At 40.9% G+C, this 142037-nt stretch overlaps 11 protein-coding genes, 1 long non-coding RNA gene and 1 other non-coding gene across 17 annotated transcripts in view; 6 read left to right on the top strand and 7 right to left on the bottom strand.

The window, feature by feature from the left end:
* The first annotated feature begins 29273 nt into the window (after window positions 1-29273).
* LOC117753382 (transmembrane protein 238-like) lies at window positions 29274-35709 on the top strand. Its single transcript, XM_034571460.1, has 2 exons — window positions 29274-29948; window positions 35415-35709. Exon 1 carries the CDS (start codon window positions 29385-29387, stop codon window positions 29940-29942), a length of 558 nt encoding a protein of 185 aa, XP_034427351.1. The 5' UTR covers window positions 29274-29384; the 3' UTR covers window positions 29943-29948; window positions 35415-35709.
* Window positions 35710-44681: 8972 nt separating this feature from the next.
* LOC117752588 (forkhead box K2) lies at window positions 44682-54755 on the top strand. The gene is made up of 9 exons (XM_034570055.1): window positions 44682-45202; window positions 47680-47874; window positions 48667-48808; window positions 48945-49091; window positions 50176-50369; window positions 50453-50655; window positions 50761-51018; window positions 51125-51322; window positions 53047-54755. Exons 1-9 carry the CDS (start codon window positions 44907-44909, stop codon window positions 53259-53261), a joined length of 1848 nt encoding a protein of 615 aa, XP_034425946.1. The 5' UTR covers window positions 44682-44906; the 3' UTR covers window positions 53262-54755.
* A 2083-nt stretch (window positions 54756-56838) lies between these two features.
* On the bottom strand, window positions 56839-68075 carry wdr45b (WD repeat domain 45B). Its single transcript, XM_034570056.1, has 10 exons — window positions 67707-68075; window positions 66498-66572; window positions 64665-64766; window positions 64012-64099; window positions 63504-63598; window positions 63107-63297; window positions 62903-62988; window positions 61364-61465; window positions 61094-61215; window positions 56839-59382 (listed from the first exon to the last, which is right to left on the bottom strand). The coding sequence occupies exons 1-10, from the start codon at window positions 67771-67773 to the stop codon at window positions 59276-59278; spliced, it is 1035 nt and encodes a 344-aa protein (XP_034425947.1). The 5' UTR covers window positions 67774-68075; the 3' UTR covers window positions 56839-59275.
* Window positions 68076-68910: 835 nt separating this feature from the next.
* Window positions 68911-68983, top strand: trnar-ccu. The gene has a single exon. It is a non-coding gene; the product is annotated as a tRNA-Arg (tRNA).
* Window positions 68984-69707: 724 nt separating this feature from the next.
* LOC117752952 (zinc finger protein 135-like) lies at window positions 69708-78008 on the bottom strand. Its single transcript, XM_034570696.1, has 7 exons — window positions 77825-78008; window positions 76456-76658; window positions 74790-74891; window positions 73537-73632; window positions 73242-73352; window positions 72809-72932; window positions 69708-72128 (listed from the first exon to the last, which is right to left on the bottom strand). Exons 1-7 carry the CDS (start codon window positions 77850-77852, stop codon window positions 70096-70098), a joined length of 2697 nt encoding a protein of 898 aa, XP_034426587.1. The 5' UTR covers window positions 77853-78008; the 3' UTR covers window positions 69708-70095.
* A 1710-nt stretch (window positions 78009-79718) lies between these two features.
* LOC117752695 (vacuolar-sorting protein SNF8) lies at window positions 79719-83516 on the bottom strand. Of its 3 annotated transcripts, XM_034570257.1 has the most exons (8): window positions 83412-83516; window positions 83271-83321; window positions 82400-82538; window positions 82178-82282; window positions 82009-82081; window positions 81107-81248; window positions 80051-80125; window positions 79719-79909 (listed from the first exon to the last, which is right to left on the bottom strand). In XM_034570257.1, exons 1-8 carry the CDS (start codon window positions 83463-83465, stop codon window positions 79772-79774), a joined length of 777 nt encoding a protein of 258 aa, XP_034426148.1. In that variant the 5' UTR covers window positions 83466-83516; the 3' UTR covers window positions 79719-79771. The 3 variants fall into 3 exon arrangements, with proteins under 3 accessions (XP_034426148.1, XP_034426150.1, XP_034426149.1); XM_034570259.1 differs by lacking the exon at window positions 83412-83516 and having other exon boundaries at window positions 82178-82285; window positions 82402-82538; window positions 83271-83299; XM_034570258.1 differs by lacking the exon at window positions 83412-83516 and having other exon boundaries at window positions 82449-82538; window positions 83271-83287.
* Window positions 83517-84610: 1094 nt separating this feature from the next.
* mettl9 (methyltransferase like 9) lies at window positions 84611-89742 on the top strand. 2 transcript variants are annotated; one of them, XM_034570235.1, is made up of 6 exons: window positions 84618-84969; window positions 85147-85308; window positions 86245-86435; window positions 86514-86723; window positions 88017-88201; window positions 88304-89742. In XM_034570235.1, the coding sequence occupies exons 2-6, from the start codon at window positions 85213-85215 to the stop codon at window positions 88531-88533; spliced, it is 912 nt and encodes a 303-aa protein (XP_034426126.1). In that variant the 5' UTR covers window positions 84618-84969; window positions 85147-85212; the 3' UTR covers window positions 88534-89742. The 2 variants fall into 2 exon arrangements, with proteins under 2 accessions (XP_034426125.1, XP_034426126.1); XM_034570234.1 differs by having other exon boundaries at window positions 84611-85308.
* A 966-nt stretch (window positions 89743-90708) lies between these two features.
* On the top strand, window positions 90709-96695 carry LOC117752683 (ER lumen protein-retaining receptor 2). The gene is made up of 5 exons (XM_034570236.1): window positions 90709-90969; window positions 92482-92582; window positions 92840-92998; window positions 93996-94248; window positions 95371-96695. Exons 1-5 carry the CDS (start codon window positions 90879-90881, stop codon window positions 95403-95405), a joined length of 639 nt encoding a protein of 212 aa, XP_034426127.1. The 5' UTR covers window positions 90709-90878; the 3' UTR covers window positions 95406-96695.
* Window positions 96696-97438: 743 nt separating this feature from the next.
* Window positions 97439-104910, top strand: LOC117752961 (zinc finger protein 184-like). Of its 2 annotated transcripts, none has more exons than XM_034570710.1 (8): window positions 97439-97608; window positions 99154-99356; window positions 99917-100018; window positions 100160-100255; window positions 101129-101239; window positions 101328-101451; window positions 102756-103420; window positions 103496-104910. In XM_034570710.1, the coding sequence occupies exons 1-8, from the start codon at window positions 97584-97586 to the stop codon at window positions 104741-104743; spliced, it is 2574 nt and encodes an 857-aa protein (XP_034426601.1). In that variant the 5' UTR covers window positions 97439-97583; the 3' UTR covers window positions 104744-104910. The 2 variants fall into 2 exon arrangements, with proteins under 2 accessions (XP_034426601.1, XP_034426600.1); XM_034570709.1 differs by lacking the exon at window positions 97439-97608 and adding an exon at window positions 98398-98611.
* A 5156-nt stretch (window positions 104911-110066) lies between these two features.
* LOC117752963 lies at window positions 110067-110409 on the bottom strand. Its single transcript, XR_004612170.1, has 2 exons — window positions 110312-110409; window positions 110067-110223 (listed from the first exon to the last, which is right to left on the bottom strand). It is a non-coding gene; the product is annotated as an uncharacterized LOC117752963 (long non-coding RNA).
* Window positions 110410-115837: 5428 nt separating this feature from the next.
* Window positions 115838-120563, bottom strand: LOC117752962 (histidine N-acetyltransferase-like). Its single transcript, XM_034570711.1, has 4 exons — window positions 120348-120563; window positions 116913-117137; window positions 116478-116803; window positions 115838-116175 (listed from the first exon to the last, which is right to left on the bottom strand). Exons 1-4 carry the CDS (start codon window positions 120561-120563, stop codon window positions 115947-115949), a joined length of 996 nt encoding a protein of 331 aa, XP_034426602.1. The 3' UTR covers window positions 115838-115946.
* A 5025-nt stretch (window positions 120564-125588) lies between these two features.
* On the bottom strand, window positions 125589-128295 carry LOC117753429 (calcium-binding protein 7-like). The gene is made up of 5 exons (XM_034571506.1): window positions 128227-128295; window positions 127476-127494; window positions 125952-126095; window positions 125733-125845; window positions 125589-125642 (listed from the first exon to the last, which is right to left on the bottom strand). The coding sequence occupies exons 1-5, from the start codon at window positions 128293-128295 to the stop codon at window positions 125589-125591; spliced, it is 399 nt and encodes a 132-aa protein (XP_034427397.1).
* A 7463-nt stretch (window positions 128296-135758) lies between these two features.
* Window positions 135759-142037, bottom strand: part of LOC117753427 (ankyrin repeat and LEM domain-containing protein 2-like) — a 7951-nt gene continuing 1672 nt past the window's right edge. The window contains exons 3-12 of the mRNA XM_034571504.1: window positions 141971-142037; window positions 141011-141199; window positions 140791-140913; window positions 139832-139895; window positions 139074-139249; window positions 138801-138907; window positions 137901-138109; window positions 137422-137809; window positions 136950-137081; window positions 135759-136000 (exon numbers count right to left, since the gene is read on the bottom strand). The exon at window positions 141971-142037 is cut by the window's right edge and continues 121 nt beyond it. Of these exons, the coding sequence (XP_034427395.1) occupies window positions 135790-136000; window positions 136950-137081; window positions 137422-137809; window positions 137901-138109; window positions 138801-138907; window positions 139074-139249; window positions 139832-139895; window positions 140791-140913; window positions 141011-141199; window positions 141971-142037 (1666 nt within the window). The 3' untranslated portion in view covers window positions 135759-135789. The remainder of the gene's footprint in view (window positions 136001-136949; window positions 137082-137421; window positions 137810-137900; window positions 138110-138800; window positions 138908-139073; window positions 139250-139831; window positions 139896-140790; window positions 140914-141010; window positions 141200-141970) is intronic.

Here is a 142037-nt window from a genome sequence, read left to right as displayed (position 1 = left end):
TGGTCTTTTGGTCCTAATCTTGTACTTATCACCCTCCAGCTCCATGTATGAAGTTAATGCACTGAACATAAAAGTCAATCTCATCTCTCTCCTGGAAAGTTAAATAAGAATATTTACCCAAATGTTGAGATACTGCTTTCATCACTATTGCTTGAGTAGCAGAGAATAGAGAATGCAATTTACAGTGCAAATAAGACTCTAAGGTTCAGGTAAAAACTCCAAATAACTCCACATACTTAAAAACTATACACATTTTTGCTTGATAAAGGATTTACATCCATCTGCATTCAGAGCTATAGAAAACAAGTTTTACAAAATTTTCAAAAGTCAGTGCTGCTGGATCCGCTATAGTTTCACCCATGGAAGTGCATGTTGTGTGAATATAATTGTGAATATAAATTGTTCAAACCCACAGGAGAAATTTATTTTTGAAATAAAAGGTCACGCTTTGACAACAAAACTGTGTTCCAGTTCCCCACTGTCAACATTAGTAAATAAGCTAAATTAATTTATGTAGCACCTTTCAAACCCAAGGGTACATGGTGCTTCACAAGATGGGCCTGATAAGAAAATAAAAAACAGATCGAGGCAAGGAAGCGTCAGTAAAACGCCTTTGAGAATAAATAGGTCCGAGAATAAAAAGGTTTTGTTGGGACATTTTTGGAACATTGGCATTTTGTGAGTGTGTTGATTAAAACCCTGGAGGGAGACCGATGAATAATCCAGGACCCGGGACGGACAGAGCTTGGGCACCACAAGTCTTGAACTTTAAGCATGACACAACGAGGACCCCTGCTCTGATGACCTGACACATCCAGTGGACCTGCAAGAGACCAGCAGCTCACTGATGAATGCTGGAGCCAAAATGTGCAAATCAAATCCTTCACAGGGAGACAGTGTAGCAATGCCAGCACGGGGCACGCTGTGGTGTAGAAGCGAAAGTTGTGTGAGGAATTAGTTATCATTTTACCGTATGAGGTTCACAATGATTCTATGGATGCATGGATCTTTTTCTGGCATGGGGCCTGGTATTGGAACCTGTCCAAAATTCCATAAGGGGCCCCTGTGTCAAACACTTGGAGTATGTTAAGTTATTTGTGTCACACTGATCATGTTTCCATACACGGACCTCTTTTCTTTACGCCTCCTTGGTGTGTGATCAGGGACTTGAACTAATCGCTTTATAGTTCCAGGCTTTCAAAAATGCTCTATAAGAAATATATATTTTTACAAGACACTTGACTGACTTAACTGTGGTAAGGTTGTCTCCATATATGTTAAACAATACATTCTAACCCTTCAGTGTTTTGTGCCTATTTGTGCCTGCAGTTATTGAGTGGTTCAGATAATATTTCAGCACACTGGTATCTTGGCTTATCGGAATACTGCGAGTTTAAGCAGTCACAACAAGAAGAAAAGAAGCAGTGGATGATTTGTTTGAGCTGCTGGAAGGATAAGAGATGTGTTTCTTAAATGAAAATAGCAGGAGTGAGTAATTGACTTAAGACGTTTCTGCCTCCAGAGACCTGTGATGGAAGAGGTCTCTGGAGGCCTGCACACACGATTTTAGACACAAAGGCTAACGTTGAGATGTGTCTACAGTTCTGGGGTTTGGCAAGATCGAGATGTTTTTTTTTTCCTTTTCTGTCAGATGTGGTTGAATAAAGGCAATCTCAAAAAGAGGATAGGGACTTATTGATAATGGTGAGTAAAGGAGGGCTATACAATATCAAGAGGAGAGTGGGACAGAGAGTGGAACACAATGTCATTAGTAGGAGTACCTGAATTTTATCAACTAAAGAGGAGGACATTTTTCTGTCATCTTTGGAGGGTGAAGAAAGAGCTTCACTGTTTAAAAGGTAACTGATTTTATTAAGGTTCATTCTATTGACAGTAATAGGGTCATTAAACTTGGTACTCCGTGCCTCTTTAATCTTAATGTGACAAGTTAAAAGTAATGCATTTTAAGTTGGTCAACGTTTAAGTAACAATAAATTCATTATCAGTAAAGATGTTAAAATCTGAGGTGAAATTTGTGAGATGAAGCCGCAGAGGTATTCAAATCTGTAAAGTTAAGTACATTCATAGCTAAATTTATGGCGTGTGATGAAAAAGTATTGCAAAGCTGTTACAAAATATTAAACATTGTTTAGTTAAACATTTTTTGTATGTGTTTACTATCTTATCGCTTGTTGTATCCACAAAGTGAGATAATTAATCTCTAAATCACAATGTGCTCTTATTTTGAAGTTGAAACAGACCGTTTCTCTTTCTGTCCACATACCTGGGAGAACTTGCAGTGTTTTTATTCATTCAAGTAAAGCTACCGTTCTGGAAACAATAGTAAAACCTCTTGTGGGTATTTCTCCCCGTTTTTCAGGGGCGTGCCATTTACAGGTAGGGGCATCATCAATTGCTTTAAATTTGTATAGTGAACAAGTTGTTTTTCCTCCTCTGTTCAGCTATTACCTTATACAGCAGAAACCATCATTGGCCCATGGAGAGGACCTGACTTTGGAGTTGGATCTGTGCTTAATAAGAGAGACTGGAGCATCCAAAGCAGCCTGGCAAGCATAATTAAAACAGATTACGAAATCATCAGCCTGGGAGGCCACATCATTATAGGCATTTGAAAGTAAAGCAGCAGATGTGTTTTTAAGAACGTCATAACAGGGTTGTGTATGAGGCAGAATCAAAGACGCATTTATGATGAGAGATGAAGTCGGTGGATTTTAAGGAGCCAAATGAAATGGCCAAGGTCAAGGGCAAAGATATGCATCGCAGTCGTGAGTATAGGAACCTTCACATGTTGAAAAGTTTTTAAGGCTTTAAAAATCAAAGGCAGACACATTTACATCGTCACCTATATAGAAATTTAAATCATCTTCCCTAATTATTATTTCAATCATATTTTAATGCCACATCTATCAAGTGTTACTATTTATATACATTTTCATTATTTCTAAAAGATACAAGCTTGATCATCACCACGTCTACCTTTACCTTTAAAAAAAATCATTCATTATCACTGCACCTGGCATTCTATTGGTTGGGGAAATTTGACAGACTTGACAGCACAGATGTTTCAAGCGAGCGCGAAGAGAAGAGTTGAAACTGTAGCGCGAAATCTAAGCTCAAGCATGGTGTATTTGAGTGCAAGCGCAGGGTGTTGAGTGAGAGCACAAGTCCTGCTCTCAAAATGAAGGACCACACTCTTGAATAAAGGGAAGGAAAAAAAAACATACAAGTCACATTTTTGGGACATGAGGAAAAACACAAGACTTATTATTAACAGGAAACACTAGGTTGGGAAATAGGATTTAGGTGTTTGAATAGTTTAGCATTTACTTTGATGGAGACATAGAGTCTACTTTAACTTTTACACTTTGGTCTGTGGTTCCCTATATGTCAGAGAATAACGGCATCGCAGCAGCTAAGAGCTAGTTGCTTATTGAAAACAACATAGTTGTGCCTACAAAGAAAACAAAACGCATTGGAAACAGTATCAACGCATAACATGTAATAAGGTCACAGCAAAACTGAAATACTATGCTACACCTTGCATGTCATTTTCATCAACATGTTGAAAAAAGTGGATATGGAGAGTAAGACAGACCTGTGATATTCTTGGATGCCGGCAACTGTTGCCTCCATACATTTTCCCACCTCACATTCACACTCACTCCCACATCGCACACTGCGTTCCCTCCTCTCTCCTCCCCCGACTCTCTGCTTCAATCCTCGTGACATGCAGCAGGTGACTAACCCCATATGTTCCTTTACATTCAGAGACGGGGCTTTAGCCTCACACTGATTGGGAAATTGTTGGTTTTGTAACCCTGTCAGCGATGCAACACAAGAAACAGATTCCTCTTCGTGAGGAGACAATTAAGGGGAAAAGAGGAGTCTATGGTGAACCTGCAGTCTCTGTTGCACCTGGACAGCATGACAAAATGTCAAATCCAGTCAGGAACACAAAGTGTCAAAAGATACCAAATATGTTAGGCGGAATTTGAGGAAAGTGTTAAAAAAATGATGTGTGGTGGCTGCGGCACATTAAAGGTGATGTTTTCAGTTTTATTTACCATTAAAACTCCAGACACGGTCACTTTGCTTCAGCCCACTTTTTATTTTTTTCTAAATTGAGTGCACACAATTGGTGAGGTCCAAACTGCTTTGTTAAATTACTTTCCTGTCAGTGTCCTGTAATCCACCATCCTCCCGGCAACCTGGGAAGACTGAGCCGCTGTAACACAACAGCTTAAATAGAGGAGGCTGAATGATTGGACTGCACCATTCTGGTGTAGACAGTTCTCAGGAGCCACCCTCATCTAAGAGGACTGTCTTTTTCTCCTCTGAAATAATCTATGGACTGACCAGCATTGACTATATAAACCATTTTTTTTTGCTTGGATTTGTTAAATTTAAATACTTTGGGTGAATAAAACCCCTATTTTTCACTAATCCCTGCTCTCCTAGTTTTTATGCTTACCCTGGCCCTTCACATGATGGATACTGTTTTCAATCCTTCCGCAAAAAGCCTTCATGGTTTTGAAAAAAAGGAATTAAGACTAAGAGTGATTTATTTTTTATAATAACACAATAATCAGTGAACACAACACCAACATGTGGTTGACTTATTTAGAAACGTTTACGCATTCAGCAGTTTCTTGCTACCTGGTGAATGTCAGTCTCTCTTTTAACTCAGTTTTGGTCATGCTGCTAACACTGTTAACAGTTTTTTTATCTCTACTTAAAGAGAACAACACAAGTTTGTCTAATACATATTATATATTTATTAAACATATTGTCATGATGTCACGATGAATTTAATATATGACTGTGGAATCATGAGCAGACAATGTGGCGTTGATGTCAGAGAGAGAAACTTTGCAGAGGGAGCAGGCCGGGCTGAATGGATGGGTCACAGGAGATGGCTGTTTGTTTTCCTGCCACGGTCAGCATCGGGTTCTTTTCATCATGTTCGTCCTAAACTGTGACCAAACCTTTTTTTTCTTGTAATCTTGATAATGAAGGTAATCTTACATTAACAAATAAAAATGTGAATTTTAACCAGCACCACAATCTTCAAAAGGTGAGCCTTTAACATGCCTTGTCAATCCTGCCCTGGAGGATTTTCCAGTATGCTCAGCACTCCGCTTGCTGTTGAGCGACTACGGGCTGAGACATAATAATACTTTGGGGCATCCATCATAATGTCTGAGAGCAAACTGCTCCTCTGTCTGAGCAAACCAGGCTGACGCTTGTGTCTCCCAGAGGCTTAAGCAAAACTACGCTCGTCGCCATGTCTGTCTCTGGAAACGTCCAGAACAAACCAAGGTCACCACTGTATAGGAGTCGCGGGAATGAACTGGGCGGACAGGGAACTTTCTGGAACTTTCTGGTTCGCTGCACATCTCTGTGTTTTGTGATTCACATGACTTCATCAACATTAACGGAACCACTTGGTGTCAAAAACATTGGCTTTTAACCCATCCTACTGCTGCTGTTACCATAGTAACCCTGCAGCTCAAAAAGGAGCAGGTAGCAGTGCAAACCACATACATAGTCCAATAACTGAACCTTACATCAAACTCAAGCCAAACTGAATTCTGTCCATTGTGTCGACTACACCTGCACTTGATTCCAACCATATATGATAGAATAGGTTTATTTTTGAAACAGTTATGTCATCCTGTTGATAGTGCCATCAGATCTGAAAATACTCGCGCTATTCTCAATGACAGGAGCCAGCTGTGTGTTTTATTGGTTCATTTGGAGGACTTGTTTGATAAGAGCAGCGAGAGTGAACCAAATCACTTCAGCAAGCTGTGGGCAGTAAAACCAAAACGATGAGCTGAAAGATGCTTAAATGCTCCATAAAGCTGCAGGGGAAAAATAAACGATAATACGGGTTTATCCTGTTGTAATTGTTGATTAAAACCGATTCAACTAGAGGTGAAATTAGATTTTGAGGTAATATCTGAAAATGTGAACTAATCACGTAGATCAGTCGTCCATCATTAGAAAACAAAGGATGCTTTTAAGATTCTATTTCAGTCTGATGCTGCCCACTGGACAGTTCTTGTTTTATCTCCTTCCTAAACCCGGATTGATATGATTCTCTCCTTGTTTGCACATGATGTCGACACCTGACACTCGACTTTTCACTGCAGCAACAGCAGCTTTCGCGTGGGGAAGGTAAGCAGCTCTCTGCTGTGTGTGTCGCTCGGCTGAAACAAGCCCTATCCGCTCTCCAATGACTCCGTGTAGCTCTTCTCCAAGCACCCCACCCTCTCCCCCTTCAGACCACAACAACTTTGATTTCTGTGGGAGTGGGGAGAAGGAGGAGGGGGGGGGGGGGGGGGGGCAAGCCTGAGCATGAAGGCAATGCATCAAAACGCCTTTGCTGTGCTGCTGATAACACGGCGCTGCCTCAGGAATAATAGACTTGATTGAATTAGCCATCCATTTTTCTCCACGCTCATACATCTCTCAGTGGCTTGATCCCACTGGCAGCCAAACGCTTGTGATTGAAGAGTCAGAGGAAGGGGGGGGGGGGGTGGCAGCGGACAAAAAGTCAAGAGGTGAGAGGATGAAGTTGAAAGATGAAGGCGGAATGTGAAAAAGTGAATGTTGGAATGGGAAGAAAGGGTCTTTAATGTGTTTGAGTTGGGGTGGAGGGGCTCACAAAAGACGTCCCAGCCTCTCTTTTGTCTCTTGTCCTTCACATCTCGTCCTTCAGCCCCTCAGACCGAACAACTGTGGTTCCCTAATGGGTGTGTTCAACCATCAAACAGAGAGGGGAATGAGGTTTTTTGCTGCTTAACAATTAGAGACATCCGACAAGAAAAAGTCCTTCACGCGAATGATTAGCACGTGTGCCACATTAATCACATGTTTGAAAGCGATTTTAATCCGCAAACATCTGAGACCCGGGGTACAAAAGCAACACTGTACGAGGTTTCTCTGTATTCAACTCGCCGCGCACACCAGGAGAATATGAAACATCAAATGGTGGCCCCTCAGAGTGGAGACAGAGGGAAGAGGTGTCACTGTGTATCATGTAAGATCCTCCGGGCCCCGGAGTTTGAACGCCATGGCTGCTTATTAATATTCCGGTCTCACCACGTGCCTTCACCGATGCTGAGATGGGATTGCAGTGATAACTGAAGTACATGGCGATGGATGCAATCCCCTGAATTACCTGGAACCTGACCGGCAAGCTAAGCCGCCCATGAGGCAGCCTGGAAGTAAATCAATGCCTGTAATTGGTTTGTGTCCCATCTTCTGACATGCTATCGCTCTCCCTCCGCTAACTCCACATGAACATAGTTGGAATATTCTCAATCTGTTGTCTTCATTGCTGCTTATAAAAAGGATGGGAAATAAAACATGCGTGAGAGTGGGAGAGAAAGAGATTTATGAGACCCTGAACATAAGCAGCTTGTGTTCTTACTCCACTGTCGAGTTGTAAAGATTCCAAAAGTTGGGTCTTTATTGTTTTCCTTATCCACGAGAACATGAAAGCTCTGTGACAGGGCTCCCCGCTGAACCTGCATGCCGCCCCGGCAACTAATCCTCATATCTACATCACATTATGTCAGATTAGTTGGATATATATATATTTGGATTATATCTCTGTGCTTCCAGATTGGTGGCGTTTAGACAACTAAAATTACTTGAAGGTTAGGGGGTAGGTGTTAGTTTTAGAGTAAGACACTAATGCTGTATGCACATCTATCTTCCCAGTGCTGTCATGTCACACTACTTCTACTTTTTTCTGTAGAGGTCTTTATTTTGAAACATTTTATTATGACTAACCAAAGCAGTTGGACGTGTGGTTGGAGCATGGTGGATTTTTTTCGTACATTAAATTTTTTTTAATAAGAATGACAATGATAAATTGTGAATGAAATGGCAGGTAATGGTAAATTTACTGATACACCAGATACATATTAGTTACTCACAAGCATTCATGTAATCTCAGCAGTTAAGATGACGTCCGCTGGGTTCATTGCCTCGGCGTTTCAGCTACTGCTGGATTTTCAAGCCATTCCTACTGTCTTCCTTTATTCTACTACAGCTGTGGATCAGGGGAGAGAGCAGTATGTCCACTAAGCAAAGGGTCGATCCCCATCTTCCCAATTCAACATGCCGAAAAACCCCAAATTGCCCCTGCCGGCTGTGCTGTCACTGTATGAATGTGTGTGTAGATGGGTGAATTGCAAAGCTGTAAGCGCTTTAGGAATCAAGACGAGAAAAGCTGCTTAAAAAGCCGTCACGTAAATACAGATCATTTACCATTTACTGCCTTGATGCCACAACACACCAGCCCATATTGGCATGAATAATCATACCAAACAAAAGGCAAACACAAATGTCAGCTACAAAAGTAAAATTGATGATGAAGTGATGTTGCGTAATGTCAATGGGCAAGGAGGACCCACACACGGGCGGGCAGCTTCGATGAAGGAACTTAAATACGTAATCTGACATGTCACAAAGCGCGGGCTCCCTGATTGGCTGAATGGCCTGGCATGTCATATGGAGATGAAAAGGCTAATGTCACCCCCCCCCCCTCCCTCCCACACACACATTCATACGTCCTGCACACGAATGCCAGGTGATAGCCATTCAGAGAACTTGTTACGTCCTATTGACAATCTGCATTGCTTTACCTCGGTTTACCAGCGTGAGGCCCAAAGTGTCACAGAGAGGCTTAATGGAGAGGCTAAAAGGAGAAGCCAAGCGACTAAGCAAATGGAATAGTTAATAGGAACAGGAAATGGAAATGCAAATGGGAAGGGAAATTGCCCTTTTAAATGTCTGATTAAAATCTGTATTCTTAATTCAACTTGTGAATCCTGTTTTTTTTCTTCTTTTTATGCTGGATTTATTTACAAACATATTTTTGAATTCTTGAATGTTTTTTTTAATATTATACTTTTTGAATGTTAATGCTTTTTTAAACTGAAATATTTACAGACAGTTAAATGTTTCTATTGTCCAATAAAATAATACTTTAATAAAATAACTCATTTAGCCCAATTAATCTGCAAACAAATGTATTTTTGCCTGACATAAAAACAAATTCACGCTTTAATGCTTTATTGCTATATATGTGGCACTTGTGGTCCTCCATACCATTGAGCACATTCATGATTAACCCGTAGTGGAAGATGTGAAATGCAGCTTTCTCTCATGAGAGGGGAAATGGCTTCCTTTTAAAAGCTGAAGAGCTCAAATCCAACTTGACACCTTGTACACTCATACAAAATGCATCTGTTTCTGTATGTCACTTCTTGTGTGTTGTAGATTTACATCCAGTAGATTGTGGGGGCGAAAGCACCAAGTCTTGGGCAATGCTGGGGGAGAATTTCCTCATGTTTAGCCCACTGAAAATACTTCAACATTTTCATTCCTGTTTTTTTTATTCCGCCGTGAGGCAAAGAGGGAGCACGTCGACCATTGTGTTTGTGTAGAACGAAAGCAAACAGATGCTGCTGATCGGGACATTTTAAATTGTAACAGAGGTTTTATAGCCTGATCTCCAGCAAGAGTCATCGTTTTTTTTTAACAATTGCTGGGTCATGATTTGTAACTACGGTGACTTAACAAACTGTCCCGATTGTTGCAGCTACGGCGCCATGTCAGAGCTTGGATTGAGGACCAGCTTTTCCAATCCGCCACCCCTGAACTCAGCCACTCAGGGGGGGAAAAAACTGACCTTGGATCAGGGTTTACAGGTCTGCTCATCTGGTCGCCACAGTTCTGCACGCAGATAAATGGCTCGGCCTATTTTCTGCTGTCTGAGGTTGAACGAGGCTGCGGTCGTGCTGCGATGAAACAGGGGGGGTTAATCGTTGCCTCACCTCTACACCCTTCATTCCTCTGCATCAAATCTACCCCTTTTTTTCCCACACTCCCACACTGCATTCTCCCCCATCCCTCTCTCCCTCCCTGTCTCTCTCTCTCACCAAATCTCCCCTCTCCCTCCCTTTCTGTTTTTTTCCCCCTCCCCTGCCCGTTGTCTCCTCTCTGCAACGCCTCTTTAGATTTATCACTCACGTAGCTCTCTGCCTCTGGTATAAGCTCTCGGGCCCTGTCGTCAAGCAGAGGGGGCAATGATCCTCCGGAGCGAGCGACGCCTCGTTCCTGAATAAGGTGACACCCACCTTGGCGGATCTGACGTGAGGTCAGGCGCAGTAGAACGAGACAGGGGCGCTCATGTTGGTCTGCCTTTACCACGTGGCAGAGGTGAAACGTGTGGCCACATCACTGTCTTCATGATAACCATGTGGGGGTACAGGTGTGTGTAAATGTGTGTGTGTGTGTGCATGTGTGTTTTCCTGCTCTGTCCCTATCTCTGTTAGAAGGTGACACCTGTATTATTACGACTGGGATGTTATTTTCGCGGTATTCCGTAGCCATTACTCCTGATAATGGTGATGATAACAGGGTTTGAGCTTTCCCCGGGATTTCTCACCGCAGAATAAGTTGGATTTCAGAAACTGATCCTCGTGTAATTTAGTCTTTTGTCATTTTCAGATATGATTCTACTCTGCAGCTGTAACATCTGCACATATCACCACCTTTAATGTACTAACCTGAGGTTATTCTTATACTTGTTCCATTTTCTTGTAATGTCAAGGTGTGTAATGTAATGTCACGTCTGTGTACTTTCAGCTTCATAAAGACATTCATCTAAGTTCTGACATCACGTCCTGTAGCTTCTGTTCCACTAGCTTTTGTAACACAATGCAATCTTTCATTCAATGTTTCTTTCATTAGTTTTTCTGTAAAATTAAACCATGTTCCTGATGTTTTTCTGTCCCTATTCTAAGACTAAATGGCACCTACAGGCCTCACTATTAGAAATTGAAATATGATTTTAATTTTAAAAAGTTTGATGATTGTTTCTTTGGGAGGATGCAAGTAACTTCAGCTCCCATCCCAGTTTTCTCCACTTGTGCTCTGTGTCTATCCCAGTTCTCACGACTCAGCCATAAGGGGTAATAACAACAGTGTACTCACTAGGGCTGGACTACATGGCCAAAAATGATATCAAGATTTAAAAGAATATATATCTGTCGGTATCAATTATCACGATAAATGTCACATTATTATTTAATCCAAGTGTAAAGATAGATTTTTGCTCCTGGATGAAGATTTTGGTTTTAAATTCTTCTTTATTAGAAGAAAAATGACAAACACCCGATGAACAAATACCATTTATTAAACTGAGGGTAGCTCAATTATGTGTTACATAATATATTGATATACAGTGGAGTAATATTGCTATTGATGAAAATTATATTGGGGCAATTATTGATGTTGATGTTCATTTCCTTGTTCGTCATACTTACACTAATTGTGTTTTGTGTCCATGTTACACAAAAGAGAGAACCTGGACAAACGCCTGGCTTGGTGAAACTCTCTCTAACCGTCTCACTGCTTGTGTTTCTTGGCCCATCGGACTGTAGTAATATCGCTGTGTTCCCCCCCAGGTGTGTACAATGTTATTATAACCAGCAGAAGTGATGGACGAAATTACAAAGAATAAGACCAAAGTTGTAATAAACCAGAATTGTCCTTTGGGGTGAAGATGGGACGGAGACAAATCTCCCTTTTTATCACAAGCTGCTTCGTGGCACTTTTCAAACCCAGGGTAACATTTAGAGGTGGACAGGATGACGGATAACACTGGTTCTCTGTTGATGAGTTTATTCTCCAATCACTCAAATGTGAATAGTTTCTAAAAACTTTGTGTGAGTGTGTGTCTGTGTGTGTGTGTGTGAGTGCGGTGGATGTGGCGACAGTGTCAAGGGCATGGCAACAAGATGAGGGCGCTGTCTCACACGGAGATAGAGGTCTGGTATAATGAGGTCTCCCCAGGCTCCACGTCAACCTCGCTGTCACACACAAACACACACACACACACACACACACACACACACACACACACACACACACACACATAACAAAACCATATTAAACGGATAGCTCACCCAAAGATGAAAATTCACTCATTATCTACTCACCACTATGCCGATGGAGGGGTGGGTGAAGTGTTTGAGTCCACAAAACACTTCTAGAGTCTCAGGGGTAAACAGTGTCGCAGCCAAATGCAATACAATTGAAGTAAATGGCGATCAATTCTTCAAAAGTACATGCCTCCATACTGCTTGTGTGGTGTCATCCAAGTGCCCAAGTGTTAGCCTAAATGTTTGCTGTTATCCTCCCTCGAATCCATATTCGCAAGTGGATCACAGCGGAAATTTAGGCTAAAAACACAGTGTCAATTTGAATGTCGGGGGTCAGTGAATTTTAATTTTGGGTTGAACTATCCCTTCAAGCCTGGCCCCTGTTATGGTAAATGGTCTGCTTATATAGAGCTTTTGTAGTCTGTCTCATTCACCCATTCACATGCACAGTCAAATACTGATGACGGCAGCATCAGCAGCGGTAAATGGTTCGGTGTCTTGCTCGAGGACACTTCAATCCACTCCAGAGGAGCCAGGGATCGAACCAGGATCACTAGACGGCCGCTCTACCTCCTGAGCCGCAGCACTCAAGTCATGTCACTTGCCCTGATCGATACGCGGAAAGTGATCCAAGACCGGTCCGATGCCTTGTGTTGACAAACAAGGGGGCCAGCAGCTGTCAATCGGGGGCCATGCATTACATTATTTTCTGCTGCGGCGCTTGTCGTGTACGAACAACACTCTCCGTCTCTCCCCGGCCGATAATCAAACCCTCCGCTTGCTTCTCTGACAAGAAAATAGACACATGCACACGTCAAATAACATGGTGACACTCAGCAGGCTGTGCCATGCACGGCTTGATGGCTGAAACAAGCATGGTGACGCTGAGACGACAGAAACATTCGGTGACACCTCGGTGATTACAGGAACAGAGCGTACCGCGGTCAAGTTCTCACATTATGCCTGGTAAATCATTGTTGCCAGGCAATGGCGTATCAATGGTTCACTTAACCTGACACGGCGAACCCTTGTCTGTATTCCTCCGTCGGTCTAATGGCAGCAGAAGACGCTCCGTCACACCCTCCGGAACGCTTCTCTTGGTTGTGTTGTTCGCAGCAGCCCAGAGAAATTGTATCCTCAGGGAGCGGATGACAGAACTGTGCTCGAATGGTGTTTTGTCTGAGGAAAAACTGAAAGAAGCTGGAAACCTTATCCCAATACACACTAATTCAAAAATCAATAAGTGAAATTAAAACTGCTGCTTAAACACTAGATGTAACCAGCATTTCAAACAGAAACATTTATCAGTTAATGGTGTGTGGGTGCTGTTGTGTTGCCAAGGAATATCAATATCTGAATTAGAGAGAACAACTTTTTTCCCCCCTTAGTATTAATGTGCGTGACGAGGTGAGCTCTCTACTAGAAATAAACACCGCCATCTAGTGTTGTTTGTGGAGCGCGCCCGCAGATGAGCAGTCAGCAGGGACGAGAGAATCAGAGCTAGAGAACGCCTTCAGATTTCTCACTGTGCACCACACTGCACCGTCGTCTCCTCCTCCACCTCGTCTACAGCTCCTGCTCTCTGTTTCCTTATCTGCTCCACGGACACACGACCTGATGCACACAAGCAGCACCGAGAATCCGGCAGCAGACGGAACATCCAGGATCAATAGATTTCTGGGAGAGCAGCCAGAGAAAAAACGCGTGTCCACACTGTAGGCTGCACTCACTACCTGTGTCACTTCACCCATGTTAACAGAGGAGCTCTATAGCAGGCTGTGATTTCTTATTAGACGAGAGGGGCTTTCACCGTGCAAACACTTGCAACCAGCTTCATGGTGTCAGTGATTCTCACATTCCCGTCCTCCCTTCTTTCTCACAGGGAACACACACAAGAAAACAGTGCAGTCATCAAAAGTGTGGAATTTTTTTCTTCGTCATATTTGTGCATTCGGTGTAAGTCTCAACCCGCAGAGATGCTTGATAGAGGTGACTGACATAGAGGCAGGAGAAATTCCTCCAACGCCAAGATTGCGGAGGCATTTTTGTTGCTGGTGAGGATAATGATCCGGCCTGTGTCGCAGAGAGGGGCCAGCGAAGGTGGAGTTGGAGACGGAGAAACATGTCTGTAGTTTATTAGTGCCTGCGGGCACCGCAAGTCTGAGGGACCGAAGACAGATCTCTGCATTCTGGCCCCCAAAAAAATAAAAGAAACAACAGCAGAAATAGCCCAGTTGATATGAGAATACATAACAAGAGAGGATAGCATCTATACATTCCCCAAACACATAAGCCTCCATCTAATATGGCTTGTGTTGTTCAACACAAAACCAGCATCTGCCGAGGACAGTAAACAGAGGGGAGGAGTTGTCTAATATATTGCACTTTTAAATTCAAGAGGGTGTTTTATAGATCTTTCATATCAAATCCCTGTCTTAGTATTTGGATGTACAAGCACTATCTGTGTGAGATTACTAATGCCACCCCGATACAGTGCAGGGCATGGATGGAATTTTGACAGCAGTTCTCACAGCTTTGAAAAATCTGCTTTAAAGAGCATTCGAATAATGACCTTACTTCAATCAAATAGTTAGTGCAATTAAATTCAGAGTAGACTTTTCATTTGACTTGGTGTCCTCTGCTCTTCTCGATCATATACTCGCTCCATTTAGTAACATGCGCCAGATTTTTCTGAGTGTCTGAGCTGAGCTTCCCAGCATAGTTTAATTTTACACTGATCGCAGATGTTACTTTGTACACAGTCATTAATATTACAGCTCCTCACATTGTTTCCCAAATGCTTCCAGTAGTTTGCAGTTGTCATTGTGAAATAATGCATTTTGAAACATTAGAGAAATTAAATTAAACCTCAGTTAGAATATTTTTTCCTGTTTGGGTGAAAAGACAAGGACAGTGTTGATTTCCCTGTTGAGGATTATACTACATAAACTCGACTGGCTCTCAGTGGAGCGCATACCACCGCCAAGGCCCAGCAGTCCCCTGATGAAAACACATTTAAATTCACTAGATCCGTATATTTATTTGGATCTGCACCAAATTGCACACACTCATAAATATCGACCAAAATGTTTTGTTTTTTTAAACCCATCTTGCCAAAGAAAAATCTGCCCCCCTAATCCAGATCTGGGCCAAAATTGAATGGGATCTTCCCTGGGTCATACCCCACCCCTCCACAAAATGGAATTCGGTTGAGTAGTTTTTGCGTAATCCTTCTAACTAACAAAAAAACAAACGCAGATGAAGATATTACCTCCTTGGTAAACATACATTTTCAGCAGAAGCCTTCACCTCGACAGACTCTGACCTCGTTACTAAACAGTTCTCACTTATTTTGTCTCAGTTAATGTGACTGAATTGCATTGAGTTCCTGTTAATTTAATTGAAGTTGACCACACTTCAATACATTAAGTGCTCACGTCACTAAATACCCTCACAATAACCAAGATGTCCATTCATAATAAACAAGATAAAGCCAACTTATCACATTTTACAGTGCAACGTGTCTCTCCACAAACAGAGTCCACCATTACTCTATTCAAACATTTACCCTGGGGACTATTTCTTTGGTGGCAGCAATTAGTTCCAATGAAAAGTGTTTCTGGGTAAGCGTTGTGCAGTGCCAGTACTAAGAAGGGCAACATTCAATTTCTTTTGAGCTAAAATATATTTTTAGAGCTTAAACCAAAAAAGAACCAACGTCTTAAATCAAGGTTTTTTTGTTTGTTCTTTCTGAGCTTTGAGCTGCATCTGACGTGTTTCCTCAGAGGATCAATTGTCAGTTGTCACGATGTTTAGCGTTTCGGCTTTGACCTTGTCACTCCACACAAGAGCACAGTACAACGGAGGGGAGCGCTGATAAAAATGTTGCCCCCGAGGAAACTTATACTCAGCATCTACAGTTGGCTGTTGGGGATTTTGCTAGATGAAGAGCAGTGGTAGCAGCACAGTGGGTATAACATAGTTCCCAGGTGAGCGGTGTGGCAGCAGGCACGCAGCAAAGAGAGGGAAGACAGCTTTGACGGCTTAACTATGAAAAGTGTGGATATATGCTGCAAAGAGACGAGGGTGTCTTTGGAAAGCAGCAGCAGACTCAAGTCGACTGCCTAGACGATCCTGCAGGCTTTGCTTCTTTTATTCTATGTGTCAGTTTTTCTTTTCTTGCATAAACAACCCGTGAAAGAATGTGCAGGCTACAGTACGGGGTGCACTTCACTCAGGAATCCACAGTGCAACAGCTCGACAAGCATCTGTCTGTGGTCAGAGCCTGATTGATTATTTGGTCACATTAATTACGGTTAGTGTTTGGAATAATGAAGTGGTCATTTGCTGGTACCATCACTTTAAAGCTTTTTATTGTGCCTTCAGTTTTTGCATGCTCGTGTTATGCAGGCTGCTTGCACAGACTTCTAGCTTCTTTTTTTTCCAATTCAAGCAGTGAACCACAGTAACTGGGACACTGTTTCAGAAAAATCAAGTTGCTGTTGATTTTCCTTTATCACTGTTTAACACAATAAGCATCTAGCGAACAACTCCACCAGACTGTCGGCCTATATGTGGAGCGCATATCTCCTAAACTGTTCATGTAATCGGCTTCACACTTGGCGTCTGCATTATAATTTGCTACAAACTAATTGCGGAAATTTGGTGCAATTTGAACACATGATACATTAAATAAAAAAATGTAACAAACATGCGACCAACACTCGATAGCAGTCAGTGGTGGGAGGGCAGTGTGTCTTCAGTCTGTGGACTGAGTTGAACATGTCTTCTCCTGCGTCCTCTGATAAACTACAGTGGTGGTCAGTAACTCCTTTTGATCTCCATCGTGGCAACAACAATCACTTCCTGTGTGGCATTTTGTCTTGGTCTGAAGATTGTGTATGATTCTGAACAGACCTCTGAGATAGCCGACATGCAATGTCTGAAATAATAACACCAGTTAAGTCAATTCATTCCAACTTACATATAAAAGCCACATACATGAACAGTGATGAAGCAAATTTAGTTTCATTCTAAGAAAAACATAAAATCTTCATTGCAGATAAACCAGGTATGACGAACACAAAGCTTTCTTACTTCACTCTGCACCATAGATGGTTTATAAAAAGCTCTGCACACAACATCCAGAACAAAAATAATAAAAAAAAGTGACAGTATATTGTAGAACTGTTTGAGGAGCACTCACTAAGGACACTGAATAATTCTGAAGTAGCTCTGGAGCATTAACACAGAACAAGAGAACAGAACATTCCAAACAGGAAGGTTTAGAATGGACACTGTGTGAGTTAAACAAGAGGAACTGTCCATTTACTTCCATATTGTATTGGAGAAGAGACAGAGAGACAAATATCTAAAATCCCGAGCAAGCAAATCTAAAATTATGGGAATGGCTTGAGGTTAGAGACACTGAGAGAGAAAATGTGTTTTGTAATTTGGTTGAGCTGACCCTGTAACATTCTCACAGCAATGGACAGTCTCCACTGGAAAATAATTATTTTCATCAAATTAATGAGTCATGCCCTTATTGTCTTGGAATTCATTTTAAAAGGACATGCACGGAGGTTATCTAAAATTCACCCGTTTGAAAAAATGTAATGACTCCTCACATCAGGGACAGTGACATGATTTATAGTGCTTATTTCCCCACCACAATATGCTCGCTGCATCAGAATAGAAAATCCCACTTCACCCAGGTCTGTCTGGAGCTCTGTTCTCCTCACCACTATTCATCTGTGTTCCCCATTAGTAATCCAATTATGCACTGTGGCTGCTGCCACCGACGTAGCTGATCGTGTTTTAATCATATTAAGCCTTTCTGCTCGTTCAATTGTTTGTTTCACATTGGACAGAAACATGGTCTCGGGGAGGACAGAGGAATGACATTCTGACTAATAAGCAACGAATGGAAAATCAACAGTGAGCGGGGGGGGGGGGGGGGGGGGGGGGGGGGGGGGTGCTGCTGCGGTCTGATCTTCCAGCCGCCTACAGCCAACTGCTGCCAGTACTTCCCCTCTAACACAGGCTGTTCCCTGCAGGTTAAACATTAGATGTCCGGACCCCACACACACTATCGTTGTGTGTGGGGTCGATTTTTAAATACTGTGATTTAGAGCCCTGGTGTACACTTGAGGGTACAGAGTCAGGCCTGGCAGGGGGAGAAACCTCTGCGCTCAATTTGGAATCCGACTTTACAATCTGTAGAAGTGGAAGTCAATATTCCCAGACCTCCCTGGGGCTTTGAAAAGGGGAAATGGTGAGAAATGTTGACAAATAGATAATCAGTTAAAGGCGAGATGAAGCCAACCTCACATGCCTCTCTGCCAGCCGAGATAAAAATCCGCAAAAGTGTAACTGCCGTGAAAGATAAGGGGGATTCTCATCTCCTCCCCATCTTCTTTCTCACAAACCCGCCAACGGCATCCATTTTTCTCTCCCCTCGCTCTCAGTCTCCATCGATTTCTCTCTTCCCGGCTCAGACTGCAGGCAACAAAAACAGTATCAGAATCCCAGAATCATGTCTACCACAGCCAAATATTAAAAGGGAAAACGTTATTTTAACTTGAAATGGTGCTGTTTTTAGGGCATTAGCATTGTGAAGCCATGAGTCTGTTCTCTGCCCTGCCAAAGGGTCCTTGAGCAAGACACTTGATCTCTATTGTGGCAGGGAAACAATGGATGAAATTAAGTTTTAAATGTATCAGCAGGCTTGAAGGCCCCACGTACACCAGGATTCAAAACAGTGATATTTTGGATCAAGTGGCTGATGACAGTAACGGACAGTAAATCTGGTCAAATTTTTCTCACCCACTTTATTGAACTGGAGACATTGCTACATTAACCACAAGTGTTTTCCTTTAAAAGTCAAACAGTAGCAGAAAATCTTTGCAATTAGCTACTAGCTTATACTAGCTATGAGCTGTTGTGTCTAACAGTAACTCAAGGATATTCGTCTTTCGCTTGCTGCCTTGAGGAGAGCCACTTTAATTAAGTTGACCTAAGTGTTTCTCTCTGGATACTGTGTTAGGGTTAGCTCATCAGCTACAGACATTTGCCAACCATCCTTGAGGGTAGTGGCTACATCACCGTGGTTCTAACACTAACTATATTGCGAGCACGGATAAATGAACTAAGCTGCTTTTCATGGCTCGGAGTATGACATTAACCTGGCTTACATATTTTTTAATATTCAATATTAAATTATTTAGTAAATGTTTTATGATATCTGTCTCTGAGGTTTCGCTCCCCAGCTCAGTGGATGTCAGCGAAAGAACATTTTACAATGTCGCCTTCAAGAAACGGTGGTAATCTGGGTAATTCACAGGCCTTAAGGCTAATTTATGCTGCCTTTACATATAAAAAAACCAGATATGTCCATTTCAAACGATGTAACCGTCACATGTCCACGCACTTCAATGTGTCCTTTACGTTGGTATTGTTGTCAAGCACTACATCCACTGGAGGGCTGCGAAGACTTTCTGACAACAACAACAAGCATGTAGACGGTGGAGGAGGTTGTGATAATATGCCCTTTTAAGAAAGAGACAAAGCTGTTTGTCCCTGAGGCCTGGGCAAACTAACATCATACAGATGCTCGTTAAAAGGTTCCACCATTGTTGAAATTTCTTCCTCATTCTGGATGTCTCACTTGAAGTATTGCCTACACTGCCACGTTATCCTGTGGTATTCCTCGGTTTTGTCTGATCCGCCCACGTCGTGAGCTTTCCGAAGATGTGCACAAATACAGATAAAATTAGTAACAAGTATGGACAGATGTCTCCGTCCATTTCCATTTCCATGTCTAACGTTGGGCATAATTTATCCTTTACTTTATAATTTATAGTTTGAACTGGAAACACTTAATGGAGAAATAATGTAGTTCAAGTCGTTTCGGAGGACATTTATTCCAATTTTCTTTCACCCCTTCACTCTCAAACAAAAAACTAAAAATAGTAATAAGTATATCTACAATATAACACATATATTTGATTTGGGTGAACCAAACCATTAACAATTCACATATCCACCATTGCTGACCCTCTTGGAAAGGTCAGCCGGATCAACCGTCATATATATTGTCTGTTCGATCACATCTACTTTCAGGCTAATGAGAACCAAGACTGGGAGTTACAGATATCCGCTTGCTGTCACAAGGACCAGATCACATCTGCTGCATTAGGACACACATGAACATAGAGGAACAATGATGTGATGAGACACAGCTCATACATCATCTGACATGGATTTGACCCTGACAGGCTAGAAAATTGTGTCCACTGAAAATTGGCCTCAGTGTTGATTAGTTGGCAGTTCCTCAATGTGGAGCGATCCACCCCAAATTATGTAACACTATGAAACTTGGTCATGTATATTTCACTGCAAGATTGTGTTGAAATTGCTCTTACGCTCCTTTAAGAGGGAAAAGGAGAGCTGAAGTGCTCCAGTCAAAAATGTGCTTGCGGAAAATGACATACACTGGACATTGTGCTTTCTCATTTCCCTGAGTCCCGTCCTCCTCACAGCCACCCAATCACCGTGACGACCTTGAAGAGGACAGTTTGGCCATAAGAACTCTTTCTCTTTTTTTCTCCTCCACTCCATCTTCCTCTGTCCCTCCCTCCCTCTTCCCCTTTCAGTCCTCCTCCGCTCTCGCACACGGTCTGATTTATATGACCGGGGTGAAGACAATAGCCACTCCGAGTGGAGGATGGGAGTTGTGGGGGGAGAGATTTCATTGGCGTCACCACTTTCGCATTCAGCTTCCTGGGGAATGTTAAAGTGGCGTACATACACGAGACGCCAAGGCTGGCGACAATAAACAGCCAGGGCCGTCCTTGGAGGGAAGATTCCTCAGGACAACAGCGGATGAGAGATGACCTTAGACCTCAAAGATGTTGTTTGTATCGTGTGTGCAGACATAAGGACAATGGTTTGGAGAAGAAAAGCAATGTGACTATCTCTCATTCTTAGAAGTAGATCAAATGTATCTAAGCTACTCTAAATACAAGTGTATGTATGTATGTATGTACGTATGTATGTATGTATGTGTGTAGGTATGTATGTATGTACTGTATATGTTCTTATGATGGCTGAATTACCCAATGGTAACCAACAGACACCCAGTACTCCAGACCCCCTGGTGCCCGAAAGCTTCAGATTTACTATGATTACCTCGGCCAAGAAGGTTGTGTTTTTTCCTTGTATGTATGTTAGTTATCAGGATTACACAAAAACTACACAACTGATTTCCATGAAATGTTGTGGAGGGGTGTGGTATGACCCAAGGAAGAGGCCATTACATTGGTGTGGACTTTGATCAGTTGGCAGGTGCAGGAATTGGTTTTCACTTTCGTCAACTTTAAGAGAGATCGAGTGTTATTTGAAGTTTTTATTGTTTTGCCAGAGAATAATTCCTGGATCTTGTTAAAAAAAAAATCTGCCGTGTTTAGGGAACTGATATTTATAAGTGGGTCCAATTTGGTGCAGATCCAAATAAAATTCTGGATTAACTGAATTAAAATGTGGTTTCATGAGGGGACCGTTGTGGGGTATTGTGCCACTCTATATATTATACATAATATATCCTTTGACTTGTAGTAAATTAACCAACTGTTTTCTCCTAGCTCTATGATGTGTTTTAGCCTGTTTCAGCCCATTTAGTTTTCCAGCCCACAATCAAACTGTTTTGGTTCAAACCCACTGCTCTCAAAGGGGAATGGGAACTCTGATAAACCCACTGTACACAAATTGCCACACACCAAACTACAGACAGGCAAACACTTTTACACTTTCAAAGTCAGAGGTCAAAGCTGGGTGTGACGTCAAATGCAAGTTGACTGTGTTCCACTGCAACATGTCATGATGTTAGCCATTATAAACAAGACGTGTTGATACCAAGTCATTATGCCATATTTTGCACATTAATACATTGTAGTAACAACTTGACAGATAGGAGTTGGACAGTGCTGTATACGACTGAGTCATGAGACAGAAGTGCTAGTAAACACTTTATTACTACAGCTTTTCAGAAAAGGCATCTCAGATATAGGTTCTGGTTGGTTCCAATCAAAATTATTAACATCCCTGATCAATTTGTTTGTTTTGCTGACAAACATTAGAAATCTTTCAGTTGATTTGAGTTGCTGTTTGTTGTGTGATCATCGATTTGGACAAAAAATATTATGAAGAATGTATTTTTATGTGGTTTCTAAGTATTTATCCCACATGGAAATTTGTCTGTACATGTATAATTCTCAATAATTCTCAATATAAATCTCACAACACATTTACAAGTTTTACATATTTACAAATTTGATTTTACCATTCTGAATACACATCTGCAGATTCCTGTACGCATTTCGCAAATCTCAGTATTTTTACAATATTGGCCCCATACAGCAGCTTATCGCCTCAGGGCCCAATAGAAAGTTAATCCATAGACAGTTTGGTTCTTTTGTCTGTTGAGGGCCAATTTCAGTTTAGCTTCAAAGAGAGGATGATTTGACCAAAGCTCATTTTAATAAGAGTTCAAGACTCTGGTTCAGGACTTAACTTGGATTAGGTCTAGTTACATTTAGTAATAGGACATAGTGAGAGTAGAGGATTAAGTTTTGAAACCAATGAATTAATCTCAGACAAACAAAGTGCCTGTAAAACAAATGTGTTTTCACATCTGTAGGCGGCTGTGTGTGTGTGTGTGTGTGTGTGTGTGTGTGTGTGTGTGTGTGTGTGTGTGTGTGTGTGTGTGTGTGTGTGTGTGTGTGTGTGTGCCAGCATGAATGGCAGCTCTGCCTCTCCACACTGAGCCCCCTCGGGGATAAACTGCTCCCTTGAAATACACTATCAGTTTAAATGCAGTGTCCAATGTCCACCCCAGGTGGACAAACGATACCATCTCTGATTTGAAAATCCAGCTTCATCGACTCCTCATTCTTCACTTGTGGCCCAGGCATAGAAAACATTTAATGAAATGACTCTGTTTAATCCTGCAAGTTCCTTAAAAGTTGAGCAAGTCTATTTTTGCAGGTGATAGAAGGCGAAACGAAGCGTGCTTGATGGAGGAGGAGAAACAGGGAGGAGATAGTGGATGAAAGGATAGAAGACGCTGTAATAGGGAGTTGGGTGCCGTGTGGGAGGCTGGATGGGTGAGTGGGGTGTGGGGGTTGAGTGTTTAAATGCTCACAGACGCCCATGCGTGTCGAGACTGCCAATCCTCTGGGAAATCAGGGCCTGGGAAGCCGTCAGGCTCCCTGGAAAGATCCCCATTTCTAAGCACAGAGATCTGACATTTTGAAATGTGAGGCGGCCAAACCACCTGCCACATCCAAAAGGTTTGATATGAAGCTCTGATGAGACGAGCAGGGATGGGAAATGGGTCTCATTTGTTAAATTTTTGGATTTCATTGCTCCCTTTCTCCTCCTCCTTCCTCTCTTTCTCTCTGCCTTTTTCTCCAGATTCATCATCATTGTGCTAACTTTCGGGAAGTGTCTGGGTATCTCTGTAATGAGAGCAACCCCCTAGATATTATTGATCTATGTCCTCAATTACCTTCCAACTCTCAATTATTTAATACAGTTCCAGCTCTTTCACATCCAGAAGTTGTTCAAAGGGAAGAGAAGGTTTAACTCTCCAATCATACCTCTTCCTGGCACAGATAAAGTGTTTCTGTGCTACATGTCTTTTCTGATTGATTCTACACTATAATGCAATCTCCAGGGTCTTGGTTTGGAAAGCAAGCGTTTCCTAAGTTATCCAACACTGCCGAGGTGAGCGGGTCTCCGCAGTTCATAATGTCTCTGCACCTCCGCGTCTTTAAAAGCAAATTTATTGTATTGCCTGTGGAACGATTTGTATTATTATCCAATTTTACCAGGGCTACTTGACAGAAAGCAGGGCTCAGATCATGATGTGTGGTGATAATAAAAAGAAAATATGGGCATGAGTGATGTGAGTTGCGTACCCGCCAAAAGCCCAAGAGCAGTAGGAGGGAAGAGCAATGAAACAGTACCACAATCAACCAGGGTTTAACATCTACTTACGACTAATAAGTGAACTAACTGAACTTATGCTCAGTAATGACCCTGCAGCCCCCAAAATGTTACACACTAAAGTGTAGGGTGAGTGAATGAGCTGTTCTTCTCCGAGCTCTCACAGGGAGGGTGGGTAAAAAGACAAGTTCAGGCTGTTTTGAGTGAAAACGTCTTTTGGGGCAGATTTTTGGAGAATTTCATTTGGCTTGTTTCACGACTCCAGGGGTTTGGTATAACAACTCAAAGTGGATTTTTCTTAGGTTTGCCCTTTAACATAAAAATGTTCAATGTGAACCGATCTGACTCACACAAAAAAACACTCTTTACAGCTGCTCTGTTTCCTCATCCACATCTTCAAATAAACTGCAAATGTAAGTGAAAATAGAGCCAGTGGCTTGGAAATCAAAAATCTTCAAAAGCACTGATCCATTTTTGCGTTTTGCAAAGAGAAAGTCGTGATCAGCAACAGAATACTTAAATCCTCAGAAGTGATTCAGAGAAAAAGCTGCACTGATCAGAGTTTTGTATTATTAGCTGATCAAATGACGGTGTGTGATGTGAAAGGAGTTGATTGAGGACAAATCCACAGATTTATCTCACGGCTCAGCAGGTCTGCACTCTATTGAGACGTTTAGCTAATTGTCTTTAGTTTTACTTCCCACAAAATTGCTTTTTGGTTCAGTCTCACCACTTTCATCCACCTAGTTTCCACTCCTCTGTGCTGCTCTATAGCACCAGAGAGCAGACAAAGTTAACTTTTAATTTGTACACGATGCAGACCAAAACAGAGCTAAACGTAGAGTGACTGTTTGGCCTTGTCTGCAATACTGCAGATGTTTTTTTGTCCAGATATTTTCCCCTTCATTTAGAAAAAAAATCTCTGTCCACATTAACTTCGTTTTACAAAATAGACGTGAACACAAAGGTGACTACAAATGCTTATATAAGAACGCCGGGTGGCCAACTGTGTTGCACTGTTTCCAAAACACTCTGTTTCACATGTACACACTGATCCACAAGGGAAGGGACTGACGTTTTTTAAAATCTGCACTTTGGAAGGCATTTAGAAAAATATAAATTTTCATGACTTGAAATAGAAGGTTCCGAATTCAGAGGTAAAAAGTCTGTTTTGCTTAATATCCACATGTGGACAGGACATTAGATTAACATTTCCTTCTGTTTGCTAATACAGTCACTGTTATACATTTATGAGGTGGTAGGTTTCCTACATTGTCTTTTAAGCTTGTTAGAAAGTGGTCTAACAATCAACAAATATGATTTTTACCGAACACACAGTTTGGCCTTGAGAATCATTTTAAAGATGCAGTAACTTAAAAACCTGCATCAAAAGTGTATTTGTTGGCACATCGAGGCAGCTGTTGGCTGCCATGGAGCAATATGAGCACTTTATACTCTGAGTCTTGTCTCTGACCACTTGACAGATGTACGTCTGATTCTCTGTTTTGGCACAAGATCTGGCTCTGTAGTAGCTACATGTTGTAAAAATTTGTCGGGCAGCCTGATGTGAACTCTGTGTGTCGGCTTTGCGCTGCATGGGGCAGTCAGTGTGCAGTGGAATTACCTGCTGCAGGAGGAAAACAGATGTAATGACATAGAGTTTGTTTGCCCCCGAAAAACCAACAAATTAGCTCAAAGAGGTTGAAAGGCTCAGTGGAGCTGAGAGGAGCTCCACAGTCTGGTAATAATTGTTTGTCACTATTAGCGACACTGTCCACATTACACAGAGTCATTTGATTTACAAACAAAATACTTCTTATAGCGCAGCATTAAAATTGATGCTTCATACACACAAATGTTGCATTGAAAAATCTCTCAAGTTCCTGTGCAATGACAGTGGACACATTTTTTACGTAGTATTTGTCATTACAAAGCAGTGTCAACTTGTTCATCACACTGTAGCTGTATGAAGGAAGTCCATTAGAAAACCGCCTCTCCCAGGATGTGCACAAGTGCAATAGATGCTATGTGTAGCAAATTAACCATATCTACAACATTGACAGGAAAAGACAACGTCTAGCATTAACTGAGGGGTGTACCCATGTTTTATGTATTTACACTATGAGAAAGGTCTGAAAGAGATGAAAGGAGCACTAATGACAATTGTAATAGAGGTGTAGGCAATAATGGTAGTATATGTGAGTAGGCATATTGTATATGTAAGCAGATATGTCCATATCTTTTTATGAGAATCAATCAATCAATAATAACCCATTGTATAACCCATATTCATAAATCACAATTTTTCTCATCGGGCTTAAGAAGGTGGGACATCCTCTGCCATTAACCCTCAACACGAGTAACAGCAACATTTATTAGAAGGGGAAAAAAGTGTAACATAATGGAAAAGTGTGTCAATATTTAAAGTATTTGTACATGAGAAAATGTGAGTAGGCATATTGTATATACAGTCTTGTAAAGAATGCATGCATACAGGGCTGATCTGAGTTGGGTAATGGATGGTAGATAAACCAGATCAGACATTTTTACCAAAGGGGGGGGGGGGGGGGGGGGGGGGGCGATGGTTCAAGTTAGGATGATCTTTTTTTTTCACCTGGTTAAAAGCAACGCAGTGAGTTTCCAGTGCAGTGCTGCAGGCCGGCTCGCCTGTGTTCTAAAGATGACTGGCGCCCTCTAGCAGACGAATGTGAGCAGATTGTGTCTTGGCCTGTGAAATTTAACAAATGAACCCTGCATGTACAGTTCTCAGTTTTACTCACTCTCCCTATACTCATTTAAACGTATAGTCAAATTACTTTATGATGTTAGTTTTACATTCGGGCCGTTGCTATGGCTGGAATCTTTGTCTCTCTGCTGTGAGACGCCACGATCCTCCCTCATTTCATCCCTAACTCCTTGTTATGTTCTGCAGCATATGCCCTGCATATGGCAGAGAAATCACTTTGAGCCATGAAGGACTTCACTGAAGGAAATCCATGTAATCTGCCGCATCTCCCAGCTAATCATAGAGCTTAATAAGTCATGAAATCACTCATACTGTGACTAGGTTGCACTTTCAATATGCCTGTGGGGTGTGTGTTTGTGTGTGTGTGTGCAAGTGTGTGTGTCTGATCTTGGCTGCAGGAGGCTGCTGGGAAAATTCTGCATGCCATTCAGATATCCAAGGGGGCAGAATATTGCTGCCTTCAAGTGCTGCTGGAAATATTTAAATCACACACTGACCACGGTCGAGCAGAAAACAGCTAAATTTCAACTTCTGATCAGTGTGACGTTCCAGGCTGCAGGCTGAAGTTTCAGATGGATATCATTTCCATGCCTTGACACACTTTTCCATCATTAGTCATGATAATCTCAGTACTTACAGAGCCATGTCTGCCGGGAAAATTGAATAATTTCTACTGTGTGTGTTTCACTTCTAAGACCTGGTTTCCCATTACGGGGCCTGACATTTGTTAGTGTTAATAAATTCATTTTACTGTGTCTGTCCCCAACTGTCTAGTTTTCTTGAATTAAAAAAAAATAATACACTATGTTTTCTAATGAGTCCTCTTTTTTAGAATCAAGACACATATACATTTGAAAACAGGCAATAATGATGCAGTCTTGTTGTACACTTGTATGTTGATATATTAAGGGTTAAGGATATAAAAGATGTGTGTATTTAGACTGTTAAAATCACGCATTTGAAATAACCTTTTTAAAAAATGTCAAAAGTGAGCTGCAGCAGAGGTTTAATTGCGATTAAGATTATGCATTTTATTGGTTCAGCTTTCAGGGCAATTCATTGCAATGCTTGTTGTTGTTGGTGACACACTTTCACTATTTGTGACGATACAATAAGTGAGAGCAAAACCTTTGGCCATTAAAAATATGCCACTTAAAGGTTCAGTGTGTAGAATTTAGTGGTGAATTTGCACTTTCCAGCTGAACACCCCTCACCTCACCCTCACCTTCCCAACATGAAAGAGAACCTGTGGTAGCCTTCAGTTGTCATAAAAACTCAAAAGGTGTTTAGATTGTCCAGTTTAAGCTACTGTAATAAACTAAGAGAGGACCTGCTCCCGATGTAAATATAAAGTGTTTAAATATAAAGGGGCCTTTCTATGGTAAAGAAAACAACAAGTCGAGGATTTAGAGGATTACACACAGAAATGTCTAATTTCACCCAAATCTTACACACTGAACCTTTAAATATGTCACCAGTTCAATTTCCCTTTCCTTATTACCATCATCAGAACTGGAAAGTCCTTAAAGTGGAACTACGCTGATTTGAACACATCTGTTTCCAGGTGTTGAAGCCATGTAAAGCCTGACACATATCTCCAAGTGATGTAATTTGATGGGATTTACGGATTGACATTTTTTGAGTTCTTTAACTGCAATCAAATTTCAGTTTACTTGGAAATAACTATGTAATCTGGCAGAAATTATAGCAAAAATAGAAACAAGATTCTCTCAAGTCTGTGTGGAGTTGAGGATGATTTGCATAAGAAATGAGAAAAGTTAAATTAAACATGTGCCTTTTTGACTGCATACTTATATGTTGTGTATTTATATGTTCCTCCTTGAGTACTTATTGTTTTGTACATATATGCTCTGCTAGAGTAGGCTACTTAATGCTGTGTACATACAGTAGATGTTACTTAACTGTCGCTTGAGTACTATTGTTTTGTAGATACATGTTGTGTTACTTATATGTTACTTCAGTACTTATTGTTTTGTACTTATATGTTGTGTTACTTGTATGTTGCTTGAGTAGGCTACTTATTGTTGTGTCACTTATATGTTGTATAGTTATATATTGTGTACTTATATGTTGCTTGAGTACTTATTGTTGTGTACAAATATGTTGTTCACTTGTATGCTGCTTGAGTACTTACTGGTGTGTGCATTCATGTTGTGTTCTTGTATATAAATCTATGTCATATGGCAGTGAAGACAATAAAGTTGACTTTGACTTTGGAGGAATCTCATTAGTTCCAGGTTACAAAGAAAACTTGGAATTTGTGATTTTTTTGTATCTATTTATTATGTTGTTTGATGTAAATTTATCAAATAACAATTTTTAATTTCAGAGAGTCTGGGAAATACATGGAAAAGACTGAGGTGAACATATTTTGTTGCGCTTATCTGCCACCTTCCCAAATGGGGCGGGATGATCGAGGCCTGGGATGTACGGTGTGCATTTGAATGCAGCATGTGGATCCGCGGCCCCTGGGAGCCCACTCGATCCAGTGACGTGTCAGGGGGGGGGGCGGGGGCTGTGCACAGGTGAACGCTGCACAGGTGGGAAGCTGCGGGAAATGTGCGTCCTGAAAAACAGGCTGCCGCGCTCGGTGCCGTTACTCGGGCTCTCGCCTGCTCTCCGCTATGGCGCACGACTGCGTGGGGAACTGCGCGCTGTTGTTCATCCTCGCGGTTGCGTTCGACGCGGTCGGTCTGGTCGTGCTGCTGGTCGGGATTTTCGGCAACCTGAACTTGGACGGCCGCTTCTACGGGGATTTCCTCATCTACACGGGCTCGCTCATTATCTCCCTCAGCCTGATTTGGTGGGTGCTGTGGTACACGGGGAACGTGCAGCTGTACGGGGAGGACCGCCCGGGCCCCCTGGACATCAACTTTACGCACTGGGTCAGGAAGCTGTCCGAGCGGTTTTCCAAGGGCGGCCTGAAGCCCCTGGAAGCCGGGGAGGAGAAGAAGAACATGGGGAGCGGGAAGGAGATGAACGGCACCGTGCGTGCTGCCGCGCCGTCTCAGGTTACGTGGGAAGGGGGCAGCGGGGGAGCCGTGTCGTGTCACGACAACAGAGGGTTTGACGCAGGGACCGAGTGCGCGTCTCTGGCTGTGAAGAACGTGGAGCTGGGGATGTTGAGGAGCTCGGACGTGAGGCTGCAGGGAGCTGGTGACAAACCGGAGAGGCTTCTCTGACAGGAGGTGCGTCTATCACCCTGAAAACTCATTCAGTTGTGTTTTTTTTTATTTGGATGTCACCAAATCCCAACATGCTTTATCTCCCGGCGCTTTACACAGAAAGGTCGAGACCTTACACAATGATAGAGAACCCCAACACTTGCTGGCGACTGTGGAGAGAATAAAACTCCCTTTTGACAGGTCTAACAGAACCCGAGTCCTGCCTCGACCGGTTGGGGTGAGAGAAGAGAGCTGGGTTGCAAAGAGAGGAGACAAGAGAGATGCCAGTTGGGCCACTGTCAAATTTGAGCCCTGACAGGTTGTTATAGTGGAAATAAAGAGTACTAGTTATAGATGTAGTGATTTTATTAATGATAACAGCTTCAGTTAATTTAGTGTAATACTATTGATAATAATAATCTACCTTCCTCCACAAACATCTGCCTTTATGTGGAACATATCTCACGAACCATTCTTCTTATCAGCTTCACACTTGGCATGTGTATTGTAAATAGCCTGAGAAGGTGCGGTGAAGAGTTTGGTGCAATATGTTCAGTATCATTAAAAATGAATGAATAGAATAGCTGACATGCAGTGTATGAAGAAGTAACACCAGTTAAGTAAATCATTCATATTTATGTAAAAGCCCCGCACGTGAGCAGCAATGAAGCAAATTCAGTTTTATTTTATGGAAAACACAGGACAATAAAACCTTCACTGCAGATAAACCAGGTAGAATGAACAATACATTTTCTAACTCTTAATATTTTTAAGTTCACTTTGCACGAGTAGTGAATACTAAGTGACAGTATATCGTAGAGCTGTCGGACGAGGACTCACTAATGACAAGGAATAATTCTGAAGTGGCTCCGGAGCAATAGCACAGGCCAGACAAACAGCCCATTCCAGACAGGCAGGTTTAGAATGGGCACTATACTAGTAATAATAATCTAATACCCACCTCCTCCTCATCACCTAACCCAGGACCACCTCAACAGCCTCCCAGTCCACTGTCTATTTTTGTGACCCGCTTGTTGCGGTTGAGATGTTGAAAACCCATTTCCTGCTAACCTACTTCAAATGTCTGGACTCCATAGCTAACCTGTTGCATTCTCTTAAAAGTTAAAGCAGTCCTTTTGAAAAATTCATGATCCTCTGAAAGTCTGGGGCCTGTCGAAAACCAACAAACAATCATAATTGAAAGTCATAAATATTCAGCGCATTGCCCTGCTTGCACCCTTTCTGTCAGCCGGCTGTTGTTTGGCTTGTCGCGAGCTGCTCGGTGCCACGGCTGTAACTCCTTCATCATGATTGCTGCTGGCATCCTTAGTGTATTGCACGGTGGCACTGTGCCTCCCCCGGCTCTCACCCCTGCCACCAGCAGGAGATTTCTCACATTATTGTTAGAGATCAGATGACACCCAGAGTGAAGGCAGTCTTGAGGAATGGGCGCCCTCACGCAAACGTTAGTCCTCCCTCAGGACGCTGCCAGCTCACTCTGCTCATGAATATCTGTTATAATAATTAAATTTTTCCCCCTTTCCCTGGCTGCTGTGAAAAGATCTTCAGTGGCCCGTGGCGGCTTATAATTAATGAGCCTGACCGCTTCTGCTCACCTTCACAGTTCTGCATTATTTTAGCTGTCAGTTTGCTTGTAACCGGGCGGCGAGGCAGAGACCCTTTGGGCCAAAAGGCAGGATTGCATTTTAATGGAACTCAGCAGTGCTTATTGATCCAGTGGAATGGAGGTAGGCATAGGTAGAGCTAGGCCCATCACTCTACCCCCAAATTCAGAGATCATACACTGTGTTAGTCTGCTTCACGCACACTCCTTCCACCCACTAGTTCCACATAGTTAACTTTAATGGGCCCTACCCTGATTCCTATATTATCTAGCCTGGCTAATGATCTTCAGATATTGCATTGTTTGAAATGGTGTGGTCGAAAGAACAAACACTGAACTATGACGCACTGTTTTTTACTGTAACTTTACTGTGTTCAACACCAGGCAAAGGAGCACTGAGAGCAGGGCAGTCCCTACCACTGACAACACTAAGTTCATGTCCCATATTATCTCTGATCATTAGTGTCATTAGTGGTTTTGCAGCACAGTCACTCATTTTTAGATTAGATATCTTTAAGGTCACAAATACGCACTGAAATCAAACTAATAGATTTTGTATTTATCCAGGATTTAACCGGAATAATATCCAGGCAGGAGGGACAAGGCTCTGAAGCAGCATTTAAACCATAATATAGGAACAGAGAAAGGAAGTAACTGAATAGAATAGTTAATGAAACTTGAAAATGTCAAATGCTGTGTCCTAATTAACATTTCAACTAAGTATTATTTTCATAATTTGTTTATTTTGATCATTGTTCCATTAATTGGTCTATAACATTTAGAATAAACCTATAGTGAAAAATGCTAATCATTCCTAAATCCCAAGTAATTAATTAATAGTAATCATTTTGTCCAACTGACATTTAATAACTATATGCAGTTACTTATCACAAAGGACAAAGATAAGGAAGAAATCCTCACAAAGTTTTTGGGCAGTTTGCCATTTAACAAAATGGTTGTCTGTTTTTTTCTGTCTAATCAATTATTAACGAATCATTTCCGCTCTAGTAGCAGTGCTATCGATACTCGTAGTAACATTGATCTTTATCCAAACAACACTGTTATTGCAGTTGACCAAGAAATTAGCAATCAGAACGATATTGTTTCGAAAATTATCCACTACATATTTTTTCCCCCAGACATTTTATTATTTTTGTTGTTTCCAAGATTCTGCTGATTTGCCAGATAACAGCGTGGTGTCCCCCAGGGCTCCGTTCTTGGGCCAGCATTTGTTTTCTAATTTATAGCAATCACGCAAATGTGCCCACTGTGTTTTTTCCTATAATGTTTGCAAAAGTACACAGCTGAATTGATTTGATTACTCTGTTTAAAGGAAATCGATTTAAAACTGTTTTGATATAGTCATTTAAGTATTTTTTCAAGGAAAATATGAGCAAAAACTGATTAGTTTGAGCTTCAAAACTGTGAATATTGGATGATTTTGTGATTTTTATGTGATAGTAAATGGCATGTCTTTGCGTTGGGATGTGAGTTTTGGGACATTTTGATGGGCACTTGTTCTTGTAGAGTGTTATTTTGCCCAAAGATGAAGTAATTGAGAACATAAGCAGATTAATTAATTAAGTATCTTGTTGATTTTACTTGTTAATTTAGTCAATTGTCTTGTGTTACCACTCTATATACTCAAAACATGCTTAGAGTGAGTAGGTAGAGTTTAAAGTAATGTGTGACAGGCTGTCTTTGGTTGGCCCGTCCAAAGATAAATATAAGGTTGGAGTTGCACTGGGGAAGTTGGTTTCATGACTGAGAGCACATAATGTTATGGGTTTTATCACTGGACATTCCCCCAATGAACACAGGCCACCACCTAAGGACAACATGCAGCCACCTGGCTCCATTATAAACCATCAGATTCAACAACAGCCTGCACAGATTAAATGTTGGAACAATGATGGACTCCGGTGTACTGCAAACAAGAATTTCCTGACACGCATTAGGTGACGCTATAAACAGTTAGGTAACATGAGATTAGCTTCAGGTTTACACAATGATTGCATTCGCTGCACATGTATTCATATTATGTGATGTCAACTCAAAGCTGTGAGCCAAACTTTGGCATAAATCCGGACTAACCCGGATCCAGGAAGTTTTTATTTCTCTTTCTTTAACATTGCAAGATAGGGCTTTCTTTGAATTTTCACAATTTTCCTTGGGAATAATGTGCGGATCTTCGTGGAAAAACATCAAACATATTTATTCATGAGTGTCCTCCAAATAAAAATAAAAATGTGGATCTAGTGGATTTAAATGTGGTTTCAAAAGGAGGAAGCCTTTAACTTGGTTTGCCTTTTTATCAACCTATCATTCTTCTGTAAAGGAGATTACGTTTCATGATCTGCATTGCTTTGTTGCCTTAGCTATAAGGCTTGATTGAATTTAAGGGGACTGTTGGGCCTTGGTGGAGGTATGTGCTCTACTGAGTTTATTGGGAGACTGAAATCAGTCTTCTCTAATAACTCTATTGGTGTTTTTAAATGTCAACCGATGTAGATCCATCATGATTTATCATACTTTTATCCTTTGCATTATTTAAAAGGCTATAATTGACAGCTTGGTTTGTTCTTTCGGTTTATTTTTCAGCCAGTCACCGCAAAGCAAGATACACGTACAAAGTCACATGGCTAAGAATATGATCACTTTTTGTGTCCTGTGTGACCAAAAATAATCTCTCCTTATGTAAAGAGTAAATGAATAAACATAGTAAATATCGTATAAACCCACAACCACCTGCTTCTGTTGTGGTGCTGTGTGTTCACATCATGCTGCTCTGCACCGATCACTGATTAGATAAGCTTTTCCAGAGCATGGGACCAGTGCCGTGACTGGGTGTATTCATTGACCACTGCACCTTCCTTTTATCTATATTCTCTGTCACCCCTGGCTTTTCAACACTGTGTGCCTCTGCACCTACATGAAGCACAGGTGTGTCAGGAGACTTTGTTTATTTGTTTTAGACCATTCAAAATTTTGTTACAGCAATGTGCAAATAGCAGAAATGTTTTTTTATTTTCTGTAATGTTTTGACCAGAGCTGAAACGAGATTCTGGTTGAAAGGAAACTAGATGCTTTTTTCCACCTCATGTGACAGTAAATGGAATTTCCTCGTGTTTTGGGATGTTTTTTTTTTTTCAGATACAATATTTTCAAGATATTAACTTCGGCTTTAGGACAATTTAATGGACATTATTCATAGTAATGTGTCAGTTTGTTGCCCACGGATTAACAAAGTAATTTAGAAGAAATGAGCAGATGATTCCATTAACTGAGAAAATAACCATTTGCTGCAGCCTCACAGATGTTGTTTTTACCCTAAACAAACTAAACGTCCTCCGTAATGTATTGGCTGATAAGAGCCTGAGTTGGAGAGAACTCTGAATATAAAGTGACCTAACCTATTTTTATGAGTAGGAAATGATTCTGTGCCTTTTTTATTAATCACTTATTTATTCTTGCTTGTCATCCTGCATAAAACTTCCAACGACCCCAAAATGTCCTCCTCCTGCTGACACTGTTACATTTTCAATCCATTCAAATTCTTGCACTCAACTTTTTAGAATGTATGTTGTTAATTTAATTTTAAAAAATCCAAAAAGGGGAAATCTTCTACATTATTTCACGTCTTATTCTCTAAACTATTTAACAGATTCACTCGACCAGACAGTTGTCTCACACTCATCCTCCCACAAATCTCTCAAGCGGAGGCCAATTTTAATCAGTCTCACACAGCAAATTTAAGAAAGACTTCAACCTCTGTTAAAAATGGTGCATTTCTTTTCTCAAAACGTTATAGAATTTTGTTATTTCAACCTGTGAACATATATTAAAACCACTTCTCCTCTTTATAGGTGACATCCTGCTTTCCTGGTGTTGGAGGATGCTGTCCCTCCTCATGCTGCTTTCCAAAGACTGAACATGTTGAGTTAATGAACTAACGTCACTTTAAAAAAAAAAAAAAAGAAGATAATTTCTTAATCAGGGAAAAAGCTCTGTACCCCCACTAAACGGATGAGCTGTGCACACAGGAAGAAACTTCTTTACGTCTTTAACTTGTACATTGCAAACTTAAATTTTTTATGAGCTTATTTTTTTGGACAGATGTAAATAACCTTTCATGGGAATAAAGTTTACATGTTAATTGGACGCCGTCGTTGTTTGTTTCTTTGAAGGTGTTTCTGCGCCCAGGCAGCTGATACTGTTTGATATCAGATAACAGCACAGTAATGCTTTGAGTTGTGCAAGGAACAGTTATTTTCTTTCTGTCTCTTCCTCCTTGTCGGAGTTCACGGGGGTTGTTTAGTAGCTTTCATACACTACACAGGAAGCAGATTTTTCTCACATTGTCACTTATCAAATGTAAAGTTTTTGAAGGTATTAAGCCCCTGAGTATTTCCCAGGTTGTTTTTTTTTATCAAATAATGCAAAAAGCGAGAGCTGCTGAATCTCTTGTCATCATTAAGGAAGTTTATTTCTCCCCCGTCAGTCAGTGTCATGAATAAAGAGATGTGAGATGTTGATAGAGAGAGGAATGTGACCCGGGTGTGTTTAAACTCTTCCCTGTCATCAGACTCTCAGACTCACAGGCGGCACTGAGAAGGGAAGAAGAGTTTCCTCTCGTTTTTATTTTGCTTCTAACATTTTTCACATCATAAACTGGTAAAGCAGTGAATTCTAATTGCCTAATGATCAACTGCTCCTATCATGGATTACACTGCCAATCTCGGCCGCTGCCTGCTGTTCTTCTTCATTGCCGTCTTCCTGGATGCAGCAGGCCTCATCCTCTTCCTCGTCGGGGTCTTTGCTCCCTTCACTTTCTGGGATTTCCTCGTCTTCTCGGGGCCCCTCCTCATCTTCATCAGCCTGATTTTCTGGATCTTCTGGTACCTGGGAAACTTGGAGGTGCCGATGCAGGAGTTGCTCCCCAGCTGAGATTTACAGCTTCTTTTGCGATGCCAAACCATTTTCTGGCAACTTGGACTGGAAAGCGAAAACAAAGCCGGAGCTACAGGTGCAGATTTTCATTATTTAAATTATTACAAGGGGAAAATGTGTTCTTAAGTGAAGGAATTTCCTTAAATATATCTCTGTTCTTTTTCCTTTTAGGGAGAAATATTTCCGATTCTACTCAAAACCAGACACAGCGGTACCTTAAAGTGGAGCACAAACATGGACATGTTTATATGCTGAACACGTCAGATTCTGGTGCGGGGCTGGAGACTTTGTGTTTTGTCTTAATTTTTAAATGTGAAAATGTGAATAATTTCATTAATACTCACTTCGTTTATTTATTCTGCATGAAGTTGATGAATGCCAAATAACAATGACTAAACAAATATGAAATCAATGTCAATTGCTATATTTAACTGCAAATATCTTTTGCATCTGTGAATAGATGATAAATCTACAGGCCTCTGGATACAGACATTTAAAAGGAACCTCAGCACCTGTTACATAAGAGCAAGACAACACCTGGACAGGAAAACGTTTGTGTTCATGTTGTCTCTTTTTCATCATCGTGTTGGCCTTCTGTGTCTTCCTGGTAGATTTGTTCCTCACTGCACTTGTTTCATTGACATTACAGCAAAAAATGGTAACTTTGTAATGTAAATATTCTGCTTCCAACCCTGTTACCTTTTGAATCTGGTAGCGTGGGCCTCAGATACCCCCGGGCCATCCCTGTCCACCCCTCTGGTCCTCATCATGAGGATTCTGTGTTTACATTTTGTTGTTTAACTTGATAAACTTTGTTTATTCTGTCAAATTATGTGACATCTTAACCTTTTTTTTTTTTACTGATGTTTCACTCTGACCTTTAAAATCAGGAACCAGAATTTGTCCCATTTGTCCATTTCCACTCCATTTACATCCCGACGATGCTGCTGCTCATTATTTGCGCCCTTTCTTGTTATTGATTTCCCTCTAAGCCCATTGTTCCTGACCAGTCTCTATGGTGTTTTTCCTGTTGTGAAATCTGAGTATTGGTCGCTCAGCCCATTCAACAGAAACCAGTCCGACTGGGTCACTTAGCGACTGGTGCTAAGAGGGTCCTCTCATTTTACAAGAATGGGAGAAGAACTTCCCCCACATGAAACATTATAACATCACAAAGAAATACAATGCAACTAGATTTGTGCAAGTTGTTTGTCTAGACGTAGCTGTTATTTATGTGCTTTTGTTCAAACTTAACAACAGGTATGTGGTGCAACTTGTTTCACCACATAGGGTGGACACACCCTATTTACAGTGCGGCTGGTATTCAAGCTTAACACCAGAATGATCCTCGAGTTTAGAAATGCAGATCACTAGAGTGGAGCTTCATAAACTAGAGAAAACAAGAAATTTAAACATAAAGGATTTCAAAATGTAGCTACACATCTTTGCTCAAACCATATTTAATCTGTTTAATAAACTTGTGGTTTAAAAGAGAGAGCCCACACAATTCAAGCCGTATTTGGAAATGTCTCTGCTGTGCATCGCCACATAATGTAACCCGGCGGGTGTTGCTCAGAAGTCTCCAGGAGAATCGACATGTGATTCTGAGGTGTCACAATGTCTCTGTCCATGTTGTCTCCGAGGCTTCAGTTTCCTCACCTCACACCTCATGTGCCTTTCCATTACCTGTTGTACAGTTCACAGCCAGGACGCACGCACACACACACACACACACACACAAATGCACAAACGCATCAATGCCTGCCCTGGGTCAACTGAACATGACACTCTACTCAGCGCGCTGGTGACAAAGGGGACAGGGATTAAGTTCGCTGAGGCCTGTCGGTGTAATGTTTGCTTGTTGTCAGTCCTGCCAGCACTTCACACTGCGGCAGGGCAGTGTTTAATGTGATGCTATTTCACAGAAATGTCAAGTGTGCCAGAGGTATAAGGGATATTTGACTTAAGTGAAAGTAGAAATACCAGTTGACCTCCTTGTCAAGTGCTGTGAAAAAATATCCCCCCCCCCTCTTTCAAATGACTTATTTTCTTCTGCTTATTTGTCACTTTCAAATGTTTCAGATCATCCAACTAATTTTAATATAAGATAAAGACAAAGTCAATCAACACAAATTGAGCTTTTAGCTGAGTTTAAAAGAGTTATTCAAAAACCTAAATATGTGAAAAAGCATTTGCCCCTGAAACCTAATAACTGTGATTAAAGATTGTAAAAACTTGTGATGAGTCTTTGACTTCGTTGAGGAGGAATTTTGATTTGCTCCTGCTGATTTCTTTCTCTGGTCCTGCAGTCTGTCGAAGATTCAGCAGCTCAGATTTGAACTAGAACTAAGAGATATGATCACATGCGGCTCTTTATGGTCAGGCCCTAATAAGGCTCTGGAATGAATAGCCTGAGGAAATAAGTCTGTCTGAGTCTGTGTCTTCTAGTAACCATTTGTTTTCTTGTTATCCAGCACTTTGTGCTAAAAAGTGCTCTATAAATAAAGTTATGAGTAGTATTATTTACCATAAACAGTATATTATTGAAGTTTTTTATTAAATTTTAACTACATCATGTATTATTGGTATATTGGGTGATTAACTATGAACACTTGGATGAAACTAAGTGAGCAGAAACTGTATCAGTCAGATAAATGTGGAGTGGAGTAAAAAGTGCAATATTTCCAGTACTTTTTCTTGAACATTACCGTACATATTTCTACTGCACTGCAGCGGCGGATCCAGAGGTGAGGCCAGAGGGGCTCTGGCCCCAGATGAAAGTTGAAGGGCCTCTGAAATGTCCTTTTCACCTACTAACAATACTGTCAATTTTCCCTTAAATGTTTCAAAAATATATTCAACTACATATTGGCTGTGAATCAAAGCTATAAAGCAAACAGTAAAGAATGAACGACTTCGATGTGCACCTCACTGAATCAGGAGTTCTGCATGGATGCTGGACATATGATTGGCTCCTCTGTGTAAATTGTGGCCCCTTTATGGCCCCTGATCGAGAAAAGTCCTGGATCTGCTGCTGTTTCAGATAGAAATAATGTGTTTTATATTTGACTTCATTTATTTCAACCTGTAAATATTTGCTTGAAGTCAAAGATAAGAGATAGACTTATTCAAACAATTTTATTTAATATAGACTCCCCAAAAGTAGACATATATGATGTTGTTGTCATTGTGACGTCATCATTTAAAGGGGTTTGTCATTCCATGAGCGGCACAAGAAAATCCCCCGATATAGTCCAGATGCTGGTGGTGAAGGACGTGAAGAGTGAAGCTGGAGATCTGGACACACGTGACCTGCAGTAAAAGTTCTGATGGGGTCAGTGGAGGGGCCCCTGGATGCTGGTCCTGGTGAAAAGTGGAGTGTGGACGAGAGTTGGATCGCAGTCTGACAGCAGCAGACAGAGGAACAGTTTAAAACTCTGACAGGAACAGAGGCCATGATGAAATCTGATGGGACTCACTGACTGCACTTTCAGCTACTTAGGTAGGATTTTGATTGCAAGACATAGGCTACTACCTGGTACTTTTGTATTGGTACTTTTACTCAAATAAACTATCTGAACACGTCTTCCATCACTGCCTTTGAAATGCAGTGGAGCACATTTATGAAGGTAAAGTCCAAAGCTTCACACTACTACTAAGTACAGTAAGTGCACTTGGTTTCATCCATTAGGTTAAAACCTGATATTTTGCCTAATGTTCGTACTGTACCTTTCTCTTCATTTGCATTTTTAATCTGTATTAAGCTAGAATACAAAAATCTATTTTCCATTTTTTTTAAATCACCCTTTACACTGTACTTTTTATTTACTCTTTATGCCTTGGAACTATACTGGCCAGTAATGATCCACACACACTTTGTATGATGACACATGCTTGTAGGTTTTATTCTTGCTGGTATTAAATGTTTCTGTTTATTCATTCCTGTGGTACCAGAAGACGTAACGTCAAATAAAGCATTGCTTGGCCCGACTCATTTTCAAAAAATATACAACAACCCAACATCTAAATGTTTAAATAAGCTCCCAAGATATAGAACTTGTGGATAAGTGCCCCTGTGGATACTGGAGATACCTCAACACCTCAACAAACACACACTTACTGGTAGTAAAAATCACTTTCCAAGCTCTGACCACAGGAAAATGAAGCTCTTAGACATGCCTGCATTACAATAGCACAACAGCAGGTGGCAGCACTGGACTGCTGTTTTATTGCAGTTGAGGTCACGTCATACAAATCCAGTCACTATTTATACTACTACTACATCTACCACTGTTAAACACACCAGAGCATCTCATCCTGTTTAATGCTTACAAGTGAAACTATGTGTGACCGAGATGAGTTGAAAAGTTGTGTTGTATGGTGTCTTAATATATAGTGTCGTTTTTACTTTGTGCCTTGAGGTAATGCACCGTATTTAATGGCATTGTATAAATAAAATTGCTCCTTGAAGCAAAGATAATAAATGATAATATGTGGTAATAGATGCAACATGTTTAAATGATATGAACATTAATATTGACACAGTTTTATTGCTACTCTTATAAATGATATATACTTTAATTGCCTTTGCCAGGGAGGTTATGGTTGTCGGTCTGTCTATTTGTCAGCAGGATTACAGATCCAGGATTTTCTTAATTACTTTATTTAGTATTTAGTTTTTTTGTTTGTATTTTTACATTTTCATTATTTTCCCATTGATTTTGATTGAATAAATCAGGTATATTCATAAGCTTTACTCAATGTCCACTTTTCAGACTGGTGTTTTCAAAGTATTAGATTATACTGTATATAAGAAGATATATTTTATATTTATACATATTATATACTGAAATGTCCCCATCATTTCCCTTTCCGATATGAGACAAAGAAGATCGCCAGATATTGATAATGTTATTTATAAATGTATATATTGTATATATACATAATATCTATAAAATAATGTTAGAATGTCTGTAGAATCTGAAACATCTGGTAAATTTCCCTTGAGTCGAATCTTTTTTGCCATATTTCAATGTTACAGCCAGAAGAGAGCAGACATTTGTCTTCCACACACATAAAAAAACTGTGTTTCAGTCACCAAGCTACAGTAGAACAGAGCCGGTTCACATTGAGTCTGTGTGCGGGACCTGATCCAGTGTCCACGTTCCCTGTGCTCCTCCTCATGCCTCCAGCATTTGTTTTATTCTATTCTTTTCTATATTTTTAAGAGCTCACCAAGAAGACACTAAAGTTTGGAGCTTTTATATAAGCAGAGAAATAGTCTCTTTAGATGTTGACGTCGTAGAGCCATTTGTTATTATTTTTAGTAATAATATTGCTCAGGGGACAGTGTATAATTATTATTATTATAATGATGATTATGATGATGATGATTATTAGAATGGTGATATTATTTTATAATAATAATAATAATAAAAACAATAGATAAATAATAATAATAATAATGTGTACAGTGTATGTTCACATTGAGTCTGTGTGCGGGACCTGATCCAGTGTCCACGTTCCCTGTGCTCCTCCTCAGTGGAGCGCCGTCGGTTGTGATTGCGTCATAGACGGAGAACACGTGGTTCCCTCAGAGTGCAGCACGTTCTCTGGATTATTGATAATTGATACGCTTGAGGGAACGCGCACGCGCAGGAGAGAGAGCAGGGGCAGCTCGTGGTGTCGGGACAGTGTGAACAGCAAGTGTCCGCGCAGTGCACACACACACACACACACACACACACACACACACACAGCGTGGTAGCTGCTAGACTACAGTTAGTAAACTAACCCGCTGTATGGAAACCCCGGCTGGTGGATCTGCTCCGCCCGGACCTGGATTCACGGTCTATGTGCGGTGCTAAATAATGTAACAGGACTATGATGATGACAAGCTCATTTAAAACTCCGGCATAGAGATTATATGGCATCCTTTACATTATATGTATTGTTTAGAGTAGAAAGGTATATTTTACTATTAAATGTAATTTTGATGTTGTAAGTCTACTTATTTATTCATACATATTTCTAATGCTTCTCATTTTTTACCATCCCTGTTACTCCTGTGACATGGCAAATAAAGGGATTATCTTATCTTGTATATATTATTTCTACTGCATTTATTTTGTATTTTTTATTTATTATCACTTTTGTCTATTTTGGAGTGTCCTCTTTGCTGCTGCCTCACTGCAAATTTCACCATACTGGGACAAATAAAGGATTATCGTATTTTATCTTATCTTTGATTTAAAATGAAATTGTATTAATTAGCTTCTTCTCTTTGAGGTTTTGTTTGCTTATTTTTATTTGTGCTCTTTGTAACAGCTGTTTTGAAAGGTGCTACATAAACAGAATAAGTTGTATTATTATTATTATTTTGTTTATTCTACTCAATCAAGCTACTCTTACTAGTTGTTTCAGTGCTTTCTTACACATCCTCATGGTCTTCATCAGTAGATCAACTCTGCTCAGTTATCATGGAGATACCTCAGCTGCCATCACCACTTTGGTCATGTGATAATATAACTATTTATAACTCTTTGAAAGCTCTGGGGAAACATATGAAAGTTCACCCTTAGTTCAGTGTAAATTTGGGTCCATCCCCTGTTGCCAAGGTCAAGAACATGGCTTCAGTTTGTCTCGTGTGGATCATGTCTGATAAATTCACGCACAGTATCAGATGTGCTCTTGGTGTTGTGCTGATTCACAACAAGCCTCTGGAACAGTGACAAGTCAACAACATGTGGTGTTTTCATGTGGGGCTGTTTCACACATCACTCCAAATCCTACCATTCGTGTTCAGTGAGATTGAGATATTGATTGGTGACTATGAAGGACATGACATAGGATTCGCATCATTTTCATACTCAGTAGCTTGTAGTTTGTAGAGTGGCTGTCAGAGGATATGAGGGTTGTCTCAGCAGAGTTCTGGTGGCTGAAGGGTTAAGCCGTATAACATCACTGTTTCATGTATGACTCTGGGAGCTGTATTGAATATCATTCTCCATCCCCATTTCCTGCCTTTAGTCTACTGTCACTATCTAATAAAAGCATAAAATGGCCCATTCATAATGGAAAAAGAAACGCTTTGTTATGTCCTTGCCTAGAGCAGCTCTAGATGTAGATTTGAGGAGTCAGCAAAGTGTAACCTAGCAACAACTGCCTTTTCCTTGTTGAAACAGAAAACTGACATATAAAAAACTACAACACTAACAAAGCATAAAACAACGTGGACATATCTATAATCAAATTACAGACAATTACAATTACATCACAAACAGAGAAACAACGAAAGAGAAAGCCACTAAGTGTGCATATCATTTTATCCAGAATCAGGTCAATTTTGGCTGCTTTTCTACTAGAATACACTTTCTTTGAAGTTGCTCTAATTAATATTCATATTTTACTGTTTAGCTGACACCGAAGTTCCAAACACAAACCAACATAGACGGCATTTAGGTGCTTGCTTCTAAGTTTGCAATCAAAACCTTTGAAAGTGATAATATGTCAGCATTTGTTTTATTCTATTCTTTTCTATATTTTTAAGAGCTCACCAAGAAGACACTAAAGTTTGGAGCTTTTATATAAGCAGAGAAATAGTCTCTTTAGATGTTGACGTCGTAGAGCCATTTGTTATTATTTTTAGTAATAATATTGCTCAGGGGACAGTGTATAATTATTATTATTATAATGATGATTATGATGATGATGATTATTAGAATGGTGATATTATTTTATAATAATAATAATAATAAAAACAATAGATAAATAATAATAATAATAATAATTGTTATTTCAATGCCTCTTTCTAGACAGCTGAGGACCTTTCAATGTATCATAAATAAAAACATGAATAATCAAAGTAAGACCAAACCTTATAATCGTTTACAATCATGAATTGTTATCATTTCAGAGGAACAAGCGGAGCACATGTAGTTCCTCTGACTGTGGGAACGTTTAATCCCCCTCCCGGAAATCACTGCACCGCTTCTTACTTCCCCCCCACTCATCTGCGTGTCAGCCTGCGGTGCAACCGAACTCCATTTTCTACGGCTATTTTTATTATTGTTGTCATTGGTAAACACCGCACATCTGCCTGCCCGGGCCGGCCTCCCATTGGTCGAGGGGGTTGTCCATCGCGGCACTTCCGTCCGTTTGGCGTCCTCTGATTGGCCAGCCCCGCTCTCTTTCTTTTTTGCCCCCTCTGCTACACGGCGGTGGGTCGGAGCCGCTGTGTCCCCGGTCTGGCACGTTCCTAGCCAAATTCTCCACGGTGTAAATTCGGATCCCCCCCCGTGTTTTCCCCCACAAAACCAAAAACACCTCCCCTCTGCAACTCACCTGTAAGCCGCTCGCAGCTTCGCTCTCAGCGCACAGCGCCGGCTCTCCAGCAGGAACCTCAGAAGATGGCGGTGGTAAGCGGGATGTCGGGGTCGGCTGTAGCCCGGCTCGAGGGCCGAGAATTCGAGTACCTGATGAAGAAAAGGTCGGTGACCATCGGCCGGAACTCGTCGCAGGGCTCCGTGGACGTCAGCATGGGCCACTCCAGCTTCATCTCGCGGCGGCACCTCGAGATATTCACGGCGGGAGAGGACGGCACCGGCACCGGGGAATTCTACCTCCGCTGCCTGGGGAAAAACGGGGTGTTCGTTGACGGGGTGTTCCAGAGGAGAGGGGCTCCACCTCTGCAGCTTCCGCGAATGTAAGAGCCACACGAGCAGTTCTCCCGAGTTACGACGGAAGCCGCGCATCGTGCGTGTGTTCATGTGTTGTTATTGTTTTGTTAGCCCGCAGCGCTGTCGCACGTGCTGCGCGAGGCAACACGGAGCCTCGTTCTCCTGGCGATAACGTCACACGGAGCCTCCACAGATCAGCGAACGTCGCCCCGCTGGTTCACGAACACATTGAACGCCATTCCTAACCCCGGTCTCCATCGTACATGTGTTGCAGTTCCTTCCTCGCCGCACGTCAACTGACACGCCGGTCAGTCATGCTATAGCTAAGAGCCGGCTCACTGCTGCCTGCTGTTCACCATTGTGGAAGTCAGCTTTATTTTTATAGGTTGTTTGTTATTATTGTGGTGCGTGATGTATGCCGAATTGAAGCGCGCCGTCTAAGGCTTTATAATCACCTGGGTGTGTTTTCACCAGTGTTCGTATGTACGCACAACCAAGTAGGCAACGTTAAATATGCCTGAATTCTAATAGAAGTTTGGTTTAAAGGTCCAGTGTGAAATTGAATATACAATAATCCTAGTGAAGTTTTCACTTGTGTGTTTCATTTAAATTGTACGAATTGTTGTTTGCTTTACCCTTGAATTGGCCTTTTGTATTTAAACACTGGTGAAAACACATACCCTAACCCCACCCCCTACGGAGGCCACCATGTTTTTTACAGTAGCCCAAACTTGACAAACTAAACACCTTTTGAGTTTTTATGACGACTGAAGGCTGCCACGGGTTCTCTTTCATGTTTGGAAGGGGAGGGTGAGGGGTGTTCAGCTGCACTATGCAACTTCACCCCTAGGTGTCACTAATTTCTACACACTGAACATTTAAGGTGTTCTTAAAGGTGTATAGAAGAATTCAAATTAACTACTTGTCTGCTCGCCACTATGCCGGTGGAGGCGTGGGGTGTTTGAGTCCATAAAACACGTTTGGAGTTTCAGGGGTAAACAGCGTTGCAGCCAAATCCAATACAATTGAAGTAAATTGTGACCACTTCTTCAAACGTAAAAGACAACAGGAGAAAATACCTCCATACTGCTCCTGTGGTGTCCTCCAAGTGTCCGTTAGCCACTTCATTCAAATTCTACACAGAACAGCGCCATGTACACCATGTTTTTTAGCCAAAATGTCCGCTACCGGAAGTAGCAATGCTAGCGGAACTAGCCGTGCTACCCCGCTAACACAGTGTAAATGACGCCGATGCTAACGGACACTTGGATGACATCACAGGAGCAGAATGGAGGAGTGGTTTTCTGTTGATTTTTATGTTCGAAAAGTGGTCCCTAGTTACTTACATTGCATTGGATTTGGTTTTGGTTGTTTACCCCTCAAACTCCTAAAGTGTTTTATGGACTCTAACACTTCAACCACCCCTCCATTGGCATAGTAGATAATGAGCGAATTTTCATTTTTCTGTGAACTTTCCCTATTTCGAGCTAACATGCTAGCAACAGGGGCGAACAGGTGAGTCTGTGCCTTCACAGGTGCTCTGTCTGACCTGCTACACCACAGACTGCCCTGGCTTTATTTACTCAAGAGACTGGTGATGAATTGTGCTTACATGAATGACACAATAGAATATTCACATTACAAGGACAGGCAGGAAGCTAAGGCTAGTGCTGTTGTCAGTGAAGTCTGGCTCAGTGTCATCTCTACCTCATGTTACATTATGTTTACTCTACTCAGTCTTTTCTCTTCCTCTTTCCCCGAACTCGCATTGAACAGTTTTATTTGTGGTAACTCTCATTTTGCATTCAAACATCATACATGTTTATGTAGGATTATATTCTCACCACTCCATAATAGTAATTCATCCGGGTGTCAGAAGCCAGTCCAAATATACCACATTAATAATAAATTAGACATGTTAGACATGATCCGTTATGTAATAGTCACGGCGGACGTCCATTTTTAAACAGTGTGAGGCTGAATCTCGGCTTCAGTTAGATCTTGGCCTGCTTGTTACCAGGCAGGAGGCATATCTGCACAATGATACTGTTACAAGCATAGAAGCATAGAGTTTCCCACTTATTTGTTTAAAGATATACATAATATCAGTTAATATTTACGATTGCGCAAAAATTTAAATAGAAGCTCAAGCAATATGTATTGACATGCAGAATTAAAAAATAATTATATCAACATCGATTCATCTTCTTATTTTGAAAAAGGAAAGTGTTTTAAATCTGGTTTCACTGTGAGTTGTTTCAGAGGGTAAACACAAAGTTTTTCTGTTATACTAAAATAGTATGAAAGACAATGTTAAAATTTATAAGCCCTTGTATCTTTTTCGGCCTTATGTTCTGTCAAAAGTTTTTATATAAGCACATATCGGCTTACTTAAATATCAGTACTAATATATCGGTGTTAGGCCAATATCAGGCGATCAATATATATGGCTTAGTGTTTGCATTAATGTATTCTTGTGTCTGTGCTTGTCTTCCATCCTCAGGTGTTGTTTCCGTTTCCCAAGCACAACCATAAAGATCACGTTTACAGCCCTGTCCAGTGATAAGAAGGAGCCAAGGAACGTGCCGGAATCACCGGTCAAGCCCGTCCAACCACAAATTTCCCCGCTGACCATAAACATTCCTGACAACATCGCCCACCTCATGAGCCCACTGCCTTCACCTACTGGTACCCTCAGGTGAGGGGGGGGGGTCTCCGTCAGTTTATGTACAACAGCTTCTAGTGCTCAGTGGCAGTATTGTCAATCGGTATGAATGGTTTAGAAAGTACACAGGTATGAACTTACTTTGTGGTATACATTTTGCCCTCACAGCTCAAAAGGGGCAGTGATATAACTATACCAGTGGGAGGCAGCACTGCACTGAACCAGAAAGTAGATTCACCGCACAGTGTGTCCCATATATAGGCAGATTAAGACCCGCCCAGGTAGATATGGTCACTCTGGTTCTCTGAAATAGAATCTGCCAATCATCTGCAGATGACATGTTAAGGGAACATTGCTAAATTGTAGTATCTACCAACTGTCTGCATGTGAGCCTTTTAGGGGACACGTCTAAACTTTAGTTACAGAAAAGTACCCGGGGTTATACTCTCCCCCTTGCATGCACATCAGTGATATAATGAACCACCCACCACCACAAGTAAATACTGCATCTGAGGCTACTACGTGTTCATTTGAAAACGCATACACTCTGCTACAGAAATGCCTGACGTCCATACTAGTCGGGAGTCTGAATGAACTCTGGGGCTGCGTTTTAGTCTGGACGGGCTGAAAAAGAGATGTCTAGTGTATGTGAGTGTTCACGTGATATGGTCATCGGACATCGTTTTGGTTTGAAAACACAGTTCAAAATATAGCATGAATCTTTAGGCCATATACTGTCCAGACCTACACGGTGATTTTGTCAGTTGTCCAATCAGATTTTCAATTTACAGTGAAATCCTAACAGATGTTATTTCAATTTAACAGTGCAGCAAACTCCTGTCCGTCAAGTCCACGGGGGGCGGGGCTTTCGAGCTACAGGACAGGCCGCGTTCTGGCCTCTGACCTTATAGGAGACAACTCCCAATCAGAAAACGACAAGGAGGCCTCAGGTGAAGACAGCCCAAAGGTGAGAGCGAGTTGGGGCAGAATGAGAAGTGGGTTGTATATGGATGAATATCGTGTGTGTGCATGCGTGCGTGCGTGTGTGTGTCCAAATTTGCTCACAGTAGCATGTCAATGTAACTTTTCTTCCTCTTCCACAGGACGACTCCAAACCTCCATATTCATACGCACAACTAATAGTCCAAGCTATCACCATGGCCCCAGATAAACAGCTAACACTAAATGGAATATACACCCACATCACCAAGAACTATCCGTACTACAGAACAGCTGATAAAGGCTGGCAGGTTGGTGTCTTCTCTATTTGCTACCACTATGCATGTCTGTTGAATGGTAATTCATGTGCAGTTCAGTTATAGTCAGATCATTTGTCAGTGCAGTCGTATGGTCTATCATTGGAAATGCCAAATGCTCAGGCATGTAGAGCTGCAGCGATTAATTGACTATTTAAATGACAATAACTAATTTTGATAATAGATTATCTGTGAGGATTTCTTTGTTTTAAATAGTACTGTAACTATCTTGAATGGATGAATTTGAAGATGTTACTCTGGGTTCAGACATTTTTTTTAAATCAAAGATGCATTGAGTAGACCTGTATCATGCAGCGGTCATCAGTTTATCAGTAACTTAAGTGTGGCTCATGAGCTGCTCATCTTGAGCTACACAGTTTAGGTCTAATCCAGGAAATGGTTGTTTGAGTGTTCACACTGGAAGATGTAGTTTACTCATAATGGTCTGATGTACCATTTTTTTTTTTGTGTGTGCTGTTGATGTTAACTCCTCTCCCAAATTGTGATGCACAAAAAAGGGAAGGAGCTGCTCACTGGTTAAAAGAAAAAGATGTCAACACCTCAGAAAACAGTAACAACACAACTACATTAGAGTCAGAGCAAAAACAATCGGCCAGTTTGGGTCTTTCTCAGACATATCGGTGTCTGCGTTAATGTTTGCTGATAAGCACAGTTATGGAATCATTTTAAAGAATGAAAACAATGCAGAGAAGTTTGTTAAAATTATTTGTAAAAAATGTTTTCTCAATGTTCTTTATATTTGGTTGTATTTGTGTTTTATGACTTATAATAAAGTTTATGGGTTAACTAAGTGCAAATGTAATTAACATTTCATGTTTATATAAAATACTCAATTATGATCTTTTAGAGCTAGTGTTAATAACATGGAAAAGGGTGGAAAACGGTGTTAATGTCTCTGCAAAAAGTTTTAACTGAACATCCTGGGATTTGTATTGAGAGTCACCTGAAGTCTGACTGCTCTGTACACCAGATTAAAAAAGACCCTGTGCAGCAACATGGGGATATTCTATATCATGGATCACTACAAGTCTGTCTTGTCTGTTGGTTGGTGGTTTAGAACTCGATTCGTCACAACCTGTCCTTGAACCGGTACTTCATCAAAGTGGCCCGCTCTCAGGAGGAGCCAGGCAAAGGCTCGTTCTGGAGGATCGACCCCTCCTCCGAGGGCAAGCTGATAGAACAAGCCTTCAGGAAGCGCAGGCCGAGGGGTGTGCCTTGCTTCAGGACCCCTATGGGACCTCTTTCCTCCAGGTAAAAAACACGTATCTCATGTATTGGTTCCTATGTGGTCGGTTCTGTGCAGCAATGACCACCCCATGTTTTTTTCCCTCTAGGAGCGCTCCAGCCTCTCCAAACCACACAGGAGCACTGTCTGCCCACTCCAGTGGGGTCCAGACCCCAGACAGCTTGTCCAGAGAGGGGTCCCCAGTCCCCATGGAGCCAGAGACGACCCCTCCACCAGCCCCCACCCAAACCGCCACAGTCCAGCCCAAACTCGCTGTCATCCAAGAGGCGCGCTTTGCACAGAACTCCACTGGTAAAACCCAACACTTGTACAGATAAAGGAGCACCATTTATCTATTTATTTATTTATTTATTTATTTATTTCCTTTTAATGACGTTGACTCCTGCCCTCTGATAGGCTCCCCACTGAATAACCAGCCAGTATTGATCGCTGTGCAGCGCCAGATGCCTCAAACGACCATGAAGCCTGTGACCTACACCATGGCATCGCCAGCCATCGTAACAACGCCAGTTAACTCCGCATCCGTCATGCAGACGGTGCACGTTGTCCACCAGATTCCCACAGTCACCATGACAACCCTTGGCGGTCAGTCTGCTGCTAAAGTGAGCTCAGAACCTCAGCAGAACGGAGGGGGAGCGCACCAAGAGATCAAAGGTGAGAGCATATTCATGTTGTTGTCGTGTCACTTGTGTCTGTTTGAGCATCTTCCTGTAGCTGTATACATACATGGAGTTTGACGTGAGTTTCTCTCACCGTGTAGTGAAAGTGGAGCCGGTGCCGTCCATCACAGGCTCATCTATAGGGGGAGTCAGTCGTATCATCCAGAGCTCTCAGCCTGCTCCCCTGACAACAGTTACCATTGTGCAACAAGCCCCGCTCGGTCAGCACCAGCTCCCAATAAAGGCCATCACACAAAACGGGACTCATCTGGTCCCCATCAGTACTGCTGCTAGCACAGGTGAGACACACACACACACACACACACACACACACACACACACACACACACACACACACACACACACACACACACACTACTCACACTGGGCTTGTGCACAGCGTTTCTACAATTCATCTGAATTTCAGGCCTTTAAAAGTCTTAAATATTTTTGAAATATCACAAACTAGGTCTTCAATACTTTTAGGTTGATCCTAATTATGTTAACATTCATTTAACAATACTTCTGTTATTTTATTTTAAGAAACGTGTTGGTGGCAATCATAGTTTATGATGCCTCAGGCATTTGTAGCTCTTTCCTAATGATACAGATATTAATTTAACTTGTTGAAACCTGCAGAAACCCTGTGTGCATTTGCATCTAAATAATGCACCTGAACAGTGTGCAGACAGTTGCATTGGTGTCTGCTATCAAACCAGTGGAGATCCAGTGCTCTCCCAGCAGCCACCTGTCTTAGATGTGTCCTTATTTATCACATTTAATGTTGTATATGACAAAGAAGGCATCAGAAATAGTGATATTTGAGAATTACTAATCAAACTAATTGTTCCTTTACAATTTCCTTTATAGTCACTTAAATTTTAAGAGGTGAAACTGCAGCTGAGGCTGTTGAGGTTTGACTGTCTGCGTGGACGGTAAAACGTTATGGACCATTGCATGAGCAGCTTGCAAATAGTGCTGCACACACCAAGTTAGAGATCTCTTCTGTTATTATGAGAAGTGTAAAACCAATTTGGTTCCTAATAGAATATAGAGTATGGCGGGTCCCTACAGTCCAAATAATTGATGGGAAACGCTGGGTGAATGCTGAAGTCCAGCCCACAGACCAGCAGCCAGCTGTTATGTGTTGGTGGGAGTCAGAGGCCCGCTCTGTGAACCCATGCACACCTCATATTAACATCTGTCCTGACTGATCCCATCAATAGTGGTCTGAATGCAACTCAAATGCATCTTGCAAACCCCATTCAGAGGTGATACGCATGTGGCAAGTTGCTAACCAGCACATACTTTAAACTGGTCAAATCTCTCTTCACAGCTGTGCATATTAATTCCTTCATTCCCTCCTGACTCCGCCCACTCATTACACCCTTGCATGTAGTTCAGGTCTTTTTATTGTTTCCCAACTGTCTGAAATGTAACTATTTAACCATCTATGTAAAAATCTTTATTTGGTTTTTAACGCTTTAGTCTTTCTGCATTTTCCAGAGAAAGGAATTACTGAAATATAGATTTTAGTTTTTAGCCAGCTCTACATCTACCAGTTTATTAACCATTCAGAAACCGAGACTGAAACTATGATACAAACGTCCACAATCTTGTATCGTGTTACCCTGACCCACTACCGCTGCTGCAGGTCTGAATTAAACTGGAGAATCATTACACCCGTTTGATCACCTGATCATTGATACTTATTTTTTTATGAGTAATAAAAGAAACTGCCATGAACAAATACTTTACAAATATTTTGTCTGATAATAAAAATAAAGCAACGAGGAGGGACATCGACAAACAAAATAAACAGTAACAGTGATGCATTCATTTTTCACCCAAGTTCTAACAGTGTGTCTCTTCATTAAGTGTATTTCAGTTAATTACTTGTAGTAGTTTTAAGATTATTTTTGTGAGCTGGAAACACCATTAAGCACTCTATATATAGAGAGTGCTACTCGTACTCCTTCACCTCATCCTGTAGTCTTTAAATAAATCCTGTTTTTTCTTCCAGCTGTTGCAAACCCTCTCCACTTGCTGGCGGCCCACGCCTCGGCCTCCGCGTCCCTCCCCACCAAGAGGCAGAACGGAAATCTGCAGGACCAGGCTGGATCGAAGCGAGTGAAAACGGAGGAGGGAGAGAAGGGAGACGCAGCAGCCGCCAACAACAACGGCACCACGGACAGAGCCGGAGTAGCAGGGGTCTGTGAACAGGTCGGCGACAAGTAGCCTCTCCCCGATCTGCTTCCTGACCCCCCCGCTCTCCTGTACGCATTGAGCCTCACACCTTCCATACCCTCGCCCCCTCCATCCTACCTGGTTATCATCTACTTCAAGGTGCCAAAAAGAGAAGAGATGTGGAAAAGCAAACGGGACTAACAAGAATGTGCAAAACCTCTCTCCCCGTTGACCCCCCCTCCACTCCTCCTCTTCCATATATTTAAGACCACCAAATACGATGCAAAGACTACAGACCAAATTGAAAGCGGAAGTGGAGAAGAGTTGCTGATGACTGTGAAGCCCTGAAGTTTGCGACCCAGATGGCAGGAAGAAGCACAGGTTTGAAAATCCAGATCTCTAGATGAAGGAAAAAAAGAAGAAGAAAAAAAAAAAGACTTATTGGACAAGCGAGGAGTCCTTGACCCTCCCCAAAGACAGAGAGGAGCCTGGTCCTGGTAGCATTAAAGACAAGTGCTTAGCTGTGTGTCGGATTAGAGAAGTCAAACCAAGTGAAATCACCAGTAGTGTATTCTGATAAGGGAAGTGTGTGTACGTTTGTGTGTACGTTCGTGTGGACATTCCCATCTCTGGCAGCTAGCCTCCACGTCGACCTACCTAACCCAGTCGTGAGTAGATATGCAGTATTCCGTTGTACAAGTGTATCTGTGGATCTTTGAGTGTTTCTCCGTTTCCCAAGGCACAGATACTATTTAGTAATAATTAAGATAACTAAAAAGCTATAAATGGGGTCTTTAAGAACATTTAAACATCGAAACATAATATTTTGGGAATCCTAATTTGTTTTGTTTTGGTATGTGGACTCTTTGTTCAGTGAAATGAATGTAGTCTCTTTTTTTTTTTTCTTCTTTCTTTTAAAGAAAACACTATCTATGGAGTGGATGTTCTTTTTTCTCTGCTCATTCATGCAAAATGAAATTTCTTTATCACTGTACATCTACAGATTTTTTCATATTTTACAAATATCCTACAAGATAAAAAAAAAGTATATTCCCATGCGTATTTGACCATATCCTTCATCGAGCTTGCATGTTACGGATCTAGAGACAATGTACTTGAGCAGATTTAACTGAATATGGAACTGAAGAAAATTTAGACTGAATCTACGCTATATGATTCTGACCAGTGCTGCACTTAACCCTCTTAGTTCTTTGTTATTTTTTTCTGTTTTGTATTTTAATTTGCTCTCAGTATTTCTCCCCCCCACCCCCCCGGTCATCATTGGTTGTTTTGTTACCTTTGTGTTGAAGTTGGACGTCTCTTTGCTTGATTATTTTTATTCTGTTCAGGCTACTAAAAAAAAAGTCTATTCAGATTGTATTCTATGTTACATGAGGAAAAACAAGTGATAGGTGTTTGTTCTGCTTCAGTGGGTAAATGCTTCTTTTTTTTTTTTTTTTATAAATTTATTTAAAACACATAACATCCTGGTTTGTATTTCTTTGAGTAAAAGGGGCCTTCTCTGCTGGGCAAAGTCCAAATCTGTTTCTTCAATTATTTCTTGTTTGGTCGGACAGACGAAATGACGACATGAATGCATCTGGAATCATGTGGCTGATTAAGAGTGAACATCTGGAATAGAGACATAACTTGCTGTGAAGTTGTATTAAGGGAGGTTTTCACTGCCTTTTTAAAGTGCATTCCACACTGTTTGCTCAGGCTGTTCCAGGAAGTGTGTGTGTGGAGGAAAGGCTTCCTTTTGAATCTGAGGATTGGAAAATGTTGGGGGTAAAGGGTTAAAAAAAATCCTATCAAGATAGTATCAAGTATCGTACGACCACGTTAAAAGGCAAAAATGTTAAAAGTCATTCCGAATTTTAACGAGATGCGATCATACAAATGGAGATAAAGCCAAACAAAAGGAAAATGACCATCATGTGCTTCAATCCACACACTAAACATCTGAGAAGATCAACTGAAAAGCTTCTAAAAATATCCTCTCTGCATTGGTTAAATCAAGAATAGAATTACAAATCCTGCTCCTCACACACAAGGGCCCTTAATAATCCAGCCCCATCATATATTAAAGAGGTCATAGCCCTGTATTGTCCCATTAGATCACTTCACTCCCTGACTACACTTCTGGTTCCTGGAGTGTGTAAAGCCCTTTTCAGACATGCACTGAACACTGGAGATCAATGAGTTTTTAGTTAAATAGCAGAGAACAGCAGGCCTGTATGTCTTTAATAGATGTCATTTAATTGACTGGACATCAAGAAAGCTCATGGTGTTTTCACCACTATTCCACCAGGGGGCATTTTACTTTTTTGTGAAGGGCGTTCCATCCTGCGTCATACACACCCACAAGCCTGTACTGGGAAACGCAGTTGTCTACTGCTCTGGAGCTGATGGTGGCCAATGGTGACTTCAATCGTATCGTATATCAGATGGTGACACACTCTTGTTCTCTGATAGAGATGCAAAGCTAAATGAAGTTGTCTGTGTGTCTATCTTCACAGTGTTCTTCACATTGTGTATTACTGTGAGTTCTCAGCATTACTCATCAATCTAAATGTATTTCTAATCTAGTCTTGATGACCACTCAGTGCTTTTTCCATCCTCACAATCTCACTGTGCATCTATGTGCAGCACTTTCTCTATTATGCACTCAAACACTGCTGGCACAGACATCAGGGGAAATTTGGGATTCACGGTTTGGCCCATGGACACTTCGGCACTGGGATCAAATCGCCAATCTCCTGATAAGTGGACGACTCTCTCCCTCTCCTGAGCCACAGCTGCCCCATATGTATAGCCCATATTCACAAATCCCTATTCAACCCATAGGGCGTAACAATCTGTACAGGATGTGACTTCCTCGACAAAAGTGAGGAAGAACTGCTTAAAACACTTTGAACGGGGAAATAAACCACAGAAATAGTCACAAGAGAGGGATCCCTCTCCCAGGTCAGACAGAAGTGCAATAGATGTCACGTGTAACATCAACAAAACATTTACAACATTCATGAGAAAAGTAAGCGTCTAACATAAATGGAGAGGTGTACCATGTTAAGTGCTTTGAGATAAGGTGTGTTGTGATGTGATGCTATAGAAATAAAATGGAATAAAGGCACAGCTCTTGAGTCCGGGAGGTGTTGCCTCCATTTGTACAAATCCTTTCATTGAGAACACAAAGTGGGATGCAGCCACGCGGTCTGAGTTTGTTTCACACATGCTGAACCATTCAAACCAGGCTACCAGGTTAACACCGCACAGCGGGACGAGTGGCTCAGAAGGTAGAGCAGGTCAACCACTAATCTGAGGGTCGGTGGTTTGATCCCCAGCACCTCCAGTCTGCTTTCTGCAGTGTCATTGGACAAATTGCCCCTGAAGGGTGTGCAGGCAGTGTGTGTAATAGAAAGCGTTTGTTATAGAAGCGCTGTATGTGTGTGTGTGTTTGCGACTTGTTGTCCTGTAAAGCGCTTTGAGTGATCAACAAGGCTGGAAAAGAACTATTTAGATACAGTCCATTTACTGTTGTATATTTGTGTTTTAGAAAAAGATGATTCACTTCTTCAACACACCGGATAGAACTACACTTCTATCCAGTGATGAAAGATCCCATCAATTTTAACTGTAAAAGCAGATGTTAAATTTTATTCACAAGTTTAAACGCAGGTTTTACAATCATTCTGAGTGTGTCAGAAACAGGTTGGCTTTTTCAGTTTGTGCAGCGTCCCCACTGTGGTTATGTGCTGTGTGCGCGCGAGTGTGTGTGTGTTCAACAAAAGTGAGGCCTGCACGTGTACAATCTGATGTAGAAAGCAACACAAAGGTGATGTGTTTTTGCACTGAGTCAACAAAAAAAAATGAAAACAATGTTAATCACACATTAACATAGTTTTGCGCACACGCTGTGGTGGATCCACACTCGTCTCCCGGGTTCCACCGAGCACTTCAGATTCCCTGATTTACATGAGTACAACGTGTGGAGGGTGTCAGAAGCAGGGAGGAGAAGTTCACAGACACATGGGACTCAGGACAAAACTGTTGGAGAGCCACACCGGTCAATGAAAAGTGTATGAAGAGAACCATTTATCACCAATCAGAGGTTCTTGATTTAATCATCTTGGCTTATTTGTGTATTAACATTATACATGAAGTGCAGTCTCGAACCGAATGTTCTTTGTAGTTTTGTGATGAAAGATGGAAACCGTGCAGATATTTGGCTCTTAAGCTTTCCCGTTCAGGTAGAAGAACAAACTCAACTTTCACAAACTCCTTAAGGAAGTAGTTCGGTGGTTTGGAATAAATAAGCTGAGTCACTTTCTTGCCAGAAGTTCGATGAGAAGCCTGATTCCCTCACGTTTGGAAATGTGAAGCTTAAAGGTTCAGTGTGTAAGATTTAGGTGAAAGGGATCTATTGGCAGAAATTGAACATAAAATAATAGTGATGTCTTTACTACAAAATGCAACTTCACCACTAGATGTCACTAAATTCTACACACTGAACCGTTAAGCTAGCTTTGGCTCAAAGACTGTATATAAAGATGGAGGACGTGACAGCTTCCTGAAAGTGAAGCCAAATCAACAGGATCGCCCCCTTGTGGCTGGCTGCAGAATAAGTCATGAACCCTGCCTCCTCCATCTTTGCAGATGGGACATTGATCAAACTAAAAAGTCAAAATACACGTCAAATAATTTGGGTTCTGTCATTTTTGGCCGTTCTCATCACATTGATGTATCCTCCAGTGTTAATGGTTGGATTTAATTAGTTATTCGATGCTATGAGAATGGTGTTAAATGACATGATTGACAGCTGCGACTGACTTGCGATTGGTTGAGAGCGTGTAGCAGCGAGAGCCCAATACTACGGCTTAACTTCACCGTCACTAAAGCGCAGACTCCGGCTCTAAATTACGTCAAAACTGCAAGATGGCGGCTCCCATATTTGGGGTTATTCTTGCTGAATTTCCGTACATCGACAGGAAGTGGAGACGTGTCGTTCATCTTTATATACAGTCTGGTTTGGCTGAGCATAAAGACTCGAAACAGGGAAGCAGCTTAGCATCTCTAAAGCTCACTAACCACATTCTTTCTCGTTTGTTTGATCCGGACAAAAACTGGCAAGACAGTGAAGAAGCCAAATTTCCAAATAAAAGTCTAACTGTTTCTTTAAGCTTTTCTTATGTGGGCGGAAACAACACTCAACTTTCACAAGCATCTCAGAAAACATATTGCACAATGTATGAAAAAAAAAAAGGAAGACGGAAACAAAAATACACGTTATTTTTTCTTTTTGCTACTATTTTGTACAATTCTAAGTATTTAGAAGTTCAGTCTGGTGCATTGTGTTTATACAGTGAATATAAGAAAATCTAATACTAGCGTGGCGTTTCACAACGCAGAATCAGCCTGCTCCAATGTTCCTGAACCGTAAAGGCAGAGGTGGAGAAAACCATTCACCTCGTTCTGATCCTGCTTTGCAAACACCTAATATGATACATTGGTGTATATACACAAACACACACGTGTATATATGACAACATTAATATGTTCACACATACAGATTCTCTCCAGTCTCAGAGGCACTCCCTATAGTTAGGTGGTGTTAGTTGACAAAAATCTCAATATTTTCAATCCGTCTAACTATCAGAATCATCTATGTGATTAAAAATAGCCATCCTTTGTAAATTCCTGGGAAGACGTCTTAAAAAGCTGTCGTTCTTGCAAAAAAATAACTTTCCCTCTTTTCTGTTGTGTTTGGGGTCAGAATAGAGTCGGTGTGTGTGTCCCTCTGTCCAGAGACAATCCTCACGAGTCTGTGAGACAAAAGTCTGCATCCCTGTCGGTGCTTCCATCTGTCCACATGAATAGTTCCTCCAAAGTCTGTGCTTTTCTTTCTTTGTCCTCCCTTCATCTCGTGCTCCGTCACAGAGTCTGTCAAGATAAGGAGAAGTGCCACGGGGAACATTTCCTGTCTCCTCCAAAATGTAAACGCAACGGAAAAAAAGAAACCGGAGAGAACAGGCGGTGTAATAGCAGGTCTGCAGATGGGTCAAAGATCAGATTTTGTCATCCGTCATCTCCAGGAACTGGGCGTAGACGTCTCTGGAACACTCCCCTTTCTGGTTGAACAGGAACTTGTAGTAACTGCCGTCAGCACAAATGGCTGCTCGGCGGAGAGAGGGAGAGACAAAAGAGAGAAATGTCAGTCAGCAAACACAGACCAGACACAGAGAACGAGAGGAGTCTGGTTTTTATAAGAATGCAAACAGGAAAGAATCATATTCAAACGTCATTTAAGATGATGTTATTGAGTGGCCCCAAGATGGAAATTGACTTTCACGATCCACATCTCAAACCCTGAGCACAGCCAAGAATCTCTGTGCTTGATGAAAATCGTTTTTTATTTTTAATACATTGTCTGACACTGTGGGCTATAACATCCCAGGGGTTAGATTTGAAGGCCTTGAATGAGGCCACAGAGAGACAAAATATCAAGGAATACCAAAGGTCTTCAGCTTTCAGTGACTACAATTCAGTTCAGTCAGCCAACTCCTGTATAATGGATAATTCTGTAATTGTAGAAACATGCAGTGTTAAAATTGGACACGCAAGCTCTGATCTCGTCACCGCCCCCCACTGCTATGTTCAGCACAGCAGTGACGATAAAAAACCCCAGCTTACGAGAACATGTTCTGTTGCTCAAATATAGTTTGACTACATTGTCAGATAAATAAAGCTGGTTTCAAACTTGAACTCCTGAGAATGGGTCTGTTTGCCTTTCACTCATGCACAACGCAGCACGAGATTGTCCGTTCAGACACGTTCACAACAACACAGAAATCTGCAGCGCATTCAGGTGAGGAGAGGTTTGGTAAGCATATGGTGCACACTACGCTGCAGAGAAGTGTTTTCGTTTACAGCAAAGCGACACCAGCATTGTCCCAAATTTCAAAAAGCTCTCCAATCTTATTGTCTTTCCAAGTTCACATCTTTGTCATGGCACCTCTCTTTCATCCTGAGATATTTGTATACTTTCTGTTTTTTCAGCTTTGCGTCCCTCGCGTGTTAGAAACATCATCAACATGCCCACACGCTTGTGGTGAAACCTGCAGATAATCTTCTGCTGAGTTCTCATTTGGGCTCACTCGGACATTATCTGGATTTTTTCAAAGAGGGGGCTGGCCAGAAAAAACCCTAGAGAACGTCCGAAACTTCTCACTCTTGACATTTTCCGATCACACATACAGCCCCTCCAAAAATTACCACAGCAAGTCAAACTCCAGCTTCTACAGTGATCTCAAAGCTGAGTTTACACATACACACAAGTGCTTTGTGTGCTTTGAACAAATACTGAACATTAAAATCGTAATGAAGATGACTGATTGAATAGACAGCATTCTTCTTAGCTGGTTGGACCTAATTCTATAACAACTGAGTGTGTCTCTCTCATTTGTTATTTTTGCTCTAACATGTGAACAGCTTGTCACCCGCCACATTTAGACTGGAATCTGTTTTTGTCCTGTGACAATGTGAAAAAGCTGTAATACACATTCTGCTGTACTCCTATGAAATGCTTCACAATATTCCGTGTCAGTCTATTTCAAAGAAGAATTGTGTTTTTCTCATAATATGGGTCTGATGTTTGTGGTTTTGGTCATCACTGATAGTACTGAACCCAGAAGAGCGTTTGGAGATATCAGGGAACATTAATATATGTTAAATATCTATCTATCATGAACTCTACCAGCAAGAAACATGAGCCACCAGACAGGTTGTTGTAGCCTCCGGTAAAGAGAAATGATGTAAAAAGAATTAAAGTAAAGACAACAGTCAATAACAGAGCTTCATGAGACAGTCATATCCAGGAAGCTCACCTATGACAGCGTTGGGCTCCGTTCCAAAGGCACACACACAGGGAGAACCTGAGGGGACCTGGAACTTGGAGAAGCTCCACTTCGAGCTGAAGTATTTGGGAAGAAAGCTGGCGGATGCCAAGCTGCGGAGAGAGGGAAACGCAGCCAGGACACAAATTTTACTTTTTCATATCGACACTTTTGTTTTGGTAATTAAATTCATTCAGCTGCTCGACCAGTTTGAATTATTATTCAGCAGATGGGGGAAGGAACCGTTCTGCAGAAACTGACCTGGACTGTTTGTTCCTTTTGGGATCCTCTGCAGCAAAGATGTGGACTGTCCCGTGGTCACTGGACACACAGATGAGGGACGCATCCTGGTTGAAATTAATGCTGGGATGACAAAGCACGGGACAAAGCAGATATAAGACATAAGAGCAAGGACACTACAAGCAGTCATGAACCAATTACCTATTCAGATCAACACATAAAACAACAGGCTTCATTTGTGTGACACGGGCAGGATTACCATGTGGAATTATTATAAAATTATTATTAACATACAGTGCAGTGGTTTCCAAGGCAATGGTTGCAAGCGAAAAAAAACTATACTTTTAAAAAGAGATTCTGTAACTTTTGGGAGATAAAATGTCATGTTTATTTTAATTAAAGTAATAAAAATACCAAACACACTGTTGCTTCATTCAATAAATACAGGGACTTTGGCCGAGTCCGTTCGCAGACTTTATGACTTCGCTGGAACCTTGCTTTCATTTTGAAATCCTCTTTCGCTGGTTATGACCTGCCACTTTATGGTAAAAGTTAGCCTATTGACCCCAGCTCTGTTGATCAGGTGACTCTCTTATAGCATGTTGCAGCCATTTCAGAGGCTACGCTGCACATTGCAGATGGTCGAGTTTTTTACAAACAGAATGAGAAACTGTTGTAAGCAGAAGTACTGAATAATTCATGGCTCTTTTGACAAATAGGAGCATATGTAGGGGACTGATGTCTATGAGTGTGCAAGTTGGTGCAGCTTGATTGAATCTACGGGGACATAAATTCTGATCTTCTCAATCTCAGACATACTTACATACAAACAATATTCCAATACATGCAGTGTTTCTTTTCGTGAGGTCACCATGTTATGTTACTTCCCCCCACACTCTCACAGCCAATCTTCAAGACTAAGTCAAACATACATCTGACAGAGTGCTGGAGTGAAACACTCAGACTGTCCATAAGTCTAGTGATCAAATTCACACTGCAGCTGCAATCTGTCCATATACTGAACATATTTGTGGGAAAGACTCAGACAAAGGTTGTAGAAAGCCTTGAAGGAGAAATGTAACCAGGGAAGCCTGCCTTGATTTGTGTTGTTTTGTTGAAGATTATCTTTTTTTTTTATTCCGCAGATGCTTGCAGAAATCATCTCCATCTACACCATTTATCTTTTTGCCTTGCAAAGTTTTTTATCTAATGTTATATATATATATATGAACAAAATGACTGTTTTTGTGTCTAAAGCTCCTTTTCCACTGGACAAAAACACTGTAACACACACTAACATCTGGCTTTTGTCTGCAATGGGAATTAATACAATCTGCCTTCAATCCCGAGTCAAATGACTGCAGAAGACACGGGTATCCAGCGGCTGTGGCTCCAAAGGGTAGTGATGGAAACAAGACACCCGTATGAATGCACTAATTGGGCAAGACAGTGAAATGAGAGCACGTCTCAGTTTGCAGTGTGTTCAATCGCCAGCTTTACCCAAGTTTAAAAAACCCATGCATACACACTATGTCAGAAGCATTACTGCTCAGTGCTCACCAGTAAATGTTAGCTGCCTGAGAGCCTCGTCTCAGCTCCTGTATGAGCTGACCTGCAGACGTGTCGAAAATTCTTATAAGAGTCCCCTGTGGAAACACGGATTAGACACAAGTCAGCAACAAAAGAAACAAACCACACAACTGAAACAGTCCCAGTGTGCATTTTTCTTTCTCTATTCACATCCAGTATCTTGGCATTACATACCTTCTCTGATGCAGTAGCTATCCTTGTGCCCTGCAGGTTGAGGGCGATGCAGCACAGCGACCCCTCATGGGCGGGAATGTCAACTGGGGGCTTCTCTGTGTTGGCCAGGTCCACTATCTGCACATGGCCTGAATGAGTCCCAGGGAACGCCAGCAGGGAGTTGTTACTGTTAGGACACAGCACACAGAGACCTGAGGAGAAAGGAAGAAAGAGAAGGAACGGGCTGATTATAATTCATTATTTATAGGTTTATTATTTATACGTTATTTTATGGTTCCAAATATTTGCTAAAGCTGAAGCCAGTTGTTTTTCTGGCGCAGAATTAACCTGAAATATTTGAATTTTGAACCAGTCATAGAGTTTGTGCGGATGAAGACGTCTTGGAGTGTGAACCGACCTTTAGGATTGTAGCAGGTCTCAAACACATGCAGCTGATGGGGGTTGTGGGTAAAGGTGAAGACTTTGATCATTGAGTCCAGGACCACCACAATCCTAAGAACAGATCAGAACAAACACTGAAGATAAAACTGTAACTAAAAGTCATGGAAATCTACTCAATACCACTACTCTGACAGCTCCAGTGATAAAACCAGAGGCAGCTCCACTGACAACAAGAGGATCAAGAGATTTTGAATGCCAAGTACAAAATACTGATGAGGCTGCATTGTCACAGTGTGTCCTCGTCTCACTACCACAGTACTGTTGGGTGATTAGGTTTGTCTGAGACACAAAGAGTCTGAAGAGAAACCTCCCATCTACTCATTACTGCATTGCACAACACCCAACTGTCACGATTAATGAAATGAAGTCCACCGACAAAATGACAAGAGATGATTCTTGTACAGATGAAGCAGCACAAAGTGTTTTTTCTGTCCGCTTGAGTCTTCAACTAGGATCTTTGTTACCTGTCACGTCGAAGCTTCACTGCCTTAACTTCTGTTGAGAACTCAATCTCAATAACTGTCTTCTTCTTCAGGTCATCCCAGATCATTACTAGAGGTACCGAGCAACAAAAACAAAAAGATAAAACATTCAACGGAGTCACATTAATAAGTGTAATACTTAACAGAAGTTTCTGTAGTGATTACCCTTTAATCAAGTTACATTTAGGACCCTCTTACAACCTTTTTAACAACAGCAGTTGGTTGTCGATATTGATAATTCCTTAAGACATGATTAATTAAATCTATGACCTGGACTGTTTAATTATAATTTTTGCTGAATTAACAAATGCGCATACAGAGTGGATTAGTGTCCTGTAGCCAGGATTAGTGACTGTGTTTGCTTCAGGTCGGATGATAATCACTGAAACTCCACCAGAAAAGAACCCACAGTCACAACTGTCCCACCTTTAGTCTACGAATGCTCAACGTTGAAGAACTAACATCACTGCCTATGACAGTCAAAAGAATTTATGTAAGATTATGCGTATACAAAGTTAAAGAGTTTAAATGTCCTCAAGGAAACTAATCCTTATAAGACCAGCAAATACCTTCAGGTCAGTTTTACTACTCATGCTGTTGTATCAGAAGAGATAACTTAAGTAGGCTTCACAAACCTTTGTTAGTTGGATACTTGGGTTTCTTCCCTCCTCCCACTAGTGCCAAATAGTTACACCTAAACAGCATCTCCACGTGGCCAACGCCGCCCTCCAGGAACTCTGAAAGTTAATGGTAATATTAATAACAGGTAGGAATGCTTATCAATGTCAGAGGAAAATGCAGATATTATAACATGCGAGTGTGCTTGTGATTCATATAACATTTGCACCCTTCTTCTAATCACTCCTTTTTCTTCATCTGGGATGACTCTGCTCCCCACAGACAGCAGACCATAATGACAAGACAGAGTGAGACTGGCCTCTCTGTGTGTTTAACATGCCAAACACCAGCAGCAAAGAGTTTCTACATGCTTGAAAGCTTGCCGGTGTTTCAGCACAGAATGAGTACTTGGTTACTCCAGTCCATCAGCAGTTAAAGAGACAATTTATTAGATCTGGCCATCTGTCGAAATGATACCCAAAACAAATAGGGAGCAGCATATTAGAGTCAGGGTGTCCAAACGTCTTCTAAGAAACAAAGAGTTTCACTCATCAGTCCCTCCTCCTCTTTCCCCTGTCAGACAATCGAGAATTCTGGGACCCCATCGGCGGCCGTGAAAAAATCTACACATTTTTTACCATTCCTTTCTGAATGCCTACTACCAGGGTGAACACAAGGGCATGCTGCATGTGTGTGTGTCTTGGGACTGGGCTCGTTGGCCAATAACAACCAAGTTTCAACCCTCACGTTGAGCCAAAGTCACCTCCAATAAATCTAAACTCAGCAAAGAACAAGAGTCACCATGTTGCTAAACCTGCCAGGATTTGGGAGTAGTGCTTTTTGGCACAGGTTTACCTGGCATTCTGATTATGTAACAGTTAGGCTGTTTTGTCATATATTGTTAGACTGACAATGATGATTTCAAACGCAGTCTAACCAGTCAGAGAGACAGGGAAAGCAGGGCGGTGGCAGGAGCAGAGGACAAGCCACGAGAGATTGAGGAACACGAGGGAGACGAAGAGCTACTGGAGCAGCAGCATCAGAAGCTGAGCAGAGGAAAGGGTGGAGGACGGCTCCGAGGTTTACAGCCAAGTCACAGTTTATACTTCTCTATCCTCCGATGCTGACTGAGGGCAGACTGGACGCTACAATGACTCACTCTCAGACTGAGACATTTTTAACTTCCTCTCGCATCTCTCCATATTTAATGAGTTGCACTGCTTTGCACTCGGCTTTAAAGTGAAAAGGCTTTTAAGTCGACTGCTGAGCATTGCATATTAATGATCTGTAAAAACTGTGTTATTAAAACCTTATAGACAATAATTAAAATGTAATGAAAACAATATGTGCTAACCCAATGATTTTCATTCGTGAATGATACAAAAGCACAATTACGTGAACTTATACAAGGGTCGTAGTGAACAGATAATGACATAAACACAGGCTGTGCTGATCTCCTGACAATAAACCTAAATCTTTCTGATACTAATTATGAATATGAGCATAATAATAACATAGCAACTAGAGCACGGTGATCACGTAGGGCTGCAGTTGACCAGTGCTCACTGCAGTATGTGTCATGTCATCCAGGTAAGTTCTCACTTACCTCTGGTTATTCAGGTTAAAGTTGTTGTTTTAATTGTCTATTGTTATGTTAGCTGTTCTATTTCTGCAGCATGCTGCCCCCCTTTACAGTCTTTTTGCTGTTTTATAAACAGAACATTGATCACATTTCAAATTTGTCAAAAGTTTCAGTTTTAAACAAAACTTATGTATTAATATACATCAACGTTACTGACTGTTAACAGGGAATAATGTTTTCTATCTGCCAATGATAAAGACTTTGTTACCTTGCTTCTCCTTCTCCTTGAGAGGATCTGTGTTGTACACACGAAATCCATTTTCCATTCCACAGGCAAAGCATCCTGGAGACGAGCACAAAGACCAGAGCAGCGATCAGACATGAACCAACAACTACAAAAAGCATTCATCGACATGCGTTATAGTATCAAGGAGGGTTTTGTCATAGCAATCCAATTCAAATGGAATCACCCACACACCACCTGTCTTGACAGTAATGGCACTGATGACACGTGTGGCCTTGTTTGGACAACACAGACCCCAGTGCAGTTGTTCAGAATGAGCAGCCTATAAAAACCGCAGGACTGACAGTGAACAAATGATTAACTTCTGCTGGGTTGTATACGAGACTGCTGATGTCGGCTGCCATAGATTCTCTGAGGGGTCATGTGAGGTGATCGGTCACTTGACAACGTTACACTCGTGTCACTTCTCACACGGCTAATCGGCACCAGTACCACATGATTGTAGTTATTATTGTTCATTGCATTGAGGTTTAGTGAGACAGTCGGTGAAGGGAAATACTTGACGGCGTGTGTGAATGTGTGGGTGTGAATCGAGGAACGTAGCATTTGAATAACAGTTGTTATAACCTTGCTGACGAATAAATAAGTACCCGTACTTCTTAAACCCAGTCATCTGAATACGCGTGAGCCTATTTTGGATATATGTCACATACAATGTGCTCAAAACAGCGGTGTTGTCAAACTTAGCTTAACTAGCAGAAGGGTTAGCTAGCCAATGCTAACCCTTGGGGTAACCAAGGCACGTATGATAGTCGAGGAAATTTAGCCAACATTAGCTTTTGGCTAAGTTACCTTACATCAACTACCTGAGCGTGGTTCATATTAACGTAGAGTTTAACCACACATTCACGTCCCACAACCCCTGTTGACCCAACATTAGCGCGTTAGCTGCCGTAAGTGGTAGGCTGAAAACGAAAAGGCTGCGTTAGCTATTTGGCTAGCTGCGGTGCTACGGGACAGCCAAAGCTAGCATCTACTAAATGTCCAGCGCTACAACGGCGTTGCCATGAGACCTTTTCAATCATGTCGAACACAACGTTGTGGTTGTTACATGATGTGGTTAATGAATTCTGTGAGAAGTAAACGGGTTAGCAACATTAGCCTAGCCACCCGCGACGCTTCCAATTTCTCCTCGGGAGGAGAACAAACTAGCATGACAGCGCCGCCTCTTACCGTGATCCTGGTTAAATCCGGCATACAGGAGCCCGTTGCCGTGAGGATTAGACGGTAGTAAATTCATTGTTTTCTCAACCGAGCCTTCGGGTGTAACGTTAGCGAGTGAATCCAGCGGCTCCAGTGTGACGAGCTAACTCGCTACCATTCCTCCGGAGTGTGCGGGGCAGAGACCAGGGAAACGACAGAGCAGCCAGGATCCCTGGGAGTTTACGCTGGGCTCCGCCGACACATCTGAGCAAACATGTTACGGCAGCAGTCGCGTGTTGCCCTCGTTGACGGTCATAAATAGAAACTAGAAAACTCCTCCCGAGAAATGTTGAATATGTGCAGCGTGCTTCCTGCCGGGTCCAGAGACTGTTGCAGTTTGAGAGAGAGAGAGAGAGAGAGAGAGGGAGGGAGAGAGAGAGAGAGAGACTGGCTGCTTTAAGAGAGAGAGAGAGAGAATGAGATACTGAGCGGGTCTACTGGCCCGCTTGAAAAAGGTGAAATGTTTCTATTGCAAATATTGCAACTATCTAAGACATGACAGACTCCTTTGATCTATTACCACTGACACTGTCACTTGTTACTTTGATGAAGGCTCCCATTGACTTCCATTAAAACAAATTCCGCTTCTTTCGCAATTTACGAGCGAACCGCTTGGCGAAAGTCTTAAAATAGACAGATCACACCATTCACGTTTTGATATATTTTTTGTGCATGTGCGACCGCTACTCCTCCCGAAAAACTGCGGGAGGAGTAGCGGGACGAAATTCACGGCAGAAGAACTAAAAACAATATATATGCATGCGTTGCAATACTGCACACATAATAAGAAGTATGGGGAATAATAATATATGTGCATGCATTGCATTACTGCACACATAATAAACGCGTGAAACAAGCACTGATACTAGAAAGGTTTGAACTTGTCAGAACCCATAGTGGACGATTTAATGATCTGTGCATCAGTGTCAAATCTTTGTGGTCAAAGATAATTGGACTAGAGTTTATGATTTAATTGACATGTTGTGCTGGCCACAAAAAAAGATTAAAGGGCTGAGTATTGATAGAGTCGGAGGTTTTAAGTGACCTTGACTACACAACATCACCATCGGACATGTTCACGTACATCAGGTGTCGACAATACAATCTATAAATGATTTATAAATCAAAATTAAGAGATTTATTAACAGATTTTATGATGACACGAGCCCATCGGGCCCCAGTGGCCTAATGGATAAGGCACTGGCCTCCTAAGCCAGGGATTGTGGGTTCGAGTCCCATCTGGGGTGGTCTATCGTTTTGTAAGGTTGATTGTGGATGTTTTCATGCACAGACCATTAGTTAAAGCGAGAGCCAAATACCTGGAAATGTTTCATTTAGTATAACTGTCATAATTTATTGACTGTTTTATGATTTAATTTACGAAGTACTAATGACCTGAATATTAGATGTGGAGTATGATTTCCGGATCAATGTGGATTTGGATCCAATACTAACATTTTCCAAATTCTTCAAATTTTTCTTTCTCCGTTATGCTTGTGTCCTAGAAAGCGCTGCCTGTGAGGCAGCAAGCCCAACAACAGGACCCTGAAGCTAAAGCAGCCAAATGGAACTGAGCCATGATGCATCTCAGCATTAAGACCTGTGATGTCTGGAGTAGGCGAAATGCCTCCAGGCTGAAAAAGCAAATAAAACATGACATCAGACCCCATTTGGTTAATTGTTAGTCATGAAAACGACTAAACATTTCTCACTGCTCACATAATAAGGGCCAGGACTGTTTTGAGCTCTGATATCTGAGCTTTGATATTTCTTAACTATAACTTAAAGCAACAATTGTTCACGGACAATAAAACATTACATATTAAGACCAAAACCTCATTATATGTGCAATGTAGTGCTTTAATAAAAACCCTTGAGTGATCCATACCTACTTTACATCCAGCCCAAAATTGTCACAAAAAAAAAAAATACATTTACAAGCATTTTAAATGACATCACTCTTGAGTAAACGACATGGCACCTGGAGTTAAACACCCAATTTATTCAAGAAGAATAAAGAATTCCCAAAGGAATTAAGGTTCTTATCACTTATACATACAAATCTTATGTAGCGCTACAGCAAATTTGTCTGTAAAAAATACAAAGTTACATTTTCATGAGCCACTATACAATTACACAGTTCCTATCAATCCAGGCTGCGACAGCCACAGATAACAATGTGGCTGACATCTTAAACAAATGGTCCTTCCGCTGGAAAACCTGGACTAAGTGTCTTTGAGCAAGAGTCAAATCCTCAACCAAGTTCTGCTTTTCAACGGATTCTCACCTCTGACCTCCTTCAATAAGCGGGAAAATAAAGATAATTTTCAGACAGGCATTTGCATCATGGTTAATATATCTATGCATGAACAAGCCTTCTGTGTCTTTTTAGGCCATGCAAGCTTGAGAAGCCCTTACTACACACTGCACAAACATATGGCCTCTCCCCTGTGTGGGTTCGCATGTGTAAGGTCAGAAAGCAGGACTGGACAAAACCTTTCTCACAGATGTTGCACTTAAATGGTCTTTCCCCCGTGTGGTATCTCCTGTGTATCTTTAATTCTGCCATGGACCTGAAGGACTTGTCGCAGTCGTCGCACTTGAAGGGCCTTTCGCCCGTGTGAATCAAAGTGTGCCTCACCAATGCGTCCTTGCCAAAGAATCCCTTCCCACAGTGCTCACATGGGAACCGCATCCCCTTGTGATGGAAATTGTCATGTTTCATAAGGCATCTTCTGGAAGTGAAGGTCTTCCCGCACTGCGCACAGGTGAAGGTGGGCAAAGGTTTCTCCGTTATGGGCTCGCCGGAGTGGTGCACGCGCTCCACGTGCCTCGTCAACGTTACACCATGCCTAAACTTCTTGCCACACTCCCAGCAGAGGAATGGATATGCCTTGGTGTGCTTCTTCAGGTGCTCCACGAGGTCAGAGTAAGATCTGAATCTCTTACTGCAGTGAGGGCACTGAAATGGCTGATAGCCGGTGTGTTTCCACTCGTGTCTGATGAAACGCTTCAAACTGGGAAAAGAGGTCTGACAGTGGGTGCAGGTAAAAGGCTCGGTGGGATGATGGACATCGATGTAGTGTTTGTGAAGGGCCTTAAACACGGGGAAGTTCTCCTCACACTGGTTACACTGAAATGGTGTGTGGGACTCTTTGTGCATCGCCAGTGCCTCGGCGTCACGTACCAGTTTCATACACACCTCACAGTAGAGCGGGTTGTGAGTCATTTTGTGGGATTCCAATGTTGATTTGTATTTGAATGCCTTGTCACATTCAGTGCACTTGAAACAATGCTTGACATCCCCAGCCTTGTCTGGGTCCACCTGCTGCTCACTGTAGCAGATGTTTCTTAAATGAAACCTAAAAGTTTGTTTGCACTTGAACTCTGCGCTGCAGTGAGGACAGTAGAATGGACCTTCTACCAAAGTCTTTTCTTCTTCTGGGCTTTTCTCTACTGATTCTCTGGATGACTTCCTCTGTGCAGGAGGATCGTAATCGGGGTCGTGGTCGGTGTCGTCAGGCAGCGGCTCCTCGTTGGTTGCCTCACCAGGAATCCCGCTGGATGACTGTTCACCCTCATCTGCTGCAGTCTCTTGTTCCTTTGCTTTCCTGCCAGCCTTTGCTTTTGAAACAACTGGACATTTGTGTTGCTGCAAGAAGCGCAAGCTCTTATAAATCCTTTTGCACGTTGGACAAGAATAAGGGGGCTCCTCCGAGTGTCGATTCATGTGTCGCTCTAAGAACTTGGCACTACTCACCACCTTGCCGCACACTTTGCAAGTTCTCTTGTCCAAGTCACTGCTTTTGTTTGCAGCTGTGGTTAACTGTTGAGGGCTACTGTTAGTGCCCTCTTCCTTTCCTGATTTTCTCCACTGTGACAGGTACCCTTTCATTTTGAGCCCACGGTTCTTTCTCACAGGTCTTTCCGACAAAACATTTACTTCTGGCTGTTTCGCCCTGGTTCTGCTTTGCACTTCAACGTCATCATCTACAGGGCATTTCTTTTTCCGCCCACGTTTCTTTGGCTTCTTCTCCATGTCCTCAAGCACTGTCACCTGGCCGTCCTCACCGATGATCAGTGTTTCCGATTGGCCATCAGGGGGATCGGTTGCCATTTCACTTTCAGTGGCCTCCGTGCATTCCACAGAGTCTATCTCTGCTTTCACTTCGCTGCTGACACCAAACCACGGAGTTTGGACACATGCCTCTGTGCTCCCAGTTCCCTCCTCGTACACCTCTTTGTTCTCAGATTCCACCTCCATCTCTGTGCAGACTGTATAGACGAGTCCACTCTCCACCTCTGTTTCGGTTTGTTCATTGACGATCACAACTCGTTCCACAGGAGGGAGACACAGAGCTGACAAGATGCCACTATCGACAATGTAAGAATCTGAAAAGAAAATCATGGCAATTGTTAAATTGACAAATGAAGCCAATTAAGATGAAAGAGATACTATATAACATGTTAACAACTACTCTAATTGAGAATACGAGTACAGTGCCTGTTCTTAACCTTCCTGTTTGAAATGGGCTATTACTTTGAAGACAAAAAGGAAGTAATTCTATCAAAGTTGTTGCCATGACGGTGATCAGCGCTCATGGCAGGTCAGTCTGTCTGTCAGTTCGATATGGTGAAATAAAAAAATTCATTAATAAAATTACCTGCTGTAGTTTATCCGAGAATGTAGAACAAGACCTGTTTAACTCAGTGCGCAGACTGAAGGCACACTACACAGCCCCTTTCATTAATGTTGAAATAGTTGCGTGTACAAATCGCACCAAACTCACTGGACCATTGACAATGCACAAGCCAAGTGGGAAGCTGATTGGTTAAACAGTACACAAGAGATGCATTCTACATACAGACAGTACAACGTTTGTGGAACTAGAACTTAGATGTGTAGATGCCACTACTGAAACCACTTTTGCTGAATGACAACAAATTGGCATCAGGAAAAGTGGGGTCCTTTAGTCTGAGATGTGGGCTTAGGATTTTTGGACCACGCTGTATTTTACTGCATAATGAAACATGTAATATCTATTATATTGTGTGAATGGGTTATAGCTCACCAATATCCTCCAGCTGACTCAGGTCTTTGTGAGAGTCCAGCAGGGTTTTGAGCTCCTGAGGTTGAGCCAAAGTCTCCATGCATTCATTCAGAACAGAAGAGGCGTTGCCGAGCAAAGAAGCAATCTGATAAAGAGAAAGAAAACCGTAAGATAACAAAAATTCATCAATGGGAGGTGAAATTACTTTTCTTATATACACTTGAAACAGTGCAAAAAAATGACATTGTCGTGAGTTTTAAAACAATGTGTTATTAATTATAAAGTAGAAAAAGAAAATGCTAACAAAGAAATCACAAATTAAAACTGTGAATTTCAGAATGCTACATAGAGAAACTGCTACTCTCTACAGCAAAAGGTCAATATTGGAGGAGTATGAAGTGCAACAATAGAGATATGTTATGTGTGATAACCTGAAATGATATATTCAGTGTACCTGTTGGAGAGTTTGAGTGGGCAGAAGCTTTTCAAGTCTGGACAAAAACAGCCACATCAGTGTCTGGATTGCTTTGTCATAGGTGGGGCCAAAGTCTCCTGGGAAAACATCCTGGAACACAGAGAAATCTATAAATCTCTGAACTGTCCATAAAAGACATACATTTTCAAATAAAGAGTAATCAAGTGCATATCATAAAACTAAGAATTGTCATTTAAACATTAATCACATTTGATAGATTTACATAAAACATATTAAACAGCTGTGTGCACAGAAGTATACAGCCAAAACACACCTGGAAGAAGTTGCTTCTTTCAGCAGGATCTTGGAGCAGGTTGCGAACAAGGTTCATGAACTGCGAGTCAGGAGTGTCTGGTTCTGCATTTTCAGTCTGTAACAAAAGATGGTTCAATGTGGCAGGTGTCATTTAGGAACAAACGAAAATGGCACACAGTAGTGTGCATACTTAAAATAAAAATGGCCTCTCTCTCAATGCTAAAGTGATGAAAATATCCTAAATCCACACAGAACTTTATTGAGTTCTAACTTGACTCTGACCACATCCTTCCACAAAGTTTAATGTTGATCCATCAAGTAGTTTTTGCTTAATCTTGCTTACAATCAAACAAATGTACAGGGGAGGAAACATAAGCTCCTTGGTAGAGGAGATATGGCTAAAATCTGTGTGGCCTGAAATCTGTTAATATCAAGCTGTGACATTGTGGCTGGTTTTGTTATCAGCTAGTGAATTTTTGCTTCTGTGCGAGACAGAGAGAGAGCATGGCAAAACTTGATCCTAGCGACACTTAGTATAGTGGAAACTACCACAACGAACTGACATGTGTCCAACTGTCTGTGGATATTGTGACAACCTCACAGCAGTGCAAGATACAGTTATGAAACTGTTCACATGTGTAGCTGACATCAAAATGAAGGGTGAATTCCCAGATGTGAAGTGTGGTCCATCCCATGACTCCTGAGTATTCATGTAATAATATATAAGTCAGTGGACCAAAATAAGAGAGAAAACTAGAATTCTCACCATGTGATTGATGGCCTATGCCTAACTGTCAAGTAACAGAATATATGGTAACGATCTTTCTCTAACAAGTCATGTTGTTAAAGACTCTAACAAGGGTTTTACAGTAAATTATATCACTGTGAAGAAGACCCTTGAATGTTAGGATATAAATGTCATTACTTTGTTTAATTAAATAGTTGCGTTAAATATGTAAATATTGAATAAGAATATTGCAAGTAAGATATGAGGGATAAATCTAACCACTTAATTCTCAAGTGCAAGTCAAGGTTTGTGGCAAATCTGAAGACATTTGCTCGAGGTGTTCCTCAGATAGTAGAAGAAGAGAATGTGGATGACTGACGACCCAAAACAAATGAGTCTGGCTAAGGCTGTTCTGAAACATAAAAACACCATACTAAAGGCAATCAGTTGAATCAATAGTGGTCACATAACAGTGATGTAAACAAATGTAAAAACCTGACCACAGAAAAACCCTATTGTATATTGTAGGCTGCAGGTTGACTCACCTCAACATTCCACAGAAATCTGAGGTTCTGCATTCGGTCAAGGTGTGGCTGAATAATCTGGAGGTCGGCAGTTTCCTCAGAGCGACATAACTCCAGGATCAGCTACAATCAGAAGACCGCAGCAATAATGAAAAAGTGATTGTGAGGACATATGCACATCTGCCCATTTAAATTTTTCTTATCAACCATGTCTAAAATAATGAGCTGTTTTATGCCAATGACCAAACACACTTCTCTGAATAATGGTCCTCTCACACCTGCAAAAAAGATTTTATGTCTAACATTTGAAACTTTCAGTCATGTACATACTATGAATTTTCTTCCCTGAAGTTAAAATAAATATATGGGTCTGTGCATGCAAGGCTGAGGAATGCTGTGTGAAGAGGTGATGCTGGAGTAAACCACAACAAGGAACTGCAACACAAAGACCAACACTCGGGTTGCAATCGGATTAGATTTTCACAGTATAATGTTCTGCCTGAAGCATCTAGAAGCAGTGAAGAGGTGCATACTATGTAATTAGAGATGTTGAAAATTGGAGTTTTGTAATTAAAAGTGAATCAGATATTGTTTTGACAATTCAGAATGATGTTATAGATCTATTAAAATTCTTACTAGTCACAGTGAATGCACGACTAGTCAAAACGACATTGTTATTGTAAATGTTAATTCTGAATAGTCAAACTTGATTAAGACAAATTGTTTTGCTGAATGTGACTGGAGGTGTCTGTCAGTCGCACAGTCTCCGTCACTCACAGCAGACAAGCTCCACTGGGCTGAATTCATGTCTCATGTAAACATCTTCCAGGAGGTTGTTTATGTGCTTTAGGGCATTAACGCTGTGAAAGAATAATTCCTTTTTTGTTTACTGTGTTTTTCGCTATCAGTGCTGCCTCCCTCTCTCCTCGTTGAGTCGGGGAAGCAAACGTCGTTATGTGTGTGAACATTTTACATTTGAAAGCTCAAAGAAAACCTGTGTTAAGCTGATTTCACATGACACAGCAACACATCACTGCGGTATGAACCTGAAGTTGTTTACGATCCACCAGTAAACTGAGAGAAGAGTAGCTCCAATGTGTTTTCTCTTCAGGTTCATACCAAAGTCATGTTGTGCTGCTGTTCCATTAGCTTTACACAGTTTGCAGCTAAAGGTCTCTGAAGGCTTTAATGTAAAAAGTTCGCACACATTTGACGTGGTTGCCTCCGCCATTTTTCAAACGATTACTCCAGAGAGCAGATGGCGTCCTCAGGTGAGCTAAACAAGGCACCGGATTGGCTGGTTTACTACCCCCACTGTAAGACGAAGCTGTCACTGTGTGTGCTGTGCATTATAATAGGCCTGACTAATCGATTACTAAATTAGTTATCAACTATTCTTATAATTGATTATAATAGATTAGTTGTTGCAGCCCTAATGGAGAGGGGAGTGTTTATCTCTGGTCAACCTTTTCCACACAACAGAGCAGAAGCTGATAAAGTGATCAGCAACTCTTCCAGGTTTAAAATGTTGATGCAAATTGTGATTTATGAATAGAGCAAATTGTGATATATAAATATGGGCTACAGAAATAAAATTTGATTGATTAATTAAGGTCTGTTGGTTCTGTGATTTTTACCTGCCCACTCATTATGTCCTACTCTCCCACACACAAAAACGTTTCCTTACCCGTGCTCTTAGACCCAAAATGAGTTCAGCCCGCTGCCTCGTGGAGAGAAGTTGCGGGACAATCTCTGTGACCATGAATACGAACTCCTCGAGCAGCCCATAGTCCGACACAATCTTCTGCTCCACTGTCTGCCAGATTGCTGCAGAGACCAGTCGAATAGGTGGGACAAGGAGGCGCAAAGTGGAGAGGGAAAGTGAAGGACCTGTACACAAGGGAACAAAATTCAATTAAATGTTGAAAAGAGACATAACACTAAACCAAAGACTGAAGGCAGTATCTCTTTCTCAGGTGTGCGATAAGGAAGATTAATATCTAATCCCAGATAGTAGATTTTAACAATAGACAGTGTTGGGGATACACTTTGTCATGGTTCTTACAGCTTATTTCAAGAAAGATATGCTGCCGTCTTCTTTCATTTTTCAATGCTGTGTGTACTACAAACTAGACATCTCCTATTTTAACCAGGACACTAAAGTATCTGCCTTCAGGATATCTCAAAATCTAAACCATAACTATCTGCATGGGAAGATACTAAACAATAAAAGTGGGGAAATCACACGTTATCAGAAATATTTTTCTTTGGCTTAATCAACCCATCAAAAGGCCTGTCGAGTGGATATTAGGAGTTTATTGTCTCAGATGTACAGGGACACAAACAGGGGAGACGTTTAGGTTGGACCTTAGTTATATTTACAATAAAGTGTTTTGATGTTGTTGCTGAGTAAGTTCAGACAGTTATTACCAAGTTACTCATTAAAGCCTTAAAGTCCTTCAGTAACATGTTTATTGGATATTGGAGCCAAGCGACATTTATTTCCTGTTGTTGTTTATGACCTTTCATTGGTGTGTCATCATACTACGTCTATAAAGTGATGACATAAACATGGTCTAAAACTGAGGCTCGTATTCTGTCACTGCAGCCTCCCTTTAAGCCTTGGTCAAGACGAATATGACTGAATTCATTCCTGTCGGTATGTGGAAATACACAAGAAAGTGCAAATGTTTTCAAACACACACGACGCACATACATGTGTTGACCATTGTCCAGAAGGATAACAAACTATTCCAGTTCGGCTCCACTAGCTTGCCAGCAGCTAGCTCTAGCGTCAGCTAAGACGGCAGAGGCGACACCTAGCAATAGCCCGGAACCCGAAACTTCCACGTATACGTGCAGCTTTTAACACAACAGCCCGCTTCAGTTGCGTGGTGAACCAAGGGGATAAATCATTTTGTCTTAATTAGATCTAAATCCGATGGGTAGAGAAATATTTTAAACCCGCTCTTTACACAGTTAGCGATGCTATTCCCGCGCGCGCGCTGTGTCGCGGCCTAGCCAAACAAAACGAGTCTCCAGCTGCTCAAACTCACCCGGTAACTCAGAAATGTCTCCGTCCATCCTGTGTATCAGCACTGTGACATCACCGTCAGAGGGAAGAATGTCTGTCGCTGGACCAGAGTCAAACGCAATGATTCAATGACGTGTGTTGAAAAGACCGAGGAGGCACAGCAGATCTTTGTGCGTCAACGGTTAGTTCGCGGTCCGACCTGAACGAGTCCGACGACACGCCGCGACTATTCAATGGTTCCGCCTCAACATCTCTTACATAATGTATACCTGCTCAAAATAAATAAAACAATTCATCTATGTTCCCAGTTTTGCTAAATTTCGAATTACTCATTTTATTTAGTACAATTTATGTACTTGTTTATTTATTAAGAAAAGCACAAGTCTAGTTTTATTCTGTTGGTAACTGGGACTAACTCATCAACCCTGGATGGGGTGAGCAGATCCCACTTCCTGCTGTGGTTCTGTGAGAAGGTGGCAGAATTGTACAATAAATAAGAAAAAAATCAGATTAATTAATAACATGTTTGACTCTCAAATAAATATAAGAGATACCTTTAACGGGGCCTCCTACCCATCATGCCCTATATGGAATTACCCTTTACTAAGTCCTGGAGGCAGATCACTGACAACAATACATAGCAGTATCAAGGCATAAATCAGACAGATTATGAAGGATGGTGAAATGGTACGATTTAATGAATTGAATAATATGTATGATTCAAGAGATTTGGAATTTCTATCCTATTTACAAAGATCCATCTTAAATGTGCTTCTTTTAAAGAACGGATGTGGATGGATGTGAAAATCCCCTAATACCCATTAATCTGCCTCTTAGGAGCAAAGGTAGAGAATATACAGTTCATGCTCACACACCGGATCCTTTCATTAGCTTTTTTGTCAGAAAAAAACATATCCTTCTGATGAATTAGATATTACATAAATGTAATTGCTTTAGTATGGATAATTGGCCTAAAGATTTCATGGATTTAATTTCAAATGAACTGGCAGCTTCTGCCCTTTTTGAGTCCAATGATAGAGATGATGGGCCTTGGCTCTTTATAAGTTCATATTTGTATTAATATTGATCTGAACCCCTCTACCCCCTCACACCCAATTGGTTTGTTTTCTTTCTTTTTCTGTTTTATCTATTTGTTTTGTAATCGTACATGTTGTTGTATATTATTGCATTATATATTAGTGTTGTCAGTCAGTATGTACAGTACATGTATATATAGTTTGTAAATGTTTAGTCCTCGTCATATATCTCTATACAAAAAACTATCAACAAAAAAATAGCACAATCAAAAGCAAGTATGATGCTCAAATGATGCTGAAAGCTGATTTTGCACATGACATATAAGCAATTGTTAATTCACAGTGTAGCTTTGCACTACTGTGATCAGATCTATTGATTAAAGTGTTAAAATGTATAGGACTGGATGAGTCGTTGATGTGGAAGAGGCTGAGCTATGAAAACAAGTGAATTTGTACCAATGACTATAACAATTGTTGAACTGTAGGCACATTCAATATGGTCTCACTGAAATAATAAAAACTTGGATCCAAAAGGTAAAATACAGCTGATATTTTCTTTTCTTTCAAAAGGTAAAGTTTATACATGCAAAATAAAACAGTTACACGCTCTGTGCAATGAGAATGACCACAAACCACCTGTCAAACATAACTATAAATAAATACAAGACAAGAGGAGTTACACTGAATTTCATATGCAGTGTAACACAAATCAAGCTGCTTTCAGTGACTCTATAATAACCTGAGTGCATTTGTTGCACTCTTGAGTGTTTCGTCCTTATCCAGAAAATCCTCTCAGAGGCAGTTCAACCTGCCAGCTCCAGTGAACCAGCCACCTCCATCACACCAGTCTTTCCATTTGTCTTATTTCACCAACATGTCTCTTAAACTGTCCCCAGCTCATGGGCCAGCTCCACCCCATCATTTACTTTTGATTAGGGTGTCATCTGATTGGCTTCCTCTGGTGTGACATCACAGGACGTGAGCTCGGAGAAGAGAGCGGGTAGCCAGTACTGTGCCTCGCCAGCTGCTTGAGCGTCCAACCAGGCCAAGCCTTCTTTCAGCAGGTGATCCTAAAAACACCAGAGTGAAGGTTTCTCTTCAGGGCTCACACAGCTTATAACTGAATTCAATGTCTTTTTAAGGAGTTACTTTTATTCAGACTAGACAAGGGAGAGTCTGGCTGCCATATAGTGAAATAAACTGACACTTACCAAGACGTGACAAGCCCGTTCCTTCTCCCATTTCAAGCTCTCCTTGATCTCACCGACTGTGACGTATCCCTTTTTCTACAAATGAACAAAGAAACAAACAGACATCAGTATTTCCCAAACTGGCACAACCTATAATTAAACCCTTTTCTGACCAAGAATACGTTACATGGTTACAGAGCTGTCTTATCTATCTGTTTAAGTAATGACTGACTTTTTGGTATTTAAATTTAAATGATTTATCCATTTGAAAGTTTATTCTCTATTTAAACATATAATACAATAATAAAATAATTGCATAATAATAAATTGCAAAATTTTTACAGTGCCCACAGAAGGAAGAGTTTCTATATAATGTTCCTCACTTTATTTTATCTCGTGCCTTAAAGCAATGGCCCTGCATTCATTTTAGACTTGAGCCGTGTTGGAAGTGTTACAGAAATATTTGATCTTCTCAAACTGCCGTCATGACTTGGGGACTTTTCAAACTTAAGACAGACATTGCAAATGCATTTGCCTAATTAACTACATGTCTGAGGGTGTTTGTCACTGACAAAGATTATGTGATAAAAAAAATTATGAAGACCTTAAGAGTACTGACACTGTCTGTGATAATGTAACTTGAAAAAGGAATCTGTATAAAATCCAAACCCCTGAACCAGACATCCACATTTTGATTGCCGTTAACTCTGGTCTCCTTTAAAAATAGTACTTTCATATTTTGTAGCCATAAACTCAGATGTGGTTTAAGAGATACTGAACCAAAGTTACAGGGGGTCCAACGTGGTGGAAATAACTTTTTTTTTGCATTGAAAGGAGAATATAAAGATCTCAGGTAGGACCTTATGCGACAAAAGAACTTTGAAAACTACAGCCACAAAACTGTTGCAGTGGTATAGAGATCCTAAAATGCCTTCCACAGATATAATCAGATAAAATGTATCTTTTGTCAATGTTGTGTGATGATTGAAGATAGACACAGATACAGAGCAAGAACATAGCTAAAGTAGCTCTACCTTGACCAAATCTTAAACCAAGAACCCAGGAGCTGCATGTTACCTCAGCCAGCTGGAGAACTACAGTATGGTCCATGTTAAGCTCTGCTGGGACTGACTGCACCAAGTAAGAGCCACCGACTGGAATCATCCCAAAACCATTCCCCATCACCTTCAGCTTCTTTATGGCTCTCATCAAGTCGTCTCTGAGAAGGACATATTTAATCATGATGATTAAAATACAACTCAGACCAGACAAGGACATTTATTATACAAATATGATGTCTGGACCAATAAAGAACTCATTCATTTACAAAACTAGTGCAGTGCCCTTTCTAAAACTGCCTGTTCTTAATGTTCTGTTCTCTTGTCCTGTGTTGATGCTCCAGAGCTACCACAGAATTATTCCTTGTCATTAGTGAGTCCTCCTCAAACAGTTCAACAATATACTGTCCCTTTTTATTGCAGAGCGTCTATGGCGCAGAGTGAAGTTAGAAAACTTTGTGTTCATCCTTCCGGTTTTGTCTGCAATGAAGGTTTTATAATAACTGTTATTCATAAATTGAAACTGAATTATCTTTATTACTGTTCACGTGTGGTTTATATGTAGGTTTCAATTATTGACTTTACTGATGTTATGTTTTTCATACTTTACATGTCGGCTACTTCAGAGGTCTGCTAAGTAAGAGACACAATCTTCAGACCCAAAGTCACAACTTTTCAACAGTATAAAGCATAACAGCAACAACATGAAAGATGTGCTTTTTCTATGAAGACAAATTTATTTTTAATTTTATAATAGACATTCCAAGCGTGAAGCTGGTTCGCGAGATATGAGTTCCACATACATACAGACAGACATACTTTTTGGGAAATAGTAGGTAGATTAATGCTTGTTAAGTAAACCAAGATAGAGAAAACTTGACCGGTAATAGATGTTGTGTGTGTTTGAGTAGTTTTACTTACTGGCTCACATCCTGAGCGTATTTACCTCGTCCTTTCAGTACTCTCTGATGGAGTTCATCCAACGTAATGAGCCCTAAATGAAAACACACGGTATGAGGCTGCAGCAGTGCATTCACATTAAGACGGCAACTGGTGTTCATGACTGAGTTTTCATTGACAAATTACAGACCTCCGTTTCTGTGTTTCAGGGCCAGGCACACTTCAATAATCTGCACCCCGAGCTCATAATAGAAGTCACCGACTCCAAGCATCTCAGACCAAAACCCTTTCCCAGCTGTGGACAAAAAGAGGAATTATTATGATCAACTTGAGAAGATATGACCATAAAGCATATGATTTGAACCCACTTCCCTTAGTGTTCTTATTCAATTATATAGTGAAAGATTCTAACAGGCAAGTGGGTCAACTCCGATGGTGGCACACATTTCCTGGAACTGAACCCTGAACTGTGAGTTCTTGCGAATTTCTTGTTTGTGCTTGCTGGCAAACTCCTCCAGGTTTGATTTGAATGTCTCCAACTGCTTGGACATCTGGAAGAAAAAATAAAAAAATAAAAATGATTTCATTAAACAGTGCAGAACAACAGACACATTGACACTCACTACATGGCAACTATAGATTTGTGACTTTGAGCCGTAACATCATAAAACAAAAAAATACAAAACATTCTTTAATTGTGTAAAGATTTTTTTTTTTTAATGAATATTTAGGCAAACAGATTTTGGAGTCATCAATTGTTCTCTTGAGCTGCCAATATAAGTATTTTAAATCATTGAACTATTTTGATAATCAATTCATTGTTTAACACATTTTTCAAGCAAAAATGCCAAACATTTGTTACTTCCATGTTAACAAGTTGAGAATTTGCTGCTTTACCTTACATTATTGAGAAATTAATATTTTGATGTTTTTAGACTTGCTATTCAAATTAGGCAGGGCATTTAATGAGTTTATGGTCGCTCAGACAATGGAAATGGAAATTTTTCACAATCAATTAAAAGTGAAAACATTCATTGGATTAATCAATAGTTCAAATAATAGATGCAGCAGCCTCGCTTTATTATTTTGTGTAAATAAACTCAAAACAACATTTTTAACGTTACTATATTTAAAGCAAATAAAAAAAGAAAGGCCTCTACTAATTTTTAGAAGCAGTTAATAAACAAGTGAAATATTATTATTATCTTATTTTAGGTTTACATTATGTAAAACTAGGAATTGATTTCATGGATAAAAAGTGAACCTCTCCTTTATCGACTCACCTGGACAATTTGATCCACTGCAAGAACATTTCCTCTTTCCTTGTATTTGGCCTGAATAGAAAGAGAAATAAATAATCACAGTTGAACTAAGTACATGTTTTTAGTGAATGTAATAACACAGATGTTCAACAGCAGCTTTACCTCTGCCAGCTTCTTTTTAGCAATAGCTCCCGCCCCGACTCCTCTCCGATGCATTGTGACTGCGCTGAGAAAATGCACCGTGTTTATCGCAGAACAACGAAAACTACAATATTCACGTTTGTTAACGTTAGAACTAAGCAGGTTGTATTGTTTATTATTTTAATGAGTGTATTTCATCGATAGTCACAGTTTTCCCTTTAACACGCTATTCTCAGATAACATCTCTTATGACTGCAGCAGTCCGCTGTTATATTAAACTCAAGACAGGCTGGAGAAGTACAAATATTCAGGAATTTTCCAGGATATTTACAGCTAATCCAGTACAAGCGCTTCCATTTTGATTGGTAGGAAGTAAACTACTTCTTCCTGGTCGCTGAAGTGAGCAGTTTATGTCATACCGCCCCCTAGCGTCGTGACACTTTTACATTTATTCAAAATGTCAAAAATATTTTATTAAATGAAATTTTGTTTTACTTTAGTTAATTAGAAATATTCCCTTTACTTTTACTTCTATAATAATAATATATGTTTTGTGTGTAACTTTCTGACCTGAATACAACAGATGCTGTTATATGTAAATAATGTTCAGATCACTGAAGTTAAATAAAAGTTGTGTTTATTGTACTGAAGAAGCCAACAGCGACTCTCAATCGCTGATCTACAGTATTTCAGTTTTTTAAACAATCACATTTCTGAGTGAAAAAAAGCCACGTAATCACTCTCAAATCATTTTTTATTTTGCTGTGTGGTAATACCAGTTAAATACAAGTAGAATAAACAGGAAGAGTTGTCATAACGAGCCATCAAGATGTTAATGGTTTTATTAGGACGATGACAATCTCAGCAATTAATCAAATTCATGCCGAACAATTCATTCACAAGGCAACTTTATTTCTGGAGTCATTAATGCTGAGTTACTTGACCAGGCAGCAGTTCTGCAGATGGAGTCACACATTCAGATCTTCGCCACTAAATAACTCAAAGTAAGACATGAAAATCTGTGTCTTTATTTGACTGAGTTAAGCGGTCTGGGATTTTTCCACATTTTATCGCCACCGAACTCGTTAAAACTCAGAAGTATTGACTGATCAGACCAATCACGAGGAAACGCGCCTTCAACTGAGGCTGATCCATCATTGATGACTCTAAACAGTCACGAACAATAGTCATCGGATCATTTATCACCATTAAGAGACACCAACAAAGGTTTTAAACAGGACAATGAAGTCGAGACGATGACGTCTGGGAGCCCGCTGGAGCTGTGCGCGCTCCCGCGAAGTACATGCGATTCTCATGCAGGCAGAACTCGGCACAACACCGGAAGTAACCCGGAAGCAGAGGAGCTCTATTGAATTGTGTGTGGCTGTAGAGCTATAGACGGTTTGTATAGTGCTCTCACATATTCACATATAAGCTCCTTTGCCAACCGCCAATAAATCAGCAGCAGAAGAAGAGGAGCTCAGACACTGTCTGACTGTTTACTATCAGACAATGGATTCAAGCGACTAAGATGGAGAGTAAATAGCCGCTGGTTGTGTCAAAGCCGCCGCACCCTCAGGTTTGTTTGTTTCTTGTCTTGGAACGGGAGACATGCGCTGGCGTGTTGTTTTACAATTGGCCGCCATCACCCTGTGTATCATCCAATATTAAGCACATCTCGCCGGCCAGTCTGCTGGACTCCTCAGAGACTGATCCTCCCGCACTCAGAGTATTGTCCATTATGTGTCACCTGCAGCTGAGGACTCTGGTCTTTGCAGCCTGGGTGCTGGGCTACGTCGTCTTCCTGCTCTCCATCCGGAGGATGTGGACGGGGAAGTACGTCCGCAGTCCGCTCGTCCGCTCGTTGTTTTCCAACATGGTGAGCGAGGGCGACGCGGCCGCCGCGGACACTGAAGAGGTACGAAAGCTTGGCGATCGGCGGTGTACGAAGTTGCATGGTCACACTTTGTTGCCCGATCGGACCGACTCATTTCATTCGGTACCTCCATGAAGACTAGAGACTAACATCTGTGTGCATTGTTCCAAATAACCGAGCTCATAGGTTAGACTTGCAATATTTTCAATGGGATTTGGCGCGAGGCTAATCATACTGGTGCAAATGTAGGCATGATCTGATTTCTTTGCTGTTGTTTCTTTTTACTTATCCCCGTTGGGTTAGGGCTGTTTGGCCACTTTTGAAGTCGTCTTTTATGAACCACATTTACCATGAGACCGAGTGGTATCTTTTTTTTTTTCAGCACAGCGTTGCCTTTATTACCAGAAATAATTTTTTTCACCTAAACTATCAACATATTGGACCCAAAAATATCCAAAGGTAAAATCCTATATTTGTTTACTATAAAAAAAATGCATACTATCAAATGTGACTACAACTATCAAGATGTAAATGTAGGTTATAAATGTGAATACATATATAATAGTAACACTGATATAACATCAAGCAATATACACATGTTTGAGGTTAAAAAAAAAGCAGGTGTGGTCAGTTGTGCAACTCTTCAAAATAGTGTGAGTGCTCAGTTAGACAATAGGTAGATAGGTAGATCGCTGTCTCGTATTGTAGTGAGGGGAGTTCCTGAGTAATGCAAATATAATATATAGAAGGTCAAATGCTGTGTTCAGACACGTCTTGAAGCAGCTACGTCGTTAGATCATGCCGGTGTGATCGGGGACTCCTGAGGGTTAATAAACACTGATACTAATATCTAACATTGTGTCCTCCTGACTGGTTTCGACTGCCTGATTTCTCTAGCCTATCTGGGTACATATTAAATAAAAAGCGGAAATTCCGTCATTGAAAGGTTTCTTTATGTTGTCTTCATTTTCTCTGAAGTGGTACCGGTGCTGTCCTGACCTCCTCGGAGAATCTGTGAGGCCCCTGTTCGTTCAGAGCCACCTGGACTCGGACACCAAGGCTTTTCTCAAGCAGAGTGTGGAGAAATCTGGCTGGATGTTCACTCAGCTCTACCATTCCTTCGTATCGACGGTCCTCAGCCCTCTGGTCTCACGCACCTCCATCAATGGGTGAGCAGTGCAGCCAAGTCTTTGCCCCTTGTTTCATCAGTCAGTGTATCCTCATGCGGTGCTTGTTTTCTTTCTCAGGTATCTGGGCCGCGGCTCCATGTTTGTGTTTTCCGCGGCACAGCTCCAGCAGATACTCCGGATTGAGCCGGAGTGGAGGGCACAGAGGCTCCTGGACCTCGGAGCTGGGGATGGAGGCGTCACAGAGGTGATGGGGGCCCATTTCAACGAGGTCTATACAACTGAGGTGTCACCACCCATGAGATGGCATCTTCAGAGGAGGAATTACAAGTGAGTAGGCTGCTCTGATTTTGTTTTGTGTTTTGTTTCTCTTTCAAATCTTGAGCCATATTAAGTTAGTTAGCTTGGCGCTCCGTGCACAAAATTAAAAAACTGTATTTGAAAAAACACCAGTAATGATATATTTATTATTATTCTCATATTTATTATTGAGATTTTTCCTGTTGTCTGATCTACATCTTAATTTGCTGTTCATGCAGTTTGCACAAAATGCAAACTCACAGCTACCTCCATGTTTACCCGTTGTCTTGATGTGCTGAATCATGTTGTATTTATCGCTCTTTTTTATAGAACCACACTTTTGTATTCCATTATTAAATTCAGTTCCTCCCTTTAACCATTTTTATGTTGCTGGTAAGCTATTTTCAATGAAACTCTAGTTACTGCACAGATGTTTCAAATAAACCTCTGAAAGGATAAACTTCTTTGCCGATTTTAATTCCAGCAAAGATCTGGATGGATTTTAATTCATTAGTGAGTGAAAACTGTTTAAAATGATCTCAGACTTGATGACAAGAGCAGTCAGAGTACGATATAACTGTGTTTTTGTACTTTGCAAACTTCCTTGTTTATGTTGTCTCAGTAAATTTGAAGTGATGGACATTGCACACTGGTACAGTGGTTAGCACCTCAAATCAAGATGGTTCTTGGTTCAAACTCCAGTTTAGCTGGGGCCTTACTGTGTGGAGTAGAGATGTAACAGTCTGAGAACATTTTGTATCGCAATTAAAGTGACTGAAAATTATCACGGTTATCAGTATAGTTAAAAGTTGCTGAAGACATTCAAAACGTAAATTAAGCAATATATTTATTAGAAATAAAAATAATATGGCAACACATAACACTGTATCGAATGTGTAACATTAATATACTTTCTCCAGAGTTTGCCTTTTACATATGAAGAACGCAGGAGTAGATTCTCCGCTTAGATGCATTCACAACAACAGAAAGTGTTCACTTGTCAAGGATGTCCCCCGCCTCCTGCTCCAGCCTCCCCACTGCGTCCCTCAAATGAGAAGTGGTCAAGCTGAAGGATGGATCGACATTCCACAGCACTAATTATATCAGCCCAACTGCAGAGTTATATCATACTGTCTGGGCTCAACTGCTTTGAACTTCCACGTCCCCTAAGATTGGGATGGCTGACATCATCATGGCGATGTTGAGCCCAGCATCATGATTTATCACATTAACGTTTTTTATTTTACTGCTGGAATCAGACAGAGAACACTTCTGACTACAAATGCCTCTCCTTCTCTCTCTCTCTTGTGCTGTCATGCTCAGAGTGCTGGATATAGACGAGTGGCAGCTGACTGGTTTCCACTATGATGTCATCAGCTGTTTGAACCTGCTGGACCGCTGCAACGATCCTCTGCATCTCCTGCGGGAGATCAAGCGATCGCTAGTTCCCAACACGGGGAGACTCATCCTGGCCGCGGTGCTTCCCTTCCAGCCATATGTGGAAGTCGGTGAGTTGGGATTCAGAGCGTCATATTCCGGAAGAATATTGATAGAAATACCTGTATTAATTTACCTGCCTAGCATCAATTGAAAGACTTCCTTCTTTGCAGGAGGACAATGGCAGCGTCCCACAGAACACCTCAAGATAAAAGGAAAGACATGGGAGGAGCAAGTGACCAACATGTCGGATGAGGTGTTCATTAGGGCGGGGTTTGAGGTGGAGGCGGTGACCCGGTTGCCATACCTATGTGAAGGGGACATGTACAACGATTACTACATGCTTGATGATGCAGTTTTTGTTCTCAAGGCCTCCGAGACGAGTGAAGAGTCTGATCAGTGAAAAGCAAATCCACTGCGCAGCTGAGGCTCTTAACTTCATCTTGGATGGGTTTTAGTGCAATTTTCATAAGCTTCATTCGTACAACACGGTATTTCTGACTCGCTCAAACGGTGTGGGTCAGATGTGAAGCTCAGGTTCTGTAATTCCTACGTTTACCAGCCATCTAGTGTGACAGTGATACCTCTACCTTTTAAGCAAAAAAAACAAAAGTGGCAATTGACCGCTATTGAAATGCCACAGAAGATGAAGTCTCAGACATATCATCATGTTGTAGATGTTTATTCAATTAAAGTCTGTTATTTGTGGGAAGTGTTTACTGTTAGTGTTTTATCCTTCTGTAATAATACTGGGAAGAATCATTGCTGAATTAATTAACTCTGCATCTATTGCAAAGGACCAGTGTATGCACAAACATGGTGAGTGGAGCACCTTGTGTTGAAATGCTTCATTTTAAATTTGATAGTAGTGATAACAGGTGTAATATGAGGCCTTCTTAAAGCGAGCCTGTGTAACTTTGAACAGCAGTTACTGCAGTCACAAGTGACAACGACTGAGTAATGCTTAGAGATGTATTAAGTTGTTTCTCTGACCATTTGCTCCCCACCAACTCCTGAGAAACAGATCTGGCTCTTAAGCTACTACTGTACTGTTCACCACATCGCTGCTAGATTGGTCTGTCTGTCATTTTAAACTGAGATCAGCTCACTGCTGTGGCTGGAAATGACTATTTAGAGTAAAGTTGTGGGCTGGACAGTTCAAATATAGCAATTATGAACAACTTTCATATTAAATAAACTCATTGGACCCATTGCTTCTTTGTAAAATACTGTTAAGTGCAAGTTTCATGGTAAAACATTGTGTAACGATAACACAAGTGGCCATTAAGGCAAACTTTACACAGCAATATCTAACCACAGTGTTCTAACATTTGCCAGCTTTAACTACCAGAACAACTATGGCTGTCGCAGCTAATCTTTGAGTCAATTCAACTTTAAGCAAAGATGTGTCTGTGTTTATGCATCTGTTTTTTGTAAGAGAAAGATTTTGTTTCTTCCAAAAAGTTACATGGTCTCGCTTTATATCAGTGTTGTGCACCTTGTATGTTACTGCACAGCGGACGATTTTGAAATGTGCCACAATTAATGCAACATTTGCATTGAGAGAGTATGATATGATATGATGATGACTCAATAAAAACGATACATTTTATGATGCATTTCTCAACTCTTTTTTTGTCTGTGTCACTGAGTGAATGTGAGGTGTCGTTCTTCACTTCAAGGGAAAGTTTCAATTCAGTAAATTAATGATGCAGAGCTTGGAAAATGTCAAAAGACAATGATGTGTCACACTTACTCTTACATATTACATGTTCGCACTTGTAAAGTCACCCAAACCAAAATGTCAGAAGTAGAATAGTTACTAATGCTACAAATACAATATTTATACAATGCTATGGTAAAGCATCATTGGAGGTTTAGTTTCATTGTAAATATCATGTTCATGTGACGTCAAGTATTGTCTCCACATAACTTTTTTTTTTTTTTTTATTGCAAAATACAAGTTCAACAGGCAAAACCATTTACAACTACAACAACATAAGTACATTCAATCTAAATATACATAAATATGCATAAGCACCAAAATCATATGTGAGACATTTCAAAAGTAAAACTGATTTAAAAAAAAAGTAATGTTAAATAAATAAAATTAAAATATGGGTTAAATCTAATTTACCTTCAGCCTTGGGAGTAATTTATGATACTGCTGACAAATATTCATTTAATACTAAGACTTTTTAGAAGTTTAGAATCAAAATTAAGGGCAATTCTTACAAACATATAGTGATTATCTCGGGGTGGCTCTTATAAATGTACATATGTATAGAAAACAATTTGGGGAGTATTATTTCCTTATAATAGGAAAATTCCGATTCTCTGTCCTCCATTATGAAACCATTGGTGACATGTCTATGGTGAATTCTTTTACTGGTGCATTTCCTTGTACATGGCACCTGTGTGCAGGGAAACCGAAAACCGGAATTACTATCTTTTCCACATAGCTTGAACGTAGCGTAGTTTATGCAAATGAAGCATCTCTCGCCTCTGATTGGCCGAGCGCTCCGGGGCTCCCCGTCCCCCATTGGCTGCCGTCGCCTTGGCCACGTCCCCGGGCCACGTCGCGCTTTCCTCGCCATTTTCCCGTCTTGTGGAGCCAGAATCAGCCCGAGCTGGTGTCACCGTGTCGTCCAGCGCTGTCAGCTCTGAAAACCAAACAGCCGCCGGACACGAGCCGAGCTCCGAGAAGGGTCTAACGTCGGGTTCGCTTCAGCTGGAGCGCCAACAAACATGAACGTCTTCAGGCTCACCGGTGATCTCTCCCACCTCGCAGCCATCATCATCCTGCTGCTGAAGATATGGAAAACCAGGTCTTGTGCCGGTGAGTAGTGCCTCACCTTCACTCACAGGGGGTCTGACCCCCCACCCTGTGTTACACAGGATGTGTCCGGACATGTAAATAAACTCTCTGAACAAGGTCTGCAATGCGCTGGGTCTTCTATTTCAGCCCATTAGCCCGGTTCATGGCTAACGTTAGCTAGCTGGCTACACCACTGTCCACAGCAGCGGCGTGTCCTGTCATCAGATATAAATACAGCCACTCTGACATCGTGACTGTTGCTAACATGGCAGCACGTGATGTGCAACTTGATGAACACTCTTGCACTTCGTGGGAGAAGTGGCTGTCAGGTGTAAAAGCCAGCAGCAGCTGTCTCGCTAGCTAGCGTTGACAGTGCGGAGGGCCCCGCACCAACTTTAGGGTAGAGACGAGGGGACCAGAGGGCCAACGCAGTTCAACACCCGGGGCCTGGTCATTTTCTGGGGGTTGGGTAGTTGCACGTTGGCCTCTCGGGCTTCGTTATCCGGCTGCTCGCTCTCTGACGTGGCAGCAGGGGTAGCCAGTCCACAGTTGCATGCTGTTACATTTGCCCTGCGAAGTTCAGAGTAATCAGCTGCTGCGTTATCCTGATGGATCTTTGCTGTGTTTCCATGTCTTCTGTCAACGGTCAAAGGGCAGTTCTCTGCCTCCGCAAGACACCCAGCACCCCGGGTTATGTCATGACTGCTGTTTGCTTGAGATTAAACCTGATTGCTCAGCCTGCACGTCAGTCCTGTTCAAGCTCTGCAGTAGTTGTGGTGGCCAGTACGAGTTCCGCCACTGACAGCCCTTAAACTGACGTATCATTACAAACAGTGGGACATGCCCTACCGCTAATGTGGTGATCGCTGATCCTTGTCACTGTGGGTGTGACCGTGGAGAGCGGGTTGTCACTTGCCAACGCACCAGATAAACAGAGCAGGTTGAAGTCTGGTGTTTCGCTGAGCAGACAGCCATTGACTGTCGGCCTCTTCACACCAGGCTGCTGTCAGTCAAACCAATAAACAAACCGTTATCTTGTGATTTTAGCTTCTGCTCTGTTAGTGTTGTCCCTGGTGTTTCATGTGTGTTGTCTGTGCACGTGTTGAACTTTGGTGAATGAATGAATGAATGAATGAATGGTTTGGTTCCTTCTGCAGAGATAAAGTGGGCAGGTGGATGTTAATAGGAAATAGTAAAGAGTTATAGATTAGTGTGTAAGTCCTGTGGTTTCCTCTAAGTAACTGTGAAGTATAGTATTTGGTTTGTGATGTGAGGTTTGTGCCTGTAGAACTTCCTTTTGTGGACTTTTACAAATTAAATATAATGATGCTTGAACAGCTGGAGGGGAATTGAGACAAGACACCTGAGATCATCTGCAAATTGCATCACAACAGTCTGGGTGGACAGACTGTCCTCAGGACAAGAGTGCACTCATTCTGCAAACTATCCCTTTTTAGAAGCCAGGACATTACATGTACACTTTCATTTCCAGGCCTTACAAATGTTTCAGTGCCCTCTGCTGTCTCCTGACAGGTATATCCGGAAAGAGTCAGGTCCTGTTTGCCTTGGTGTTCACCACTCGTTACCTGGACCTGCTCACCTCCTTCATCTCCCTCTACAACACCTCGATGAAGGTGAAACACTCAACTCTCATTCTCACACCCTGTAGTAGTTTTTTTCTTCCCAAGCACTAAACACACAGTGTTGATGCTGATCTAGTGCACAAAGCCGACACACCTGTGTTTACCAAAGGACAAAGCCTGCCCAGCGAGATGCAACGGATTTGTGTGTGTTGTCACCGCTGTTTGAATGTGTTCATGGTAGACAATTAGAGATCTACACCAGCGGATGCTCACCTTTTTAATGCTTTGGTTTTGTCCTTATCTTTCAGGTCATCTACATTGGATGTGCGTACGCCACCGTGTACCTCATCTACGCCAAGTTCAAGGCGACTTACGACGGGAACCACGACACATTCAGAGTGGAGTTCCTGGTGGTCCCTGTTGGTGGCCTGGCTTTTTTGGTTAACCACGACTTCTCTCCCCTGGAGGTAAGAAATTACCACACAAAAACTCCTCCATACCCCTTTCATACCGCGGAGGTGCATATGTCTCTGAATGTATATTCAACATCCAGAACAGTTGCACACAGATTTTCATCTCATCATCATCAAATAATCAAGTTTCATTTTCAATTATGTCCCTTCTTTTATATAAACAGCGAGCATCATAAGTATAACTAGGAGGCAAAATGATACAATGAACATGTTTACATGGAGGAATATGCGTTTCAAAGCTAGTGGCATTCATGATGGTTCGAGTAAACAACAAACCTTTGGTCAGTTACTGGCATATTGTTTCAATTTGATGTTTATTGTGTTGGTTAGATATGACCCTACTCCACTTCACCTCCTCTAATCTTCACTCTGAACAGGAGAAAGCAAACTATTTGTACCAGTTGCTTCTATTAGCTACACATCAGTTACACCAAGTAGGAGATACATATTAGATATTTGAGAGGGAATGAGAAATAATTTGTTTTGCAATCAACTTAATCAAGTGATGATGTGTGTCTGCTTGCATCATTATAATGTTAAACAGACAGACAGCTGGTGCAGCTGTCCCTGAGCGCGACTTGTATCATCACATGTGGGTTAAAACCTGACCTGGCGCTGTGTATTTGTGGCTCTGTGCATATAGAAAAAGAGATGTGGTGGTTTGAGCATGTGCTTAATTTGGGAAACACAGTTAGTTATATATATATATATATATATATATATATATATATATATATATATATATATATATATATATATATATATATATATATATATATATATATATATATATATATATATATATATATATATGACCTCAATAGGATGTGTCACAGTTGCCCTCCAGTTAAACAGAAGTGGCACATTTTTCAGTTGGAAATCTATGCAAATATATGTGAGGTCATTCTAATCACTGGTGGTTGCTGTAGTGAAATTACACTTCAGCGCTCTTTTATTTATAACACTATGTTCTCCTCTCTCTGTTTCCCAGATCCTTTGGACATTCTCCATCTACTTGGAGTCGGTGGCCATCCTGCCCCAGCTCTTCATGATCAGCAAGACTGGCGAGGCCGAGACCATCACCACCCACTACCTGTTCTTCCTGGGACTCTACAGAGCCCTCTACCTCATCAACTGGATATGGAGGTTCTACTTTGAGGGATTCTTTGACATGATCGCCATCGTTGCTGGAGTGGTGCAGACCATCCTCTATTGCGATTTCTTCTATTTGTATGTAACAAAAGGTGAGTGCCGCTGCATTTTCTTCTAATTTAATAAAGCAGTGTAAAAACGTTAAGAAGTTTTGCGTTGCTCCGTTAGCTGGTTAGGTTTGAAGTAATGCTGATTTAGAGTTAAAGCAGCCATCGATAGAAAGACATTCTAGTATTCGGTGGTCAGTATTCGGTTGTCCACGTCAAGACCAATGTTGTCTTAGTGTTTTACTATAGCCTTATACCTGAAATCAAAATACATTTCTATTCCAGTGTGCATGTCAATATTAGAATTTTTAGCAGATTGTTCTGCAAGTGAAGTAAGCATCATACCGAATGTTATGTTCTAATTGTGAGAGTCCCGACATGAACTATTGCGCTCCTCACAACATATTTGAATTGGACTACCTTTTCCAGGGTTCTGCCAACTATAGTCAAAATTTTCCTGTTGGAAGCTTTAATACCAACAAGTCATTATAATGCTTATTGTAAATAAACAGCTCTTTGGAAGTAGAACACGTCAAGACAAAATTAAATTCAGATGTTCACTGTGAAGTTTTATTCACGCCATAATTTGTGTACATCAAATTAAATCATTTGTCACAGAAACTCAGAGATATATATTTTAAAAGAAGACCCCAAGTTCAAGCAACCGAAGATGAAGAGCAGACATGTGTGGGAGGCAAAACCTACTGAAACTTTATAACAAAGGCTTTTTCACCCATCCCTAATGGTATTCAGCTCTGCAAATAGTCCTGACTAATGTAGTGAAATCATTAGATTTCTGCCCCAGTAGAATGAAGCTGAATGAAATTAAATTTTTGCTACTCAAAAAACATTTTTCCTTGTTACTGTGAATAATCCAGAGAACGCACTCAACTACTGTTTTTACCAAAGAAATGGTCCCTAAACTAATATGTTTTCCACACACACGCATATACAAACACCCCAGAACTATCTGCTTGACGATAATAGATACCAAAAGTAATACATTTTTATTTTGGTAAAACCACCCGTTAAGATATAGTGCAACTCCACTGTGAATCAGTAAGTAAGGTTTGTGGGCTGTGCAGGCCCACCACTTTGTATTTGTGTTGTTATAACATGCTGTTCATGTGGTCATGTTAAACATAAACCGGCCCTGTCTCATTTCAGTACTGAAAGGAAAGAAGCTGAGTCTGCCTGCCTAAAGTGCCAAAGAGGAGTGTTTTGGCAGACTCAAAGCGGGGGGACTTGGAGGGGAGGTGGAGTGCTAGTGGACACCTCTGACACCCCACCCCACTCTCCCACCACCACCACCACCACCACTTCCTCCTCTTCCCCTCCTGCCAGAGTAAGATGCCTGAGACAGAGAGCGAGTGGGAGCTGCTGACTGCACCCTCTTCTGACCCAAAGTCAGTGGAGTCGGAAACACCTGCAGAGGCTGCTCCGTGGCCTTTGGATTTCTGTTTGACGCATCTTGCCTTAACTGTTTTTTTATTTCTCTGTATAAAGGAAGAAAAAAAGAAAAACAAGAAAAGTTTTCTACATAAAAATGCGGTCTCTGAAGATTTGACACATTGGTGAATAAGAGCTGAAGATACAAAATTGCCTATGATTTGGCATTGTATGATACTGAGGCGGACTTCTTGTGGTGGGATATTACTGACTTCAGCGTTTGTAATAGTATTTGCAATGGAAATAAATGTGCTTTTTTTTTTCCTGAATCAATTTGGGGAGGACTTTGTTGAATCCTCATAACTTTGGTGGGCAAGTCATTCACTTCCTAATCTTTATGCATTCCCATGTATGATTATTTCTTTTAATTTCCCTTGATGCCCTGTGGACTATACATCTTAAAATGGATGGCGTAATTTACCAATTTAAAAAAGCTTTTGAGTTTTAAATTTTTTTTGTTCAGATTCCTTCAAATTTAACCAGTATGCGTTGCCTCTGTGGTATTTACCATATTGAGCGAAGCACCCCGTAGGGAAAAACACAAAATGAAAGCAAGGGGGTTGAATAGGACAGCAATGAACTGTCATCACTGTAAATGGCATTCTTCATTTGTATAGTCACTTCATTACCCAAGAATCACCTGTAATTAAAGTTCATTCCCCATCCCATTTAATTTAAATGTTTCATTTAAATATTTGAGATGCGTAAATTCACTGGTAATGTACTGATAGTGAAGTATCACTACAGAGATTTGATTTTCTTTTTCCTTTTAGGTGCAGATGTATTTATTTTTTATCTTCCTTATTTCCATTAAACAGAGTCCATAGAATTGTCCACGTGCTGTGCATAATTTTAACCCTTTGAAATTACTTCTGGGGGGTGGGGGGGTGGTAGACGAGAGGCACGATCTTTACGGAAGACCGAACAAATCTTTCTCAAGACACTTGTGCCTCCATTTACATTTTTATGCACAACATTCCAAGTTTCCTTTTTGATCCCTCACCAGAGCTTTTGCATGATGTTGCCGCCACAAATAAAGACTTGTGTTGACAATGAGCTGAAACAGGTTGATGTTTGTAATGTTTGCAAGTGACACGTCAAAGGACAAGTGCTCCCTCCAGTGGTATGAGACTGACGTTTAAGGACCACTGTTGGTTAAAAGGGGCATACAAATGAATTGAGATTGGACACTGGTCAGGACTGGATTGGATGACATCCCTGTGGGTGCTGTCCAACATCTCAGACAACCCTGAATATCTTTGCAGGTACAAATCAGGGCTTTCCCATGTAAATTCTGTATCACCAATAAGATTAAAGAAGCCCACATCAAAATCTCTTCAAATTTTTAGATATTGAAAACAAAGATTAATTTTACAAAGAATAACTAAAACCCTTTGACACTTATTTTACTGTTAGTAATTGAATGGGTAATTTAATTACTTTCTGGACTCAATTGGTTAAAGGGGGAATACAACCTTTTAAGGTTGAGAATTTTGCATTTGGTACACTCATTTATACAGAATCTTCTTGTCTTTTATTTGATGTACTATTGAAATAAAATTTAGTCAGATAGATAGATAGATAGATAGATATACATACAGACAGACTGATAGATAGACTAAATACATTTTACCATATTGTAATATATATATATATGTACTGTTTTATTTTGTCTGACTCATATTTATTTCTCCTCATGTCTGGTAATGCAGTGGTGCTGTCACTTTAGCAGGTTATTTTCTTTGTTGTAAATGTTTGTACAAATACAAGGTTTAAATAAAGTTGGGGGGAAAAAAACAGACAACCCGGAACAAAAACAGCGTCGGACCAATAGAGTTTCAGACACATGATCAATCCAAAACAAACAATAAAGAAAAGAGAAGAGAGAATTTCCTTCGATAAATGAATTATCTCCTCAGCGAATAAGCAAGATGGAGGATAGTTCAAAAGGAGAGCGTGAGTAACCGTTCACCAAGAAACACTGGAAACACTGCTAGCTAGCTACCTAAGCTAACCTTTGAAACACTTCAGTCAGTGTCAACATTGTGAGCTTGGTGATTCGTGGTTATTAATGTCCACAAACACACGCCCTCTTGTTTATATCTGTAACTTAAATATATTGTTAGCTAACTTAGCAAACATATCCCCCATTCACATGAAATGCTAATATCATTTGTGTGAAGCAGAACCAGAAATCTCACCACACTAATTCTTCTTCTTGACATGTCCAGTCAGTGGCTCAGCATGGCAGTGATGACAGAATAGTATTTTAAGTATTAACAATATGGAAACAAGTTTTTCTTTGGAGGAAATCCCACAAATCTCCATGGACTGCAGAGCTTCTTGCTGTTTTTGAGGAATCAGAATTATAATATATGTTTAGAAACAATTTATCATGCAGCTTTAACACAATTTACAAGAAAGCTACATTTGCAGAAGAATGGTTAAAAGATAATGTGTTGAATTCAAAATTACAAACCCCTGCCTAGTAATTCCTCAAACATCTTACCGTCTTACTGTGACGGTGTTATCAGCTTTTTGGCTTCACACTTGGCATGTGCATTGAAAATTGCCCAAGGAAGAGCAGGGTCCAATTTGCATTCAGTATTAATAAAGAGTGTATAATAAATTAAATCAAGTTTCATTTTATGAAAAACATTGACTATAAAATCTTCATTGCAGATGAACCAGGTAGGATGAGGACGATGACCACTCTGCACCATAGATTGTATTAAAACAGCTCTACACACAACGTCCAGCACACAAACAATACAAAGTGACAGTATAGGTCTGTTTGAGTAGGACTTACTAAGAGTGACTGAACAGGCTCAGACAGAAGCAAAATGCACAAAGGCAAATATGAACCAGCAGTTGAAACCGGTAGAAACACTGACAGAAGTGGAAGTGAAAGCTGTGGATGAGGTTACACTTTTAGCTGCTGCTCTCTATGATATTGAAAGTGAGTGTTTGCATATTATGGAAGCTCTGAGTTGTAGCTGAGACATCCTTTGAATTTGCCTAATAAAAGAGTCTGTAATGAAATTACATAAATGTTCCTGTTTCATGATGTTTACACAGTATTCAGGTCCAAGTTGTTTGAGTAATGATTGTTTTTCAGAGTATATGACCAAGAGTCAGTATCTCTAGCATGTCTGTGTCAGTTTCTGCCGTTCTGTGGGCAGATTATTCTGGTTTGTTAATGCTCCAGCTGATATGGTTCCTTTAAAAAGAAACTGTAAAAAAAAGTAGGATCAATCAAAACTAGAATGTCACTCAGTACTCAGTACTCAGCTAACGCCCAACAGTCCCCTTTATGAAACCACATTTCACTTCACTAGATCCAGATCTTTATTTGTATCTGAACCAAATTTTACACACCATGAATATCTGTCCTTTAAACTTGCCTGCTTTTACTTATCAAGATCCATCAATTATTCACAAACAAACAAATGAAGGAAATAATCCTTGTTGTTAAGATGATGTGCTTACATTTGCGCTCAGGTACCCGCCTGACTCTCTCTGCTCTGCGCCTCCTGGTCTCTCCGATTCGGCTGGTCTCAGCAGCTGTCTGGCAGACCATCCAGAAGAAAGTTGTGGCCAATTATGGGATGCTCGAGGAGTTTGTTTCCACGGTCACAGACATCGTCCCGGAGCTGCTCACCACCCGCCAGAAGGTCCAACTCACCCTGGGCCTCAGAGCACGTGTGAGAAGGCGTAGTAGCCACTTACTAGTAACCACTAATATTTACCATAACATACCTGCTGTGTTTGTGAACTTGGGATTGACTTTAACACAGTGTCTGTTTTAATACTTCAACTGGGGAATTTTGCAAAAACAAATTACCTTTTACACATTGTGGAATTGATCTCGGCAACAACCAGTACCTATTAGTCTGCTTTGTCTTTTCAATTCAGGAATGTGACACTTATTTTATTAAAAGCATTAAAAGGTATACTGGGCATCAGGACATCGTTTTCACAAAATGATGACGATGATTGGTTGATATAAATAAGCTGTTTATTGTGTGTCTAATGTTTTTGGTTGCAATAGTTAATGTATTACTTCACTATGTGACATCATGATGACATAATTTCTACCATATATGAACTTAAGTTTATGTTTATAGTCTATAAAAGTAGATGGACATGAAGTAATGCTAAGCTGTGGAGCTAATAGACAGTCTAAGTCATGGAATTTAGATTTTTGAAAACAGGTTTGGAGGAAGTGTTTCCTGTAACTGTGATTATATCTGTGTCCTTTTAGCTGATCCTGGAGTTATGTCAGTTTGAAGCCACGGCGGATTTTGAGGCTGTTTGGCCACACCTGGACAGGATGCAGAACCATATCGAGGCATGGCTAGTGGAGGTGAGTTCAATGCCTCTTTATTTCAAAATGAATATATAACAGTTTATTGGAAATTAGCTTTTAAAAGTGACCACACCATTCAAGGTGATTGCTGTTATTTGAATGTTACCATGGTAAATGTTGCTCTGTCGTGTCTGGCAGGCTGGAGCCACTAATGAGGAAGTGCCAAACTCAGACTTTGTGGATGTTGTTAAGAACCTACTGAAAGATCCAGAGAAGAGGGAAGACTTCTTTCAGGTCAGGGTTATTATTTAATGTACAGAACATAGAGTGCAACTAATGTGTAGAAAGAGCCATCTGCTAGTAGTTTTCCTTTAACAATATAACAATAATGTAGAAATGTCGTCATCCACTGGAGTAGTCACTCATTTTGTTTCTGGTAAGTTTCTGTTTAGTGGGTCATAATTTCTTTGGCTGTAACTTTTATTTTATTTGTAGTTGTAGCAAGACAATAGACTATATATAAAGATGGACGACCATTCTACACTTCATTACTACGATCCAGAAATATTCCACAAACGAACACTGCCGTTTTGTACCAAAAACATCATTTGGAGCCAGTACCTCCCTTCGATACATGCCCCAGACCAATCACAAGTCAGTCACAACTGTCAATCATGACGTTTCATAATAAGCAGTTTTAGGACATCTAATAAGTAAATAACAACTGTCTTATATTACAAAAAACATCTTTGAGAAAAATATACTTTAAGTGATCCATATCTCATCCACTAACATGGAGGAGGCAGGGTTTATGACCTACACTGCAGCCAGCCAACAGGGGGCAATCAAGAGGCTTTGGCTTCACTTTTGGGGAGCTGTCATGTCCTCCATCTTTATTTATAGTCACTGAGCTCGACATTTCAGTTGATGATCCAACACACTTCCACTAGAGATGAAGAAATAACGTGATCAATATTCACTGTAAATTAAACCTGTTAGCTGAGAATGCATTACTGTTCATACAAGACATTACAGTGTTAGTTACTTAAGTTGGGACACAAGTTTTAGTCTTGTGTCTTTGTCTTAAAATCTTGTATTTCAGATTTTTAAATGACTGAGTGATTTTTCTGTATGTTTTTTAGTAATGAAAAAATGTTTGACTTTCAGAAAGTTTTCCCTGAAAAGTTTGGTGCCACATTTGATGAAGCACTTCACACCTTGACGTGGCTGCTTCTGTCCCGACTTGAAAAGCTCCTTCCTCTTCAACCGTTCCAACAGGTTCATACTTAACACAACACATACATCACTTTGATAGCTTTGAATATCGCTGCTCTATAGAGGCACTGTTTTTTTTCTTTTTTTCCAGGTTGCCTCCATGTTTGATGAGGCATCCCCTGTTCTGGAGGACTGTTTGGAGTCTGCGTCTCAGTATGAGGAGCTCCGAATTGTGCTGCGGTATCAAAAAGACCTCAGCCAACTGGATCACAACGGCAAGTCTTTACAGGTCCTAACTCATGGGTTTATTCAGTTTATCACCCTTGTTTCCAGATGTTATGTGTCAACATTGTAATTTCTGAGAGGACACCATCACTCAACCTGATATAGAACTTAGCTTTGGTTCTGGGTAGTATAATTGGTGTCCATTACAAGTGTAATATGTGGTGATATGAGAACTCATTCATGGAGTAGACTGATGTTACAGTGTGAATAACCATGTACTTTGTTTGAGTTGGAAAATGTTGCTATGCAAATTACTTAATTTTTACCATGTGATTTGATTTAAAGTGGTCTTTTACACCTGTTATAGATAATTTAGATAATTTATTGATAAACAGGAAATGACAAAGGCTTTTCTGCAGCTCAGTTCATTTTCAAACTGTAAAAAAACACTTGGGAGTGCATCGAATTTTTAACCCTGTAGTGTGATTAGCACAGGACTGATGATTACTGTATCCTAGTTCCATTTAACCACTATCATGTCAATTAGATTATTTTTCATATTATTTCATTACTAATTAGTTAATTAAACATTGAAAATGATTAAGAAGATGCAAAGTCACCACCTTCCTTTTCAGAAACCACATAGCTTTCGTCGGATGCCTCGTTTGGTCAAACCAACACTCAAAGACCAAAACCAAAAATATATTCAGTTTATTATGATGTAGGCTACATCCACACTAATCCACATATTTAAGCTTTAATATAGATCACTGTTGCTATGGTTGCACCTGCCATCCACACCACTCTGTAGTTTCCGAGCTAGTAAAGCTGAGAATGTGGACTCGCTGCTGGCCCATTTTTAGTTGGAAAACTCAGGTTCTCCATTTTTGTCAGAAACTGGGACTTTTGTTAACCCTGACACAGTCACCCATGTCTACTTCCTATCATACACAACTCGACTACCAGTGGTGAATGCAAAGAGTTGCTAACTCAAACACTCATCTGGACAGAAAACTAGAACCAAAGTGTGTTAGCGTGGATGCAGCCTGAGGTGATTTTAGAAACAGGTGACCTTGAATAAACATTAATGTTGCCGGATGTGCAAACTCATTTACCACAGCATCTTAATAGATTAGAACGTGTTAGATTGTTAGTGTTTTGTGTTTGAATTGTTGGGCCTCACCCGTGTTACCAAACATTTAGGTAAATACAAATTAACACAATTCAAAGTTTTCTCTGAAACATGTCTGTTACCCTCTCTGTGAGCTTGACAAATGAATTACACGTAGCAGAAGGAGTTAAGGATTTTATGTTTTTTCACTCTTTTATTAGAATGTTTTTTTTTTCTCTTCAGATGGTTCCCTGGATGGCGCCTGCATTACTTCAGCGCTCAAACTTCCCTCTGCAAAAACAACCGAGACACAGAAAAAACAAGCACAAGCCACCATCTTGGATTATGTGCTGTCAGGTACATCAAATTTGGAGGAGGAATGTTTAGCGCCGCCTCATACAGCACAGTTAAATACTGACACATTCACAGAGCATCACACAAGTAAAATAAAGACTGACCAAACTAACTGGACTCCTGGGGAAAATGAAACAGTAGTAGCTTTCGACGATATTACAAGACGTGAAGAAAATGTTGACCACCTTCAAAGTCAAGCGGATGATGCAGCTGGAGTAAAACAATGCTGTGTTCAGCTCGAAAAACCTGATACGCCGCAATCTTTGCAGCTTCGACCTGTCAGACGAAACAGAGGCCTGAAGCTGAAAAAGATTCTGCTGAAAGAGAAAAGAGGACTTTGTGACCCGGCCCTCCCGGTCGGCAAACCTGCTTCTAGAAAAGCTAAATCCCCCAGCAGGGCACCCCAAGGGGTGTCTGACGATGATAATTCAATCCACTCCTCATATATGGCTCCTATCACTAACTGCAGTGAAGATGACTCATGGTCTTACTACTCAGATGAGGACTCTTTCCATAAGACCACTAGTGGAAGTCCCAGTATGGCTGATTCATGGTCGGACTACTTGGATGATTCCTCTTCCTTTTCTTCTGTCAATAGTCCCACTGGATATGATTCATTTATTAATTGCTCAAATGAGGAACCTGCCACTATGGGTTCTAAAGTTTTGTCAGCTCCGAGCAGAAGATCGGGTACAGGCGTCAAAGCTAGCACCTCGAAGAAAGTCCATCAAGTTTACTGCTTTCTCTGCAAGAAGCATGTAGACACAAGCCTGAGGAGTCACATGAAAACACACTTTCCTGAGGGCGATTACGCCTGCCCTCGATGTGACAGTAGATTTAAACTCTTCTCATCTTTTAAGATGCACGTGCGCAGAACCTGTTATGAGTATGGTAAGCAGCAGGTAGATCCGGAGAAGCCGGACGAAGCCGAGAATCTTTACAAATGTGACGAATGCCAAGGGGCCTTCAGGTACAAAGTTTCACTGGACAGACACAGACTAACACACGATGAGTTGTACTGCAGTGTGTGCAGGAAGGTGTTACGAGACACCGCGGCTTTGGCGAGGCACAAGGTCTCACACACGGCGTTCCAGTGCACCCGGTGTGAGGAGACCTTCACTCTGTTTATGCCCTTACTCAGGCATTGTGAAAATATCCACAAAATAAGCAGGCCGTTTAAATGCAACCGCTGTCCCAAAACTTTACCCAGGCTGCGCTTTTTAATCCTACACGAGTGGACACATACGGGGCACCTACCATTCCAGTGTGCCCAGTGCAGCTGTAGATTCAAGTCGGACGCAGATCTCATTTACCACGAAAGGGTCCACACGAAAGAGAAACCCTTCCTGTGTCCTGAGTGCGGCAAGACTTTCTCCCAGAACTCCAATCTGCTGCGGCACTTGAATCTCATCCACGATGAGTGTCAAAAGGAGAAGAGACATGCTTGCTCCCAATGTGAGAAATCCTTTAAAGAGAAAGGGGCCCTGAAAAAGCACCAGAGGAGCAAACACTTGAACGAACTATTCCGTCATCCGTGTTCGTACTGTGGAAAGATGGTCTCCACGTCGACACTTGCTCGACATAAATTGATCCATACGGGAGAGAGACCTTTTAAATGCACCGTGCCTGAATGTGACAAGTTCTTCAGGTCGACCTCTGAAGTGAAGAAGCATGTCCTTATACAACATACGACAGAGAGACCGTATAAATGTGATGTATGTGGAAAGGGCTTTATAAAGATGTGTTTTCTCAAAGCGCACGCTAAAATACACTCGGGAGAAAAGCCATTTGTTTGCCATATCTGCGGAAAGGCTTTCCCTAAGCTCTACAGCATGCAGCGACACAAAAAGCTAATACATACATTTGTACCACATTAACAATGCATGATAGTTACACTCAGTAAAACAGTGGTATGCTCAGAGAATGTATTTCCAACCAGCAGAAGTTTTCAGACAAAGTTATGGTGTTTGCACTGGATGCTAGATTGAACCATGTTGAAGCAGAGAATGCATTTCTGTGGTGTGATAAAACTGCACCAAAGGAGTAGTCCACTGTTTTGCACTTTTATAACCTTGTCAGATTTATAATGGTCAGATTTAAAATGGTATGCTGGATTTAAGATCATCTTTCTTATTGCACACATGTCTTCCTTTCTAAAACCCAGTATCTAAATTACATACAGTGCAACTTTTTAACCGTTTGGTTTGAGATGTGTGTAATTATGATATGGTAAATGGTTTGTATTTATATAGCACCTATCTAGTCTTGATGACCACTCAAAGCGCTTTACAGTACAGTTTGCATCCATTCACACACATTCATACAGTGCATCTATTAGCAGCACTTTCTTTTATTTTGTTCTCGATGAGGGGCAATTCGGGGTTCAGCCTCTTGCCCAAGGACACTTCGGCATGCAGATGGGGAAGACTGGGATCAAACTGCCGACCTTCTGGTTGGAGGACAACCGCTCCACCCCTCAGCCACAGCCGCAGGATAGTAGCAGCTAGTGTCACGTCAAGGTGCTTACAGCAAACAGAGATGGTCTGATGAACTCTTTTTACACATCAGTCTATTTGCAGTAGATATACTGAATAACACCTTTCAAACAAATAAAATACAAATTAAAATGCTTTTGAGTGATAAACATGTAGGATAGTTTGAGGGGAAAAAAACTACTTCAAAAGATGAATTGATTATAGTTAAACAGAGAAATTGAATAAAATAATGACTCACAGTAAAATGTTGATAAAATAGAATACAACTAATCTACCTACTATTTCCAGGTGAAGGATGAACACAAAGTTTTCTAACTTCAATCTGCACCATAGACTGTTTATAAAAAGCTCTGCACACAATGTCCAGCACACAAATAATAAATAGTGACAGTATATTGTAGAACTGTTTGAGGAGCACTCACTAAAGACAAGGAATAATTCTGAAGTAGCTCTGACCTATAGCACTGAATCTTACGTTACAGACAAACTTACAAAGTAGTCAAAGGTCTTTAGTAAAACAGCTGAGAGCAGGAATCCTTCCTCTGGCCCTCAAAGTTGTTTGATTTTTAAAAACATCACTGGTTGTACGAACTATGCAAATTAAGAGAGATGGACAATGAATCACATTTTCCTCTGTATTGCCTTAATAAGATGAGCTAAGACGATCCGGAGCATTACCACAGGACAAGAGAACATGCAGGTTTAGCACGGGCACTGCACTAGTAATAATGATAATAATAAATTTATATCAATACTAAAACCATTAGATTATAAAACACTAGATACAAGTAAAAGAAAAGGTCATAATTTCAGCTCAAATGTTTTGTTTTTTTACTAAATTTATTTATATAAAGTGCATAATACCCATCTCCTTATGTGTTTGAACAAGGTTTAATCTCATTGAATTTAATTTACCAATAAAGTGTTCTGTTGTCAAAGAAACATATACTTAAAAATCTAAATCAAAACTGCTTTCATTCTTTGTACTCTTTAATTATTTCTTTATTTTTGCTTTGTGTGTCCCACCCCTCCACTCACAGCAATACATTGGTTATTGTTTTTACTGCTTTTATTTTGAAAGAGCTTTGGGTGGTATTGTATGTATGAAAGGTACCAAAGTCTGTACACTACATTCACATATAACATGCAAAGGTTGTTTTATTCCTCGAGACATAAAATCTACATCGATAAGTTTTTCATTACTTTAATTCTTAATGTGTTATTTGTTGATGAGACGGAAGATTGAAATCTGCTACACGGTGTGTGATTACACCTGTACATCAAAAACATCACCGTGTAACTTTGTGTTGTTTTATCAGTATTTCTTTTTTTTTTTTTTACACAGTGGTACAAAGCCGAACCTTGATGAATCAGGATTTGGAGAGAGAATTGGAAATATATAAATGCTGTCACCGGAATAAAGATAGACTTGTTTTTTTCTTGATCAATGTGCAAATACAGAATTTTCTATGAATGAGATGAGTAAATAGAAACGATCGGGTCGGTCATGTTAGCTGGGCTGATGTTTACACTACACATGTCTGTAATCATGTGTCAGGCACAGAGTAACACTAACTCAGTGCAGGTCACTTAAACTGCCTCGGGCTCGGACCATTCAGACAGAATCATGTGGCCCAAGCCACGCTCTGATCTGGACACAGACCCGGGCGCTGTGTCAGCGGTTGCATCTCCTGGGTCATTTCTCGTCTCAGAATCACAATTGAACTCAGTTTTCAGAATTAACAGGCTACAATTGGAAGGACAATTTTTAATAAAGGCTGTAGCTGTAAAACCATGGAACATGTGACACATTTAATAAGTAAACAGCAGCATGTAACACCTAAAGATGGTTGACGATTTTGATTCTCCTCGATATGTCCATGTCAAATACAAATTTGCAAAAATTAAAATGATGATGCTTTCCAGTCTTGAGATCATTTCTAAACAATAAACACATACCAGCAAAATATTATAAATGATAAAATATAATTTTAATTTGTAGTTTTTTCTTCAATTAAAACGTAATGTGAAAGGATTACATTTTACACAAGTAGTCAGTAGTCAAGTGTGCGTAAGAGCCCTCGTTGAGTGTGTGTAGATTCTGTTCTTACTTAAAAACAAATCCTAGAGAAGAAAATATTCGTGAATTTCAGAATCTTCGTAAAAACTGCATAAGTAGGTTTTAAGAGGACATTTTTTGATGTGTGTCTTGAAATCATCTAATGTGAAGCAAAAGTTATTTAAAGCTCTACCAAACGTTCATCTTCGATCTCTTGATCAAATTGATATCAACAGTCCACTAAACACAAGCCACACCTCATCCTAGAAGTCAGGTCTCTCCTGAATGACTTCTACCTCTGATCAATTTAAGGTGGTATAATAATAATTTTATATCCGACACTGCCTGTAAATTCAATAAAAAAAAAATTGTATTGCACCAAAACACCATCATGTCCATTCTGAAATAGAGCACATCAAAGACATTATGTGCTCAAGGACAACTGACAGAGTCAAAGACATTAAAGCTAATTATTTAGGGTTAGGGTTAGAACAAAGACAAGGACACAGTAGATGGCGGTAATGCACAAAGGCTACAGGAAATCTAACAAAGAAAAAGCCCACAGCAGCCGGCATGAGAAGACAAATTCCGGGGCCAGCCGGCCCTCCCATTTCTATAGTAGCTGATACCACAACTGCTAAGAGGCAACAGGCTGCAACGTTCAGCTGCAACAAGCTGCAAAAGTCAGCTGCAGCTTACAGAACAAAGCCACCTACCTCTGCTAATACCACACAGCCACTGTCAAGAATTTCCGGGGCAAAACCTCAGAAGAGTAAAAAAAAACAGGACTTAAACCGTAAGGAGATGAATACCATTCAATGGGCTAACTCCAAGAAGATTGAACACCAAAAGAAATCTAACAAAGAAAAGCCCACAGCAGCCGGCATGAGAGAACCAAATCTAGGGCCAGCAGGCCCACCCATTTCTACAGTAGCTGAGACCACAACTGCTAAGAGGCAACAGGCTGCAAAGTTCAGCTACAACAAGCGGCAAAAGTCAGCTCCAGCTGACAGAACAAAGCAATCTACCTCTGCTAATACCAACCAGCCACTGTCAAGAATCTCTAGCGCTCAACCTCAGAAGAGCAAACCAACCAAGGACTTAAACCATGAGGAGACCAGTACCATTCAATGGGCTAATAACTCCAAGAAGATTGAGAACCATAAGAAATCTAACAAAGGAAAGCCCACAGCAGCTGGCATGAGAGAACCAATACTGGGGTCAGCAGGTCCACCTGTTTCTACCGTAGCTGAGACCACAACTGCTAAGAGGCAACGGGCTGCAAAGGTCAGCTGCAACAAGCTGCAAAAGTTAGCTGCAGCTTACAGAACAAAGCAATCTACCTCTGCTAATACCACCAAGCCCCTGTCAAGAATCTCTAGGTCTAAACCTAAAGAGAGCAAACAAACCCAGGACTTAAAAAAGGAAAATGGCATGAGAGAAGAAATTCTGGGGCCAAAAGGCCCACCCTTTTCCAAAGCAGTGAAGAACACCTTAGCTATAATGTATAGTATGACACAATCATCCAAGACAACCAATGGGATATATAAATACAATTAAAAATAGATCTGATATTTATATCAACAGATATCATCTGTTGTTATTCTTGGATTTATTAATGATTCTATGTGCATGCAATTTATTTCTATAGTGACAGTTGGGGAGAACATGTGCGACAACATGCATAGTTGCACACAATCATTCAGCATAATTGTAAACTATAAAAAGCAAGCACACTCATTCCTCCAAAATTGGACATTAGGTCAAATTATGGATTTAGAAAGGGAGTTGAGATTGACAATGTGGGACACAGAAAACAAGAAACTCAATGAATCCAATGACAAATAATAATAAAGACAATCCTAGTGTAACTTTAAAATGTTAATAACATTCTCACTATATTTTATTGTGAACAATCTACTGACTCTTGCACTTTATATCTATTTGTTTTTTAATCTATATTTGGTTGTTTTTAACTTTATGGTACATTCCTCCTTTCACATTTTATTTTAATTTGTATTCGCCAACCAGGAGTAATGACAACATGGAACCATAGACTGTATATAAAGAGCATGGGACTCATGAATCCTGAACTTTTGATCAACTTGAAACCACAGCAGTATAAACAACACCCAGTTCTCCTCACTTCCATGTCTTATCAGGAGTTTCCGTTTTACACAGGATTTGGCGCCCTCTGCAGGTGATAGTCTGCAGAATATTTCTTTACCATTAAAGGCCATTTGTACACAGTATTATGATACTAGTATTTATTTACAGTTTAAACAAAACTACAAGCAGCGATAGAAAGTTTATATCACTGTTTATTTTATGGTTATAGTCAAGTCATCGTCTTTTAGATGTGAGTGAACTTAGTTACATTTATTCAAAACCATTGTTTACACTAAGTCTTTCCTAAAATAAATACAGGCTGCTATGTGCAAACTTCACATGATGTTACAGTTGTTGACAGATTCAATAAGAGTCACTTGCATCTGCTTACAAATACATTATAAGAGCTATAAAGAATTTCTCCAGTGTTAATAAATGTGTTTTAAGCGATTTGACGCCAAGTAGCTGAAGATAACTGCAGAGGTTATCTGGCTCTGTTTCAATCAGAGGGAAATAAAATCTGCATGGGAGACAGAATTAGACAAAAAACGCATTTAATAATACTTATGAAAAAAAACACACACAAATAAAATTATTTTACACTGATTAGCATAAACACTGGACTGATGGTCAACCAGGCTCCAGTTTCACAGTGGCTCCTTGTCCTCCAAACTCAGGACAAAGCCAAACTCCTCTGTAGAGACAAAAACAGGGCAAGTTCACAACTAGTCCATGAGTTCGTAATTGAATTAAAGTGATAAAGTGCACGTTTCTTTACCTACCAGTGGTGAGGGGCTGCACAGAGAGCCTGGCCCTTGTAAAAAGCGCCATGTCCTTCAGAGGCTCTCCCTTGGCGCGTTGCTGCAGGTGGTATTTTTTTTGTTTTGGTATTCAGATTCAAATTCAAATGTAAGCATCTGGTTGCTATGGTGACTGATGATGCTCATGTTTCTGTGTTTTCATCACCATAGCAACCAGATGCTAAGATTTGACTTTGAAGCTTATTTTGATTGACAGTGTAATTCCATCATAATTCCACTGGGGCTGGGACAGCAGGACAAATCTGATTGGACACCTTCCAAAGGAGACCTCTGATTGGCTGTTGTCTTTTTGACTCTGCCTTTAATGCTGGTAAAGTTGAAGAAAGTTTCTTATAGCACTCTGACCTTGTGTGAGGTAAGTCATGTCTCCCTCTCTTGAACTCTGTATTTATCCAGCATGCTAACCTCTACAATTCAGGCTCATAATTCAAGTTTGAAATGACGCTACTGTAAAATATGAAGCTGCTGCTGTTACCTGCTGCTGTTAAATGTTGATAATGTGCTGGTTTCTTTGCTGGTTGTTGTGAAATGTATTTATTCAAATGGGATAAACCCCTTGAGTTGCACCAACTGGTTTTCAAGAGGGTGGTTGCTTTCATAACAGATGTGGGAACATTGTTGACGGCTTGTCTTGTGTTTTCTGATGCCTATATTGATTCCTGTGGTATTCTTGTCATTTAATGTTGCTATTTAAATGAATGAGTGATACGTGATAGTGTGATGCTAATTCTAACTACAGTATTTAAGGCATAGTCAAAAAGACAACAGCTGTCACTGCCAATCAAATTCAGATTCAAATTCAAATGTAAGCATCTGGTTGCTATGGTGACTGATAATGTCTCTCTCTCTCTCATCAGTTGGTGTTTTCATCACCATAGCAACCAGATGCTAAGATTTGACTTTGAAGCTGATTTTGATTGACAGTGTAATTCCATCATAATTCCACTGGGGTTGGGACAACAGGACAAATCTGATTGGACACCTTCCACATGAGGCCTCTGATTGGCTGTTGTCTTTTTGACTCTGCCTTTAATGCTGGTAAAGTTGAAGAAAGTTTCTTATTGCACTCTGACCTTGTGTGAGGTAAGTCATGTCTCCCTCTCTTGAACTCTGTATTTATCCAGCATGCTAACCTCTACAATTCTGGCTCATAATTCAAGTTTGAAATGATGCTACTGTAAAATATGAAGCTGCTGCTGTTACCTGCTGCTGTTAAATATTGATAATGTGCTGGTTTCTGTGCTGGTTGTTGTGAAATGTATTTATTCAAATGGGATAAACCCCTTGAGTTGCACCAACTGGTTTTCAAGATGGTGGTTGCTTTCATAACAAAGGCTTGAAGATGAGCTGCTAAACAAGAACCAGCTCATCGTGAGTGCTACTTAGGAAAAAAGAGCTCAAACCAACGCTTACATTGACTGCCTGGCTGTGCTCACAGCTAAAGAAATGGAGCTGAAGAAGAGTCGGGCAGAGACGCTCAAGGTGAAGCTGCAGCAGACTCGATCTGAGAGACTGAGCTGCAGAAAGGTGGAGGCAGAGACGAGCTGGAGTAGAGAGGAGGAGGTGGACAAGGAGAACCAGGCTCTGAAGGAGCAGGTCAACCTGCTGAAGGTCAGACAGAGGAGGCTGGAGGTGAAGCTGCAGCAGACTCGATCTTTAAAAAGCTCAGTGAGAGAGAGAACGAGCTGAAGTTTGTTGAGAGGATGTGGAGGAGAGAGGAGCAGCAGCTGGGGACAGTGAAGGTCTAGAACAAAGACAAACTCCTGAACCAGCAGACAATCATTGTACAAAGAAGAGAGGGATGTGTAGATAAAAGTTTGTCCAAAATATTATAATGATGTAAATATTGTAAATATGTTTAATTTTGTAAATAATAATAATAATAAACAAGTAAGGTAACATCTACCTGTGTATGTCTTTCTGAATATAGATACAGGATTCATGGCTCTGATCAATTCACACAGTGTTGGAGTTAAACACATCAGTGTGAATGGTTTAGTGTGCTACTGTTCACAACAACACAACACAGCAACACAAGACAAACAATGTTTCTTACATTTTTTACAATTGGCTTTATTTATATATTAATTATGACAATAATACAATAATAATAACAACAAGACACTGAACTCCAGTTTGCCCCTGAAGGCTTTACTGCAGTGTGTGTATAGAAGCATTGTAAGAATGTGTGTAGCCGTATAGCCGACATGTCCTCCGGAACATCTACAACGCAGCAGGAGATTCTCCAATAAGACACATTCACAACAACAAAGAAATCTCCAGAGCGTCAGGTGAGGGGGGGGGGGGGGGGGGGGGGATAGGCAGGACGTGAGGCATTGATTAATCTGCAAAGATCACATGCTTTTATTTACAGCACATCGACAGCGGCGTCTTTTTATTCCACACATGCTCTGGACACAACCAAGGAAGCGTTTACAGACATGAATTGGTTAAATTTACCTGCAGTACCTTAGATTCATTTAAAGCTGCACTGCATGTTGCCTTTAAAATAATCAGTTATAGCTGTGTCTCTATAAAAAGCCTGGTTTGGTTCTATAATGTCACAAACAAGTTATGTAAATTATCTAAATGGTTAAAAAAGAAGGAAATCCAAATAAAAGAAAGATAAATCTACGCAGAGGTCCGGGACATGCAAAACGAATAAGTACTAGATGAAATATAATAAAACAAAGTATAAATAGAAGACAAAAAGCCAATTCATTTGCCTGAAAAATGAATAAAAAAATATTATTATAATAATAATAATAATTAAAGCCCTCAAAAAGCCAATTCATTTGCCTGAAAAAAAAAAAATAATAATAACATATTATTATTATAATAATAATAATTAAAAAATAATCAGTTCGATCATGTATTCCCTCTTTGTAACCCCTGTTAAAAACTGATTCAAACTCATTAATTATATTTCTTCAAAACATAGGCCCAGTCATCCCCACTTTGCATACCAGAAGAAGGTGGTCAAGGCAATGAGAAGCTAAAATAGTTCTTTACATACTGAGGTGTTTTTTCAATGTGATAATCATGTTTGGTTCAGACTAATGCGTCTGTGTTACACACAGAACATTTTCGGCCTGTTAAAATGCCTTTTGTAGCAGCTGAATACATAGGTTGGTATCCTGGTATATGAAAATAATGGTTCATAGATTGGCAGAGGCCATAGCAAGTCAATTTTTAAGTTCATGTTTTCTTATATGGATCACAGCAATGCTATTAGATTGTCAGGCTGTACACTGCTAAGGGTGCCATCATGCACACAATGACAGGTTTGTATTGTTTTGTTGTCTCGTATCGATGTTTAGCAGGTTTAATTTTAAAAATGTTTGTAATCTAATTTTTCTGTGATCACATGATAACATTTGATAATCAGCACTTACAAATGAAAGCTGGCCGTTGGGCATGTACTGAAGTATTATACAATCTGAACAAGTGACCTGATGATGGTGTTACCTGAAGTCAGAGGACAACCAATGTTATTAAAATATATTCTGATGGAAACTTAATAGTGCCTGCTAAATTTTAGGAGGCAGTATGAAAAGTATTGGGGGGTTATGAGTCACAAGGGTTCATTGTCTGGGGACCAAGGAGGTCTGTATTTAATTCAATAACAATCCATCTACAATTTATTAAGGTATTGAACTGAGATTTTTGAGCGCCGTGTTAGACAGTGCTTTCCACCAAAATAATTAGTTCATATTTTTGGTACAATGTTGTTTATCACTCTAGCACAGCACCATCAAATGGGAGAATCTATGAGAAGAAGCCCTGAGGCTAATTTGGAGGCTTGTGGTGGATGAACACTCAAAGATGGGTAGTAACTGATAACATGTAACTGTAATTATTTAATCAGATTATTAAAAATAACTAATAACTATCACCACAAACTAGATTTAAAAATATGTAATTAGATTATAGTTACACAGTATGCTCACAAGCTTTCACTTTGCGCACAACAGATTTGTTTGTCTGTGTCTGTATTCTCTGCAGAGATGTGTTCTCTTTTACTACCTTGCAAATCCACCATTATAATAGCAATCCACCAAAGTGCAAGCTTACCTGGTTTTTAAAGGGAATGGGAGATGGCACTCTGGTTTATTGCATGTTTCATCCAAACACACCATTCTATCATTAACAGGTTAAGAACAACCCTTTGGAACCATACGCCTAGCATTAAACTAACAAAAGTGGATTTGGACACCCACTAAACCCACTCGTGCCATGCACTTAGATTGTTATAACTAACTAAACTACTTGATTTGAAACCTTCAGCTTCTTCTCATTCAGCTAGCTAATGTAGTAGAAAACATGAAGGATGGGTTTAGCTTGGGTTTTGCTTTTTGTTCAGTCATGTCCATTGCAGTGCTCTTTACTCACTTGCATCTGCCACAGTAGTGAGGTTGATAATGGCAGCAAAGTGCTGAATATACAAAAACTCACTTTTATTTGCATGTTTTCATATTTGTATTTGATTTCTCAATGTTTTGAGATGCTTCAGAAGAAAAAATAATATTGCTGTTAATTATTTTGGGTCTGCACCCCTATTTTAGAATAAGGCGCAATATTTCAAATGTTTTATTATTTGAGGTGTTGAGATCTGCTAAAAAATTTTTTATAATGCAGTCAATTATGTTCAACTTACTTCTGACTATATCTCTACACTACAGTTTTAAGTGTCCTGATCTTAATGGACATTCTAGTTCTAGTATATTATGTTCATATCTAGACAATAAACTAAGATTTGTTTGCTCTAACATAGCTGAATCTGAGCTGAGTCACAGAGGGATCATTATTACTCATAATGAATTGCCAGCTAATATTAGTGATTTTATATAGTCTATATAACATTATATTTCTGTTAATTCTAAAACAGTTATTTTCACTACCTTTCTCTGCAGTAACTGATAAGTTAACTGCACAGTAACACAGAGGGGGGGGGCTGAATCCAGCTGAATCTCCTGCTGCTGCAGCAATGAATAGAATAAAGAAACTAAAGCATTTTCTGAACATTGGAGCCTGTAAACCTTAGTGCCCCCAAATTAAAATGATGTACCCCAAAAACAAGAATAATAGATCTTCTTTAAATTCACGCCAAACTAATAAGATGATGATCCAGGTCTGTGATCATTTTGGAGGCTATAGTTTGTAGTGTTGCGCTGGAGTACATTGCCATTCAGTCACATCACAAATAAATGTTTGTGCTATAAAATCCCTCCTCTTTATATTGTGTGTTCTAAATTTTAACTACACCTCAAAACTACACAACCTTAAAAATATTACATAAAATAGTTGTACCAATACATCTCTGGAACAAATTAATGATTTGTTACAGACCTATTGTAGCTGATTACATGGTGTGTTTCTGATTTTCTTTTCCCATGCTCTGTATTTGCATGTTTATTTTAAGTTTCACTGCATTGTTAGAAGTTTTGTTTTTGCCTAGTTTCTGTCTCCTCAGTACAAAGGGGGTGTTTTTCTTTTAAATGTGATTAAGTTGTGTCCATTCATTGTTGTCTAGACCCTTGTCTTTAATCCTTTCTGGTTTCTTAATCGTCTACACCTTTTCATCCACCTTCTGTAACTAAATGACGTCTGACTCCAGTACGCACTGCTCAGTGTACTCCTCCACCAGCTCCACACCTAAGGTGTTGTGGCAGAATTCGGCCATAGGCTTCCAGAGCAGTGGGTCCAGGAACATCTTGCACATCACATGACCCTTCAGGGTGGTGGTGTGGCTCTGCAGGTGGCACAAGAACTGCTGCCGTACCAGGTCCAGGTCTTTACCAAACATGTCAATATTCAGGTAATACCTGGTTGGAAAAAAAAACAGATAGGCCTATTAGTTCACTGTGTAAAGGCTGGCTGATCTGACAATGAACAACTTCTCTCTTAAATGGGTTAGGTAACTTTAAGCCATTATGTGTAGTATCTAATTATTTTACAATTTCATTCATTTATTTGCCTCCTTCTTGTGTTAATATTAAAATAGACTATAGTAGGCAGCTTGCATGCAACTTAATTGTTGTGCACTCACTTACGAAGAGTAGTTGTGCCTGACTTAACTAGAAAGTCCAGCTTGGTATTATGAATGAACAAATAAAATGAAAGCTACCAGTCATCTCCAATGGGCACCCTGAAAGGGAAGGTACACAGGCTTGCAACGGTAGGGTTGGACACATTATCCACCATCCAATCTATGTCCTTCTTCAGGAGGATGACCATGTTACTGGGCAAAGGCTTGAATGGTTGCCAGTTTTGAATGATGGTGGCATTAGGAAGGATCCCCTGCATTAGGTCAGTAGTCAGATACAGCCGGTGGATAGCTGTATGGTCAAGAAGTACTGGAGGACAATTAGAGGAGGAGGTGTTTCCACCCAGACCAAGCTCAGTCAGACGGAACTTGAGATCTTCTGCTCTGAAGCGCACCAGCAGAATACCCTGTAGAGGAAAACCAATGATTAAGCTGACGAGGAACTACTAAACAAGAAAGCAAGACAAAGCATATTATTACTACCAAAAAGTTGTATTACTATTTTGTGGTTGGTACCTGCTTGGTTATGATACGATACTTCTGGAAGTCCTTTGGTCCAAGCTGATCATCACGGGTCAGACGCCTCACTTTGACCTCTGGGTACTTGGACGTGACCATTTCAGAGCAAAAATGAAGCAGAACTCCTATCACACCCTTGCCCCTTTCCTGCGGGGCGACACGGAGACCTTCCAACAGCATGGTCTCCCCATCGTCAATCACACACACCGACTGCACAGCAATCTGTCAAGCATCACAGAGGAAAAATGAATGACAAGCTTTCACATTAACATTGTCCTTTCAGAACTTTCCACAATTCCTATAGTGTGGGCAGAGCAATCTGACTCAAAAAAGGTGGTAGATGTGCTTCTATAGACCTAGACTGCTGGGGGCGAACTCCCATCATGCACTGACCACTTCCCTCTCTCCCCCTTTCAGGGTCTCTGCCCCCGATTTACTTTACTACATGTCACCTTTTCTCTCTCTCCCTCTCCCCTATTTTCCACCCACTTCTCCTCTCGTACCCATTTTTCTCTGCTCACCCCAGCCAGTCAAGGCAGACAGCCACCCACAGTATGGCTCTGCCAAAAGGTTTCTTCCAGTTAATGAGGGAGTTTATTCTCTCCACAGTCACCAAAATGCTTGCTGTTTGCGGGAACTGTTTCTTTATAATTTTTTAAGGTCTCGACATTACTATGTAAAGTGCCTTGAGATAATATATGTTATGATTTGGTACTAAAGGAATTAAATGGAATTGAAAATTGTATTGAATAGATGTCTGTATTAGATTCGCATATTGAAGATGAAACTAAAGCAAAGCTTGATTTACTAATAGTGAGAAGCGTGGAGTGGAGCTGCTACTCTTTGTTGCCGAAAGGAGGAAGGCATCTAATTCGATATTCTATGCATGTCCAACTGGGAAGTGAACTCAGGGAAACCTAGATTGAGCTAGAGAGATCACATCTTTCCTGGGAATACCCTGGGATTCCACCTACACAGGGAGCTGAGCCTGCTGGCACTCAACGTCAAACAGCATTAAAAAAAAAACACACACACACATTTCATCAAACCGCTTGACCTTGATCAAACATAATCATTAGAGGTTTTCTTCTAAAGTCCATCTGGTACTTCGCTGCATATTACAATAGGTCCACTTGATGCTGAAATTACCTCTTGATTTTAAGGCTCAGGGCATGTGCATATGGTTCTATTTACACAACACTGCATCAATGTTGTGAAGTAATGCATTCATTTTTAACCATTGTGTGATGGATTACACTTGAATTTGGTCATTCATTTCACAATTTAAGTATATAAAAAGAGCCCTTTCTGCCTGATCAGGCCTGTGTGCTATGATTATGTTGAATTTTGGCATGTAGACGTGGTCACGCCATGTCATCAAACATTGCAAGTCTTATGCAGATTTGACAATGTATAGTCAAATAAATGAAACTTCCTGTTTCATGGCGATATGTCCACGGGGATGCTGTTGAAGGAAAATTTACGATTGCCCAGGTTGTTTATTTGCAGTGACCAAATTTGAAGTTGTTTGTTAAAGTACATGGTCATGGAAATGACAAAAATTGGGCAACTGTTGCGCAAAGGTGTGCTGCAGCTGTGCTACTTTTCAGCATCAAGTGCATACCAGACCATGAAAATATTATGTCAATCAAACATGCATATGTTTTACATATGCACAGAGTGTTGTATTTATTGTTACCTATGCATGATAGTGAAACGAGTGTAAATGGTTTAATTGTTGTTGTTATGACAAGATAAGACTGACTGAAATGGCTTCTTATAGCAGCATAAAGGAAGAATCGTAAGAAAATAGCCTGTGTTGTTGAGTTTGCGCTGGGAACCACAGGGTTGTTTGGTCAATTATAAAACACAAATGAAAAGAAGTAAGTGCTCTTTTGTCATCTAATTGTTGTTTCATTATTTGTATAGGCCAAGTGTCATTATTTTAATAGGTTAAGTGTGTTTGGACTCTTTTCACATTAGCTAGTAGGAAACTACTGCTTGTTATTAACGAAGCTCATTGAAATGAAGGTTGATTGTGGTTGTTCTATTTCAATAGGTAAGGTGTCTTTGGGATGTGTCCACGCATTATCAGGCTGTCCTTACAGAGCAAGGCACATCTAAATCAATGATTATGGTATGCTTGAGAGATTTGGTTGTTTGTGCCTTATACTCAAAATTTTATTCCAGGAGTTTTAAAAGTGTTTAACCAACTTTTAGCTGGATTTGGTCTAGTGGAGTTTGGTGCAGATACAATATATAGTCAAGTTGGAAGAACTTCCTGTTTCAAGGCAAAACATCAAACTTATAAAAACTAAATATCAACCTTCAGCTTTCAACCAAAATGCACAAGATTCATAACCTATATGTAGCGTCCCCGCTTTAGAGACCACACAGAACTTCGAAGACCCCCCCCCACCACCTCTCTCTCTTCTCTCCCCTGTTTTCCACCCATCTATTCTCTCTTCCCCATTTTTCTCAGCTCACCCCAACCGTTTTGAGGCAGATGGCTATGGGTATGGCTAAAGGTTTCTTCCAGTAAATGAGGGATTTTTTTCTCTCTACAGGTGCCAAAGCGCTTGCTCATTGTGGGAACTGTTGTCTTTCTTTATAATTTTTAAAGGTCTTGACCTTGTATGTAAAGTGCCTTGAGATTTTGGGGACTTCTTGTTAGAGAGAAGTTTCCTCAGCTACCTGCATGTGCTTTGAATCCACTTACCTCTGTGAAATGGAATTTTCACAGATGAAAATAATTAAATCAAAGTACAGGAGCCGGCGTACTGACAGACACCTCACCCTCAGACTGGCAGTCTGTAGCTATGAACTGTCTGTGAGTGCTTTGTAGCAAACTACAAAGCACTCACAGACAGTTCAGTCACAGCCATCGCACTGACTTGAGTGAGAAACATGACTGCAACAGGTTTGCCTTCTGATCGCATTGTGAAAAGTGATGCTGCATAACATGGGACATAGAACTTTCTTGGTTGCATCAATTTAATAGTTGGACCAAAGCATTTCATGTAATCCAAATACAATTAGCCTAAATAAAAGACCTAAAGTTGGAATTTCAATCTGGACTGTCTTTTTCTCTCAGTGCTTCAATAGGTAGATCTTGCCTTTCACTGAACCAAAGGTCAAAATTGCTGACGCCTAGACTTTTTTGTACATCTGGGCATGATACATAGGCTCAACGAATTTCTCGCACATCTGAATTTCATGCAAAGTTTCAGCAAAAGTTAAACATGTTTAAGCAGCCAAATGTGCGATTCATTGGGATGACCAAAACAATAGCAGCGGTTGCAGATAGGGCCATAATACAAAGTTATGACATACTAGCGTATTCTCAGGGCGACTTTGATCCTGGAATATAAGATATTTGCATTTTTTAACCACATAATTTTGAAATATTTTCAAAATCTTCATTGAACTTACCACTTTTCCCTGTTTGCGAGCCAATATGACTGTACGATTTGTCTCCTGTAGCCAACTGGTGTATCTAGTGGGAAAGTAGTCAAGGCCTCCATCGATATCCTGGCTCATAGCCATGATCTCATCAAAGTCCTCCTCAGTGGCCACAGCAAACTGTAGGCCAGCCTGGGACATGGCCTCTGGGAGTTGGGGCATAGTCAGGCTGGTATCAGCCTTCATCTTGAAACAACTGCTGAGATACAAAGTGCAGGAGAGATTATTTTTGATTGTATTTATCAAGTGTCTCAGAGCAGGATGTCCTTGTCAATCAGTCAAAAGAGTTACCCAACTGGTTCTACTTCATAGCACAGTGGTACAAATGCATTTTTCCATTTTCTTAAACCCAAATTTAGGCATTCTGAAGAGCTGTCCTATTCTGGGAGTTGTAGATAGGTGGCAAATTCTGGGTAATGTAGAAAAATGTATTGATCGAAGGCGACACAAAGCTTCAAAGAGACTGAATGTCTTTTGGGAGCTTGTTCATGATGTTGTCACTTCAACAACAAATAACAACTGCCCACCACAAGTCTTAGTCAAATATAGTCTAATAAAAAAAAAGTCTACAAATCTATGTGATAGAATGCAAAAAGATTAAATTAATTGCTCTAGGCACAAAGGGAAAACATTCAAAGTGAATTACTATCCACGCCGACCGATACTTTCACCATGTCAGCACCACAATATTGGCAGCAATAACAAACTTATCAAAGTAGCCTACACTATCCACTCTGTATTAGATGCTGGATTCTATTGTATTCTAGAGGGATTGAAGGAGAACATTGGGTAACTAGAATCGAGATAGGTCCAAGTCTTTGGGGACAGTTTGGGAAAAATTTGTATTTAAAATCCATTTCAGCTTGGGGTTATATTGTGTATTCTGTAAAATGCCAATTTAGAGAACAGGCCTCCTTTGACAAATTCCAAAAAACAGGCAAGATTGAACATAAGAGCCTGAGTATTTTAAGGTCAACATTTACTTGGAACGGAAAAACAAATGGTGGACAAAGGGATGAGATTTGCACAGGAATGAATAACACACAGGGCAGAAAGTGTTTAATCCGGCCACGTGACCTCAAATCAAGGCTGTGCTATGTGTGCCACAGGGTACAAAACATCATTACGCTCTCATCCAATACAAACAAAGAACAATCCTCAGACCTGAGACACGATGAAGGGAATAAGAGACAGAAACACAGAGGGAATAGGAAGTGGAAGACTGGCACCTATTTTGATCCCTGTCTTTTACCATAAATCCGGTAAATCCATACCCTCATGCCACTAATCTGTACACTAATACGCTCTGATACCCACTCCACATTACAAGTATTTGTCCATAGCTTGGCTAAAGAATTCATAGAATTAAAAGCACAAATGTGTTTGAGAAAGCTAGCGAGACCAAAATTGCTCCATCGCAAATTTTGCCTTAAAAACCACGTGGTTGCATGTTGATTCACCTAGCTGAGGTACATGAGGATATAAGAAATACAGATTATTAATTGTGTGTTCGATACTGAGATGGGGTGAGGGTCATTGGAGTAGGTATACAAAATGACATACACTACCGTTCAAAAGTTTGGGGTCACTTAGAAATTTCCTTATTTTTCAAAGAAAAGCACTGTTTTTTTCAATGAAGATAACATTAAATTAATCAGAAATACACTCTATACATTGTTAATGTGGTAAATGACTATTCTAGGTGGAAACGTCTGGTTTTTAATGAAATATCTACATAGGTGTATAGAGGCCCATTTCCAGCAACTATCACTCCAGTGTTCTAATGGTACATTGTGTTTGCTAATCGCCTTAGAAGACTAATGGATGATTAGAAAACCCTTGAAAACCCTTGTGCAATTATGTTAGCACAGCTGAAAACTGTTTTGCTGGTGAGAGAAGCTATAAAACTGGCCTTCCTTTGAGCTAGTTGAGTATCTGGAGCATCACATTTGTGGGTTCGATTATACTCTCAAAATGGCCAGAAAAAGAGAACTTTCATGTGAAACTCACCAGTCTATTCTTGTTCTTAGAAATGAAGGCTATTCCATGCGAGAAATTGCGAAGAAACTGAAAATGTCCTACAACGGTGTGTACTACTCCCTTCAGAGAACAGCACAAACGGGCTCTAACCAGAGTAGAAAGAGAAGTGGGAGGCCCCGGTGCACAACTCAGCAAGAAGACAAGTATATTAGAGTCTCTAGTTTGAGAAATAGACGCCTCACAGGTCCTCAACTGGCAGCTTCTTTAAATGGTACCCGCAAAACGCCAGTGTCAACGTCTACAGTGAAGAGGCGACTCCGGGATGCTGGCCTTCTAGGCAGAGTGGCAAAGAAAAAGCCATATCTGAGACTGGCCAATAAAAAGAAAAGATTGATATGGAAGAGTGCCTGACGCCATCTGTCAAGCATGGTGGAGGTAATGTGATGGTCTGGGGCTGCTTTGGTGCTGGTAAAGTGGGAGATTTGTACAAGGTAAAAGGGATTTTAAATAAGGAAGGCTATCACTCCATTTTGCAACGCCATGCCATACCCTGTGGACAGCGCTTGATTGGAGCCAATTTCCTCCTACAACAGGACAATGACCCAAAGCACACCTCCAAATTATGCAAGAACTATTTAGGGAAGAAGCAGGCAGCTGGTATGCTGTCTGTAATGGAGTGGCCAGCGCAGTCACCAGATCTCAACCCCATTGAGCTGTTGTGGGAGCAGCTTGACCGTATGGTACGCAAGAAGTGCCCATCAAGCCAATCCAACTTGTGGGAGGTGCTTCAGGAAGCGTGGGGTGACATTTCTACAGATTACCTCAACAAATTAACAGCTAGAATGCCAAAGGTCTGCAATGCTGTAACTGCTGCAAATGGAGCATTCTTTGACGACAGCAAAGTTTGAAGAACAAAATTAATATTTCAAATAAAAATCATTATTTCTAACCTTGTCAATGTCTTGACTATATTTTCTATTAATTTTGCAACTCATTTGATAAATAAAAGTGTGAGTTTTCATGGAAAACACGAAATTGTCTGGGTGACCCCAAACTTTTGAACGGTAGTGTATGTGTTCTGGCAGTAGAACTATGAGACTAAGCAAAATGTAGATTACATTGAATGTGTAATAATACCGCATAAAATGAACACTCAACAGGTGTGAGGTGTTCCGCCTCTCCACTAAGGAAAAACAAAAGGTTTACGCTTACGAGTTTAGTATTTATTAGGTTAAAACACACTGCTTGAACACATGATGCAGTATATTGTGATGAGTATTTATCAAACTTTGTTCATAGTTTCAAAAACTCAAATACTTAAAGGCACCCTTTGATCAGATATTTTAAATGATTGATTGATTTGCAACCGTTTTTTCGTTTTCTCAGTTTGGAATGCTGGTTTGCCTATGCACTGCAGTCCTTGTTCTCCACACCTGAGCTATATCCACAGTAACAGTCAAGGAGTTTCTTTCCACCTGCCATTGGTTTTACCAGAATAACTTGGGAGATTTACTTTAATTTGAGTTACAGCCATTGCAAATTGAGTATTATCATCACTATTGGCACTGATGACAGTTTCAAAAATACACAGCCCTAGCTATTGGTAGGAAAAAGTCGATTTCAATGGAAGTATAACATCCAGGTGACTGCAAATTTTACAGCACAGAGCTTAGGAAGCTACCTCAAAGATTTTCCTGGCTACTGAAGCAATACAAATTAAATGAGGAGGTTTCAAGTGGTGCTAGCAAAACTTAAACAACACATCACAGAAGCAGGGGCCAGTATAGACACAATAGATGATGGCAAGGAACTACTGACATATAATGTCCCTATCCACAGCGTGGAATAGTTTATGGCAAGATGGGAAAAGGAAAAAGTAGGACTATATTCAAGTGTCACTTCAACAGAAACAACTACATCCACAAGTCATCAACATAAAATATAACAGTCATCACATTTCCATTTGTAGTATGGCAAAGGTGGAACATGGCAACTGCAAATATAGAGACCTGGACATTTTTATTTTAAAATAAAAACTCAACCCCAGAAAGAGGAGGGCTAGGGCTTTCAAGGTGAGTGTCCTGAGCCTTTGAGTACATCCAGAAGATGTATCCAAAGAATAATAATAAAGATTAAAGCCCTCAAAAAGCCAATTCATTGGCCTGAAAAAAAGGAAAAAAAAAAAGAAAAAAAAAAAATTATTATTATAATAATAATAATAATAATAATAATAATGGGCCCGAGCACATGCTTTGGTGAGAATTTGAGGGCTTTAATTTGTTGTTGAATCCTTTGATGCTGATAATGCAGGAGTGGAGTTGTTTGTTGACCGCTCAGCATCAAAGGATTCATGGTCCATGTATGTCTGAGATACAGAACCTCGTGTTTTGATGGCGTGTAATCAAACCTTGATGCCACGCGCCACGGTCACACCATGTGACGAAAAATCGATCTTTGAGGTCTCCGTCTTGTTGTGATGACACTCATCTCAATTTGAAGTTGATCTGATGAAAGCCCTGGGACAAGTTCGTCAAAGTAAAAATGTGAAAAATGGCCAAAATGGCCACTAAAGTCAAAATGGCGGGCTTCCTGTTGCTTTTTTCCAATTGCACCTCTAGACTTTTTTGTTTGTCTGGTCATGATACACCTGGGCTATGGTTTTTGTGAAGATCGGTGAAAGCTAACTGAGGGGCTTTTCCTTAGATGGCGCTGTTGAGCCATTTTTCCATGCCCATTTCAAATTACTCCAGAATACAATTACTTTTTGGGGTTTTGAATTCCCTGCAAACTTTGGTAACAATTTGAGCATGTCTAGGCCCTGAAAAAGCCCCAAAAGGGAAATACAAATCCTTCGAAATACAATAGGGCCTCCCACCGGAGGTGCTCGGGCCCTAATAACAAGGCACGGAGATACTGCAGGTGGTGTAGTACTCAGCAAGGTGTAGTCTGTCAATATGATACTGCAAAACATTATTGATGCTGAAATGATTAGATCATACTTCAGTCATTTTCCTATCACTTACCCTTTAAGGGTTCTGGGGGGGCAGGAGTCAATCCCATTGGACACTGGGCCAGAGGACAGATCACAGCTCATCAGAGGACCGACATGCAGAGACATTCAAGCTCTCATTCACACCTATGGACAGTTTAGAGTCTCCAGTTAACCCAATGTCCATGTCTTTAGACAGTTGCTTTGAGGTGAGAGCAGCTAACCACTGTATCCCCATGTCATTAAAACACATGGCTCTTTATTGAAAACCCCAGAAAAGCCTTCTGGAAAACGTCCTAAAGAGAAGAAAGGAGTTGCATTACACTGATAAGGGAGAAGGTACAGACTTTGATTAGACCTGACTGATGATGCTGCTGATGGTTTACCTTCCAAAACACTGAATCAAAGTCTGCTCCGTGGAACTTATCGGGCATTCCAGCAGAGGAGAGTTTAGGTCCGAGTAAAGTGATAAATTCTTCAAAGCCGACCTGGCCATCACCTGATGAGACAGAAAAGCACACGGACATGTCACTGCAGGACTTTATGCAGCAGCCTGAACAGTCGTGACATTTCTGACCCAGAGAAAGAAGGAGGGAGAAACATACCATCCATGTCAAGTCTTTGGATGATGACCTCCAGCTCCACCTCATTGGGCATGTAGCCCAGTGAGCGCATGGCCGTCCCCAGCTCCTGCTTCGAGATAAAGCTGTTCCCATCTCGGTCAAATACCTTGAAAGCCTCGCGAATCTCTGTTGGAAGAAGGAGGGCGATGATTGAGTGAAAAGTTTAGAGAAAGTAATGTACCGTATCTCTCCAGAGAGTGATCCACGTCATTGCACTTGTTTTGGTCTCCTGCTCTTCTTCCTAATAACAGTTTTAGCACTTTGTTAAAGGTCAAAATAATTAATCTAAATTTGCAAGTTGGGATTTAAGGATGGGTACTTATTGAAGTAAGTTTGTAGTTTTCTCTGTTATATATACAAAACTGAGACATATAACAGTGCAAACATTTTTACACTCAGAATTTGAACTCAAATAAAATGGTCTAAATAAAATAATGCATGACACAGTGAATATGATGGAATTCTCTAGCACCATGAAAAGACAGATGAAATACTGTAGTTGAGAGTTTCAGCACCACGGATAGAGACAGGGATACGGTGGTTGAATATAGACGCATCAGTTGTACATTTAGTTTCAAATAAAATTAAGGCCATATGAATGTCTGCAGGGGGGGGGCTGTTGCCACACAAATGTAGTTTGAGGGAGGTTGAACCTCGAACACCGAAGTTATAGCAATTTCGTGTGTCACGCCGAGTTGATGAACTTTGACGCCACGCCACTATTATGGCGTTTGAAGAAAAGTCACAGTAATCTTATGCCTTCATTATCAATGTCTTGAGACCCATTTGACACAGTTTGACATGGTTGTGGTCAGTGGATGAGGAGGAATACTTCCAAGTGTAAGACGTTCCATAAACAAGACATTTCCTGTTGCCACCAGGGGGCGCTGTGATTTCAATTCATAATTTCTGTGTAGATGTCATCAGGCCGGGAATCTTGTCTTACATGTCTAGTTTGGACTCGATTGGACCAAATATGTCTGAGATACAGAACCTCGTGTTTTGATGGCGTGTAATCAAACTTTGACGCCACGCCACGGTCACACCGTGTGACGAAAAATCGATCTTTGAGGTAGTTTTCATCTCCATCTTGTTTAGATGACACTCATCTTAAATTTGAAGTTGATGAAAGCCCTGGGACAAGTTTGTCCAAGTAAAAATGTGAAAAATGGCCAAAATGGCCACTAAATGCTAAATGGCGGGCTTCCTGTTGCGTTTTTCAAAATGCCCCTTGAGACTTTTTTAGGGCCTCCCACCGTTCGGTGTTCGGGCCCTAATAATAATAATAATCCTTTCAATTTCAATAGGGCCTCCCACCGTTCGGTGTTCGGGCCCTAATAATAATAATAATCCTTTCAATTTCAATAGGGCCTCCCACCGTTCGGTGTTCGGGCCCTAATAATAATAATAATCCTTTCAATTTCAATAGGGCCTCCCACCGTCGGTGCTCGGGCCCTAATAATCCTTACAATTTCAATAGGGCCTCACTGTCTCACTGTCTCCCACTCTGTTCGGTGCTCTTGCCCTAACAAGCAACACAGACATATCTTAAACCGGTTTGTGTGTCTCAGCAACACAAACCGGTTGCAGGGCAGGCGAAGAGAGCAGTGGGAAGTTAAGACATGAAAGAGGAGGAGGAGGAGGAGGAGGAGGAAGAGGGGGAAATAAATCAAACTGGATTGACAGGCAAAACACCATTATATGTCCCACAGGGTTACATCAAAGGAGTGGATAATGCCCCATGCTTCATTTCTCTAAAAAAAGAAACACTTGTCTACAGTCTGAAAGCACATGAAGGCAAACTGCAGTCAACAATGACAACACTCAGACTAAAATGAAACACAAAGAGTTGCTTCCTCCTTTCATTCAGGTTCTGTGCAGCTATGGAAACCACGTCTTCATCAGTAGAAATCACACATGAGACAGACACCCGAGCTCCTGACGGTCAGTGTCAGGGATGACAGTGATGGACAGGTGGATATGAACAGGTTTACACCTCTTCTCACACGGAGACTCTTACCTACAAGCGTCGCAGTTGTCGTCTCCAGCTGTTGTAGGGTTCACTCGATACAGCCTCACGGGTGGAAAGTTGTCAGACGAGCACGCCTGGGGAATTTATATATATATATATATATAAAATTTAATATAACTCAAATAAATGCAAACAAAAGCACAATGAAACAAACAAACAGAATACCAATTAACATGAAATAAAACACTTCTGACAAGATCACACAGAGACAGGGCTGGGACTTACCACGGCGACGATCACAAAGACAGCCAGACAATGGCTCTTCTTCCTCTGCAGGTTGCGGAGGCTCAACATGGATTCTAGGATTCTCTGCAATAGGTGCACCATAGAGAGTATCCTGACTGGCTGCATCACCACCTGGTATGGCAGCTGCACCTCCCTGAACCGTTAGGCTCTAGAGCAGGGGTAGCCAACACGGTGCCCCGGGAGTCGCCCGCAAGGCATGCTCTAAATTAAAAAAAGAAAAAGAAAAAAAAATTTAAAAATGAAGAAAAAAAAGAAAAACTGAAATTTGAAATAAAAAAAAAAGTCAAACCGCCATCTCTAGATGTGGTTTTTACCCCCCAAACTAAAGAAAACATGGCAGAAAAGCGAAAGAAAACATACTATTTTCATAATGATTGTGAGGAAGAGTTCTTTTTTACGACAGTGAAAGAAAAATGTGTATCTCATTTGCGGGGCAACTTGCGACGGCAAAGCGGCACAATGTGGAGCAGTGGTCACCAACCCGTCGATCGCCCAGTCTTCACTGTCGATCCCCCAACTCTCTGGACTCACTGGCTGTCGTCGCGCCGCAGATCAGCTGTGTGTCGGTTGTCTGTGTGTCGGTTGTCTGTTTTTCACACGCGCTGCGTGTCCGCTACTGGCGGTGGAGCTGCTGGTTTATCTCCTGCATTTCCTTCAATACAAGTCGGATTATGTACGAGATGTCAGGACTCTACGGTATGAAGATGCGCATCTTTCGGTCTGTCGATAACAATCAAAGCCCCGTTGGAACAAATGAGTGGATTCAGAAGGTGAAACGCTGGAGTGCTTTTACTTTGAAACGTGTTCGGAAAGTGTTGTAAATACATTTGTGTCATAGAGAGAGAAACATTTTGGTTCACAGCAGAATAAAAAACATTCTTACAATTTCAATAGGGCCTCCCACCGTCGGTGCTCAGGCCCTAACAAGTAACTTTGTGCCTCTCACATGTCTGTGCAGGCGTTCTGTCAAGTGACTGTTCAGGCTTACAGCTGCAAAATTAGCCAATGCATTCAGTGCAATGCCACAGGAATGGAAATAAGAAGAGTTCATTTCCAAAATGCCAACATTACAGGGAGTCACTTTCATTATCTTCTACCATTGTTAGATCAACAAATGCTATAAATATTTAGTTGGTACATGTTCTTTATTACAAACAATTTAGAATCAGTTCACCTCACTGCAGAAGTCATTTTTATGCAGATAGATATAAAAACTTTTCCTAGATAAAAAATAATATTTCATAATAATATTTCCCAAAACACTGCCCTGAGAACGCTGGATAAACCCATTACCTTCAGACATTGAACTTTATTTTCCCTTGGGAAAGTTCAGTACAGATCAACACAAATAGGCACTTCAAAAGACACATTGAATTTGAGTTTTTAATCCTGGAAAACTTCCAACTAAAATCTTCAAACATGGTATCACCATGACAGAAAGACACAAGTCAATTACACTTACTTTTACAGGATTGTACATGAAACATTTCTTTTTAACATGTTATTCAGTAAGGCCTCACCTGAAATTTGTTGGACATAATTTGATCATTCATTTGAACAGTCCAGTTGTCTGCAGGACAAATCAACAGCAGTAAGTCGTTAAAGACTCTGCAGCTTGTCCAAAATGCCGCAGCACGTGTCCTGACAAGAACCAAGAAAAGAGACCACATTTCTCCAGTATTAGCTTCGCTACACTGGCTTCCGGTTAAATCTAGAATAGAATTTAAAATTCTCCTCCTCACCTTCAAGGCCCTTAACAATATGGCACCATTATATCTTAAAGAGCTGTTAGTACCTTATCAACCCACTAGAGCACTGCGCTCCCAGAATTCAGGCTTACTTGTCGTCCCTAAAGTCTCTAAAAGTAGAGTAGGAGCCAGAGCTTTCAGCTATCAAGCTCCTCTCCTGTGGAATCATCTCCCACTTTCAGTTCGGGAGGCAGACACCATCTGTACGTTTAAGAGTCGGCTTAAAACCTTCCTTTTTGATAAAGCTTATAGTTAGAGCTGGTCCAGGCTTGTCCTAGACCTGCTCTTAGTTATGCTGCTATAGGTCTAGAAGGTCGGGGGACACATGACACTCGGAGCTTCTCTTTCCAGCTTCTCCTTCCTCTTCTCAATCGTTATCACATCAAAGTAATTCATATCCCATCAATACATGTTACTGACTTGACTTCTTCCCCGGAGTCCCTTTGCCTTATCGTCCGCAGATCCAGGGCCGCGGCTGTGGCCACATCGTGGATTAGGATCTGTGGATCGTGTATCAGAGATCGTAATGGTGGATCCAGTATGGCGGATTCTGCATCGTGCTGGCTGATCGTGATAATAATGGCAGATCCTTTATCGTGTTGGCATCAGATACTGGTGGTGGACCACGACCGAGGTGGCAGCTGATGATGGATCCTAATGGCGGCAGTGGACAATGACTGTGGACTATAGTGGCATCCGATCTTGATGGTGGATCATGATCTTGCTGGCTGCTGACCATGGACTATGATTGCAGCAGGACTGCTCGATACATAGTATTTCTCCTCAGACACTTGACCATTAATGACATTAATCCACCAATTCACTGACCTTCAGTTATACTTCAAAATGTTTACCCTAATCAATGCTGCTAAAACCTTTATCTTGATGTTCTCCTTTACACTTGACATCCATTGCACTTCTGTCCGTCCTGGGAGAGGGATCCCTCACATGTGGCTCTCTCTGAGGTTTCTACCTTCTTTTTTTCCCTGTTAAAAGGGTTTTTAGTAGTTTTTCCTTACTCTTGTTGAGGGTTAAGGGCAGAGGATGTCACACCATGTTAAAGCCCTATGAGACAAATTGTGATTTGTGAATATGGGCTATACAAATAAAATTTGATTGATTGATTGAACAGTGACTTAAGAAGGAGCATTTCTATCTGGTTGGTCATTTTGGAAAGAAGCTCTTTCTCCATTCCTCACAGTGTACAGCAGCATCATGTACTGACTGATGGGTTCTGACGGAACCTTTTTCACATGACAAAGCTGGCTCTCAACCTCTCTACCGTCCTCCAGCAGTACCATGAAGACGGGGCTCGTATTGAGGCAGCCTTCCGCCGCTACATCCACCGGGTTGACCCCAAGCAGAAGGAGGACAGCTATGAGATCATCGTGTGTCATGCCAATGTCATCCGTTATTTTGTCTGCAGGTTTGTGTCGTCATCGGGCAACGTGGTCGCGGTTCAGGCCGCGGCCAGAGTGTGGGCTCCTGCTTTGCTAACTGTTGTGTTAATTCTGCCTCATAAGATCCTTAGATTGAATTTGTGCTTTAGTTGTGTCACGCTCCTAAAGGGAAAACCCTGTTTAATGTAAACATGCTAACTGCTACACACAGACATGTGTATTTCTGGGTGACTGCTCGTCCCCTGCTTCTGGTCGATGGGATATTTAGTGAAGCTCGACCGTACAGTTTTTTACACAAGTCCTTTCTTGCCAATGCCACAGAAGTAAAAAGAAAAGCACGTGGAATCGCGGCAGTAAAGTAGGAGTGATGTTTTTATTGGTTAGTTGAAAGCAAAGTAGATCTAGATGTACAGAAAGAGAATTCACCATTTAGTTTTTAAAAAAGTACAGAATGCTAAAAGCACAAGAAGCATGATTTAAGTCGATTAGGTGCATTTTTGCAAAGTTCCACATTCAGAAACATTCAGAGACCAGAGTTTGATCCGACGTCACCTGAGAGCACGAGGATGACGATACAATCAGCTCAGTGAAGGAGGTTGTGCTCTCAGATAAAGGATTAGTTCACACAAAAATGTTTACATTCAGAACACTTGTTTCTCTAAACCTAGTCGCAATCTGAATATTGATGATTGGCTTCTTTGTTCTTAATGTAGCGGATTACTGGTACAGCAGTGAATTTATCCCTAAGTTAAAGATACTGTAGTTTTGATACGGCAGGTTTTGAACTATTCGTTAAACATGTTAACATGGAGAGCTGGAGGGACCTGCCATGAGTTTACCGCTTGCCAACTTGAGATCCATGACATTGTTCTGGATGTTAAAGCTCTGTTAAGCAGCAATTTTCTCCTGGGCTTGGTCGTAACATTAGAAATTAACACTGAATCAAATAACTTTGTGAAGTGAAATGGGTCGTGAGAACTGCCGATCTCACTGGGAATCAAAACTCCAGCTCTTTGCAGCTGTCAGCTTATCAGGTGTGTTGTCTGACAGCTTTAAGGCAGTTCTGTTAACACAGCCACAGTCAACTGTGATATACAGTTTATCTGCGTTTTGTTGCTGTTGAGTTCAGTCTTTCTGCCCCCTAGTGGTTTAAATGGCTTAATACAGCTTTAAAGTTGTCTAAGATTGAGCTTAATTAGCTCAGGTAAAAAAAAAGTATGAAAACATACTTTAGAGATGGGCGTGTGTTGTCACTCATACTAAAACTGAGAGTTGCATGTGATTTGAAAAAAAACGTGAAAATAAAAATTGCACAGTCTAAGGCTGCTGTTAGTGGCTGAAAGGAAAAGTCAAGACATGTCCAGGAACCACTGAGAAAAGATAGAAACTGTATGCATTTATTGAAGAACAAAAATAAAAACATGGAAGATCTCAGTCTTTTTCCCATGTTTGCCGTAATCGTCTGTGACTGACACAAACTGTCACTTCAGAAAATTAAGGCAATTCCTGAACTGAGAAAAAACATAGGAAATGGCAGTCGGTTTTAATACCTTTGATAAAAACATTTAAATTTTGTGCTACTGACCAACATACAAAAAGTAATTTTTAAAATATCTGACATTTAACATTTTTTTTCTTCTTTTTAAGAACATCTTTAGTGACAGAATCCTGGTTAAGGACTCCACACTAAGGTTTTATAGACCAACTAACTTTGGGGAGTGCGGCCTGACCTTGTGATATTCAAAAAGGTCGACTACAGGTGCTTCACTCTTGCCACAAATAACTTTACCGTCAACGCAACATGGTCACACCCATACAGTACATAAATGATCAAGGTTTCATTTTTTTCCTTTTTAAAGTCTTGAGTGTGTAACCGGTCTATCGTTTGTGTCGTATGCTCTGCGTTGTGTATCAGTTTATGAAGTCGAAGACCGGGACTTGATTTTCGGTACAGGATTTTATTGCGTTCTCGGCCAGCTCCAGTGCACTCTTAGTACATTTACAAATCTTGCCTAATAAAAACAAAAAGGCCTATATAAGAAATAATAAATGCAAAAATACTTAAGTATTCATAAAAATAAATAACAAAACTATAATTTACAATTGTCTTTGAATGTATCACATTCACTCATACCACAGTCACACATCATGAAAAGATTCACATTTTCTATTTACAACAACAAAACATACCTGTTCAGAGTTTCAGCAGAAAAAAAGAAACAGCGTTGGTCATTTGTCTTCAGTACATGCCTAACATAAAAAAAAATATACGGTTCAACAGGCGTACTTCAGGACACAAAATGGCGAATGCCAACGCACATGCACAGAAACATAACACATGTTTGCTAGCTTGCTAAAACACTCTGAACTAACTCACAAATGAAAATGAACCAAAAATAAATGAAACGGCTCGACTGCTATGATATTACAAGCAAATGAATCATTCTAAACACTTACATACACTACCGTTCAAAAGTTTGGGGTCACCCAGACAATTTCGTGTTTTCCATGAAAACTCACACTTTTATTTATCAAATGAGTTGCAAAATGAATAGAAAATATAGTCAAGACATTGACAAGGTTAGAAATAATGATTTTTATTTGAAATATTAATTTTGTTCTTCAAACTTTGCTTTCGTCAAAGAATGCTCCATTTGCAGCAATTACAGCATTGCAGACCTTTGGCATTCTAGCTGTTAATTTGTTGAGGTAATCTGTAGAAATTTCACCCCACGCTTCCTGAAGCACCTCCCACAAGTTGGATTGGCTTGATGGGCACTTCTTGCGTACCATACGGTCAAGCTGCTCCCACAACAGCTCAATGGGGTTGAGATCTGGTGACTGCGCTGGCCACTCCATTACAGACAGCATACCAGCTGCCTGCTTCTTCCCTAAATAGTTCTTGCATAATTTGGAGGTGTGCTTTGGGTCATTGTCCTGTTGTAGGAGGAAATTGGCTCCAATCAAGCACTGTCCACAGGGTATGGCATGGCGTTGCAAAATGGAGTGATAGCCACCTTATTTAAAATCCCTTTTACCTTGTACAAATCTCCCACTTTACCAGCACCAAAGCAGCCCCAGACCATCACATTACCTCCACCATGCTTGACAGATGGCGTCAGGCACTCTTCCAGCATCTTTTCACCTGTTCTGCGTCTCACAAATGTTCTTCTGTGTGATCCAAACACCTCAAACTTTGATTCGTCTGTCCATAACACTTTTTTCCAATCTTCCTCTGTCCAATGTCTGTGTTCTTTTGCCCATATCAATCTTTTCTTTTTATTGGCCAGTCTCAGATATGGCTTTTTCTTTGCCACTCTGCCTAGAAGGCCAGCATCCCGGAGTCGCCTCTTCACTGTAGACGTTGACACTGGCGTTTTGCGGGTACCATTTAAAGAAGCTGCCAGTTGAGGACCTGTGAGGCGTCTATTTCTCAAACTAGAGACTCTAATATACTTGTCTTCTTGCTGAGTTGTGCACCGGGGCCTCCCACTTCTCTTTCTACTCTGGTTAGAGCCCGTTTGTGCTGTTCTCTGAAGGGAGTAGTACACACCGTTGTAGGACATTTTCAGTTTCTTCGCAATTTCTCGCATGGAATAGCCTTCATTTCTAAGAACAAGAATAGACTGGCGAGTTTCACATGAAAGTTCTCTTTTTCTGGCCATTTTGAGAGTATAATCGAACCCACAAATGTGATGCTCCAGATACTCAACTAGCTCAAAGGAAGGCCAGTTTTATAGCTTCTCTCACCAGCAAAACAGTTTTCAGCTGTGCTAACATAATTGCACAAGGGTTTTCTAATCATCCATTAGTCTTCTAAGGCGATTAGCAAACACAATGTACCATTAGAACACTGGAGTGATAGTTGCTGGAAATGGGCCTCTATACACCTATGTAGATATTTCATTAAAAACCAGACGTTTGCACCTAGAATAGTCATTTACCACATTAACAATGTATAGAGTGTATTTCTGATTAATTTAATGTTATCTTCATTGAAAAAAACAGTGCTTTTCTTTGAAAAATAAGGAAAATTTCTAAGTGACCCCAAACTTTTGAACGGTAGTGTATGTCTTCAGCTTAGAAATTTACACATTAGTGTCGCGCTGTACAAAATACGTGCATTCTGGCGAGAGCCGGGAAAATAAACACAATGTCCGCCCACGACCAATAGAGGGCGCCAAACCCATGTAAAACACCCAATACAATAAACAGCAATAATTAACAAAAACTGAGGGATTTTTGGTGGAATGCAATATTAGTTTTAATACCTGATACAAGTGTACATCACAACCCAACGTGATGAGAATTCCTGTATTACATAGTAGTAGTAACATACATCATTAATACAAATTTTTAGTGGTAGGAGGCGGAGGGAGGGACAGGGTGGGCAGTTAATTCGATGGCTCGTTTAAGTGCTTGAAGCGGATGCGCTGGTTGTAGCTAGCATTGACAGGGCTGTAGCGGCTGGGACTGAAGTCCGGCGAGGCTGCATGCCGGGCGGGACTGAAGCGACCGCTGGGAGACATCAGGTCGCTGACCGGGGGGGTGGGAGTCTGATGATCCATCCTGAGTCGTGGTTTTACCACTGCAGGGCTGGGCCAGCTGGAGGACACACAACAACACACATCAGCTACTACATTTACAACACGGATGCTTTACTACTAAAAGTGAACAGGTGGATTAGAACAGATCAAGGCCCCGTTCAGACCTGGTACAGACATCCATCCTGAGGGCTCTGACCACAAGTGGACAGCTCTAAGTTAATCTGTTCACACCTGGCGTGTCCTGAATGTGTCTCATGTGAACACGGTTGGATCTCACTCCCCACTCTATTTGCAAATAAACATGCACGTCACTTCGGTTGGTGATCAAGTTATGTTGTTTTTACCCAGTCTGAGTTTACAAAAGTGTCTGCTGTCAATGTGTTTGTGTGCCGGCACGAGTGAAACTGAAATCATTGTGTTCATTGATATCATCATTGGTCAGTGATGATATCAACATATGGACACTGAGAAGTGTAAAAATCGTCAGAGGACCTCAGCTGAGTAGGTGGTCCTTCATATGTGGCCCAGGACATATTTGCTTTCACACAGTGAAAAGAATGTGGCTACTTGCATCCTCGACGACTTCTGAACATAGTTTGAGTGTTCCCATCTCAAGACCCATTGAGGGAACATTTGATTGCGTTCACACATGTACTTAGTTGACCATTTCTGTAGACTTTAGTGACATCTAGTGGTGATGTTGTATGTTGCAGCTGAATACCCCTAGTAGTAATAGTAATAGTAATAGTACTAATAGTATTTAAATATAAAGGGCTCATTCTAGGGTAAAGAAAACAACAATTTGTACAATTTAGATGAAAGACACTAGTGAGAACATCACATCAAGCCAGTATCCGACTGTACAGATGTTACTGTATGTGTGTTTATATCAATGAAATCACAGACCAGCAACAGAGATCCTGCATTTCTCAGACCAAATGTTCTCTTAAACTAAAATGTTTCACAATACAGATTAATCACAGTATTTCAGCTTGTGATTTACTCACCACTGCCTGTCTGATGCAGAGTATGACGTCATTGTGCTCTTCCACTTATGAATGCTGGGATACTTCTGAGGATCGACGTCTATGCCGTCTATTGCTGACAAGGCCTCTCGGTCTAGCTTGGTTGGTGAATCCCTGTGAAGAAATGGAACCCTCATCACACGTGCAGGTATATACTTATCGTCAGAGTAACATCATGAAGCTGTTTTGTAACTGGCTGACTGTGACATTAACTGTGAGTTAGCTGGTCTTTCAGTGTATGTGCCTCAACTAGAAGAAAAGAACAAGATGCCAAAAATAACAAACAGACAGCGTAAGTTGATTATCGCCAATTACAACATCAGATACTAGATATAAGATAGATAGACATTTGATATTAACACATCATCTGGGGAAATGTTACAGGACACAGACGCTGAAATTGGTCTAAGAATAATCTTAAATCTCATATCTATAATAAATCAGCTAGACTCACCCATCAATGAAAAGTCCCCTTCTAATGTGAGGTGGAGTCCTGGGTAGGAACTCATGGGAGTTATCCAAGGACTTATAGGAGGACCCAGAAGACCCTGAGCTGCTCAGGTCTCTCCCCCCATGGTCCCATGATGTGGACCTAGCACAGAAGTTGCGCCCCCCAGTTACTGACCCCCTAGTCCTGCCCAGTACCTCCAAACTCTCCTCTGCTTCAAAGTACTCCTCTGAGCTGCCGCTGCTGCGCCTCTCCTCCGTCCCCCCTCCCTCTGTTCTCCAGCTTGGGTCTTCCAAGGCCTCGCTGTCCTGAATGCTGTGACTAAGAGACAGGCGGTTCAGCCCAGAATTCAAGTCTATGGCTGAGGAGGAGCTGAAGGCGTCCCGGGTGTCCCCTGCAATGTTCACACAACATTTCTTATTCCAGCAGATTATACCATTATATTTTTCTTATAAAAATATATATAATATTTTTTGTTTCAGGACTCCTGAGGGTGAGCATACCTGGAGAGGGGCTTTTGAACCTGTTGCTGGTCTCATTCTCTCCAGCTTCGTCATGACCTCGTGGGCTGAAATCCTTCTTGCCCAGAAACTCTTCCAGCTTTCGGAGCCCCTCTGTCGATGACAGATCCACAAAACTGTCCAGGAAGTCCCAGTACTCAGCCCATGGGTGACCCATCTCATGAGCCAAGTCTCTGCAGAGAGGGGACCACTGCTCTGTTAGAGTATTACACATGAAAATGCACCATGTCTCTGTTTGTGTTAATCAGAATTACTGGTGTTCTCATAGTTACTGGAGCATGAACCTTACTCTAACAACTCAAAGATATGCATAAGACTGAATTAACCTGCAATTTGACCGATTGGTTTGTGTCTGACAATAACACAGTGTCAGTGACCCATTTGTCCGATTTTTTATGTAATGTCAAATATTTGCTTATACTACAAACACTATTTAACACTGTTAGTAATGAAGACACACCCGAACCACAAATTTAGGTGTAATTTCCAGTATAAATTGTATTAATATTGTTTTATTTTGAATGTAAACTCTTATTTGTTGTCCAGGATTAAATTGGCCGGTTGCACATGGTGAAGATTGAAGGAAATACTGAAAAAGTGGAGATGACCTGGAACAAAGATTGAACCAGATTGAACCCAGCGTGTGTTACACATGGCTCAACTTGTTCATAATCCCCCAAAACAGGTTTATCCTGCTGGTGCAAAAAAGGTTTCCTCCAGTGAATTCTTGAACCACAATTAGCCAAGAACTATCACCAGTCAAGAGTATTATGATATCATTGCAATGTTTAATGTTTTTCATTTAACTCTCACTGATGGAGAGCCATGTAGATACATGTAGTGAGATTACTGTGTTGGATTTACCTGCCCACTCTCTCTGCCCCACGGTCAGGATCAGACTTGAGGATGTTGTGGAAAAGGTCGGCTCGGTCTCGGGGCGGCGTCTTCCAGGAGCGGCGAAAGTCATCTGCCTGCCGAAGGATATTTTTTTTTAGGTTATAAATTTCAATTGATGTTAACCTGTATTGATCTTTAAATATCACAAATTAATGATGTGATCTGCTAAAACACACAGAATGAGACAGTGACAGGTTAAAAATAAATAAATAAATAAATACAAATTAAAAAGAAACTTGCTTTAGACGGACTCAGTGGGCCAGCAAAGGCTGTGACAGTCATCAGTGGATCCTTCGGGCTTCTTGTGTACCTCTGGATCAGCGAGAGATTTTCTGAGGACTCAGGTGACCACAAATCCGCGATGATGGGCTGACAGGTGTTGTCAGTTGCCCTTAACAAAGGGATGTAGCAGCGATCTGTGACACAACAGACAATTTTAAGTTTAGATGACGCAGTTGGATGGCCATGACTTTTATTCACAGCTCCACACCAGTGGGAATCAAACCTCAATCTAGCTTCAAAACTAAATCTAATCTTGTCTTTTGTTAATGTCTGTTGCATGTGGTGTTGTCAGGCTGTGCACAGGCCAGTGATTAGAGACAGCATGCAGAACCTCACACACCAAATTCAGCAGAGTACCAGTCTTACACTCTACAGCTGCTTTCAGAACTGAAAGTTTCTCCGCAGGAGTGAGTGCCTCTGAGCGTTCTGCAGACTTTCGCCATCAAATTTATCCATCTTGTTTTTTTTCACACCCCAGAAAGAATCAGAGGGCTTAACAAAATCTCCCAACCACTCTGCTAATAAAGACTTATCAGTAGTTCATTATGTATTAAGCACAGTCTGCCACACTAACCCCACAACACCAACCCCAAGCTGTTTTTATTCATCCATGGGGCTCTGAGTGTAGGTCCACTAAATAGCACTTGTTTGTGTCATCTTTAAGACAACAGGAGATAAGTGACAAAAACCTTTAATGTTTTGATAAATGTCCTTACCCTCCAAAAAGTCACTTATCTTCTGCTTCACTTCTTGGGTTTTATTCTTTCTGCTACAAATAAGCTGCGGAGAGGAAAAATAAACAGTTTAAGATATGTGTACAGTCTTACAGCTGTTGCTGAATCAACAGAGGAAAGAATTTGCTCATCTAACTTTAGCTTACAATGTACACTGAGCGACTGTTGCCAAAAGATTTGAAATGCAAGCTGAAAGGTCACAGCTCTAAAACCTGAGTGAGCATAACTGTATCTCCCTCAGCAACTACTGCCAGGAAGTCATTGTTCAGAAGCACTGTGTAAACCTGAGTCGCTCCCAGACAGAGCTTATGTGTATGTGCACACATTCATCAATACTTTCTGTGTATAAGTCCCCATCAGCTACAACCCAGGCTATGCTAAATGTTACTCAGTGTGAACGCTAGGGCTGCCATGGTGGTGTTACCAGTGTTAATCGGTGGTCAGGTACACACCGATTATATAACTTGCCCATTGGCCCCATCGTCAGTTTCATTTTTTAACAGACATAAAACTTGTTTGGTTCAAAAGTTAAAGTGTCTAAGAGTAGAGCGTGACTCAGGCCACATTTAACTATCTGATCCGACCCAAGCCCAACCGAGTATAGTGGTCGGGACAGCCATTTTGATTGATCTATCTGAAACTGGCCCAACCCGCCACAAAAAGTGCACATTGAACCATCACAGTCTGGGTAATTAGACACTGTTAACAACTTCACGTGCAGCAGAGGAGGGAAGCTGCTCACAGTGAAATCTAACATTGCTCATCTATCTCACTCAGTAAATGCAGTACAGACACTGAACCACGTCTTTTCTTGTTAAATGTCCAGTGCAAACAGTAACACCTGGGTTGTCAGGGGTTTATTAAACAGTGTGAAAATGTCCACACTGTGGAATCCCTAGAGAATGAAAGGTTAAATTAGGGTTAAAAATAAAGCTGCTTACATCACAAGGCCTCTGGCCTTCCTTGTTCTTACAGTTCTTTTCGATGCCAGGATGCGAACACAGAACATTGACCACATCTGGGCACCCAAACTTACAGGCAAAGTGAAGTGGTGTTTCAAACCCCTGGAACAAGTAAAATACAATGTAAACACAGCTAACTCACAACATTTGGCAATAATCTAATCTAACCTGGCTGAGCTGGTATGTTAAATTAACTTACAGTCTTATCTGGAATGTTGAGGTAAAGATCTACAATGTAGCGGACACGTTTCTGCAGCATGACTTCCTGGTCGTCTGGGTACATGAGGCGCATGAACTCTTGGTTCTCCAAGGTGTCCAGCAGCAACTTGGCGATTCCCGCCTGGTTCTCCTTGGCTGCCACGTGCATGACGTTGTACCGACAGCCCTGCTAAACAAACAAAACAGGGGGTACAACTTCATGGATCAGGACATGATCCTCTTTAATCTCATGCCAATGGGAGAGGACCCAAAAACGCAACACCTACTCAAGTTATGAATTAATCATGCACTTGTATTTCACTTTTTGAGGTACAAGGGGTTGGTATTTATGACACAGAATATCTGAATATTGCAATGACTGATATAATGCATGAATTGCCATTTATTTCCAGATGAATGGAGTTAACGATAAACTATAAATTAACAAGATAGGAAAACAAACACCAAGAAAACAACCCTTTTAAAATTCATGATTCATCAACCAGCATTGCAATCTACCAAACTTCTACACTACGTGCATCTCCATCACTCTGCTGCACATTCAATATTTTTTTATTATTTGGCTCCAAAGAGCTACAGTTTTTTTTTTTTACATTCCTGAAGAGTCTTGGCACTTAGAGACACTAATTTAAATGAATTTATTACACTTGGCCAACTGTAAGCTGGACATAAGCCTCAGCGAACAGGTTGGCACTGATGTGGAAAGGACCTTTATATATATCAACAAATGACAACATTCAAGTCAGGCTATACTACATCTATTAATAGCAAAGACTTTCAGCAGAGATTGGGATTCCACAATAGTGCTACTTCAATCCTATTTGTATAGCCCATATTCACAAATCACAATTTGTCTCATAGGGCTTAACAAAGTGCCACATCGTCTGACCTTAACCCTCAACCAGAGTAAGGAAGATAGAGATTCACTTAATGTCCTCACCTGCACAATAGTGGGATTATCCCCTGAGCCAATGAGATAGTGCGGGTTGCTCCATACCAGCTTGCCG

The sequence above is a fragment of the Hippoglossus hippoglossus genome, chromosome 19 (assembly GCF_009819705.1).
Source record: "Hippoglossus hippoglossus isolate fHipHip1 chromosome 19, fHipHip1.pri, whole genome shotgun sequence".
NCBI classification, from domain to species: domain Eukaryota; kingdom Metazoa; phylum Chordata; class Actinopteri; order Pleuronectiformes; family Pleuronectidae; genus Hippoglossus; species Hippoglossus hippoglossus.
The sequence above is the reverse complement of the archived record's forward strand: the minus strand, read 5'-3'. Positions and strand labels throughout refer to the sequence as shown.

What these genes read in the sequence shown, in the direction of transcription:
- LOC117753382 (XM_034571460.1), top strand. Translation starts at nt 29,385, where the DNA reads ATGGCGCACGACTGCGTGGGGAACTGCGCGCTGTTGTTCATCCTCGCG.
- LOC117752588 (XM_034570055.1), top strand. Translation starts at nt 44,907, where the DNA reads ATGGCGGTGGTAAGCGGGATGTCGGGGTCGGCTGTAGCCCGGCTCGAG. An exon ending in ATGGGACCTCTTTCCTCCAG is followed by an intron (nt 50,370 to 50,452) that starts GTAAAAAACACG and finishes TTTTCCCTCTAG; the next exon opens with GAGCGCTCCAGCCTCTCCAA. An exon ending in AGCGCACCAAGAGATCAAAG is followed by an intron (nt 51,019 to 51,124) that starts GTGAGAGCATAT and finishes CTCACCGTGTAG; the next exon opens with TGAAAGTGGAGCCGGTGCCG.
- wdr45b (XM_034570056.1), bottom strand. Translation starts at nt 67,773, where the DNA reads ATGAATTTACTACCGTCTAATCCTCACGGCAACGGGCTCCTGTATGCC. An exon ending in GTGAAGCTTCGACGTGACAG is followed by an intron (nt 63,599 to 64,011) that starts GTAACAAAGATC and finishes ATCTGTTCTTAG; the next exon opens with GATTGTGGTGGTCCTGGACT. An exon ending in TAGCTACTGCATCAGAGAAG is followed by an intron (nt 62,989 to 63,106) that starts GTATGTAATGCC and finishes GTGTTTCCACAG; the next exon opens with GGGACTCTTATAAGAATTTT.
- LOC117752952 (XM_034570696.1), bottom strand. Translation starts at nt 77,852, where the DNA reads ATGGACGGAGACATTTCTGAGTTACCGG. An exon ending in AAAGAAGCAACTTCTTCCAG is followed by an intron (nt 73,353 to 73,536) that starts GTGTGTTTTGGC and finishes TCTGTGTTCCAG; the next exon opens with GATGTTTTCCCAGGAGACTT. An exon ending in CCACTCAAACTCTCCAACAG is followed by an intron (nt 72,933 to 73,241) that starts GTACACTGAATA and finishes TCTCTTTATCAG; the next exon opens with ATTGCTTCTTTGCTCGGCAA.
- LOC117752695 (XM_034570257.1), bottom strand. Translation starts at nt 83,465, where the DNA reads ATGCATCGGAGAGGAGTCGGGGCGGGAGCTATTGCTAAAAAGAAGCTG. An exon ending in CGGAGTTGACCCACTTGCCT is followed by an intron (nt 82,283 to 82,399) that starts GTTAGAATCTTT and finishes TTTTGTCCACAG; the next exon opens with CTGGGAAAGGGTTTTGGTCT. An exon ending in CCTGAAACACAGAAACGGAG is followed by an intron (nt 82,082 to 82,177) that starts GTCTGTAATTTG and finishes GTTTTCATTTAG; the next exon opens with GGCTCATTACGTTGGATGAA.
- mettl9 (XM_034570234.1), top strand. Translation starts at nt 85,132, where the DNA reads ATGTGTCACCTGCAGCTGAGGACTCTGGTCTTTGCAGCCTGGGTGCTG. An exon ending in TCACGCACCTCCATCAATGG is followed by an intron (nt 86,436 to 86,513) that starts GTGAGCAGTGCA and finishes TTTCTTTCTCAG; the next exon opens with GTATCTGGGCCGCGGCTCCA. An exon ending in CTTCAGAGGAGGAATTACAA is followed by an intron (nt 86,724 to 88,016) that starts GTGAGTAGGCTG and finishes TGTCATGCTCAG; the next exon opens with AGTGCTGGATATAGACGAGT.
- LOC117752683 (XM_034570236.1), top strand. Translation starts at nt 90,879, where the DNA reads ATGAACGTCTTCAGGCTCACCGGTGATCTCTCCCACCTCGCAGCCATC. An exon ending in GAAAACCAGGTCTTGTGCCG is followed by an intron (nt 90,970 to 92,481) that starts GTGAGTAGTGCC and finishes GTCTCCTGACAG; the next exon opens with GTATATCCGGAAAGAGTCAG. An exon ending in CTATTTGTATGTAACAAAAG is followed by an intron (nt 94,249 to 95,370) that starts GTGAGTGCCGCT and finishes GTCTCATTTCAG; the next exon opens with TACTGAAAGGAAAGAAGCTG.
- LOC117752961 (XM_034570709.1), top strand. Translation starts at nt 98,512, where the DNA reads ATGAACCAGCAGTTGAAACCGGTAGAAACACTGACAGAAGTGGAAGTG. An exon ending in TCGAGGCATGGCTAGTGGAG is followed by an intron (nt 100,019 to 100,159) that starts GTGAGTTCAATG and finishes CGTGTCTGGCAG; the next exon opens with GCTGGAGCCACTAATGAGGA. An exon ending in CAGCCAACTGGATCACAACG is followed by an intron (nt 101,452 to 102,755) that starts GCAAGTCTTTAC and finishes TTTTCTCTTCAG; the next exon opens with ATGGTTCCCTGGATGGCGCC.
- LOC117752962 (XM_034570711.1), bottom strand. Translation starts at nt 120,563, where the DNA reads ATGAAGGCTGATACCAGCCTGACTATGCCCCAACTCCCAGAGGCCATG. An exon ending in ATCGTATCATAACCAAGCAG is followed by an intron (nt 116,804 to 116,912) that starts GTACCAACCACA and finishes TTTCCTCTACAG; the next exon opens with GGTATTCTGCTGGTGCGCTT. An exon ending in GTGCCCATTGGAGATGACTG is followed by an intron (nt 116,176 to 116,477) that starts GTAGCTTTCATT and finishes TTTTCCAACCAG; the next exon opens with GTATTACCTGAATATTGACA.
- LOC117753429 (XM_034571506.1), bottom strand. Translation starts at nt 128,295, where the DNA reads ATGTTGAGCCTCCGCAACCTGCAGAGGAAGAAGAGCCATTGTCTGGCT. An exon ending in CCAAAGACTTGACATGGATG is followed by an intron (nt 125,846 to 125,951) that starts GTATGTTTCTCC and finishes CTGTCTCATCAG; the next exon opens with GTGATGGCCAGGTCGGCTTT. An exon ending in TTGATTCAGTGTTTTGGAAG is followed by an intron (nt 125,643 to 125,732) that starts GTAAACCATCAG and finishes TCTTCTCTTTAG; the next exon opens with GACGTTTTCCAGAAGGCTTT.